Source organism: Amphibalanus amphitrite, unplaced genomic scaffold, assembly GCF_019059575.1.
Source record: "Amphibalanus amphitrite isolate SeventyFive unplaced genomic scaffold, NRLGWU_Aamphi_draft 001274F_arrow, whole genome shotgun sequence".
In the NCBI taxonomy this organism is placed as follows: domain Eukaryota; kingdom Metazoa; phylum Arthropoda; class Thecostraca; order Balanomorpha; family Balanidae; genus Amphibalanus; species Amphibalanus amphitrite.
The window spans coordinates 22,216-163,885 of record NW_024882767.1 but is presented as its reverse complement, the minus strand read 5'-3'; the positions used below and the strand labels follow the sequence as shown (position 1 = coordinate 163,885).

The 141,670-nt window shown below is 49.0% G+C and overlaps 10 protein-coding genes across 11 annotated transcripts in view; 8 read left to right on the top strand and 2 right to left on the bottom strand.

Moving 5' to 3' along the window:
• The window catches only part of LOC122371740, a 15,050-nt gene extending 3,328 nt beyond the window's left edge, over positions 1 to 11,722 (top strand). The window contains exons 2-7 of the mRNA XM_043348343.1: positions 4,253 to 4,378; positions 6,878 to 7,020; positions 8,222 to 8,350; positions 8,622 to 8,767; positions 9,196 to 9,302; positions 9,758 to 11,722. Coding sequence (XP_043204278.1) covers positions 4,253 to 4,378; positions 6,878 to 7,020; positions 8,222 to 8,350; positions 8,622 to 8,767; positions 9,196 to 9,302; positions 9,758 to 9,868 — 762 coding nt within the window. The 3' untranslated portion in view covers positions 9,869 to 11,722. The remainder of the gene's footprint in view (positions 1 to 4,252; positions 4,379 to 6,877; positions 7,021 to 8,221; positions 8,351 to 8,621; positions 8,768 to 9,195; positions 9,303 to 9,757) is intronic.
• A 5,401-nt stretch (positions 11,723 to 17,123) lies between these two features.
• Positions 17,124 to 38,614, top strand: LOC122371739. The gene is made up of 6 exons (XM_043348342.1): positions 17,124 to 17,341; positions 27,466 to 27,538; positions 32,466 to 32,958; positions 33,360 to 34,485; positions 34,840 to 34,948; positions 37,303 to 38,614. Exons 2-6 carry the CDS (start codon positions 27,536 to 27,538, stop codon positions 37,885 to 37,887), a joined length of 2,316 nt encoding a protein of 771 aa, XP_043204277.1. The 5' UTR covers positions 17,124 to 17,341; positions 27,466 to 27,535; the 3' UTR covers positions 37,888 to 38,614.
• Positions 38,615 to 42,188: 3,574 nt separating this feature from the next.
• On the top strand, positions 42,189 to 51,211 carry LOC122371736 (phenoloxidase-activating factor 2-like). The gene is made up of 9 exons (XM_043348339.1): positions 42,189 to 42,290; positions 46,773 to 46,960; positions 47,295 to 47,392; positions 47,815 to 47,990; positions 48,178 to 48,290; positions 48,730 to 48,939; positions 49,378 to 49,539; positions 49,986 to 50,125; positions 50,556 to 51,211. Exons 2-9 carry the CDS (start codon positions 46,793 to 46,795, stop codon positions 50,686 to 50,688), a joined length of 1,200 nt encoding a protein of 399 aa, XP_043204274.1. The 5' UTR covers positions 42,189 to 42,290; positions 46,773 to 46,792; the 3' UTR covers positions 50,689 to 51,211.
• A 42-nt stretch (positions 51,212 to 51,253) lies between these two features.
• LOC122371737 lies at positions 51,254 to 57,904 on the bottom strand. Of its 2 annotated transcripts, none has more exons than XM_043348340.1 (7): positions 57,718 to 57,904; positions 57,089 to 57,290; positions 56,676 to 56,768; positions 53,720 to 53,848; positions 53,076 to 53,376; positions 52,663 to 52,801; positions 51,254 to 52,254 (listed from the first exon to the last, which is right to left on the bottom strand). In XM_043348340.1, the coding sequence occupies exons 2-7, from the start codon at positions 57,269 to 57,271 to the stop codon at positions 51,675 to 51,677; spliced, it is 1,425 nt and encodes a 474-aa protein (XP_043204275.1). In that variant the 5' UTR covers positions 57,272 to 57,290; positions 57,718 to 57,904; the 3' UTR covers positions 51,254 to 51,674. The 2 variants fall into 2 exon arrangements, with proteins under 2 accessions (XP_043204275.1, XP_043204276.1); XM_043348341.1 differs by having other exon boundaries at positions 57,089 to 57,305; positions 57,718 to 57,881.
• A 1,328-nt stretch (positions 57,905 to 59,232) lies between these two features.
• LOC122371735 (phenoloxidase-activating factor 2-like) lies at positions 59,233 to 62,740 on the top strand. The gene is made up of 4 exons (XM_043348338.1): positions 59,233 to 59,415; positions 60,057 to 60,626; positions 61,597 to 61,748; positions 61,982 to 62,740. Exons 2-4 carry the CDS (start codon positions 60,075 to 60,077, stop codon positions 62,598 to 62,600), a joined length of 1,323 nt encoding a protein of 440 aa, XP_043204273.1. The 5' UTR covers positions 59,233 to 59,415; positions 60,057 to 60,074; the 3' UTR covers positions 62,601 to 62,740.
• Positions 62,741 to 63,275: 535 nt separating this feature from the next.
• LOC122371734 lies at positions 63,276 to 68,545 on the top strand. The gene is made up of 4 exons (XM_043348337.1): positions 63,276 to 63,430; positions 65,212 to 66,831; positions 67,122 to 67,273; positions 67,694 to 68,545. Exons 2-4 carry the CDS (start codon positions 65,236 to 65,238, stop codon positions 68,364 to 68,366), a joined length of 2,421 nt encoding a protein of 806 aa, XP_043204272.1. The 5' UTR covers positions 63,276 to 63,430; positions 65,212 to 65,235; the 3' UTR covers positions 68,367 to 68,545.
• Positions 68,546 to 80,986: 12,441 nt separating this feature from the next.
• Positions 80,987 to 92,121, top strand: LOC122371730 (serine protease 33-like). The gene is made up of 5 exons (XM_043348332.1): positions 80,987 to 82,138; positions 87,320 to 87,450; positions 88,142 to 88,232; positions 88,660 to 88,837; positions 90,900 to 92,121. Exons 1-5 carry the CDS (start codon positions 81,437 to 81,439, stop codon positions 91,268 to 91,270), a joined length of 1,473 nt encoding a protein of 490 aa, XP_043204267.1. The 5' UTR covers positions 80,987 to 81,436; the 3' UTR covers positions 91,271 to 92,121.
• A 3,677-nt stretch (positions 92,122 to 95,798) lies between these two features.
• Positions 95,799 to 125,139, bottom strand: LOC122371733 (fringe glycosyltransferase-like). The gene is made up of 8 exons (XM_043348336.1): positions 124,661 to 125,139; positions 114,466 to 114,617; positions 106,900 to 107,047; positions 102,856 to 102,941; positions 100,383 to 100,453; positions 99,668 to 99,762; positions 97,812 to 97,894; positions 95,799 to 96,981 (listed from the first exon to the last, which is right to left on the bottom strand). The coding sequence occupies exons 1-8, from the start codon at positions 125,048 to 125,050 to the stop codon at positions 96,927 to 96,929; spliced, it is 1,080 nt and encodes a 359-aa protein (XP_043204271.1). The 5' UTR covers positions 125,051 to 125,139; the 3' UTR covers positions 95,799 to 96,926.
• Positions 125,140 to 125,917: 778 nt separating this feature from the next.
• LOC122371732 lies at positions 125,918 to 126,689 on the top strand. The gene is made up of 2 exons (XM_043348335.1): positions 125,918 to 126,589; positions 126,662 to 126,689. The coding sequence occupies exons 1-2, from the start codon at positions 125,918 to 125,920 to the stop codon at positions 126,674 to 126,676; spliced, it is 687 nt and encodes a 228-aa protein (XP_043204270.1). The 3' UTR covers positions 126,677 to 126,689.
• Positions 126,690 to 126,807: 118 nt separating this feature from the next.
• Positions 126,808 to 129,700, top strand: LOC122371731 (the record flags this gene model as incomplete). The annotated part of the gene is made up of 1 exon (XM_043348334.1): positions 126,808 to 129,700. A coding segment is annotated over exon 1 (2,893 nt), but the record flags the coding sequence as incomplete, so codon positions are not given.
• Positions 129,701 to 141,670: the final 11,970 nt, after the last annotated feature.

Here is a 141,670-nt window from a genome sequence, read left to right as displayed (position 1 = left end):
CCGGGCGCCGGGCCCTGTGTTGATGTCACGCAGGTCCCCGCCTCCGGCGCTGCAGGGTCAATCGATGTGACCCACTGTGACGAGCAGGGACACAGCCACGGCGGCGCGGCGTGCATCACACCCTGACGGGCCGCGTGGGTGTGCTGCAGGGTTCGGTGCTGGGTCCCGCAGTCTTTGGCTCGAGTGCGGTGAGGGATGTGAGGTGTCAGGAGCGGCAAAGAAGTCGGTGTGGTGTGTGTTTTCGAGGAGTGAAGTGAACGGACGACAGGGATAAGTGATCAGTGATTTGGTGGATATTATCTCAGGAAGCAACTTTGTGGAAAGCGTCAACAAAAGGCTCACTCAAGAGGACATATAATAAAACCCTGTTTGTGAAAGTGCATGAAACATGTAATGCGCAATCACTACAATACCAAAAGAGTGGATTTCGAAGAAAACATCTTTGAAATTAGCTTTAACATTAAGTAAGTTTAAGTTGAAGGGTAAATAAAAACTGCCTTCGTTTGGATGATGGGCAATGCAACAACGAAGAACTTAGTGCTTTTATTAAACGGCCATTGTCCCGAAGAAAGCATATGACCAGACTGCAGAAGAACCAAGCCTGAAGCCTTCCACCTCACTTTCATAGACCACTCCGAGACTCTAACTCTATCATACCAAGATGCTGAAGTATCGCCCACGGCTGCCCGGCGCGGCACAGCGGCGCCAGTCCTCTGTGTCCCAGCCGCCTGTCGAGGAGGTATGCATCATAAAATATATTATATATTATATCTATAAAATATTAAATCCTTATTGTGCGCGTCGCTAATTGTGGGTGGGTTCGATAAGGGTAACCCTGCAATGTCTACCGTTGAAGCACAGACTGCGTTCGTTCGCGGCGACATGTATGCTGTTTGTGTCACCCAATGACTCCTGGGATCATTAGGGATCGGTTACTGGGGTGATATGTCAATAAGAGGGTTGAGTAAGTGTGCTGCTTATGCTCACGATCATTGACGCAAATCACGAATGAAAAATATTCGATCCATTCTTAGGGAAATTTCAGTACAAGCCAAGACAATATCTGGATAGTATTTTTTTTCCAACCATGCTCAGAGATGGATTCAGAAGGTCCTATTCTGACCCAAATAAGACCTGTTCAATCGGGATCAGTCAACGCAGTGAAATGTGACGCAAGAAGGATCTATGTTTGTAGCTAGTTTTATGTAAAGTGCTATCATATTTTACTATGCCGTCAAAACTAGTCCATATTTCGTCAGCATTCAGAATAATTTTGAGCCGAAGTGGAAAGTAAACCATCGATTACAGCTTCGCTTGTTAGCCCGTCCATGGTATTGTTTGCATGCATCCTCATTTCAATCATTGATCTTCCAACTTAAAAGGAATAGTGCATGCCTACTATGAAAACGAGGGGACTAACCAGCGAAGCCTTGTTTGCATTACCACCAACGCTTGACAGTTGTGTGTCAAGGAGCACCACCCCCGTTGGGGGGGGGGGGGGGTGTTTCGCGTAGACTAGCCTCGGACTGAGATCCAGATCCGGACTTATAGAAGAGGAAATCCGGAGTGTTTGAGCTTGATCATTGTCACTCATGAAAGCAATTGTGAAGCTATTGCAAAATGCAGCCGAATTCACAGTAAGAGCGTCTCGGCGTTTCTCTTTACCTTATTCGGACGACTTTACTTTCTTCACTTTTCCTAAATTATCTTCCGTGATAACTGCAGGTGATATTAAAAATAAAAGGCCTTTCTCATGAAAATAGCGAAGTTCATTGTAGCCAGTTACATTAATCACTTCAATAAGTAGACGCCTACGCTTCGTTGTGTTCGATTAGTGAACCCCAAAAATGAAAAGCGGTGGGCTATTATACTGAGCCGCTCGAACCGTTGCGCAGCTATTTTAAATCGTGGCCTGTTAGTGAAATGAATCCCTATTATCTAATAAAGCAAGTATGCACATGTTCGATCCATATCGTAACTCGTCAGTAATTTGCATTCTGCATATTAGTTATATTCGTAAAACACGACTCGTCCATGACTACAATTCATCGCGATAGTGATTAAGCTGTCACTAACCGGAAAGCATATGTGTGCTTTCCCGGTTTTAACCTAACACATCAAACATTTATTGTTTGCCTTGCGTGCCAGTAACGATAAAGCTGAGATTTATCCGTGCGTTATAGCTTTGTTGAACCCTGGCCTGGCACGCTGCAGCAAATGTTACTTAGCTGCTGGGTGACGACGTCGAACACATTCTTTAATGTATCCCTGTGACTCTATAGATTACGCCTTCGATACACGTTTCAGGTTATATGATCGGAGTCAGGCGAACGTAATACAGCGTTGTTGTGTTATGATTTTCGAGAAGTGCTGAATGCGCTAGCAGAATTAATTAACCCGCGCCCGGCTGGGGGTCCTGGATTTCCACGCCCTGCTGGGGGGGGGGGGTGTTTGAACACCCCCCCTTCTAACTCGGCTCCTGGGCTACGTAGCGATACGCGGAAGGCGGCGTTCGAAAGAGCGTCAAAAATAATGACGAAATCACTTCGGTCAATTTTTTGGTCAGGTCAAAGGTCAGGTCACCAGAGGTCATTGAAGGCAAAATTTCGCCGATTTCCAGGTCGAATGTCGAAAATTTCCAAGAAGCCAACGCATAACTCGGGAACCAATAGAGCTACAGCGCCGCGGAAAAGCGCATTCGATAGCCCTATTAACGCCCTTTCTGAGCAATTCTCTCAGATTTGACCTAACGTCAACGGTTTTGCCTGCAGGGGGCAAAAACTGCAAAAATAGCCGATTTTTTCGGAAACAGTTTTTCTGCAATAACTTTTGACCCAAGACCTGTACGAGCTTACTTTTACCGGCATCGTGTTCCTCTCGTCGAGACGCATCGAATGAACTATAACTTGACCTTGAAAGGTCAACTTGAAAATTTGACCTCAGGTCAAGGTCATGACCTGACCGGAAAGGGTCATGTTGCATATCAGTCGATCCGTATCGTCGAGATGAACACATCTAAGGCGTTTTCATCGCTCTAGCATGCCTCTATCAAAAGTTATTTGCGAAAAACTGTTAGATACCATTCGTGACCTAAGATGACCTCAGGGCATAAACAAGGGTCCCGGACACCATTTTCATGTTCAGTGTGTCTAAACCACTTGTAATTCGGTGTTTGGGAGTGTTTATAATGTCTTTCGTCCAAAAGAGGCGCATTTCAATTTTCTCCCATTGACTTATAATGGGGAGGTCGCAAAATTGACCTGACCTTAGGTCATCGATATCAAAATTCTGAGATATACATTTTGTACATGCTATTGCTCTTAGCAATCGCTGAAAGTTTCAAAGCGATCGGTCACTCGGTGTAGCTATGACAGACATTGAAACTTTTTATGAGGTGAGGTCACTTCAAGTGACCTGGTGACCTGACCTTGAATGACCTTGGTCTGAAATTTTCACAACATGTGTAGAATTGATGTATGATAAGGTGTACCAAAAACGGCGGCGCTCCGCGCCGCCGTTTTTGAGATATTCGCGAAAAACCACAAGGGGGGGTGTTCAAACACCCCCCCCCCCAGCAGGGCGCGGGTTAATCAAGCTCAAACGTCGAATTCCAGCATGCTTAACAGCTTTCTCTACGTGCTGGCCATGGTTTGAAATGGCCAGACACGTAAAATAAAATAGACTTTTGTGTGTCGTGCTCAAACTACAGTACTCCCACTTGGGCTAATGATGCCCATTGCCCAGCTCTTCGACTTGTATAAAATTTCCGATCCATCCGTTAGACCCGTTTCATTTCACAGCAATTTATTAAATCTGCAGGTAGCGTTCGGTTTGTATTTTATGCCGATTGTGGCATTTTCTATCCGGAATGTCTTTCTCTAGCTACTGTGCATGTTGAATACGAGTTGATTATGCAATATACATACACGGATTTCACGGATTTAATAGCAATGCCATAGAGTATATTTTCTCGCATCACATCGTTCAGATTCAGGTGCAGTGCAGTGTGAATTTAATCGCGACACAATGATATTTCTGCTCAGTGCTTTGTCAACTTTACTCGTAACGTAGCTTTTGAACCAGAAGAATATTCAGATCAGCAGTTCGGTCTCATACTTGCAGTGATGAGTAATGTAGCAAATCATAAGCCCCCTCCCCCCCCCCGTAAGCTGTCTCTTTCTCTTTCCTTGCCCAGGTGCTAGAAACACATTCATTCTCAGTGCGTCTCCTAAAATCGATGCCCGTTTCTCAGGTACCCAACGGAAAGCCTGCATGGGAAGGAGAGCTGGAGCGAGGCCCTGGCGCGACCGGCGAGGTTCGGGAGTACAAAACACTGGCGACGGCAGCGCACCGACGCTGGCTGCGCAAAAACAACCAGGTAAGAGAGACGAAGGGTGGTATCGACTTAGTAAAGAAGCTAGATGGAAGATGAGCTTCCGAGTTACCGACAGCTAACAGGAAATGATGAGTTGTGACAATGATGGGTGAATAAACAGCAAAGACGATTGCCGGAGAGTAAGAAATGTGATGACAGGTTTCGTAAAATTCGTACTTTTCCCCAAGGTAAAAGTGGAGGCTGGCTTCTCTTCTTTTGCCCCTCACCTTTTGTCTCGTCTAATCAGTAAGCTTTGAGACGTCACTAATATCTGCCCTTATCTCCTAGAATTATGTAGATTGAGGAATGGATGCATGCGGTAACGGTATCCGTGACGTCTGTTTCTTACGTCTGGCCCTTGCCCCTAGTTGAATGGTTTAGAGACATGACTAATCCCTTCCCCTTCCCCTTAGGTAGCAGATATGAAAGAGACTTCTGCCCCACACCTCTTATTTTGGACCGTTCTCCCCAGGCAAAGGCTTCCTTCATAGGCGGCGGAACGGGGGGGGACCGGGGCACCGTGCCCCTCCTGGATTTTTTGGCATTTTAACATTAGCCCTACGGGCGTTGCATGGAAAGAATGGGACCAGAAGTCGGCAGTGCCCCCTTTAACCCTCGCATGTGTGCGGCGTTTGCCAGCTTCTAATGTGTAGGGGGGGGGGGGGTCGGTTGGACCCCCCCTTGCCGTTTGGCCCCTGATCGAGCTAGAGCTTCGCAGAAAAAACGAGCGTGTTGCCCGTGACGAGAGGAAGCCGATGATACCCAATTTTAAGGTCCTAGGTCATTGGTTGACCTTCCAGGTCAGGTCAATGACCCAAAGTCGGGAAAATCGGGACCTATTAGAAAGTCGTAAAGTGTGGCTGCAAAGGGGTTTTTCGGGGTGCTGATCACGAATATCGTGTTAGTTTTGATCACAGATGATGTCTTTAAGCATTTAGACCAGGTCGGGTCAGGTCAGGTCATGTCAACCAGTAGGGGTTGTGACGGGTATTCGTAGTACGTGTCAACCGCCTCTGACAGCTTCGTAACATGTTACGAAGGCACCAAAACTACTTCGTAAATGTTCAAATGGTTGCTAAATTCGAATTCAGCTCCAAAAACTAGCCTAGAAACATGTAAAACTCGAAAAAGTGAACCGAGGTCACCCGAGGTCACCAAAGGTCAATGACCTGACCTGACCTTCAGGTGACCTTGACACCCATTCTAATGCATGGGAGCAACATCAAATTACATGTTTGAACGTTTGAAACCACGAAAAGCTTGCAAACGCGCGGCTAATGCGAGCCGACATACGCGGAATCGCGATTCCGGCCAAACATGGTCTCGGAAAAGAGGTCACAGGTCAAAGGTCATTTGGGTCAGGGTCATGAAATTCTCCGGGTAGGTGTAAAATTGATCAATGAGAGGATACTGAAAGTTTCGTCGCGATCGGCCGCTTTTTACGCGAGTTATTCGCGAAAAACCATGGGGGGTCCATCCGACCCCCCCCCCCCCTACACATGCGAGGGTTAACCCTCGCCCGCACATGCCATTTTCCCATCCTAGAAGGCACATGGGGGGGGTGGTTGCCACCCCCCCCGCGCCATTTCGTTCCTGTTGGAGATAGAGCTTAGCGGTAAAGACCAAAAAGATTCTTTGGGAAGAGAGGAATCCAATGATACCCAGTTTTACCTTCTCAGGTCAGTCATTGACCTTCCAGGTCAGGTCAAACTAAAAAATGTTGCTGTTTTGGGTCACCGTTGGATATCAAGTGCGCTGCTTATCAAATACCGATGACGATGCTGTTTTCTGGTGCCAAGCCAGCTAGAACCTCTGTGTCACACTACCCGACCAGATTTTTTGCTGCTGAGGTCATTTCAGGTCAAGTTAGGTCAAGGTCAATCATATGTGTTTGTATGTCTGTGTGTGTCTGTCTGTATACTGATGTGTGCACCGATTGTTTTTGGGTCCATATTACATGAAATCATGATCTGAGAAGCTTTTACCAAAAATGCAGTCAAAAAACTTCACAAAAAGTAAATTCAGCTTGCCTAAAACGCAATTATCTTAGATGACCTAGGTTAACCTTGACCCTGACCTTGACCCCTGTACCTCGTCGAACAACATGTTCCATGATAGGTGGGAGGTAAGACTGGCAAAAAAGGCCGAAATCAGGGTGTCAAAAGCTCACAAGACCCATGGCAAACGCAAGATGTTGAGAATTGGCCATTTGGGTCATGACATGACCTGAAAACAAGGTCATATCTCCGAAACCAAAAATCACAGAAACTCGAAATTTTCATTGGACATCAGGAAAGGATAGAGGAGCAGCTATACAAAAAATCAGCCTTCTAGCTCTACAAATGTTGATTGCAGAGCAGAAAGACTACCTGGGGGGGGTGGCAACCCCCCCCCCCCCATGTGCGGGCGAGGGTTAATTGAAGGTGTTCCGCCGCTACTGGCTTCCTTGACTTAACGTTGACTTGACTTCCTTGACCTCAAGTTCTGACCCCTCTTCCCCAGGTGGAGGACGTGGAGGCCTCGCTGCAGAAGGACGGCCAGGGCGGCTTCACCAACTCCTCCTCTGCCAACATCGTCCTTTACGTCGGCCTGGGCATGATCGCCATCGGACTCATCATCACGTTCGTCGGGCTCGGCGAACGAGGGTGAGAGATGATAGAGCTTCGAAATTAGATTATAAAAGGCAGCTTCTTAGATTGTACACGGGGATATGGATTTTTGCTTGCGGAGATACAGGGTGATCGAAAAAAGTGTCACCCCTAATTTAAAAGCCATATAACTCGCGATTGGTTGGTCGTACGACTTTGCGCCAGGCAGCATTGGAAAGCGCATACAATTTCCTTTCGAATGGATGTAAATATGCATGGTTTATGTCGCAAACGAAGATGTAGCTATTCAAAAAGTATGTTAAGGACGCAATTTGGCGTGTTCAAAAGTTTGGTTGTGCAAATTTGTACTTTTGACAGAGTTTTTGATCTGACAGCTCACGTGACAGCTCACGTGAGCATTTTTCTTAACTATTCCATGGTTACCGCTGCATAAAATTGATAATCCGGTAGTGCAGGTTGTCGCAATGTTTCTCTAGTTACCGGCGAATTTATGAATAATGAGGCCGCATGTTTGCAAGGAAGATCTGATAAGGTCTTCCTTGTCTAAAGTTAGCTGAGAAACGAGTCTAAGGTCAGCTGAGAAACAGTATGCAGTGAACAACATACACTCCATGTGTAATGTGTAAGGTGTGTGTCATGTTGAGTTACGATACTCATTGTTCTCGTTCAGCGGTGTCCGATCCCGTTCGGTGAATTTCGTTTCACGTGAAAGCCGCACATTGACTGGTTTTTGAGCCCATGGGGACATGATTTGGAATAGAAAACAATCATGAATACATTCAATTGAAAAGAAATTGCCTGCTTTTTCCGATGCTGCCTGGCGCGAAGTCATCCGGCCTACCAGTCGCGAGTTATGTAGATTTTAAGTTAGGGGTGACACTTTTTTTCGATCACCCTGTATGTCACATAACATGTTACGACCACTCACCTAATTATCGGAGACTTTGTTATCGGCTATCGGAGACTTAAAATTGCACTAATTTATGCAATCAATACACCCTAAACTCGATTGCGACACGGTGACAAGGTACTCATTAGATGATAATTATCATTAGATTATAATCTATAAAGCTGTGTTTCTACCAGAAACTACTTCTTGTGTAGTCGTTGTAACCGAACAGTTGGCAATAGGCAATTATTCAAAAGGTTAGGTACTGTCAATCTCCAGTGTGGAAGATAAAACTTTCAAACCATAACGACTTCTCTGACGACTGTCTATCCGGCATTTGACCGGCAGGTTTCAGACGGACGAGCTGAAGCTGATCGGCCCCAGTCTGATCGGGTCCGGTCTGCTGTTCTGTCTGCTGCGGATATTCTCCTGCACAATCAGCGCCTATCGGTGCTGTCGGTGCTGCCGCTGCTGTCGGTAAGAATTGGAGGGAGGAAGAGGGAAAGAGACGGAGAAGGAAGGAAGAGAGAGAGAGAGAGAGAGAGAGAGAGAGAGAGAGAGAGAGAGAGAGAGAGAGAGAGAGAGAGAGAGAGAGAGAGAGGAAGGGAGTAACTGTACGCACTGTACTGTAACTGTACAGTACAGTGTAAGCTGCCCCTCGTCATCAGAGGTGTGCCACCGGTGTGTAATGTACTCGTATTTCCATCACCTTTCAATGTAATGTATTCCCCACCTTCAATCACGACAGTGGCAACGAGGAAGAATCTCAGCTGATCAGTCCCAAGCCGAGCAGAGTGCACAAGTCGGCCGGCGCTGTGACACGCCCGTCGGTCCACCCCAACTTTATCAGTGACGGCGAGGAGTCAGATGCCGCCGTGCTGGAGACTGATACAGGTAAGTACTGTTGAGGAGCGCTAAGAGGACAGGATTGGGATGCGAGAAAGCAGAAATGCCGTATAACGCATGCTTTTTTGTTTTGTTGGGTTAGGCCCTTTCGGTCTGACAAGACCATTTCAGAGCCGGAAGGATGATAGGATATAGGGGGAGACATTGGTCTGGGCCGACACCCTAGAGAGTCGCCGGGGCTGAGCCCGTCCGAATGGACAGGCCACCCAGCCCCCTGACGGTCACCGCACCCTGCTACGGGCCTGCTCCTGAAGTGGAATTACCCATGTCGGATAAAGGTGACCGTTCAACACGGATCAGGGGATTTGCGGTGCGGAGGATGATTTGAATGTCCTGAGGATCGAAAATGATGGAACCCGGGACGGTGTCTTCTCTGTGACCTGGCCTGACCGATTGTTTGTGTCGTTCTCCGACAGATGGGGACACCAGTCACGTGCCGGTGCTGCCACCCATCAGGGGCGGCAGGAGTGTCGGCTCCGGCGCCACCGCCCCCAACTCGGCAGAGGTGCTGCTTGACCCGCAGGTCAGTCCAAGGGTCAGTCGCAGGAACCGATAGACAGCGGGGGCTAAACCCCAGGTCAGTTGGCAGGAAAGGATAGGATTAGACAATAGACCCCCAGGTCAGTTGGCAGGGCGGACAGGCACACCACCACCGGGTTAGACCCTGGGTCAATCGGCAGGGATGGACGATCCGACGACGAACAGTCGGACTTTCGGGTCATTTGGCGGAGACGGACATTCACCTGTAGGGAATAAGCCCCTACAGGTGTAGCCCAGGACAATCTGTAATAGCGGATGAGCCCTTGAGGCTAGACTCTGAGGTCAGCCGACAAAGACGAGTAAACACGCGAAGCTAGACTCGATGTCAGAGTGTACACAATAAAGGTACACGATTAAGCATGAACCTAACCGAATTATCAACTCTGTTACAAATCGACACAAGTAAAAACTGAGACATTCGTGTGTGTTTTCTTTCAGGGTCTGGATCGACCACACTCCCGAGGGAGCGTAATGGGGCCTCTGACACCACGAAGAAAGGAGAGCACCTCGTCACAGATCGAACACGAAATCGATGACCTCATCAAGTGATGACGAAAGAAGAGAAAATTGTTCCTCGAAGCTGAAAGATATACACCGTTTTGGCAAGAAATGGACTTGTTGCACGGTGAATTATTATATTTCGAGCTATCAGATGATCAGACTGGATTGGATCAGAGGAAGATTGATCAGGAAGGATTCCAATCTCGGGGCTATCTGAGGATTCGTGCTGGTGTTCAAAGCGACTGAACCTCTAGTGACTGACTCCAGAGACTCTCGTGGTGTGCTATATTGTGATAATGTGTTGGAGGTGTTACGAAATTCTGGGCATCAGCCTGATATTCTGCTACAAAGCAGACTTACAGAGTGTTTACTGAACTAGATGTGATGCACTGGGACGAATTTATCGATCCGCTACACAGGATCTCAAGTGAGCTGAAGTCGATCTTTTCAGTGGATGGACATGACATGCCTTCGCTAAACGGGACATCAGACTATTCCACCGGTTAAGTGACTAGTGGCATCAGATAAGCGGTGGAGATCGAACTATGTATGCGACAAACGTCGCGAAGCAAAGACAATAACGGCAAGATGATTCGGCTTGTCAGCAATGCAGAAGTGATATTTTTAGAATAGAAAAGGTGTTCCTTTTCGCAATATTTCGCAATGAGCAGTTGTTGCGCTTGATTTGCTGTTTTTCGTGATCGGTGTTTTGAAGGATCATGTGGTTTTCCGAGGCGTTGTTCTTTATACGTCTTCGTGCTTGGACGGACTGTTTGCTTTTTCGACATTTTCTCACTGCTTGCACTTTATTAGAGCGTGCAGTTTGCAATGCACAGAGTGATAATTGGCACAGGGTTAAAACTGGCTGAGTAGAGAGTTGCTTACCGATGATATACACTTACCGATGTAATCTTCGGCGATTCGTTTAGAAGCGATGACGCATTTTATTTCTACAACCAAATGAATCAGTGACGTAACTGTGTATGGTTCGCAGTCAAAAACAATGCTCCGATTTTAATTATCTTTCGGAATGATGTATAAAAGCCTTCTATTTATAAATGTTTTATTTATAAGTGTAAGTGAAGCAATAACGCCATGTGTACATTATTGATCATTCTTGCTATATAGTTCTACCATTCAGGTCTCAAGCCACGCTGCTATGCATGTGCTTAGCTGTGTCGCTTTGGGATGCTTTTTGGGATTCATTGAACGCCTTTCGAAACGAATTTTGCCATTTAGAAGCACCTTCCTCCTACCGTGTTTAAGTGCTTAGGTACCTAAGAGATGTAGGGGTGACTTTTATGCTCTGAAATAAATGACTATGCTATCGGTGAATTAAACTGGACCTGAGGTGCATCGTTTCTAGCGCTGCTATAATGCACATTGCACATGTTCATTGTCTGTGATTCATGGCTAACAAATAACATATTTATTGCCATCATCACTTATGCATTAGGATATTGCAATGGACCTGTGATATCTTTATGTGTCGCGTTAAATATGCATATGCTATAATGAAAGTCTTTTGTTCTCATCAATGATCAAGCCATTATGTTTCACACATGACACGGCCACTTTATGAGGATGTGCAAGCTTTGCAATTTTGTCTTTTGTGAGAACTATACCAGCATTTTAACGTGTGCTTACACCGCTTAATAATTTAGCAATAAATCAATGCGAATATGCGCGATAACATCGTTGATATAAATAAGATGGTTGATGCATCATGGGCATGGCGTTCCTTATCATTGTGATATTGCGTTAAATTATGAAATAAATGTATAATACCAAATATTTGCATTGTAGCATAATGTCTAATGTTTTACAGGACACAATGCCATCCATGCAACTGCTCGGATCATCTTATTGTCTGCTGTTTTGATCGCAATAAACTCTTGGTATATCGCATAGTTTTTTTTTTGCAACAATAGAATTGCATACTTATCGACGAAAAAGATAAGTGGACTGTCTAATGGAGCAGATGTGACGTGTAATTATCACGTAACAAACAGATTATGGGATGGATTCAGATGGTACATGCCTCAAGGATGAATGATTTTTCGATATGTATGCTGTGGGATGAGGGCTGAGGCTGATGGTGAAATTACGCTTCGAATTAGCTCTTATGTGATGTGACTCATTAAATACAATTTCTTATTGATCTCATTCGCTACCCGTTGAATTTCAATGTATTTCGTCAAAGCATATTTTTCCAAGTGTTCTCGCCTCACGTTCCATATAGCACGGCCCCCTTTTAATTGCCATCCAGGTGATATCCACCAAACATGGCTATCTGACGCGTCAATAGCGCCACAGCTGATAGGCGGCCAGCCAGTATCGAGGGAACACCTGTGGATGAGGGCTCTGGACCAGCTGCGTCACGTAGCCTAAAAATGTACAGTGGGTCTATTTAAGATCTCCAGAGCCACCACGTGGCGCTACGGTCGGGGTGGAGCGAGTCCAAATCGCGAGGGGAGTGAGGTCACCGGTCATTGTGGGGGAAGGAGGGAGGGGAGTGACGCGCTATCGCGGCGCGGAGCGTGCGTGCGCCGGGAGTGGGCCGCCCGCCACCTGCGCCGCGGCTGAGGGGAAGGGATGATGGTTGCGGGTGCCTTCACTCCGGTATGGTGGTATCCTTTTCATGTGCAGCCAGAAAAAAATGCACCTGAAGGGAATAATCGTCTCAAACAAACGGGCAAGCGAAAAACGCCATTCACTTAAGCAAAATCTTAAACAAATGATAATTGAAATCTAGGACCTAAACTTTTAGTCGACATTTGCATGCTGTCTTAGGCCTTTCTAAATTGCTCTTTGAGTTCCATGTTAATTCATTGTTTGGCACGCTCAGCATTGGTGGGCTTTATCGGGTCCAAAAGAATAAAAAAATAAGGGAGAAGAAAAGAAAAAGGGTTGATATGGGGCCAGAAAATGACCAAAAATATTTTCTTAACCCGGCACCGCCTGGGCTATTTCCGTACCCACATCAGCCTGGGGGGGGGGGGGGTCGGATCCGACCCCCCCTGTTATCTCGAGAACCAATGGTCGTATCGAGCCCCGCGAGGCGGCGTTCGAAAGGTCTCTACGAGACCTTCCCAAAGCGCTCTTAAGATTTTAAGATTGAGGTCAACTTTCGGGTCAAGGTCAGGTCAAAGGTCAAATTCAGGGGTTTTGCATGATTAGGCTTACGGACAGCGGAATCGATAGCTGCTGCTCGAAACTCACCACAAATGACCTCAAAGACCTAGTGAAGGTACCATGTGCGTATAGGGGTCATACTAAGTACGGGTCAAGGTCAGGTCAGGTCACGAAAGGTCACGGTTTTCACTTTCTGATACATGGGCGTGCGACACATGTTTTATGGCTTATTTTTCACGCCAAATCCGATGGTAATGGTTATATGTGACCCCAAGTCACTGTGCTGGTGATAAGTGTGCATTGAAAGCATAAAAAATCGTTTATTCCATACATAACTAAACGAGGGCTAAGAAAAAAAATCAATTTTTCAACTTTTTATTTTTGACATAAAAATGCACTTTTCTAGACGAGCTTTGTCCCAGGAATCTAGTGGTGCCATTTGTTTTCACATGCGATGTTCAGAAGTGCCTCTAATTCGCGAAAATGCTTATGACGTCACCATGCCCTATGCATGTTGGAGCTAATTTTTACAATTTGGGGGTCAAAAATCAAGATAGAAAGTTGAAATTTGGGACATCTAATGTTCTAATAGAGCTCTATAACATATATTCCGGTTTTTTGGAAATTCTCAAAATTTTGGATTTTATTAGTTGTTTTCCAAAAAATAAAGTATTTTGAATTTTTAGGGGTGAAAAACGCATTTTATGGAAAATCCGAGATAGCCATTTTAAAGAACTCGTTGAGCTGCGTCTTTTCATGTCCTTAATTTGCAATTTGCTTTAAATCTCGATTTTTGGCGATTTTTTAAACATTTACCATTTTTGACTGAAAACGCCATGTAGTTACATCACTAAAATCGATATATCTCAAAAATTTTTGAAAATTTTTTCTTAAAAATTGCACAGGAGACGTCAAATTGATGGGGGAGAAGGTATGCCAAGTTTCAAGTTGATAGCGCAAGCGGTTCATGAGTTATTCAAGAAAAACGGAGGGGGGGGGGGTCGGATCCGACCCCCCCCAGGCGGTCGCGGGTTAAAGATTAACTTAGCAAAACCTTTAGGTGCGACAATTTTAACGTTGTTGAGAGGATACTGGGAAAAGCTAAATCACCGTGCTTGTCAGTGTTGCAGTAGAAGGAAACGTTTTGGTTCGTGTCTAGATAAAGCCAGAGCCGGGAGTGAGACTCGAACTCACTACATCGATTTCCGCTCACAGGTCACCCACCCTCTACGCTACGGGCATCTATCGCCCTGCGCAGCTTGCTGGACAGTGTTTCGGCCAAAGTTGTTGGTTGGATGTCTGACGTCTGTCAATGTTACGAGGCTAAGCCCGAAGGTAAATGAGGGAGCCGAACCAGATTGGACCGGGTTAAACCAGGTTGCACCGGGGTCCTACACGCAATCATGGTCAGAAAAAGCATAATTTCGGGTCAAATATTTTTATTAAATGATCTTATTGTTTTTAACTTATTAATTCAAGACTTAATGCAGAAAAATAGGATATTCGCCCACGCTTCCCCATCTTCTTTTTAACGACTAAATTTGAACTAAATTTAACGACTAAATTTGGCCCGTCATAAAAAAGGGCCTGCCGTTATAATTATTTACCCAAGAGCGCTCTACACAAGAAACGCCAGCCAGTCAAAAACCGGCCAACGATACGATCTTTCTAGTGCTTTAATTATATCAATTGAAAATTTCAGGAGATACGAATAACCTTAATCCTTAGATTTACTGGACGCTCGCAGCATTCGCTAGCATTCCATTGCCAGCTGCATTGCCAACATCATATATGCATTTATTTGAGTGCATCATAGTTAGTTGTAGTTGACAATAGATAAACCGGCCTTAGTAAACCCACGCCTCATCATCCTTCCCAGTTCCCTTCCAAGCGGCCACGCTACCGGCCGCCGCGCCGGGCCCACCACCGCGATATGGAACAGGCCGGCTGTAGTGCGTCATTTGCCTGCGGCAGTGCCCAACCGCGCCGGGACTGTTTGACAGGTCACCCGCACCGTGACCTCGCCACCCCCCCCCCCTAGCCCACCTCCCTAACGGGCCAGCTCGGTAGTGACCTCTCCTTGAATTTGACATGGACTCGACTAAGGCTCAACGCCATCTAGTTACGTCTGGAGATCCTTACTAGATCCACTGTACAACGCGTGCCTCGGAAGGAAGACGACAATTGGACGAACCGCTGGCCATGTTATATTGGCACTGATGCGCTCATGAAGTCCTCTGATGCTGGCATTTTGATATGCGGCTTCGTGACTTAGCGGCATGATGCAATTTCTTATTTTTAGCTTACCGAATCAGAGGAATCACGGTCACAAATTTGCCACTTATTTTGCATATAAATTAGATGTAGTTGCATTGCTCGTAAAATTGTTTAACGAGTGCGCTGATTGCCATAGTGTGCATTGTGCACTGTGCACTTTGCACCAAACGGCAGTTACTGCTGGGAAGAGGTTCGATGCGATTTTAAACGGTTGACCCCTACAGTACAGTTTATTTGAGAACTCAAACAGACGGGAATGTTCGTTGATGCGGCCATAGGGGCATTATTTTGTATGCTAGTGACCTGTTTTGCTTGAATCAAAACTTGTGAATGGCTAAGGTCCTACATTGGTGACATGTGGTTCATAGTCACCATTACATATGGGTGAGTCGACTAAACATTCGATCAAGCCGAGATGATATGTGAATAAATGATTTATTTTCTGCAAACCATGGTAGCAGTTATTCAGTCGACTGATAAAAATACAATTGGGAAGAAATTCAGTCAGGAGCTTTCCTGACAATCTAAGCCAGAAAATATAAATAACGAAAGAGTGATAAAAATGTATATTCACATTGTACTATGGCCATGAATGAATACAAGCCATCGCTCGCACCCATTCACTTCAGGGACACCTGGCCGGCTTGCGTAACAGGCGTTACTTGCAATATGACACTCGGCAATTAACTACCTGCCGTATTTCGCCAGCGTACTACGAGTCTACGCGGCCCGTTTTAAACACCTGCCTCGCCCGTCGCCTGGGGCAGTTGCCGCAATATCTATGTGGGACTAGCTCAGATACAGCTGTATGTAAGTACGAACGCCCGGCTGCAAGCTGTAAGAAGGTCGTGACCTGGCCGTGCAGTTACGGTTGTTTGCAAACAGGGCTCATGGCCATGAGGTCTGGGCGGTGGAGATTTTTTTTTAGCAGTCCGAGTGGGACGACTTCCTGTCTTAGCCGGATGGAAAGCGGGATTGTAATTAGCGAGGAAGGGGCCGGGGAAAGCAACACGAGTTGGTGTGGTCTTATGGTGCCGCTAGAGGTCTCGGTGAGGACTTGGATGCCATGAATTAAAGGCGATAATATACGGCTAGCTGTGTGAAAGTCTGGAGGATGATGACGTTGAGCTATTCCAATATCGAAGCACACCTGAATAACAAACATGTTATGTAATTGTCCACAATTCATGCGAGTAAAATTTACAGAATTGCACGACGAACCTGTCAGTTTTCAATGCCGACAATGAGGATTCAGGACAGACAATAAAGTCAATTAGTAACATCCGACCGACTCTCGTCCTGACCGGAATCCGTTGAACGCCATGCAGATGTCAGTACATAACATAACAGTTGCGTGTCACCATATCGTCCATACGGTAAGCTTTCATGAATCTTTGCTCTTCTCTGTGCGTTTAAATAGGTATTGAATTAGTAAACGGTCGCCTGCCGAATCTGTTCCGCAACAAGATTGGTAAAAAATTATGGATTCTTGAGCGATAAATGCAATTATACGCCTTTTTACCTCAGCCAATGCTAAAAGATGCACTGCCATTCAGCATCCGATCTATTATGTTTCATGGAAAACTTCCATGGACGTGTCACCCGAATAACACCGTCCGTTCCTGGTCGGCACGGGTTAGTCTTCTCGTTTGAACGATGCCGCCAGCGAAAACAGGCCTGGAGCACGTGCCGATCGGTACCTCGGACGCGCTTCGAGGCGAGCCCACCTCCAGACGTCGGAGATAAAAAAACATTATTATCTGGCCCGCTGACCACCTGCTCAACTGACCAATCAGCGCGCTGCGACCCCAAGACGGGCGCGCAGCGCCCCACCTGCCCCAGTGACGTCACACCACGTGCTCGCTGGGCAGCTGGCGAGCGGCAGCTGGCCAGCGGAGGCAGGTGGGGTCGCCGCCGCCGCCGCCGCCGCCGCTGGCTGCCGCTCGCCGCCGCCCGCCGCCGCCGCCGTCGCCCGCCGTTTGGGCGGTCAGTTGTGATCCCGCCGTGGGCAAGGTGGTAGCGGCGCGTGGCGCTCGCGCTAGAGACGGTCGAGTGTGCGGACGAGAGACTTCAAACCGATCGGTGGAGAACAAGAATTGGACGGTTGAGGTGAGTTCACTAGCTGCTATTGATGATGTGCATGTGTTTCCAAAACGAGCCGAATGTTTTGTTGACTGTATGTGTGTCTGTTGTGGAATATTTCATTGTGTATTCTGTTGTCGCTCATCTTAAGGCTGGCATTTCAATGGTATGCTTCTAGAAATGCTGTCAAAGAAATCTACGACTATCTACGGTTTAAGCGTTTTTAGTCCGATAAAACTTATTGGTGAACGTCTTTTACTCTTTATTTGGATACGATCGTACAGCGTATTTCAATGGAAATGGCAGAGTACCATTCAAATAAATCACTCCTCAGTTTCATAAACCATAAGCTTACACAAGCTATTTCGTATGGGCGCTTCATTACAAAGCATCAGCGTCAAACGTCTATAAAAGTATGCTGATTCTATTCAGGCATGCTGCTCCTTGGCTTCGAGCTAATCCCTATCCGTTGCTGGCATCCTAGTCGATAAGCCACAATGTCTACACACTACATGATCATTTGAATGCCCGAACTGAAAGGTAGCTACAATGCGTTAATCATAGTTTCTCATATAACCGGTTTTTTTGTCACTAGTTTTTTCTGTTGCTTGGTGTGTTTATTGTGCGTATGCTCATTACTCGCTCCTGACGGAATTCGACTTTTATTTTACGTTGGTAAAACTAGTTTTTGGGAATCTGGCATTTGATCATATTTCGAGGATTATGTCGTCCCGGTATTAGATTTTGATTGTTACAATGATATACGATCAACGTTCCCAATGACCCTCGCAGCACAGCACAGCTACACAGCTACACATAACTTTCGCCCGAAAAGGAAACATTTGCTCAAACTTGACGACAAGTTGGCGCCAAAATGTCCAGGGTTGGCGCCTAAATGTCCGGTATTTCAGCTCAGCTTTACACCACGCCGGCCACCGCTATTTGTAATCCTCCACAATCTTCAAAACCGCGTTATAATCATGGTGGCGAAGAAGCCAGCTTCAGCTAGAGTAGGCCGCCATTGCTTCCGATCCTGTTAGCATTGTGGCGGTATGACATTTGGGGGAAATGCATCATTGGTGAATGAATGAAGAGTACACATGGATACCATTTTGTCATGAATTCTGGCTCGCTCTGCTGGTTTTACTTACCTATTTAAGAAATTAAGTCCGAGGAGAGTGGGTGGCTACGAGGTCAAACTAAGCGGTGCCTGTTGCTATTGACACAACGGGTCCCCGTTGAGTGACCACCATGACATACGCCTTCCTTAGCGACTCAGTTGAGCCATGCAGTATGCATGAGTCGTCTCTGCAAGGATGTATGGTTGAGCTGCGGCTCTTACGTGCATAATCTGAGTTAGAGCTTCCTACATACGTCATCCGGGCTGAACGGCACGGCGCTAATGACGTCATGAGTTTATGGCGTCAGTAAAAATACAGCTCTGTGATGTGCGTTATCATTCGTAAACAGAAGCTTATCAGGAAGTCTACCTCATGTTTTAGTGAGGTGTGCTAGTATATTTTTGGTTACAAAAGGGCAGCTAGTTAGCGTTTATTTAGCGTCATTCTGAGTTTTGCGTCCTATTTTACGGCTCACGTTACGTTAACATCAATTGCTCCCTTCCACCCTACAATGTCCCGTAGAGCAGAACCCTTTTGTATCATCCGCTTCCTCTGTCTCATTTGCACAGGAATGTGCGGCTTAAACAGCTTTATATTGACCATCACAGGGCATGAAATTGGTCAGGCATTCGCTGTAAAAATTCGTCGCCGACCAGTTTCAAGGTCTTTCCCGTCAGCGGCCTGAATAGAAGGGCAAAGGAATGTGAATGGCGAAGGACCGTGGAATGGGGAGGGACGATCGGCAAGAGTACGCTTTTTGTGGGAGCAGCCCTGGCCCAGCGTAAAATCTCACCGGCTAGTCGAGTTTCTCCCAGTTTGCTTCTTTCGAGTTTTATCAAAACACGTTGTCTTCACGACGTCAGCAAATGCAGATAATCTGATCGCGCTGTTGTGATTTTTAGTCATTAGACGTGAAAATGACAGGGCGCCATCTTTCGTCTTATGATTATTAGCGATAATGTCATTAATATTGCGCTCTGGCGAGTGGCGCTGGCTTTGATTAGGGTGCCGTTTCGTTTGATGAGATAACCGCATTCATGTGCTGCTTATTGCTTAGTTGACTCATGAAGCTCACCGTAACCTACAATAACCGAAAAATGGTCGTGATTGTTTCGACTGAATGGCATCATACACTGAAAACAAGTTGAAAGAACGTAATGCAAAAGCATCTTAAAATATTCCACACTTAGGTTTTTTGGGTATTAGGGTAAACTGGCTTAGAGGCGAAGCAGAACGTCTGGTTCATGAAGAACACACACAGTGTTTCACATAGACCGGAGACACGAGCTGCTTCTTCGCGTACAGTCTTAGCGGCCCCAGGGGGCTTCACCTCGACCAACACCGGTTCTTCTTCGTTCTCCCTAGTCACGTGATATTCCGTCACACAAAGCGCGCGAAAGATAAACCCTTTGAAGGTTTTGCACGAACTAGCATCGGGTTTAAAAAGAAGGGGTTGTGGTTTAATCATTGTAATGGCTTTCATCAAGACCACGCCCGCGGCACCACGTTCTAGCGTCCACCGGAAGCGATCGCCATTTTTCGATCTCGTTGGGTCACGCTTTGTGCAGTGACGAGCGGCTGGTGCAAGATTGGGTGAATGGCAAGTAATCGAATATTGAAGAACTGAAATAAAGTTAATTTTTGGCTTGTCAAGTGTTGTGTATTATTTATATTACTTGTGATTGACAATGATAAGCAGTATCACAACGCTCTTCAAATGCATGGATGAATGCATTGGATGCTGAAAATTCATATGCAAGACCAATCAATGCAGTAAGTATTTATATGTTGTATAAATGCCCCATAGCTTAAATTATGCATGTGGTATTTAGACAAATCTTCCAAATGAAGATAAACCAGGAATAGAATCTTGCCATTTTGGGGTCAACTGAGTTAGGTATAAATTTGACTGATTTTAATAAACATATGTTCTTGCTGATTAGTGCAATATTTTATCTAGCTGCACTTTATATGTTAAGTGCATTATTTTATTTTTGGAGTAGGTTCATTGTCTCTGAAGTCAATCTAAGTCTCTTTACTCCCTGCCTGTTGAATAACGCATCCGCCCGACTCTTCATTCTAGGGGACGTGGCCATCTCCGCTCTGATTGAGGCCCTGGAGTCTGAGGAGAGCGTCCTGGCGCGCGGAGACGTCGACATCGTCGAAAACGCTGGCTTGAAGCTGGTGGTGGAAGGAGAAACTGTATGTGATTTGGGAGAATGCGATATCGCCACCCGGCTGCTGACATGGGCGATAGCGCATACTGTGTTTGGGAAAACATCCACTTGCTAAAGCTAAAAATGTGTTCATATTTGATATTTGTACAGAAAGCAATCCTGTGCGTGAAGGAATCAGCCTGAATAATTGAACATGCCCGAAAGGCTCTGGAATTCTTTGGCTTGGATGTGTAAGGCAAGTGACACGGCCGAGGGGAAAGCGTTCCTGCAGGCTGATTGCGGGCTGATCGCAGGCTGAATGCGGGCTGGTTGCGGGCTGATCGCATGGGCTGGTTGCGGGCTGGTTGTTCCTGACTGGAGACTTGCAGGCTGATTGCTCAGAGTAAAGAGGAAGGTAGTACATTTTAAGGTGTATCAAATAATGTGTTTGCGCAGCAGATGTGACGGCGCAGGTCGATAGCCATGCATGGGAGGTTCAATAGACGAATGAACGGGGATTTTGCGGTATTGCAATAGAACTGAAAGGGTTCTACAACCAATATTCAGAACACAGGGTGGTTTCCCTATAAACCTCAGGGACTTCTTCACAGACCCTTTGGGGTTCTTATCTAGGTGCTAGGAACGCTCTTATTATAAACCCTAAAGGCTGAAACAGACTCTTTCCGCGTTCAGGAAATCGCATGCGAGAGCCTATTCAAATACATTATAATTCTTCCCGCATCAATCGCATCCGGGAGGTGCGTGCGATTGATGCGAGCGTGCTTCCATGTATTTGAATAGGCTCTCGCAGGCGATTTCCTGACTGCGGAAAGAGTCTGTTTCAGGCATAAACCTCATAAGAGTCTTTGGAAGAATCGTGTGGATTCTTTTCATGAGAATGCTAAGCCGTCTACGTGAAGAACCATGGGGGTTCTGAAAAACGGTGGCATAACATTTTACTCCACAGGGGTCTAAATACCCCTGTACGTTCTTAACGTTCTTCCAAAGTGTTTTCAGTGTATCTATGCTAAACATAGTACTAAAACCGGACCAGGCTATTTGTAAAAATAAGGCACAGACCTATCACTTTATCTATGTGGTAACCAAATTACCTTCATACGTCTTAGGATACACTTTCTGAGAATTTGAAAGTGACAGTAGTGCTTCACTTTGGCATTATATCCGTTTTTAACTATATCTACGATAGGTACCGTAATCCGCGCGGGCTCTGGCCCAGGTTTGCCTCTCTTTTCCGTAGCGTGACAGCGTCCCCACCGGGCCCTCACCCCCATCTTACGTTCCTGGAACCGCCGCTGTCTGCAGGAGGCCTAATTACAACCAGACAGCAGCACCTCCGCCTCAGGCCACGGAGAGAGAGAACAATTCAGCCCGCGCCGGCGCGCGCTAAACGGTGTCTGAAAATTGCCCAGTGCTGGGCGGGTCAGCCTACCGGCCAGGCGCCGACCACCCTCCCCTCCCCTCTCCGCCCCTCCCCCAAGCTGTCCTGCAGCCGGGGGCACATACCAGGCTGCTGTTCGAAAACTGACTGCCCCACTGCACGAAATGGTCACTGGGGACAATGGTAGGGGACTGGTTGCAAGTCCTGCACTGAGTTAGGTGAGTTCTGCAGGCCCACTGTGGGTCCTGCGGTGACGGTTGAGTTTGAAATCTCCTGCACGTTGAATTCGATGTCAGTCCCACTTGGAGCTCATATATCCTTTTTCGTCCTGATTCCTTGAGCTTGTGCTCACCGCTCCTTCCTACAGAGGATTTTCGCCAGCACCCCGTCCTCCAGACCTCTGTCCTCGTCCCCTGAAGCTCTACACTCGTCATCTAAAGTCCCGCTCCGACGCTCTGCCTCCCCTCCGACCCTGCCCCTCTTCTCTGGTCTCCCCACCTTTTCACACTGACAAAAGAAGCTCGCCCCGCCGCGCCGCGCCGCCCGGGCTGGTCCCCTCCTGATCGGAACCTCCTTTCACACTGGGTCGGGTACGGTCCGCTTCCTGCGGCGGCTGAGGGTGACGGGTCTGTGGGGGTGGGGAAGGGGAGGGTGATGGGTCGATGGGGAGGGGAACGGAAAGTTCAGGGTGATTAGTCTACGGGGAGGCTTTGGTGGGTGTACAACAGGGAGGGGTTGAGGATCTACAGAAACAGACATACGGACTGGGATGACCCGTAACCGAGCTCTAGCTGGGTCAGAATTGGGTAACGGTTCTTTTAGGATGAATTGCAAGTCATGTTTTTGGGTTGAAAATTGCAATAGATCTCAAGGGTTCCCTGTATTTTTGGGTCACCAAAGCGGGAGGCGCATGCCTGCCACCCCCTGCCGCTCCCTACCCCTGCTGCGACATCTCAAACTCCCCGGAGACGGAGAGATGGTCCGGGGACCGTTTCTCTCTCAGCTGGTCCTCGATCACCTGCCGGACCGGTCCGGAGACCGGCCCGGTCCCCGGATTGGAGCGGGGCTCCGGGTCAGCCGGAATCCGGGCACTAGAAAAAGATCACAGAGATAGTCCCCAATTATAACCGATGCTCAAATGTCATTAGATATCGTTATTGAGGCTTTTTTCGGTAGTTTTTGCTGCATGTTTTTGCGCAATGTCGTCACACGGACGAGGTCACCATGACTTTATTTGCCGTTTTCGGTGAATAAAACCCAGTGACAGAATGGCCGAAAAGTCTCGAAGATCAATGCCATTGCACACATACTTACAATGTCCTTTAATGTTTGTGATCAGTAGCGTCATCTAAATAATACATGAAGCTTTCATGTTACCTGCGACAACCCAAAGACTGTTTCAGCTGGCAATTTTCGATAGCTTGTAAACCTTCATCGCTATTTACATCTTCAGCATTTTTGTACAATCGCCTCCATTCAAACCGATTTAACAGCCTCACTAAGCGCACCATAACCGGTCACTGTTGGCTTTTGGATGGCTGCCCTGTTACTAGCCTGTCATAATCGACTGCACTTTCTAGTGGTTAGCTGCCTCATGTCATGAGAGCGGCTATTCATTGGCGTTGAGCTCAGTACGGTGTATAAATCTCTCGGCGGCCGGCTACGGTATATAAATCTCTCGGCGGAGCGGCTCGCGGCTGCTGCAGCTTCAGACGGCGCCTGAGGCGGTGCTCGCTTCTCAGTGCCATGCTTAGCCACGTGGCGACGCTGTGGCAATGGCGGATCCAGGGACAGGGGTGAAGGGGTGACCAGGGCTCGTCAGGGAGTCCCTCAAACAGTACAGTGGTGTAGGAATGTAAGGGGTGTCCCCAAGGTCCCTCAGGCTCATCCCCATGGTCTTCTTCTGAGGGTCCCTCAGACTGCATAGGCACAGTTTCAAGTTTCAGTTTCGACTAGCCGCTTTCTTATCAAGTCCGTTTCATGTTTCGCTAAAAGATAGGGTTGCGTTAGGCGGCCGGTTTTCGTCAGACATCAGTGGGCTATTTCGGAATAGGCTTCCTTAGACAACAGAAGCCCAACAGGATCCTGGATCCAGGATCTCTCAGCTGTGCCCAAGACATGATTCCTGAAGCATCAGCGCTGCCGCTGGCAGTAGCGTCCGGCGTCTATTTACTGATACCAGCCGTCCACTGAAAATAACTCTCTGCTGTCTACCGGTAACCTCTGATATTTACCGGCCTTCAGTTGTGAGGGATTTACTCTGGCCAGCCCGGCACACTCCCACGGCTCTGTGTCGACAGCTACATACGTCTTTGGCTACTGGTCTGTCACTGGGCTCAATACGTTACACGGCCTGTTCGCGAGCGACAACTTTACTCAGCCTTTAGCTAGTCCCAGTATGCGATTCTAAACCATCGGAGCGGAGACGTCCCAGGCCACTGAGCGTTGTAACGTCAACCGTTACGGCTTCCATTCCCTGAAAGCCAACGTCGTTCTCAGAGTGCACTTCTCGGTATAGGCGTGACGTTACGTTGCAACTTGCACCATTTTCACACAGTGAGACATCTTCACTTCAACTTCCCTTCCAGTCCCATGACGGAGGCTCTCCCCTCCCCATTCTTCCTCCCCTCCCCCCACTCTTCTTCCCCTCCACGAGAGTCATGAAACGGGCCTGGCCTTGACGTCGGGCGGCCCTTTGTGCACTAATTATCTCACTAATCACGGTGCACCAATTCGCCGCTGTCATGCACTGACTGCCTTCCGGCGGCGCCCGGCAGTCGGCACTTGTCGCGGCAAAAAAGCGCGCGAATGTGACGTCACGAGTTCAAAAGGCGTGAAGGGCAACATGGGCAGGGCGAACGAATGATGGACACGAAGAGGCATGGAAAAGTATGATGCAAGGCATCATTAATGTCTCGTATTCCGTTATGCGGTCAAAACGTGCGTCAAATGCTTGAGTCCACCAACGGAACCCGAAGCCCGTACGCTTCAGGTAGATGATACTTCGCTGGCAGTAGATGATACTCCCCCACCCCAAACTTCAGAAGCTTCGGCGATTGTTCCCAAACACGAGATCACGTGATAACGCCAGTGTTACGTGGTATGTTTGGCACGGATTTTCTGGGATCACGTGGTATAGATTTCGGTGGATGACGTGAAGATAGCGTGTTTTGGCAATGCCACAAGGTTACTCAGGCACGTCCTGCGCTTGTCTTTAGAACACCACCGAAACATCAGCACTTTGACGTGATGCCACACCTCCTTTGAATCTAAGACAGAACATGGTCATCTTTCATTCAGATGATCAAAGAATTGCGCACGAAGACCACCTTGGTTTAGTGCTCACGACGAATCAGCCTCCGTCGCCCGTCCAACTCTCCCTAGTCAAGGCTTGTTTGGCCGCATTCTTCAGTGGCATGTGCGCGAGCGGGTCGGCGCCGACCGTCGCGATAGCCGGCAGCTGCCGCTCCAACCTCGGCCGCCTCTGATTGGTGGGATCCCACCTGCCTACCGGTCGAGGGGGGGGGGGGGAGAGATGCGGGCGGCGCCGGCGGCGGCCCGTCTCTGAACATGGACGGCAGCTGCCGCCGCCGCCGACCGGCTCGGACTGAAGATTAGAGTGATAAGGACAAATGGTGATAAATCTGTCACTGATTTATTGACGACGTCATTAATTAATGTTTGTTTGTTTGATTATATTTGTGCGATTGAAAGAGAGAGAGAGAGAGAGAGAGAGAGAGAGAGAGAGAGAGAGAGAGAGAGAGAGAGAGAGAGAGAGAGAGAGAGAGAGAGAGAGAGAGAGAGAGTGTGTTCATTGTTTGTGATTCCATTCATAAGCATGGGACTTGTGTTGTTATCAAGGTTAACAAAAAAAAAAACAAAAAAACAATGAACTTTGCACTTTGCAGGCATGAACCCGTGTTGAATGGTGCACTCGAGCACGATTTTTCAAGTCTACTCCGTGTGCAATAAATTGCACCATCGAGCACTGAATTCTTTGCGCATAATGACCCGTTCTCGCCTCACCCAAAACCGCGACAAACAACTTTAAAATCTCCAGCTACTTATCTGAACAAAGGGTATCGCTGTGGCCGCGTTTTTCGCCACTGGGGTCTGGCTCGTAGCTTCCACCCCATTGTGGTGACAGAGAGGAGCCATTTGGACGGTTTCCGAACCATTAACCTGCGGCTGGTCTCAACGGCCCTGAGTCAGTCTGTGACCTCCCGAGGGGGAGGTGAGCCCCCCTCCGGCTTGGACCGTCGGCTCTTTGGACAGTGGACACACCAACGCACGACGGGAGTTCGTAGGGGGGGGGTCCACTTTTCTGAATCGACTAACTCAAAAGTAAACGAAGTTTAAGGTTTCTCTCCAATGAACCAGGAACCTGCCCATTCCAGCTGAATTCAGCTGACACACATACCTAAAACCTAAACTGTCTACCAAGATACACTTGAAAACATCCTAAAGTCTGTAAGCAGTAAAGTGAACGGCGATCGCTCTCTGACGAAACAGGCCAGCGCACTCGATAGTGTGAATTTGCTAGGGCCTCCCTGCCGCATGTAGACTCGCAAGAGGTCAAAGGCGCCGGCTTAACTATACACTCGGGTGACCTCTTCTCACGGAGTTTTGGGTGAGAGCCTTAGTTGCATATGGCAGCAGCAAATGTGACCGACATGTTGCAAAAGTTAGCGGCCAACGCATAGGGCGAAACGACGTGCCACACGCAAATCTCATGTAGGAGACAGACGGACAATGGGCTTTCTAATCTCCTCTGAAGACAAATCCGATGCATGTGAGTGTGGGTCATGAAGCAGATAAGTTAGCTTTAGGTCACTGCAAGATGGCCGACTGTCACGTCACGTGATAAAGACTCAGCAGCGGGAAACAAGGGACTAATTAAAACGGGGAACAATGGCAGAAAAAACGACGCTGCCATTTACAGCCAGCAAAAGGATGTTGTGCCATGGGAGTTGAACGTTTTAAGGGCCGGCTAGACGTGAGGTTTTGCGGTTGGTTACCTGTCAACCATGTAATGACAAGACCTTGCCAGTTTTTTCTTCATTTTGACGGTTACCTTCTATTGTGCAGTTTGATAGTTATAAATGATAGTTGATAGATATTGGCATTGGAATTTCGGAAGCGTACATATTTGTGTCATTATTCACGGTCTGCAGCCATCATATCATGTGCCACGACAACGTTAACCCATGTGTTTATTATCACTTATCAGTATCACCCTCACATTCCAGCAACACCATTTCCATCAGCATCACTTCCTCTGTCCGCCGATCATCTCTCACGTCCCCGTCCCCTGCGCCACACTGACAGCCGTCTGCGCCACATCCGCCACCAGCCCGCCCTGCCATAATGAGCGCACAAGACTGCGTTCTGTTCTTCGCGCAGTCGCCGCCCACCTGTCACTCCCATCTCTGGGGCGACTCCAACCCTGACACGTGCGCTTCGTCTCTGTTTCAGGTGCCGGTAAAAAGGCCAGCGTCTCCCCAGAGTCTCCAGCGGCCCCGTCCGCCCCCTCTCCGCACTACAGATGGTGAGTGCTCGTGAAGGCGCGACCCTCCTGCGCGAGGGGGTTTTTGCCAGGCGATGAGGGTGGCGAAGTTTCTGCGCCGGATGTGCCGCGTGTGTCGTCAGCTGCCTTGCTAATGTGCTACCAAATGACCGCCATATGTTGGAGGAGTTTTTATGAAGGTGCAACAAACTTTCTCCGAGGTAAAGTCTAAAGATGACTCTTGCTCGCCTCATGAACACGCTTTACGATCTTATTGGCTGTTTGCGTTTTCTGTTTCCATAGAAATGGCTTTGATAATTGTTGGTAAGTCGTTTATGCCATGGTTTATAGATTGCCTCATGGCAAAACCGAAATCCGCGTACCTACTTTAATCAAACGTAAAAAGTGAAGAAAATTGCTAAGCTGACTTCTCTTTACGCATGCGAACGGCCTGTCAATCATCCAAGTGCTCGCTAAGCAAGCTCATAAACATGAACTACACGACTATTTTACGGTTTAATTTCAGCCGTCGACGCAGGCATGGCGTAACTACGCTGTCCCTTCGCGTTTTACAGATTTCGCTTAAAGAGCGGCAAATAAGTCCCATATAAATCATTCACTTCGTTTAGCTGCCTATCTGTTCCATGTTGTTAATGACCCCGATAAGGACATAGTCAAAGGCGCGTTTAGCGTTGCATGACAACGCTCCTCGTCTGCCAACTTTTATACTCGTGTTCTCGCGTGGCTTCTTTATGTCCACGACAGCTGCATGGAAGCCTGGTTAGCAGTTGCGACAGCTGCGCTGCAAAACGAGCAGCTGTCACAGCTGTCTGCATTGGGGAAGGGGGTGAAAATCTCAGACAACGTGCGAAACTCGCGGAATGATCCGCGAAGAGCCGGAAGTGGAGGATTTGTCACCACTAATGCTTCCTCGGGCTCTCAGCAGTGGTTGTCACGGTGGTCGCTAGCTGTGACGACCGAGAGCTGATTCTTTGCGGCAGTAAACGGAAGCGATTTTCGTCTGAATTTAATTTCTAACACCACGCGAAGCGTATGTTGAGTCCCGGAGGCATGCTTTGTTAATTTCTGAGAGGTCAACCGACTGCCAAAGGCGTAAACTGATGAAACATGCTAGGATGACCGTCCTGAGCGCAGAAAAGGAGGGGTGATAGGGTCAACCCAGGCTAGTCTGCACTTCGTACGTCGCAGTTTGTAGATTACAGCTCAAGATAGGCCCCTGACAGCGTGTCAAGGGGTCCTCAGAGGGTCACGAAGAGCCTTCCGTTCGTTTACTCCCTCGAGGCTAGGGATTTCGATCAGGTGTAGAGTGAAGTTTCACAGCGCAGAATGTTTCTGACGATGTTTAGCGGTCCGATGATGAAATATACTCGTATGAGTTAGGCAAAGCTGTGCGCAAGACACGTAATAGAGAACTTCCGAGGAAGTTTGTATTTTTGTTTTAGTTGCGTCATGGTTAGGAGTTTCTAACATGTTTTATTCAGTACTTGACCTCAGAACTCAAGTATGCCGGTTCGTAGGTTCCTATGCTAGTTTCCTGCTCCATTTTGGGGAAACATAGCGTACCGAGAATGCTTCAGTGCCTTAGCATGCGACAGAGTCATTTGTTTTCAAGCCATGCACGTCAGGCGCCAGGAAAGGCGTGTACGCCCCGTTTGACTCTACATGGTAGTAAATGTGACAGAAACATGCAACTACAACTCTATGTTACTTCCCGTAGTTACCGATCAAGTCATGACACCCTATTATGTGAATTGCAATGGTTTTATGCTTTTTCATAACATAACTCCTAAAATGAGGGGTTAAAGAGTGTTTGGAAGCGTTATTATTTAGCTGTGTATTTTATTAGAGTTCGCTTATATAAGAAGCGACCTTGGTGCCTAATGTTTTCAAACTTATTGATGCTCGTTTTAAACAAGCATATAGAATGACAGTTTTTGCCTCATGCACGGCCTCACATCTCGTGCCTCTTTTAAATTGACAACACCACTTTAACATCAAAGTCACCGAATCTTATTTACTTCTCTTTTCACTATATATGCGTTATTTATCACCGCCTATCAGCAAACAATTCTTGCTGATGACAAGCGCCTTTCACCGCATGTAGCTTGCATCTCATCGACATGTTTACGTGAAACAAAACCCGATGCCGACGTCATTCTTGATGCATTAATCCTTGGGACAGCTGTCGCCACCCTCCCCCTCCCCTCTCCCGGGGCCACCAGCAGAACTCTGAAGCCGCATCCGTTCCCCATCTGTTTCACGGCGTTTATCGGTCAGAGCACGCTGGTAGAAGGCAGGTGGCGGTTACCCTCCCCCTCTCCCTTCGTGGCCTCTTCAGACGACCGGGGATTGATTGGAAACGCCCCGGGCTAGCCAGGTGCCGCGTGGAGGGGAGGGGAGGGGAGGACACGCGTCGCCAGTTGTGCACCCCGTCCTCCCTCCCCTCTCTGTCCTCCTGCCCTCTTCCCCTCTTTCTCCCCACCCCTCTGCCGACGTGGCTCTGCAGCCGGCCGGCCGGCCGGGCGGTAAAAGGGACGGAGGGCGAACGTTGGAACGCGCTGCCTTATGCTGGTAGGATAGGATGTTTGTCGGGTTCTGTGGGGCGGCTGTCACCTGCCGCCAAAGGTACCGGCAGCCAGGGACGGGCGTTTGTTCACCCCACGGAAAATGGCCCCCCACTGAGCGGCGGCCGGGGACTGAAGTGAGGTGGCGCTCCAGAATGGAATTCGGGAGCGCCATGCGACAAATAGTGCATGACTTGTCAACGTGCTGTTGTTTTGGAGTGCCGGATGTGATAATTACTTTCCATGCTTGGCATTTGCATAAAAAATGCAAGGAGAGCGCGGTCAGATGAATGCAGACATAAATCACGTCATACTATGTTATGTTAGCTTTTTGCAGGATGCGCTTCAATAGTTCTTCCATATTGCATCAATAAAATGCATTACAAATAATCATTAGCTGTAAGACATGTTTGACTCGCTGACTTCACGTCTCCCTCGTAAATCGATAGTACTTCTACACATGATTATTTTTCTGGGGATTTTATAAGCATCTGAGTAGGCGTAGCGAGATATGACCATGGGAAAGGTTTAGAGGATATTACGCGATTTGCTCATGGCTGTAAACAGAGAAACACGCGATAATGTCTCGTATGAATTTTTCGCAAGTCATTTGCATAGGAAGCACGATAAGACCTCTGAGTTTCTCACGGATTTACGTCACAATATTTATCGTTACGTCTACTATGTAATTCCTGCTATGAATTTGGCGGCATACCCTATACAAGCCACAAGGACGCTTGTATACATAACGGCGTAAACAATAAAACATTCAGATAACATAGCAACATGTAATGTATTATCTTGAAAAAAAATGTTCAGCAAGCCCCATCTATTTTTGCCTTGAGTCACGTCGGTGTCATAACAACTAGAAGAATAGATGCAAAGAGAAAGTAATGGCCTTTTCGCTTTGCTTGTTTTATACCTATGAATTTTATGCCCTATGAAGTCCTTTCAAGGCTTGATGAAATAATGGTTGCCTTTAACTCAAAATATGAAAACATCAATCACTGAAAAGATCGCTTTCATGAAAGAGAACCAATAGCAGTTTGTCGTTTTCCATATACGGGAAATGCATCCATCACTGCGTAGTGTGTATGCGTGCCAAATTGTCATTTACCATGGAGGACACCAAGCATGTCCAGTGAAAACTTCACTCATAACCGTTGTCATAAATCTAGCTACGTGCGCGCCGCCACAGATTCTACGCTCCGGTGGGCACTGCTATCAAGCCATCAGGCCCATGATAAGGTCACAGAGGGCATTGTTAAGCCGAGACTTGGCTGTTGTTGTGTCCTTAATGACGCTGACCTTCCCAGCCAGTCGAGACGGGGGCCGGAAATGGTTGGGAGGGGAGGGGAGAGGCCAGAGGGTGCACTTCGGTCATCCATGCAGTTTTTTACGCGGCATGCAAATCATGAGAGAACATGGGGCAATGTCGTCAGAAACTGTCCTCTGTTTATCACTGTTCATGGTGACTGGTGACTGCAGCTTCACTAACAAGAGAGGCCACATTTTCGTCATCCTTGAATGATTTTTTTCTTGTTCCCTGTTCAGCGAAACATTATTTATAATGCTTTTGCCGGTCACCTAGGTCGTTACATTCAGCTTAGTACGAACATTGGGCATGAGGCAATCCATAGTTCTCGACCTGCTGTCATACACCGTTTGCTTACTTTTTGCCAGGAAATTGTTATTTTCCAGATTTTAATTCGCTCTTATTCCTATTTAACAAGGATGCGGAAATGAACAAGTGCGCGCCGCCAACAAATGGCTTCTTTGAAGCCATTTGTTATCTCACCCATACCCGACTTTCCATACGTTTAGCTTATCCTGTGCCGAAAATCTGAAGTTTAATTAGGCTATTCTTATGTCTAACGACTAGAAAGATATTAAAGGCAGCGTTTCAGAGAGGGCAAATTAAAACCAAATTAAAACCATTCATCTTCTGTATCCTCCAATAATTGCCGTGAGCTTCGCTAGATCCTTCATATCCCTGCGGTTGCAAATGAGAAGAATAACCCTAAATAACAAAGCGCAGCTCATATACAACTCTACCTATCGGGGAATATCCGAACCTTTTCACATAGATAGCTCATACGGGTGAAATGCGAACTTGCGTCGACTGTACACTGTACTTCCGTCTTCCATCATGTGTCCACTGCCGCGTGCTTGTAAATGGCTGTCGTTGACCGTGGCCCTTCCGCAAGCTCGCGTTTTACCCTGCTCCGCCTCTGTCAGTATTAAAACTCAGTTTTCTCTCTTACTGACCCTCTCACAACGCGGTCTCTTTCAGTGACCCATCGAATCGCAGCCCCTGGAAAGACCCTCTGCTCACCTTTCCCACTCATTGTTCAGCTTTAACCGTATTCTTTTCTTTCTTCCAGGAGGAGAAGCGACTACAGCGCGCGGACCTGCCCGAACGGCCCCTGCCGGAGGAACCTGGTCGCCGCCGTCGCCGACTGCGGGCCAACTCCCTCTGGTCGTGCTGGTACGGCATCTTCACATGCTGCGTCCACGTAGCACTCGCCTGCCGTGCTCTGCAGGCCTACCGTGCCTACCTTCAGCTGCCCTGGCAGAGTCCGCCTCCGGAGCTGGCTGCCTATGTCGGCATGGTGGCTGTGTCGCTCTCAATCGCACCGTTGTTTCTTCTGGCTTCATGTCTTCGAGTTGGAAATCGAGCAAACGATGGCGCTCGGTTTGGCTCGCCACGAGTCCGAGAGCAAGCACTGCCTTCTCCGAGGCCTGGGGCTCTGAAAAACATGTGGCGTCATGGACCTCCGACTGCTCCGCTACTTCATGTGCTGATGGCCGGCCTCCTCTGCTGCGCTGAAGTGATCATGGAAGCAAGACTCATCGGAAATGGATTCTTACCGCCTGGTGAGTTGGTGGGGTGAGCGGGGTGGTGAGAACTGGTTAGATGGTAAGCGATATAGTTGAGTTGTTGAACTGGTGAATGAGGCTGTTTTGAGTTGATAAATATAGTGAACAGAACGGAGGATGCAGCGCCATTCAAGGCGGTGAATTCATTATTGATTGTCACCCGCATCGATGCAATCTTGTCAAACATGGTTTATTGACACAGACGACCTCATGTATGCTGCTAATCTCATGACACCTGGTACCCGCAACTCGTTGCCTGTTGCATATTCCTCGCTAATTTTCATTGCACAAAGTAACTACGACGCAAAACATGTGACCTCTCTGGCCTCTAGTCGTTGTCACCTTTCCGTTGTCGGTACTCGTTCGGCGTCTCTGACTTATCTCTCCGTTTGTTTCAGATCTCGTATGGCGCTCCGATCTCGACGCTTTTCTGGACCTTCAGACTCGCGTTCTACCTCTTCAGTTCGGCGCCGAACGAGCTAACATGACCGTCGTGGCCACAGCGCCGCCGCCAGCCCTCGTTCTCGACCCTGTGAGCGGATACGTGCGCCAGCCCGCCACCCTCCTGGTCAGTCCCCAGACGCTGCATCTCGCCGGTGCTCTTCTCGTGCTCGCCATCCGATACGCAGCTGTGTTCTGGGACACCCAGCGTGCTCTGGCAGCTGTGTTCTCGGCACAGTTGCTGCTGAGCGGAGCACACCTGCTGCTGTCGCTGTGTGGGTTCTCTGTGCTATACAAGATCCACGTATATGGCGGAGCCGAACTGCTACGTCTACCAGACCCCCTGTTGCTGAACGCTCCGCTTACAGCTCTACTCTTCGGTCTCTCAAGCGTGTTGGTGCTCATATCCGGCGCCACAGTCTACCTCTACGGATTCCAGAAACTGGCAGCCTTCGTGGCCACCTACCGTCGCGAACTTCCCGAACTGGCGGAGTCGCGCTGTCGTCTCTGGGGATACTTCTCACACAGTGCAGCGCTGTGTCTTCTGCTAGCTGTGGGAGTAGCCGATGGACCGCTTTTGTACGAGCTTAGCGCTGTCTATCGTGCATCCCTCGACCCCGCCTGTCTTGTGGCAGTCATTGGAGCCATCGCACATCACTTCCTCTGGGTTCTGCTATGGCTGGCGTTGACTCTTCGTCACCGCTGGCAATTCAAGCTGAAGGTAGAAGCTGCACGAGTCGCCGTACCTGATGCTCCTCATGTTCACCTCGTACATGAGGTAGCACTTCGTCGTGAGCGTGGCGAAACCACGCCACTTCTCGTGGTTGGCAACAGTGGAGCGTTTTCCGTTACCGAACCCATGGCGCAGAATCTGATCTTGGGCGTCGCCACGCGAAAATGTGGACCATCGAAGGCGGTGCCGATGGCGCCGCTACATGCAGCGTCCGGACGTCAGAGTGCGGCAGCGAGGCGACAGGCTCGTGAAGCTGAGGAGGAAGAAGAGGAACGATACGTCCAGCTACCGCGTCACCCGCAGCAGCGGCGATCGCGGGTCACCTTCGAGCGAGAAGGATCCTTCAGGAGGTGAGTTAATGGGATGAGCTCCTGGGCGATTACTTAGAGGAACCTTTCTCTTAAGGAAGGATGTACTTTCTTCAAAAAGGTGGCCCTTCTCAGCTAACGGTACCTACGCAAATAAATACCAATGAACGAAACGTCAAATGCTAAACGTGCGTAATACACTCGACACAATGTTCAGGTTACCCGTTTGGTCTCAGTCACAAGTCTGTCCATTTCATCAGTCATCTCGCTACCTTTGTGAGATGTTAGCTTTTCCTATGGCAGCCTGATGACATCTACGGTCGTCTCTGTGCGTCCCCTCTATCTCTCGTGTTCGCCGAACGGTTGATCTGACGTTCTTTTCGTCTCTTCCCTCAGATGCGGAGGATACCAGGCCGTACCTACCGAGGACGGTCGAGAGCGGTCTCCGATGTACCATCAGCCGGAGGATGGAGAGTATGCCTCTCTCTACAAAAGCCAGCAACAGGTGAGCACAACGAAACAGTGTAGTTACGCATGCTCCACTGGGGTATGGACAACTGACGAGAATGCCGTTTAAAAACGAGGAGCTACTGAGATCAGTCTCTTCAGTACAGGCTTATTTTTTTCTTTTTATGACCTGGAGTTGACCTCGATGTCATTGAAGAAGTCCTTCGCTTGCTTGTGGTCTGTGATGTTCGCTTTAACCCGCGCACCGACGGGGGGGGGCGGATATCCGCCCCCCCCCCCCTGAGGTTTTTCGCGAATAGCGGGAAAACCGCGGCGCGAAATTTGGTATGACTATTCCCTTATCAATTTTACACATGGTGTGCAAGTTTGAACCTCCTACCTTTCAAGGTCAGGTCACCAGGTCACTTTGAATGACCCAACCTCAAGTCACTTTTTTGCAACTTTGTCACCGTGCCAGAGCTACAGTAGATGTCGGAGGCCTTTAAAAGTCGCAGGATGTTATTAGGTCATTAGTAGCTACAATTTGTATATCTCAGAATTTTGATATCGGTGACCTAAGGTCAGGTCAATTTCGCGACCTCCCCATTATAAGTCAATGGGGGAAAAATCAACTCCCTGTTTTTACCACTAAAACGGGTCGGAATGGCCCCATATACCATACATGACTTCATATACGATCAACCTTCACTACCTTGAGGTCTGTTTTGCTGTTGGGCAGCTGTGAGGTCATGTGACGTCATCAAAGGTCACCAAAGGTTTTTGGCCAATAACTCCGTACAGGAACAAGAAGATACAGACGCGTGGATGGTCTCATTGTGTTCAGCTCGTCAAGACGCATCGAATGATATACATGATGACCTCGAGGTCACGTGACCTGAGGTCAACCTTTGACCTTGACCTTTCGAGGTCAACATATATATCATTCGATGCGGATTGACGAGAGGATCACGATGATGCCCTTAGTTTGTTCCTATCTTGACTAATTCGAAAGTTATTCGAGAAAAACTCTCTCCATATTTAGCGCCGCCATTTTGACTTTTTCGACCCCTGTGACGTCATCTTTGACCTGACCTGAAAATGACCTTAGTAAAAATTGTACATCTTGACCGTGCGTATCCGATGCCGTTTACCGCTTGTCGCTATCTTGCTTCGTTCTCGAGATCTCAGGGGGGGGGCGGTCATCCGCCCCCCCCCCCCGTCGGTACTAAGTTGGCGCAGACCCCCGTCGGTGCGCGGGTTAATTATGACAAACCTCGACAATATACCAACGGAAACAGTCAGGCTTAGAAATACAGTCGTCAACGTCATTAACCCATCATTCGTAACGATTTCATGAGTCTTTTTCTTGATCTTGCGCTGATCGTTGCTCAGCATCATGCCGAAGTAGGTAGGGTAGCCTGGGGCAAGACGCCCCAGATAATTTATTTTGCTACATAACTTTTGTCCCACATAACCTGGAAGGCCAAATTTGTGCTCAATGCGTTCTTTGGACATTTTACTTTAAATTCCACCCCTCAAATTCATTCACTTATGATCGGACTCCCAGCTAGGAAGTGGTTTGTGAAGCAACTGCAAATAGGGCGTTTTGCCCCAACCCCAGGGCAAAACGCCCCACGGCCTGGGGCAAGAAGCCCCATACTCTAGATTAAAGATTAAACATGCTAGTTGACTAAATCTTATATGAAAGGTCCGTTAGACCTTGGGAGGCATGGCACTGAAGTTAGCACCTTCCATCCTATCAGGTGTTCAGCTACGACACTATTGTATGAGCAGGTTTTTCACCTGCCTCATAAGGCCAAATAATTAATCATTGCAATGCAAATGTTAACAAAATACTTCCTTTGCCATCCAGTTGCTGAGAAAAGTAAATATAAATGCATAGAAACATACCGTTCGCCAGCTACCGAACATTAGGAAGTGGGTAGTCCGAACAACACATGAGGTAAAACGCCCCATGGGGCTTTTTGCCCCGCGACCTACTGGGGCGTTTTACCCCATCACGTAGTTCGGTCAGAGAACAACGCCTTGCACTCCAGGAAGACATAATTTAACACGAACCAACCCGGCATTTTAAGCGTTAGACAATAGTTGTTCAAAATACGTAAAAGTCGTTAACCTGATGTGGACGATAAAAGAACGCCATGATGCATAATCTGACAACAAAACATAAAAATCACTCCAAAAACACATTTTTGGTTATATCTCCCTAAAGAGTCATCACAATTTATTTCCAGTCTGCTCATATAATGATCGTATAGTGCACGTTTTATAGAAGAGAGGATGTTTCCCCAGAACCTTGCCAGTTCCGAGAAACATCGGTGAGGCGTTTTACCTCGGCGGGGCGACTTGCCCCGGTCTACCCTACCTGACTACGTTTTGTTCTCGTTTCAGCTGCGTCGTGCTGCTGCCTGTGACGGCCACGGAGCATCACGGCAGCCCCTGCTGCCCCATCGTTACGCCATCCGGCCTCCTCCTGAAAGCGTCTACATGGCTCGCGCGGAGCTCCCGCCTCCTCCAGTACGTCGAGCCAACAGCTTTGAGGCCCTCCCGCGCGCCGCCGACGGACCGCAGCGCAGTTTCAGCTTCCGCAATCGGTCGGCAGGTGGCAGGCGGATCGCTAACACCGAGCCGAAGGTGGCGTTTGACCTGAGGACGACGGTGATCGGGGAGTCGCCGCCGCCTCCGCGGGCTCAGATGCCCTCCGCGAATTCGGCGTTTTCACCGCCGGAGCCGACGATTGCGGAGACGGCGTTGAATCATCTTCCGCCGCCTCCCCCGTCGATGCTGCCTCCCCCTCCCTCCCCTCTGAGGTTATATGAGGATGCCGAGAGGATAAATGCTCTTGGCGATATGCCACGCATGCGCAGTCCACGGTCCATCGGGGTCATCAATCAGCTGAATACCAGCGGGAGCAAGCGAGACTCTGCCAACTTTTCGATGAGTGTTAGCAGTGGGAGTGATTCTGGATCAACGTGAAGGTTAGATCCAGAACTCCGGCTAAACGTCCGTACTTCATAGATTTGCATTTGCACTTATATTCATGTTTCATATTCGTCATGTGATTTTGTGGCTGAAAGAGCTAGAGCGAAAGCTTGTGCACTTTTAAGTGATGTCGGAAACTGGTTAAGCATACGTCTTATTTAATTTGGCATGCATATTATTGATACGTCTGTATACATGCACGAATTAGCCACACAATTTCATTGTATATTCCACGGAGCCCTTACATTATCAAAGTGTGAAATGCCAACTTTGAATCAGAGTTATTCGTTAACACGTGTGATGCCTAAAATTTCAACGAAGCTTTTTACAAGGTGCCAAGAAAATGATCGCCAAAATCGGCTAGTTTAAGGCTAGTGAGGACGAAAAATATTATAAATTTATCTTATACTATGTGAAAAGCAGACTTCACTATTGTCCAATGTCTACAACATCAGAGTTGTGCTTAACTCGATTTAAGCCTACATCTGATGCACATCGGCCGTGGGTTATGCTTTTATGTCGTTTGTTTTGTCCTCTCTGTATTGGTGTACTGTGTATCTTTGTATATTGAAGAGGAATGCTCGCTTTGATCTCAATGTTATGTCACGTGACTGTAACCTGTGTTTGAGTTGTATTTGTTTAGTCACTGCGCATACGAACTGTATCGTAATTTGTATTATTCTATGTTTGATATGAATGACAATATAGTCGCTTTGAGAAACGTTATGCATTTTTTTCCGACCGTGGTATAATCTACGTGGTATTCGGCATCTTTGAGATGTCGGGCTTGATCGATCCAGAAATGAGGATATCCAGAAATTAGGTGTTGGATATGTGTGGACTGTCGAACATAAAAAATAAGTTGGGTTTAATAAAAATCAAAGAATACGTATCGTCATTCACGACGCTCAAACTGCAGAGCTCTCGGAATTTTTCTGCTAGGCACACAAAACGGAGAGAGATGAAAGTCATACCTGCTCATAGTGTTGCCCCTCCGGCTGAAGCGTTAGGAAGATTGCGTTAGCCCGGCGAGAGTCGACCTATACCTACGACTTTCATAAAGCATTACATTTATGTAAATGTGAGGGTAGACCCGAAGCAATGCAGCCTTTAGGTACACGTAGCAAACATTTTATGAGTGAGACATCCACATGTTGTGCGCACAGTGCAATGTAAATGCATATCCTATAATCCTAGAAAATATAAATAATCATTATTAGCAATTCAAAGAGGCCCACTAGCGCTGTCGCATGTCCAGCTATCGCCTGACTAAAACCGGTTGGACTGGTGGGAAGGGCTTCCCTGGCGTGAGGACACTGACCACTCCATGGTAGACAATATGGTGATTTTATGTCGACTCCCTGGAAGTGTGTTGTTGACGTTAATGTGGTCTGGTGACTGGTGAGTGTTGAATTGCGACTGGTTGCCGTCACGTGTCAGGCAGTGTCACATATTGACCGGGGATACATGAGCAAAGTAAATGCGTATTACAACCGGATCACAACGCTGATGGCATAGAAGAATCCGTTCCTGATATGCATTTACTTGCTCATATATTCAGGGCCGGTGAGGAGATGGTGGTCTCTCTTTCTCTCTCTAGGATGTAAAAGGTGCATAAAAAGTAGCTCAGTCAGAGAATAACTGTGGAGTTGTTTGTTTGTTTGTTTTGTTGGGTTAGGCCCTTTCGGTCCAATTAGACCATTTCAGAGCCGGAAGGATGATAGGAATTAGGGGGAGACATTGGTCTGGGCAGGCACCCTAGTGAGTCACCGGGGCTGAGCCCATCCCGAAGGACAGGCCGGCCAGCCCCAAGGTACTCACTGCACCCGGCTACGGGGTGCGCTCCCTCGGGAGCAGCGGTGCCGCTCCAAGGGAGCAGCCCGCATTAGCGTCGCTACGGGGGGGGGGGCAAGCGGGGCAGCTTGCCCCCCCCCCAACCTCGGACCGGGCACCCCCTGAGATCGATACAGATCCGATGAGATTTTGGAGTCGGGAAAAAATGGGGGTACCTTTCTGAGAATGCCTGTGACGTCAGACCCGGTTGGAGCGTGCGGTTCAAACCAGAGTCGGAGTCAGAGTCGCCAAAATCTTCAAGACTCCACTCCAGACATAGGCGGCGGAACGGGGATGGCACCGGGGCACCGTGCAGCCCCCCTTTGATTTGGGAGTAATACTCCAGACTCGGAAATGTCAATGCTGTGATTCATTCCATGTTCCTAGTTGGTTCTTTATTACATGTTATAGCTGATTTTCATAAGTTTTGGATTGCTGACGCATAATTTTCGTTCAAAGCGCGACACGAAATCTTCGGGGCCTTTCTCAACTCTTGTCAAATGTCTGCGACAGGCTTAAGCACCGTTCAAGTGCCGCAGGGCTCATGAACTTGCTTATCTTACAGGCTCCTAAGGAGCTCCACTGAGCTCTAAGAGGTATTCAGAGGGCCCAAACCGGCCTCTGAGAGTTCCACTGATGTCCATGTTCTCTGAGGGCCCATACAGTGATTTTTGAGGACCTTATTTATACATGCGTAGACCTCTGAAGGGCCACACGAATCTTTGAGGATGCCTTCGAAAATGTCTGAGAACCTTAACTGGCCTCTGATAGTTCAGCCGAACTTTTGAGGAGATAGACTTTGCTAACCCCAAGCCGGCATCTGAGGGGTCACAACTCACGTGTCCCTCTGAGGGCCGCAACAAATGTTTCTTATGTCCCTACATAGGGTCCTTGGGGATTTGACACAGACCCCGATGGTGCATACGTTATTCCAGGCCTCCAGGCTCACCCTGGGCCTAGTCTCTTAGCGCCCGCTGCCCACACTGGCTGTGGCTTCGTAAGGGCCCCACCTCGGGCTCGGTGAGCTCTAAAGCACCACATGTAAATATTTGGGGTGACCCACGCCGATCTCCGGGATCCTAAGCAGCTTTTGAGAATCCACATTCCACACTGACCATGAGTGTCCTGAAATGGCCTGGAAGTCCCAAGCCTATTTCATAAGGGATCCCTTGCCGCTATGCCGTGCGTAACTCTTGGTTCCGTTAAACATTTTTGTTCCCGTTTACAGCGCTTCCCTTCACGCGAATAACGAGAAACTTTTTGTTCACACTCGAGTGAACAAAACACTTCCTATCATTGGAGCAAAGAGGAATTACTTCCGATTCACACTTCCGACATTCGCTCTCCGCCGAATGCCCAACTTAGCTACAATCGGCGGCAGGGATAAGCCCTATGCATTTCACGTAAAACCTCTGCATGCATGCGTGAATGGAGGTTTTAGCAGGGTGATGCGATTAAATGGAGCGTTTTCACCTTTTGCTGGGTAATGATCATGAGCGACGAGTATGCACAGGGGCCCTCTGCATTGCGTCGGCAATCGCAGCCACTGTAATTCTGCCGGTCGTTTTTGTCGACAAATTTCAAAATTTCACATTTTTATGTAAAAAAATGACATGTCATAGATAGAAGGAAAACTTTGTCACCATCGGATTCCTCGCACCATTGCGCGTCGAATGGTATGTAAAACGAGTGAGTAACGACTGGGGAAAGGCAAGATTTAATACAAAAGTTTATTTTGCTCCCCCAACCGAAAATCTCTGGCGACGCCTATGGCAGCCCGCATGAGATAAAGTTGCCTGTCCAGCCCGGAGGGGGGTTGCGGCGTGGGGGAGAAGGATTTCTGCATCCTGAGGATAGAAGCATGGAACGGTGAACTGTGGAGTTCATGAAAAACTAGATTTAGGTCGCAATCTGCTGGCGTTCAATTGTCCAATTGTGGTGGTTTCTCTGTATTGTCAGAAAACTACATCCACTTATCTGAGAAAACTTAGACCTTTTGCTTACGAAAAGGCATCGCTAAAAAAAAAAACAACTAACGGCGAGATTTGTTTGTTTGTTTGTTTTGTTGGGTTATGCCCTTTCGGTCCAAATGAGACCATTTCAGAGCCGGAGGAGAAGGACTTCAGTATCCTGAGGATAGAAGCACGAAACGGTGTAACGGCGAGAGGTTGATCCAAGGCTATATGGTTGATCAGCTAAAACATATCTCTCGAAAGGGAGATCATCCTATTTTGTCATTGCGAGACAACTAAGCATTGTGTTCCTCTTTGACAAGTGCATTACGTCATTTCTATAAAACGTAGTGTCGTTTTTCTTAGTTGCTCGTAAGTCCTAAGCACACTCTCAGTAAATCCTCTCTAAGCCCCCATTATCGCATAGAACCAGAAGCGCCGGTCCCCTCTGTGACGTCAGCGGTCACGTGACTGGAAGCGCAGCCTGCCGGGGGCGGTGCTCGGCGGTACAGAGCACGCGCCAGGCGGCGCTGCGGCCGGAGACTTCAACGCCACTTGACGGACGAGCGCGGTGGAGCGGGGAGTGAGGAAAGGTAGCGGAGCGAAACTCCGGTGAGTTACTGAGTTACTGAGTTGGGAGGGCGTGTGGTATTGTACGGCGTGTGAGTCACTGATCAGGAGTCACGTTTCCGTGTTTATTCTTTCGTTCATGCACTCATTCACATGCAATACGCATTTTTTTTTTTAGTCTAATAAGTTACACAAAGCGACAGATTTAGGTAGCTTATGGAAAGGATAATTGTTTACTTTCGAAAATGCATTTCCACTCTTCTTTATGAATCTTGCAATGCTTTTCGCCATGCCATCCAACAAATTTAAAAACTCAGATTATGGGTAATATTTTACCGGAGAAAATAGCTGGACCCAAAACGTTGTTCATTTGACTTGAGTCCAAATTGAAGTAGCGGCATCAAAGCACAATGCTTTGCTAAGAAGAATGTTGGTATGCATTTTGCATAAGACATTCTGCATAAATGCATTCAGCATTGGTAAGCATGTGGCTGATTCGTGTGTTATCAGATAAATAATAGTACTCAAGAGCTGTAAGTAGTGCGTAAAGGTAAATGTCTTAAATGATGTAGTTATGCTATGAAGAGTTAACAAAAACGATATTTATTTTAGATAATACTTTTGTGCTAGGTATGTCTTGTATGCTAGTAAATCGATGTTACCTTTTTTATTACCTGGTAAAAGGATCGACGATCTAGGCATGAGACAATTTTACAGATTAAAATCGCCTGAATATCTTTGTACGGTTGTTGATATTTACCATCCCTTGCTTTCATTTCATGGCACTCCAAGTAAATCATTCCCGTAATCACCTTCAATCATATCATTACCTTGGAGATCACAATGTAATTAATTGCCTCTGAGCCTGAGTCCTTCAGCACTGGTTTATCCAAGGGGGAGGGAGCATCTCAATCTGGAATAATGTTCCCTCCCGCAACGTCCGAATTGGACGTGATTTTGTCGTCTTTCTTTAAATTACACGCCAACACAAAAGGCAGCACAATTCGTGAGTTTTTGAAATATTTGATTAATTTCGATAGGTCCTTTTTAGCTTTGCATCTATTCGCTAGGCATTTTGGGTAGTTTTTAAACTTCAGTAGAGTAACACCTTTGAAAAAAGATAGCTAATGGCGGTCAGGGAGTCACCACGTGTAGTCACATATCCCGCGAGTTGCTGGGGGGGGGGGGCGTTAAACGCCCCCACTTTTTTCGCCGGGCCATAGCATAAAAACGGCGCGCCGCAGGCGCGCCAAATTTTGGGTACCTGTAGGGAATTGATTGAGGTTTATTGTGACAAAGTTTCAAAAAAATCGGTCGGAAAATTTTTGAGATATCGAGGTTTTAGTGACGTCATGATTTCTGAGTTTTCGACCAAAAACGGCATATGTTCAAAAAATCATATAAAATCACAAAATAGACATACAGACATGCCGTAAACGCCATTGGACTGCCAATACCATGATCAATGAAATGGCTATCTTCGATTATTGATTATCGTTCCGCATTTTCCATAATCTTGAACTGAATCTTGGCAATTTTTCGTGACTACTTCACGACCATGATACATGCATTTCTTAAATTCAACTTTTTGAGGCAAACACGTACACATATGATAAAATGAATGTCACCATCGTGTTCTACGCCCCAAATTACCTATAAAACATGTGTCACAGGTTGCAAATATCAGTTTTGATTTTCGGGGATATGTGCCTACCCGGTTGACCTGACCTTGACCCTGACCTATGCTTGACTGACCCGTACATGGAGCTGACACTCTTGTAGGCCTTATATGATGGATTGTGCACCGTTTTGACAGAGTTTATGACGAGAGGCGCCCATTGCGAAGCCCTGAAGTCCATGCTACTGAAAGCCCGATTTCAGGTGTTTGACCTGACCTTGACCCGACCTGTGACCTCAAAATTCAACTTTAAAGTACTCATCTGAAGCGTCTCGTCGCGCTCTTTCGTTTGCCGCCTCGTGCGTTTCGCTGCGCCTATTGGTTCTCGAGTTATCGGCTGGGGGCGTTTAACGCCCCCCCCCCCCCCCAGCAAATGGTGGGTGGCGAAATACCCCAGCAACTGCCGGGATATGACAATGCATTGTCATTTGTCAATTGCCAGGATCCGCTATGAATAATGTTATGCTCATGTCCATTGTCCATGTTGCCTACTTCCATCCTGTCTTGCGCTGCAGTAGTTGAAAATATTCAACTCGTGTTGAATATTAAAGGGACTATCCCACCTTCAAAAAAGTACCGTTTAGGATTCGGAAATGTTACTCATGATATTTTGACGAATTCTGCAAGTTTTTACGCGTTTTCATCGTATACTTTTTGAGATATTACGACTTTCATACTTCATCGTGACGTCAATTATATCGAATCTGTGACGTAATGAAGGATTTACTTCATGTCAATGTGAGGGGAAATTTGGCAGCAACTATATTTGCTCTCAAATATGACGCGGCTCATACAATAACAAGAGTGTCTCTGATTGGCTTATTCGTAAATCAAGTGATACTTCACTTGAATGTGTGACAGGCGTTCAAAAGGCAAATGAGTAATGACGTCATCAAATGGCCGTTAATAGTTAAGAGATAGGGCCTTAGCTAAGGCCCACTTTTCAAATGAAGGGAACGAATTTCTTTAATACCACGAAACTGAGGATATTGCGACCAGGATATATAGTGGTTTCTGAACCTGGCCGCCAACTTGGCTATCTCAACTCAGAACTAATGCAAAGGTGGGACAGTCCCTTTAAACAAGTCTCTCTTCAATCGGCCCCTGCTTGATAGTCAGTCAATCTATGTATAGTATGAGCGCTATTGACCTCCAATATACTGTCGGTACTCGGTAGAGCAGCCTCTGCTACAGCTGGAAGCCAGTTCTGAACTGCCTGACCAGCGCTGTAACGCAAGGGCAGAGCTGTACCGGCAGCTCTTCCCAAGGTCAACGCCACCGCATTCGGCAGATCGACTCGGCATGATGGAAAATCCGCGCTTCAAACCGGTCTCTCGGACAGGCCAGGGGTCCAGGCCTTCGGCCGAGGGTTCCGGTAGACTTCACGTGCGACATGCGAGTGTCTGATTCCAGAGACAGTGTAGGTAGACGTAAAAATATGGCTAGTTGCCTAGTTTTAATAAAGATAGGCGATCTTTGGTACGCGCTAAAATTCGTTTTTGTCTGTAGCGTTTCCTTTTGGAGCTACGTACTAGTAAATGTCGCCGTATGTAAAGCATACTTACAAGTGACATGCTGATACATATAGTCATATCAACGTCATCTATATTCGTCAGCGATAAGTAGTGCACAGCTACAATGGCTAGTTTACCTGTGCTACTTAGTGGCACTGACGGAGCCCCTGTTGACGTATCCTATACAATGGAATGTTTCTGCTAGGAACTTTTATGATTATCAGCTAGAGGCCTGCTTTGGGATTTTGAGAGGCCTGCCGCCTACCTTTGTGGCATGACCTGTGTGACCGATGTGTCTATGTTATTCATGCAAATATATGCAAACATTGAGTTGCCTATTGATCAGACGGTTAACATTGATCTCTGAAGGAACTAGTTCCTTTATGCTAGACGATTGGCCTCTCGCCATGTTTCCTCTGATCAAATGATATATGATAATGATGATAATGATATAGGCAGCGGTGTCCTCTAAAAGGCTTGAGGCGTCTTTTTATGACGACTCCGTTAAAAGGCGTACCTTCCCCGTTAAACGATGCATCTTTTTCGTTTTACGTTGCTCCTCTACCGTCGTACGGTGTATTCTCTTCCCCAAGAGTATTTATTCCTCCTCAGACGGTGCTCTTCACGTTAGAATAGCCTTCTTCATTTTTCAAACGGTGTTCCTTAACAAGCAGGCTGCAAGAAGCAGCTCGAGATTAAACTTGTTTTCGAGTAAACCGAATTATGTAACTGTATCCTACCTTGCCGGAAAATATGTTGAAAAGGGAGGGGAGGGAAGTCCAACGAACGACCCGTCTCACGCAACATTACAGCCTATTAGGCGGCACACGTCTCGAGCCGACTACAAAATTAACGTCACGGAAGGGAGGCTTGCAAATCAGGTGTCGAGCCTTTAACATACGGCCGGGCTCAGGCATGCAAGTCTATAAGCTAAGGCTGTGGTAACGAATCATGAGCCAGCTTTGGAAGATGTGTTACTGTCAAACAGAAATATTCTATGTGACAATTTGAATGTTTTATGTTGCATACAGCATGCACGATAACAATTAAATCAAACCGTACGTTAGAGAGCAAATTGAACAGAAATCGGAAGCTGACAAAGCCCCAAAGTTTGGCGAGATGTGAGCCACAAGAAGATAATTCGAGCCCTTCCCTCGCAAAATGTATCATCTTCACCGGTATTTCATTGTGTGCTGACTGCTGATATCGCATATCAAACGTGTAAACTTTGCTCGTTTAATTAGATTAAAACTTCGACGACCATATATTTTTTTTTTTAAATTAAGCACAGCACATGCTAGATAACTAGTTGACCACATCACTCCATTCCAGATTGACGCCGGCCGATCACGATGCGTTGCGCCGTGGTTCTGCTGGCCTGGCTGGGGGTGGCCAGTGCCCAGCTCAGCGCCGAGGATCAGAGCTTCATCGATGCAGCTCTCGGCACGGGCGGTAGCACCGGGGTCGACCCGCAGATTGGGGGCCAAGGGGGAGGACAAGGACCCCCGGCGGATGGAGAGGTAAGATTTCAGACAATGATCGGGTAGAGAGCTCTTTTCCACTGGGCACAAGAGGTACCTCCTGACCGAGAGATAAGCTACCTCGGATTTCTTACCTTGTTATTGTGAAATACATATAATGAACGTTCATGTTATATAGGTAATTTATCGGCATGATCTATTGTTTATTATTTACCTTTCAATATATTACAGTGCCTAATTGTTTTGAGACGTTTGGGCCCCCCACGTTGGCGACGCGCCAGGCCATTACCCCTCATATCACTTTGGTATTCCCTGATCTGCGTTGCATGTTCTCTCCCGTGTAATAACTGTGTTTCTGCATGTGTGTCGGCAGTACCCTCCATGTGACAACGGCCGAAAGTCGTGCGTACCCTATTATCTGTGTGAGGATGGACAGATCGTCACTGATGGAGCCGGCGTCATCGATCTCAGGTGACCTCTTAAGTTGATGTGAAAGTGACGGCATTTATTTAAGGTCACATCACACTCATGCTATTGATGACATGATACCACGACTCAACAAACAAAAACAACGGCAATTTTTATCTAAGATGGTTGAGTCGAGAGATCGATGCGAAGCAAATGTACTGCCACATTTTTTTGCAGCGTTCATTTCATGCGTAGCTATTCACTGTTCAGTATCTGCGCGTGCTTACTAATCAATTTACGGCGATTAAGCGTCGTCTTCAGCTTGACTCCGAGATTGACATTCCGGGTGGGATAACATTTTAGCGTGTGCTGCCATTTTCCAAGTGCTTAGGCGTACTCGTCAAACCGTCTTGGTGCTCAAATTGATATGTCCGCCCGCCTCTGGCCATACTTTCGCCCTGACGTTTCCACTGATTCGCCGTCAGGTTCGGGGGAACCGGTGGCGACCAGCACATCCAGCACTCGGACTGCAAGGAGCAGTACACGTCTGTGTGCTGTGCCGATCCACAGAGGGTACCCGTCATCCCTGAGCCCATCAAACAACCCTACCAGCCCGTCTGCGGACGCAGAAACGCCTTCGGAATCCACGCTCGCATTGTCGGTAGGTGGCGTTAGGAGACGTCTGTGCACGCCTGTACGTGGCACGACGTGGTATTTTACGTTAATTTAGGAGAAAACAAGCGGCTGCGCCACTTGCTGTTATCCTATGGTTTTTGAAAAGCAAGATAAACTTAACTACTGAACTTCTTTCGAAATTAACAAGCTTTTGATGTTTTTCTTTTTGACAGGTATTCAGGAGAACGAGGCCCAGTTTGGCGAGTACCCGTGGATGGCCGCTGTACTGAAGGAGGACGGAGGCAAACTGGTGTTCCTCTGTGGAGCGTCCCTCATCGGTACAAACGTAAGGACACTTCGAAGTTGAGGAGGAACAGGAAGTCACGCTTTCGCGGATGTGTCCTTACGTCATATCCGTTGTCTTCACGCTCTCACGTCCCTAAGATTTCACGTCCTCATGTCAAATGATTTAGCTTGGTAGAGGTTATTCTGCTTTATCGACAAAAGTTTTCCAAAGAGTTTCTTGCTCAGGCATTACCTATCTAAGACTTGCGATGAAACGTGGATTTTTGAGCGCTGAGAAAAAATGAAAGAAAGAAGATGAAATGCGATAAAATGCATTGTACCTATGTAATAAAATATGTTAATCGTTTATCATATGGTTGTCATGTTGACGTTTTACCGTTTGGTGTCGCAAAGTTCAGATCATATTGATTTTCGATACATATCAAGTCTTACAACTCGGTACATGTAGAAGTGCGATGCTAACTTCACTCCCATTTCAGGTTCTCGCCACGGCAGCTCACTGCGTGTACGGTCAGACGAACCTTGTCGTTCGTCTGGGTGAGTGGGATACCCAGCACACTACCGAGTTCTACCCCCATCTGGACGCTGATGTCGTCAGTGTGGTGGTCCACGAAGGCTACAACCACGCCCGCCAGAACCTGCATAACGACATCGCGCTGCTCTTCCTGAACGGAGAGGTGCCCCTACAGGTACGTGGTATCTGGTGAACTAACAGGGCGCACTAAGCCAGGAGACGTCAATCGCACGAGTCGAACCTTTCGCCGGTGTCGTTGACAACCCTGACAACGCTGATTGTCTTTGACAACCCTTAGCACTCAGCGCATCACAGTCGGTCACCAGTACGGGGCCCAGTACAGCCATGTCCTATAATGGTTCGTTATAACGAACCATTGTCTGATGTGCCAGGAGCGACATGACTCCGTTTCGAAACGTTCAAGTCTCAACGTACTTTATTACTTTTGAAGAGTGCGGATAGAGTCTTTGCATCTAAGCCCTAATGAAGATGACTGAGCTATCCACGGGGGTTCGTTCAGGTCGCAGTCCGTGGGTTCTCTGCAGACATGGGGGATCATATCTCACTTCTGGCAAACACTAACTGGAAGACGCCATCCCCTTCTCACCTCCAGGAGCACATCGACACCATCTGCCTGCCCGAGGCCAACAGTCAGCCAGTGTACGGAGAGAACTGCTTCGCCACCGGCTGGGGCAAGGACAGCTTCGAGCAGGGCCAGTTCCAGCTGGTGCTGAAACAGGTCGCCCTGCCACTAGTCAACCACGGCACGTGCCAGGTGAGGAGGTCTAGGAAGGACATGCCGATGTGGGACTTGTGGGTGGAGGGTATGCGCCGTGGACATGGACGTGTGGACGTGGGAGTGTTGACGTCCACCAATCCCCAGAGAACATGTGGATGTGGATGTGGATGTGGATGTGGGAGCTATGAGGCAGTAGACGGACATGTGGCGGCCAGGGATTGCTGGACTTGTTAGGCGATAGAAGTCATTGATGAGGTCTTTCTCGGCGCCCTTTGTCCTGAACAATCACCCCGAATGCATTATTCAGTCTAGTTGTTCGCTTTCTGTCAAAGTCAATGCTTAAAAATTTAAAATAGGCAAACGTTTAGGATGGAATGAATAACATTGAATAGCACTTAGTTGCGGTTCATTGTTAGTTGCCTAGAGTTGGAAACAGTTCCTCTGATTTATGTGCTCTGAACAGCTGTTTGCTGTGTTTCCAGAACCAGTTGAGGGCGACCCGTCTCGGTTCCCGGTTCATCCTGGACCGCAGTTTTCTGTGTGCTGGAGGAAACGGTGCGGATACCTGCACTGGAGACGGAGGATCTCCACTGGTGTGTCCGGATCCCACGAACCCAGACAGGTTAGTGAGGTCCCACAGGTCAGACAGCTCAGATATCCAGATATCCAGACAGTTAGACAGCTCAGTATCCCAGACAGGTCAAACAGCCCACCCAGACCCCAGAAACCTGCCCACACAGAAAAGTCTACGACCTAAACGGATGAACTATCCCCCAGAAATAATTCACAACAACAGTTCGAAATATCACATCAGTCACTCTTACTATCTCAAACAGTAACACTCAGCCTATCCAAGATCCGTTGAGTTGCATGTTCATGAAGAAGTTCAGTTTGAAAATCGTGTCCCGTAGGTACAACGTCAAGGGAATTCTTATCAGCATTAAACACCATGAATACACGTCTCTGTTACTTCGCACTAAATTCGGTCTCGTTTGTGCGTTGATGCTGACAACTTATTATTCGACTGACTTACCTCCCAATCTCCATTCCAGATACATCCTGCGAGGCATCGTCGCCTGGGGCATCGGCTGCGGCACCATCAACGTTCCCGGTGTCTACGTGGATGTCACCTACTTCAGCACCTGGATCAACAACCAGATCCTCAACCACCAGCCGCTGCCGTAGGTCTTCGGATTCATCTTGAGCTGGGAGCTGAAGCAGCCGCAGCCACCGGTGATCACATGAGTCTAAGAGTTTCACGCTCTTGGGTGGTGCTTGTGAATTGGCTGATAGTGCACGCACTGGCTAGTGGAAAGAACTTTGAGGCATTAGGTATAGCTGTGTGGGGACTCCGGTTGCGGGTTCGTTTTGTAATAGCTAGCGCTACGGAGGTGAGCTTGCTTTCAATATATCAGTAATGGCATAAAATATATTCTAGATACATTATGTCAACGCACATTTTAGAAGCAGCATCACATGATCTTTTAAGCTCCATCGGGTCGTCAGATTTTATGATCTTTCCTGGGTCCTGTGGAAAATGTGGAATGGAAAATGTGGAATCTTTCCTGGGTCCTGTGGAAAATGTGTGCGCTCTGGTAGTTTTGTATTGTATCTTGACGATAAATGTTCTGTGGAAGTTGCAGCCTCAGCACAGTGCGTCGATCGATCATCCGTCCATATCGTGAAAAATACATGATTTGAACGTGAATATGCCTGATGTTTTCTGGAAAGTTCTCCTACGGCAAACAAATTTAGAAACAATCACATGTATGTACTAGCATAAAAAGTTACAAAGCAAACATCAACGCCAAAGCTCCGGCGTCGAAATTAATAGCACCAACAACAATTCGGACATTCCAGTCATGCTACGTGATGCTTTTACAATTAGTAGGTATTGTTTGCTTTTATCACCATCTGGCCACTGACTACAGCTAAATCCAAGCTAAATCGACTGCATATCACGGCACAAAGCCTTTATCGGCGTAAAGTAGGGCTATACGAAATCGGTGCCCGAAGTCGGACAGACATAAAAAACAGACCTATCTCAGTGTGTGTAAAGCGCTCACAGCACCGATTAAATACGCAGCTACAAATCATGTCAAGCATCACAACTTCAACAATGCGTACACCTTGGTTGCCACAAGGAAGCCAACGTATGAAGACGGTCGTAACTAATCATCATCATCATCGTCATCATCGTCGTCTCTTTCATCTCCGTCGCCCTGTGCTTTGGTGTCGTCCCCGAGCATCGTTGAGTCTTCGGGTTGTTCCAATGCGTCGCCATCCTGGGAAACGTCACCATCTCCAGCGTCATCGTCATCAGTAGCTCCTTCATTGTCACCAGGCGAGCTTGGTTCACTTGAGTAAGGTGGTATTAAATAGTCGATTGACGACGAAGTCGGTTCGCCCTCAATTCTCTTCAGCGAATCAATGTCATTTTCTTGGGACTCTTCTTCACCCTCAGATGATTCATCTTCCTCCAACTCCTGGTCATCATCCTCTGGATCTGCTTCCTCCTCTGACGAAGAAGCATCCTCTTCACTCTCCGCATCACCAGGACCGGCATCATACTGTGCCGAGAAATCAAGATCACCGATGTCCTTTCCACCTGGGCCACCGGAGAACCTGAGGGGACCTCTGAGTATTCTTGTTTTTGGCACCTCCGAAGGGTGCCAGGAAAGCGACTCGATAGGAGGAAGCACCGGGATACTCGGTCCACCCAGACCTTGGCTGGCTGACTCCGAGACCGACCTGGGAAAAGAAACAAACGTTAGCTATGCGGCTGTTCAATGGTCAGTCAGTAGTGCTGCATTCAGCTCATAGTTGATGATGAAGGACGCTTTGGCGACAAGGGCAATTTGGCATTTAGTTCATGGTTAACCAACGATGTGTGTGAGAATCCGCATTGGTGTAGTTCGCCAGCATTCGTGAGTTTTTTTTCAGCTAAGAAGTACGTAAAGATGCCTAGCTAGAAAACATTTATCAGCATAAGCAATCTGTCATTGACAAACATTATTGTTGGCTAGATTATGCACTTATAAGAAATATATCATTTCAATGTGACATTCTATAACTATGTTTTACTACGTGAGAACGGATCTGATGCATACTCGTACAGTTGATCGTAAACCCAACGGAACAGCGATGAGCAGTACATACCTGGCTGGGAGAGGCTCCCCATTGACGTCATATCCCGAGGCCGAGGCCCGTGATTGGCTATTGCTGCCCTCAGAAGATGAAGACGTTATGACGTCAGCGTGGCTGGGCAGGCCCGGCCTGCCCTCGGAAAACGCCGAACCTGCCGAATATATACCGGTGATTAGGACGAAAGCATATGGGGACTGCAGTTAAAGTCGTTGCCATCACTCGCTTCTCTTGTTAGCACTGTTATTTCTTATAGTGACTTGAAGAGGTTCACATTTTCATCACTAGCCTATGGGCCCTTGCTGCCCAGAAGTAGTTATTCCTCGCGCTGTCGCTACCCTATGGCGAGGCTATTCACCCGTAGAGGAATCATAAGTACGCCTAGGACGGTCTTTGACCGGTGATTCTGCGATAGCACCCTCACTAACCTGTTGACGTCCGCACCAGTCCAGTGCCCGTATCCTGAACGCTCTGGCGGTGCCTCTGCACTCCTGAGCTGGAATTTGTTCTCGTCTCCACCACTGTCCCCTTGCGTCCGGCACTGGTGATCCTGGTGCTGTGGCTGGTGGTGCCGTCCGAACCAGCCACCACCGTGCGGTGAGTGGTGACACTGCCGTCACGATGGTGCGTGACGTGATCACGATGTTCGGCCAGCGCTGAGCCAAGAGCCGAGGCGGGGACGCAGACTAGACCGTGGAGTTCAGCGTCTGTCATGAAGTGAGTGGGGACCTGGGGGATGAAAAACACACGGTGAGAGGGTGAAAAGTCGACGAGACAGCCGACAAACGAGAATGTGGTACTTTATCTGAAGACTTTGACGGACAAGTTGATAGACATATTAGTGCCAGTCGCCGGCAAAATTATAAAAGATTTGCTTGCAAAGCCCATACATGCGAGAATGTGCTTGTCCCTGATACCAAATCGCTTGTCTGTGTCTGAATGTTCTTCCCGTACACACTCATCATACTCATAACATTTAACCGTTTTTCCTTGAGTGTTTAACGACAAATCAGTCATTCGCCGTCACGACAAGCATGATAAGACAGTCAAAACTGAACAGAACCTTACTTACCTTGCCGTACTGGATGCTGCTGGCAGGGACAAATCGATGTCGCCGTGTCGGCGGCGGCAGGGTGGGAGCGGGACTCGGTGAGGCAGTGAGGTAGCCGTGGTGGTAGTGGTTACGGGCCAGCGGGATCGGCTGAAACAGAGACGTTCAAATGAATACACATACTATACGCATGCATTCATTCATTCATTCATTCATTCATTCATTCATTCATTCATTCATTCATTCATTCATTCATTCATTCATTCATTTATTCATTCATTCATTTATTCATTCATTCATTCAGAAAAAAACACATTCAGTCTTAAAGGTAGTGTGCCACCTTTGAAAGATTTCCCATTTTATTTTTCCTAGGATTAAGGATAAGAAGCTTCTGTTTTTACCTAATATCGCAAAAAAAATCAAAAATGGGCCTGGAATAGTGCCTTTTTCGCCTAAAAGTTTATCGGTTTTTAGATATGTATAACAACTGTAGTGGGCTCACCTGATAAAGGCGTCGGCAACAATCGTGAATGCGGCGCACATGTGACAATAAGCAAAGGTCATTATAGTGTTACGACCATACGACGTACGGGAATGAGTTATCAGCTGTCTACTGTTAACGCCAGACCCCTTGAGACCCTAATTTTTCGCGATTACTTTTAAATGCGTGAAGGAATTTCAACCAAGCTCAGGACATGGCCGTTTCAAGACAGGCCGAAACTTTTACAATTTAGATATTTTATCGCCATTTCAATATTTCAGGCACTTGTCATTGACTCGTAATGTTAAATTTCGAGCAAGATTTTCATCCGGTGTGTAGAGGCTATCACCAGTCAGTCTGTGATACGTTATGACGTCACAGCTAAGCCCCGCCTCTGTGGTCTTGGCCTGCGGCGGTTTCGGGCCGGCGCGCGGTCACTCTCGCTGTGGCGGGGAGCGGGGACGGGCGACGGTCGAGCGGTGCCGAAAGCCGGCGGAGTTGTGCGTAGCGTCTTGGCTGACAGTGCCCAGAGAGCGACATGATGACTAAGGAGTCATAAATGCTCAATGCGCATTGCTTCTACAATGCTGATATGTTCGCTGATATTTTTATTTTATTTTATATAAGCTGCATATGACGGGCAGATGGCATATAACTGACATAAGGTCAGGAAATATTCACCTGTATTTAAAGCCTATGGCGTTGCAGATAATGCGATAATGGGATGTCGGATGTCACCAAGTAGCTGCCGATTTGTACATCGCTATGCAACCATCGAACAACGCAATAATAAGTTAATTGCCTGAGCTTCACATCATACGGCTCGCTCGTATTTCAAACAGATACCCTACATCGAAAATCGTATTTGTTAGGAATCGTTAACGTTTGTTCGAAGCACGACTGAGTAGTAGGTTGAGGAGTGATGGTCCTCTTGGTCATATATACAAGAGTCAACAAGAGCCTAACATTTACTTGACCGTCTGCTGCAATTGACTCATAGCACGTGAAGCGTCAGCGAAATTCATAGTCCTTAACAGATGGCAGGGGTGTCGTTTGTACAGAGGTCGCTGATGGGCACGGGTCAATGCCGCAGTCGTGGGCGGAGCCTAATGTCATATGACGTAGAAAGCCTCTATCCAGGATGGAAAAACAGTTAACATTACGAGTCAATGACAAGTGCCTGAAATATTGAAATGGCAATAAAATATCTAAATTGTAAAAGTTTCGGCCTGTCTTGAAACGGCCATGTCCTGAGCTTGGTTGAAATTCCTTCACGCATTTAAAAGTAATCGCGAAAAATTAGGGTCTCAAGGGGTCTGGCGTTAACAGTAATCGTAGACAACACAATGTCGAGCCTTAAACTGTAAGCCTGTATTGGTATTGTTTCTTTTATATGGCTGTCGAACATTATTTATGGTTTGAAATATGATTTTATGTAAAATAATTGATATGAAAAAGCCGTCTCATAAGTAATGACCCCATTTCACCACACGCAAGTGGCAGAAATGACAATGATCAGCTGACGCATTTTTCTTGGCCGAAGTCAGAGCGCGCAGCCCGACGCACCACCACCGCACCACAAAGTATGAGCAGAAGCCGCGCCCAAAGCCAGGGCCCCGGTAACGTGAGGTAGCCGAGTCGGGGCAGCGTGCGCTGACCCAAGCCGGGGCCGCAGCTTTGGGCGCGGTCTACCGCATCCCCGCGGGCAGCCCCAGGCTATCACATGACACCGGGAGGACGCGCGGCTCCGGCTTGGGTCAGCGCACGCTGCCCTGACTCGGCTACCTCACGTTATCGGGGCCCTGGCTTTGGGCGCGGTCTACCGCACCACCTAACAGGCGTGTTCGAAACCGCAGGAGCTGATGATGAACGGGTTTATCGAAACTTGATTGGATGAGCATATCGGTAATAGCGATTTCAGTGTGTGCATTTATTGTTCATAGTGGTGTGAAATGTGGTTGGGGTACGACCGACAACCCGTCGGGGCGAATTTCGCACTGGGGTACTCAAAATTTGAAGAATTTAAGACGTTTCCATGAGTTTTGAAGGTATGGATAAGTTCTAAAAATCCGGTTCTCCTTATCTGGGCCATTAACTCCATACGGTCCAGGAAAGCTGGCACACTACCTTTAATTCGAGGCTGAGGCATGCGATCGTAACGTCATCTATACTCGTGTATGGTGAACAGCGTTCAGCCTCTCCGGACAAGCGTTTTCACCTGTGCTCAAAGCACATCTCATCACAAGCGAACCAACAGAAACGCTAGGTTTGATTACATAAATAGTAGGTAACTAAGATTTACACTGACCTACAATGTAACTACCTCGGAGGTTCAAATCACCTGACCAGACCTGATCTCATCCCTCTAATAGTTCGTGTGGCGTAACTGACCGATTCTGGCCTTCGCTGACCAGACCTTGACCAGTCGTTCCAACACCACTGCATGCTCTGACCTTCCCTGACCTGACCTTGACCCGTTGAACACGTGACACTGACCTGAAGCCGTTGTGGTGCCCCCGGATACTCATTCCAAGCCTTTGTCTGCATTGACGGAAATCCATTTGCCGGCCACCGATTGATCCCGTTTGTCTGAAAAACGGGTCTTTTATGTCATTGGCATTAGTTTAAAACCTTGTAATTTACCTAAATCGATCGGTAACATGCTGGAGCGGGTATATTGAATGACTGGTAGCATATTACCCGACTCAGACTCGGGGCAGTAATCGCCACGCCATGTGTGGATCGCGCACGATCGTAAATATAATACAATACAATACTATTTAAACCAGTTATTGACCCATAACATACCAAGAAAAAATACATATTCTTGCATAACGTTCCTTGAATCATACCACAAAATCAGAAAAAAATGCGATGGCCGTGCGTCAATATTTATGACATAAACTCACCTGAAATATATTCGAGAATCCCTGAAGAGGGGCAGCAAACCGAGCCCTTTTTGGTTTAAACGGCTTGAAGAGGTGATTGTGATTGGCGAACCCCGGCCATTGTCGAGGCAGACAGACGCCGACATCAGCTAGTTGAAGGAGTAGCGGTAGGGCCAGCAGTAGACGATGCCAGCGCTGACGCATCTCCGGTTAGCGTGGAGACCTGTAGGGGTGGGGGCTTTTATTCATTTATCTAGTTGTGTCACTTATCTATTTATTTATGTATTATCCATTTATTTTCGAAAATCACCTGCAGCGGGGACAAGCCCCACTGACAGGCGAAGTCAAATGTACAACAATTCAACACCATAAGACACATTGTAACATCATATCGCATCAGAGCCCGCAGTTCCCAGCTACTTTATAAAATATAAGATGAAGAAAAAATATAAGGGGGCTGGTTGGTAGATGTGTCGTATACGTATAATCATTGACTTAACGAAAGTAGGAATTAATCCATGCTTTCCGCTGCATTTACAGTCCGTGAATCGTTATTAGAGACCCACCTCATTCGGGGAGTCATTCACTGATTGAATTCGTTTTTGGAAGAGAAACCAGCCTGCATTAGGCTCTTACTTTTATTTACTTACCTGAGACAATGTATTCCCAAATCACAATAGTCCAATACAAGTAGAATGAACACTAAAGACACCGTTTCTTCCAGCTATCGAACGCCACTGGAAGAGCACTTTTCTAGCACACCCGAGCTCGCCAGCGTCCCGACTGTTTGACCTCTCGGGCAGCCCTCTTTCCCTCTGCCTTCTCGTTCCTCAGCCCAAAGCTCAAAATAACCTGTCACTACCTGCGCAGGTGATCTTTTGAAAATCGGTGCCCTTCTTCCACGGCGTCTGCTGCTTCGTTTACCTCTAGTTTACCTCCCAGCAGCGTGCAACAAGGGCCTGTCTGTGTCTGGGAGATGATGCGACGCTGTTGCTATTGGCAGGTAGATAGACAGGTATGGTTTATAGACTGTAAACAGTGACGGGTTTATAACCGGGGAGGTAAGCTGGCAGGGATATGGGGGCGTCATGATTGATCAACATAGGTGGCGAGGGAGTGCATTAGCAAAGTTTGTGAGTCAATAAAGGCTAAATCCCGTCCCATTTGACTTCATAAATTCGTCAGGAACCTGAGCAGGATCATTCCGTTTTCTCAGGACCATTCTTCATGAATGCAACACAAGTAGTGCCCGTTAGGTTGTATCCATGCCATTGTCAAAGCATACCATAATTGGCAATATCCACAGCTGTACTCCTGGCCGTTACATTGGAGCGCTGGCAGCTGCGTTGTTTTGTGTATTTATATAACACTGTGGTTTTGTGTAGATGATAATTCATTAGGTAAGTATTTAGTTGCTCTAACCGAATGTTTTTTGTATTTTTTAAGAAAATAAGTTTCTTGCAATTTTCATACATTTTTTAAATGATAAAACTGTGAGAAAATGATCTGCAACTTACACTATTGTGTACCATCTTTAGATTAGAGATTATATGCTGCTCGCTCAAAAACCAATTTTCAATCTAGGAATAACAGTCTGGGGTGTGATGCATCTAATAAGAACAGACTGTTGCCATTGACGTCATACCAGGACAGCTGGCTGTCGGTCGTGACGTCATATAATAACGGCTCGTCCGTTTGAGCAGTGACGTCAGTATTCCGCGTAACGCGAGGCTGGTGGGTCATCAGCTCGATCACATAAATAAAAGCATTCCAGAGAATCGATTGTTCCCAAGGTCAGCATGTAACGTATGTTTCCAGCATAATCAACAAATGGACATCTGTTTTTCAGCTTTTAGCGTTCGAAGCATCCATCTATTCAGTTGTAAACGATGCCCAGACGGGATCCAAATTTACAAAAAAAAAGTGCCGAATGCATGAGGAAAGGAGTTGTCAAAGTTGAAATCCTTATTCCTTTCCACAAGATATCGGCTATTGGCTCCCCAGCGATGATGCAATGCACGCGTTAAAAAGGCTTCATGTTCCCGGATTTCTCTTCGAGCTGAAAGGTGTCTCGAAAAGCTGCAGCTCTCTGAAGTCAGCAGGTCCCCTCGCCCGCTGTGTTTACCCTTTGTCCCATGAGACAGCCACCGTCAACCTCGCCCGGCTCCGAGCAGCACCCATCAGGACTCTCTGAGTGCACTGGACAGTTGCAAGCTGCACAGTTGTCGTTAGCGTTCTGACTGCTGAGCTTGTTCAGGCTGCAAAATCAGCTATCAGGCAGGTCATACGTGCTTTTCACGGATTTGCGGTGACAGGCGCGCTGAAGAACGTTGAAAAGCTGTTGACAGGTAAGGACTATCAATACCTTAAAAGCCTGGCTACACGATGCGTTTTCTGTGTGCGTTTTTTGCGGGTTGCGTGTTTTGCGTAGTATGGGTCTAGAAGAAAAAACGATATTACGTTTTTTTTTCTGATATTTTTATATCAAATTTTAGTTAATATAAGAATTATATTAACTTTTGTATATGACTAATGCACAATTAATGTAAAAGTTATATTATTTGTAACTTTTTTTCTAGAACGATATTACGCAAAAAACGCAAACTCGCAAAAAACGCACGCAGAAAACGCATAGTGTAGCCAGGCCTTAAAAGGGCAAGACCTTAATGCTGGTCGGTAGATGAAAGTGGCAAAATTTGCAATTTTTCTTATCCCGTTTGCCGTTTGATGTTGGTTGGGCATCAGTTAAATGTGTTTTCTTCTTTAGATCCGTTTACGAACGATGGCTGGAGTTTAAAAACATATTTTTTAAATAAAATAGGTATTGCCGGCTCAACCATCATATTCATTCATTTTGATATGTAAAACTGTGATCATGTTTTAACTGTAGGTACTTATTTCCAACACCTCCGCAGCATGAAGCACATATGCGTAGCCGCTAGGTAATGAACATTGAACACACATGTCAGACTTCTCCGATCTGTTCCAGCATTGAGCATCAGCTGAGATGAAGCTTCTCTTCTGGCTGATCCTGAGCGTCATTATATTCAGCCATGATGCCAGAGCTCAAAACATTGCCGCCGCAGACAATAGCGACAGGGAGGCTTCGCTCTTGAGACGAACCCCAGCAGCTCGTGGCACACCCATGAAAGCAGAATTTGTCGAGACCGAGCTGACTGCCGCTGATGAACTTACCACTACGCACCACCACGACGTTGAACCTTTACTAATCGAACCAGTAACGGATAAAGTTGATGAAGTTATTGGTTCTCCCGCAGCCGCTGATCTATCAATCGCATGTCCCAATTGCACATGCGTACCGATTCATCGCTGCAAGAAGTTTCCAGGAGAGCAGAACCGCTTTAATCCTACTCTTCCAGTACATCTGATTGAGGATACAGCATGTCCACTCTACGGCCATGTGCTTTGTGAGACTCCTTTCCAGGTGGAGGAAATTTTTACCGAGCCCAGGGAAGGGGATGACGTCATTGAAGATTTCTTGCCGTGTGGGCGTCGCAACACAGAAGGCATCGCGTCGTCATTTTTTAAAGGATTCAAGGTTCGTCTCCTCACAATGAGATGCTTTTATTGCAGAATGCCAACAATATCTTTTTGTAAGCTCGGAATGTAATTGCACCACAAAATGAAAAAGCCAAACTACAGGGTGTCCCAGAAGTCTTGAAGCTTTTTTATTTTTGTCGTGTGACCTTGCTATGCCACCGATTAAGGCAAATGACGCCTCAAACGAAAGAGAATGAACTGAAATTTTGTATTTTCATGCGTAGAGCACCACTTTAGTCAGGTGGCCCCCGTTGTGAGTCGCACAAGATTGAGCACGAGAGATCACGTTCTTCGCTGCCGCCAAGATCTCCCGGTTTGCGAAACACCGGTGTCGCCATGCCCGTTTCTGGTCAGCTTCAGAGCCTTATTTCATGAAGCGAGCCAGACGCCAGGAAGCAGAGCATTGGATCTCCGAGAAAACATTAGCAACATAATGATTTACTGATCAGAAAGTCTCCTGACATGTTTGCACGCATCCATTACAGAAATAAGGCTCAGCTGCTTGAGCACGCTAGGCAACAGCCCGTTGTAATCCTTTGATTCGTCGCATTATTATGGGGCTAAAACAAACATCAACCCGTCGGAAATATATGTCGCTAATATTATGTCCCTCGCTTCAGGGAATAAGACTCTGAAGCTGACAAGAAACGGGCATGGCAACAACGGTGTTTCGCAAACCAGGAGATCTTGGCGGCAGCGAAGAACGTGATCTCTCGTGCTCAATCTTGTGCGACTCACAACGGGGGCCACCTGACTTAAGTGGTGCTCTACGCATGAAAATACAAAATTTCAGTTCATTCTCTTTCGTTTGAGGCATGATTCGCCTTAATCGGTGGCATAGCAAGGTCACACGACAAAAATAAAAGAGCTTCAAGACTTCTGGGACACCCTGTAGTAAAAGTAAGGTTTCTAGTACATTTCCACCATGCCCTTGCACAACGCCAGTTGACGTATGATTTTATTGGCAGGACAAGGCATCCAAATTTGGAGAATTTACCTGGATGGCCATCGTTCTGCAAGATGAAGTCATGGCATTCGACATCACGGTGAAGCGATTCATATGCGGAGGTTCGCTGATCCATCGACAGGTTGTCATGACAGCAGCACATTGTGTCATTGGGTAAGTGGTGTGGCCTGTTCTCCCGTGGACGTGGTAGTTGCGTGCAAAATGGGAAGGTGTGCGAATCTGGATTTGAGTTGAAAATACCTAGTGCTTGTTGACATGTTTTTAGATATTCAACACTTTGATCTCGAGATTTCACAAGCTCAGCTCATTACCTGATTCTTTTAAAAGCGGCCGCATTATTATAAGTGGTGTCCTCTATGATAAAAATAACTGTTACGTTCTTTCAGGAAAAATGTGAGCAGCCTTAGCGTTCGCCTGGGAGACTGGGACACTCAAACAGAGTATGAAACCTTAGTCCTGCCACACGAAGAACACCGCGTGGTTCATGTGAAGCGTCACAGTCGCTTCCACAGGGTCAACCTCCGAAACGACATCGCGCTGCTCTTCCTTGAGGAGCCTGTCGAGCTGAAGCCACACATCGGCACTCTTTGCCTTCCTGAAGATGATGAAAACTTCGAAAACACCTCGTGCGTCGCCACCGGCTTCGGGAAAGATCGCTTTCACGGCGGAAGTTTTCAGAACGTTATGAAGCAGGTGAACCTACCCGTGGTATCTCACAGCTCTTGCCAGAGGATGTTAAGCGGTACACGCCTGGGGCGTTGGTTCCGTCTTCATCCTTCCTTCACCTGCGCTGGAGGGGAGGCCGGTGTTGATACGTGTGTTGGAGATGGTGGCTCTGCCCTTGCTTGTCGCAGCAAGGAGAACCCCGATAAGTACGTCCAAGCGGGGATCGTCTCGTGGGGTATCGGCTGCGGAGAAGACGGAGTACCGGGAGTCTACACCAGCGTGCCGAAGCTGGTCGGATGGGTCAATGAAGAGATTGCTGAGTATTTCAGCGCTCATTAGTGTAAATTGTCTGCGAGTATTCTTTCCATTTTCATAAGGGTGGAACAACATGGACATATAACGTTGTAGTCGTGTATGCTTCATACGGTTAAGACAGCATTGAAATGAGCCGCAAAAATAAATTGATGGGAAACCTTTAAGCCATTTTGTTTTCCTATAAATATTTGATCGAAATACAACTGCGCTCAGGCAGAAAACCAAAACAAGATGGACAGTTCCCAGTGCATGAATCAATTCCAGTATTGACGAGAATGTCCATTGTACATCTCTTGAATTAACCGGTAAAACGCGTTTTGAAAGCTGGTTTGGAGTCGTTTCGCCGCCTGTAATTCGCTCCCGACGGAGAGTATGTGGGGTCAATGGCTGTGGTCGCTTTGCAGGCCACACGAAATTTGAGTAGAAAAGGTCATGCGTTCTACTCTAAGTTCGTTTCTGTAACCATGGATTTCCCGAGGCGGATTTTGACATCATTGTTCAGGATCTTCATAACAAATACTTTTTAGCGTGGGCTCTGACCTCACATATTCGCTCCTCCAAATCATTCAGACTGTATTAAAAAAAGCATAATTGTTTCTCCAAGCACTCTCCTGCTCTATGGCTGAGCACTGACCAATGATGTGACTGGTCTTCCCGCCCTGTTTATATGACCGAGTAAGCGCCCAGACTTTGGACGTCAGTTTACATTGGAAAACACGGTTTGCGTGTACCGCTCGCCGGAATCGGTCGTCTGTCGAGTGTAGCTGTATAAATAGGAGCCGCCATCGGCCGCGTCGAGAGACGGTCCGACGGGGCCGGACCGGGTCACTCAGCCATCCCAGGGACCACGACAGGTGAGGTGTCGAGCGAATTACAACATATATCTTACACTGGGCATAAACGAGTTTCTTTTATTTGGATACTACGAGCTCATATTTCATTTAAGCTTGACTTTACATTATTTTTATTATTATTTGTTATACAATGTTTTTGTCTGTGATATACATTCGAATGGCATTAAGTTTAGAATTCATTGGTGTGGTTTTTCATTCAGTTTTTCCTCAGACCAGAACAAATATTGCACTTTTGAGCAAAATAGTGTAAATATATTATGCTTCTTAAAATAGGTGCTGCACAGTTGAATATTTCACGACCGTTTACGACAATATTTTAGCATTGTTAGATAACTAAACTATGATCACAGAAGCCTCAAATTTCCTAAACAGTTACCGACACCGCATTCAAAATCTCGCTTACAGTCCTTCAAATAAGAGTTTCTGAGGATGTATTGATTGTCTCTGAGATGGTGGAACCATAACGTTAATCAGTCAGCGAGGATTGCAATTCTGTCGCCTATCAGTAAAGAAGAGCGTGAGCAGGTAACGCGTTACCTGCTACGCTAATACGGAGCATCTCATGAGGCTCATGAGTGTCTATCCGCGGATAGACACTCATGAGCCTCATGAGATGCTCCGTATTACCCGATTTCAGTCCGGAAACTGTGTTCAGTTTTGTATTAAGTTCTATTCTAATTTATTACAATAAGGATGTTTTCATTTTTGCAAGTTTTCCTGCTCTCGATGTTTCGTTAAAAAAAGAAGAAAAAAATTCGTCCATGTTCAATTTAATTTCAGATAGCAATACACTATTCAATGTATATTGTATATTTCAACAAGACCTTTATTTGAGAAATATGATTCCATGAAAAAAACTGAATGTTTTCCAGTCACTAAAATATATCTCTCATCACTCACACCTACCATTTATTTGAAAAAAAACTCTCTTTGAGATGCTGTTGGTTGCCAGGTAGTTTTAGCTTATTTTCGCAAAATTATCCTATTTCCATGAAGTAAAAGGCTATGAGTACAAAGTTGTTGTACTGTTCGCTTATTGTTTTACAATGTTGTCCCATGCTGGGTCGTTTTACATTATGCATGGAGCATGGAGAACGCCACATCAAAGGAACTGAATCAATCATAGCTATACTGTGGCGCTAGTTAAAAAGTTATCTAGTCCGATCTCTGCTATATTTTCAGTCATTCATAACATTAACAAAGTCCGAGCGCACGTGCCCCTGCCGGGCTGCCCGCACCGCTCTGTTTACAATACTGAGCGAGGGATCGTCCAAATCAGTCGAGCCGGTGTTATGTCTGGCTCGAATCACAGTCAACACATTCCTGACGTGTGAGCGATCTGTGCCAGCGGTCCACGAACGCCATCTTTGTGGGTCTATTTGAGTACGATGTTTCCCAAAATTTTTATAAACTCAAGAACCTCCAAAAACAGCTTCTTAAAGCCGTAAAGATTGATTACTTATATGGCTATTAAAAGACAGAGAAATGTAACACAATGGACTGAGAAAACTAGAGAAGCTTCGGCCCTCGTGTGTTCTTGATCATCTAAGATAGACAATCTTTAATTAGATCTATAGCTTTCTTGATGCAAGACTTGACACAGCCAATGCATATTTTTTTAGTTTTGAATATGGTGCAGCGATTGTCGGAATACCTGATGTGCTCAGTTCGTGCTGAGTTTCAGCGTTTACTAACATTGCACTGTATCAGAACATGAGACCTTCAGTTTTTCCCCGTTTCTTTGCCCGGCATTTCATTACTAATCCGTTTTCTCTTCACAGGGATAGCAGACAGGGAAAGCAGCGATGCGTTCCTTCATCATCCTGCTCTGCCTGGGGCTGGCAGCAGCTCATCCCCAGCCGTACGAGGGATCTTCCAACCCAGAAAATCCCGACGTCGACCACATGATCGCCCTGCTCGGCGAAGGAGCCCTCCTGGAGGAATCGACGGGCTCATCTAGCACCCACTCCGAGCAGGCCTCGGTTTCTGAGGAGTCTTACTTCGTCAGCACTGGAGGAGACACCATCAAGGAAATCACTGTGGCAGAGGCAGCGGACTACGGACTGACTTGCATGCCCGCAGGAGCGCTCACTCAGTCGGCTGACATCATCGTCCAGGAGAGTGAGGACGCTGCAGCGGCATCGAGTGCCTCCGGAGGTGCCGCTGCTTCTTCGGCGGCGGGAAGCGCTGCGGCATCAGCTGCCGCCAGCTCTGCTGGTGCTGCTTCCTCTGCCGCCGCGGGCGAGTCTGCTTCCTCAGCCGCTGCGGGCGAGTCTGCTTCCTCGGCTGCTGCAGCCAGCGACTCCGCCTCTTCCGCTGCTGCTGCGGGCGAGTCTGCTTCCTCGGCTGCTGCTGCGGGCGAGTCTGCTTCCTCGGCTGCTGCTGCCGGCGACTCCGCCTCTTCCGCTGCGGCTGCTGGTGATTCCGCCTCCTCAGCTGCTGCAGCCGGCGACTCTGCGTCGTCCGCTGCTGCTGCTGGGGATTCCGCCTCTTCGGCTGCTGCTGCCGGCGACTCCGCTTCTTCCGCTGCGGCTGCTGGCGATTCCGCGTCTTCCGCTGCTGCTGCGGGCGACTCCGCATCTTCCGCTGCTGCTGCCGGTGACTCGGCATCTTCCGCTGCTGCTGCCGGCGATTCTGCTTCTTCGGCTGCTGCTGCGGGCGATTCTGCTTCTTCGGCTGCTGCTGCGGGCGAGTCAGCTTCTTCGGCTGCTGCTGCCGGCGACTCGGCATCTTCCGCTGCTGCTGCCGGCGACTCCGCCTCCTCGGCTGCTGCAGCCGGCGACTCTGCGTCTTCCGCTGCTGCTGCTGGGGATTCCGCCTCTTCGGCTGCTGCTGCTGGCGAATCCGCATCTTCCGCTGCTGCTGCCGGTGACTCCGCATCTTCCGCTGCCGCTGCGGGCGACTCTGCCTCTTCCGCTGCTGCTGCTGGCGATTCCGCCTCTTCCGCTGCTGCTGCTGGCGATTCTGCCTCTTCGGCTGCGGCTGCGGGCGACTCCGCCTCTTCCGCTGCTGCTGCTGGCGAATCAGCTTCTTCGGCTGCCGCTGCTGGCGAATCAGCCTCTTCAGCTTCACAGCTTGGCTACGAATCTGAAGAAAGCGAGGAAGATCAATATTCCGAGGAAGTCGAAGAGATCTCTGGAGGGGCCTGCGTTCCTTACTACTTGTGTAAGGATGGCGATATCGTTACCGACGGGGCCGGGCTTATCGACATGCGATTCGGAGGTGATGACGAAGACTCCAAGTCGAACTCGCAGTGCCCCAACTTCTTGGACGTCTTCTGCAGGGTCCCGCTCACCGAACCGGACCCAGATATCCTGGGAGAGCTGACGGAGTACGAGTACCAGCCTTCCTGCGGTCACAGAAACCCGGAGGGAGTCAGCATCATTCTGGATGGATTCAAGGCAGGTTCCGTTTCGGTTCGCTAGACCTAACTCTTCTGCATTTGATGTCAGTCCGATTTTGATTAATAGAAGACAGTAAATAACTTGAGAGGGGACTGAATCGAGAGAGAGTAACAAGTAACGAAGAGAGTAAGCGAGCTCAGTTTCATACGCACTGTCACTTGTTAGTTTCGGTTTGTAGTCAATGAGAAATGAAAATGTATCAAGATAAAAATTGACTATATAATTTTATTTAAAACATACCCGGCACGTTTTCAGCACTTGACGATGCTATCTGCCTTTTCTCACAGGAGGGTGAATCTCAGTTTGGCGAATTCCCCTGGATGGGTATCCTACTAGAGGACGAACTCCTCGACTACGACCAGGTCATCCAGCGATACGTATGCGGCTGCTCTCTGATCCACCCGCAGGTCATCATGACGGGAGCACACTGCATCAACGGGTGAGTGCAAACAGCAGCCATCTTGGGCTAGGACTTTACCTTGTGACGCTGCCCGATGCCAAAAACAATCATTAGTTGGATAACTAGAGTTGCCCACAGCAAATAGAGCTATTTGCTGTGGGCGCCCAAACCGATGATTGTGTTTCCTGTTATTTACAATGAGTTTATTTGAAACTTCCCAAAATTTTGGTCTTCTTCCTGGAAAGAGATGGAGATGTAGCCCATCTTGTCATCTTCACGGGTGCAGGCAGTCAAGGTTTAAGCTTTCAGCTTGACTTACTGTGTTCTTTGGAATTTGAAGGTCCATATTTGCTTAAAATGAGCTTTCTGTAACATAACAACGTGCCATTTAGAGTGTTCAGCTGAGTATAGTAGCAACATACGCGTTTAGCTATGCTGAGTGCTGCTTTATTTTCACAGGAAAGACCCTGCCAAGCTAACAGTCCGTCTCGGAGACTGGGACACGCAAAACGACAAGGAGATCTTCCCGCATGAGCATCACCGCGTGGTGGACATGGAGATCCACGAACGCTTCAACAGCGCCAACCTGCGCTACGACGTCGGCCTCCTCTTCCTGGAGAAGCCGGTCGTTCTTCAGCAGCACATCGACACCATCTGCCTGCCCGCCGCAAACGAGAACTTTGACTTGGCCTCCTGCGTGGCTACCGGCTTCGGCAAGGACCAGTTCCACGGCGGAAGGTTCCAGAACATCATGAAGCAGGTTGACCTACCGATTGTGCCCCACAGAACGTGCCAGAATCGGCTGCGGGAGACGCGTCTGGGTCGCTGGTTCCGTCTTCACCGCACGTTCACCTGTGCTGGAGGAGAAGCAGGCGTGGACACCTGTAGAGGAGACGGCGGATCCCCTCTGGCCTGTCCCAGCAAAGAGGATCCCAGTAAGTACGTCCAGGTCGGCATCGTGGCCTGGGGCATCGGCTGCGGAGAAGATGGAGTCCCGGGAGTGTACGCCAGCGTGCCAAAGCTGGTCGGATGGGTGAACGAGAAGATGGCTGAGCATGGAATTTATACTGACCTGCAGGTACCACCGTCACCACCGCCGCAGCACGCTTATGGAGCACTTCCTCCTGTTTAAGGAGCAGCGACAGTGACATTGTCTGATGGGGATACGTGCTGACAATGGTCGGATGTATTTTTGCAGTCGATCTCGAAATTCGACCGACTGACTGCATGTACTACAAAGCTGCATTCCGAATGCAGAAGTGGATGTATTTTTGTGCTTAAATTACAAAATACATTACTTCTATAAGGCAATGTCATGGACTTCAGCCCCCTACTTCGGTTGAGAGAATGTCAGACTACCGGTGTTTTTTTTTCTGAGTTCCCGGGTTCGATTCGCCTCGACATACGGGACTCCTGACGAGGTAGTTTGCGGTTGGTAGGAGTAGCAGTAGCCAGTTTAAAGTCGATGAGTGGACGTCAGCCTTGTGGCCAAACGTGGCTTTAACCTATGTGAGACACGCTAAGCTTTGGCTTCTGATTCCTCCCGAAAGTCCGTACCCGTAACTTTTTGATCAGGCGGTGATGTCAAAGGTGCATGCAATAAGTTCTGCTTACGCACTAGGGCCTACGTCTGGTAAATTTTTCCATTCAAAAATCAAAATATTATACGTAGGAACACGTCAGTTCAGGCATGGGGTACATAGAGCTATACGGACCATATCTCTATATGGTCCATAAAGATATATAGATGCACCATGTCTCTGTACACCTCAGTATACACTACAGAGATATGGTCCAGACCAGCTTAAAATTTTGACAAATCAGGCGATTTGTATCTGCCATGTAAATTCATACACGATATCATGGGTATCTAATACCAATCCTATCATGGGTATAGAAGTGGTAAGCCTGCCAAAAAAGAGCAAATTTCATGTATGAGACATCACATTATTGTAATTGCTTCCAAGGTCGGCAAGTTCGGAGGCACGTTCGACTCAGCCTGACGCGAAGTAATGGATTGAAAGCACCTTATACAAACAGCACATTGGGAGGTAAGGCCTGGTGGCGAACATGGCGGGCCAGAGCATGGCAGCTACTTGAAAAGACACAACATGTTTGCACCATTTTGCAAGAATGGCAGATCCTCAGGGGGTGTGCAAAGGTCGTTATCGATCAATGAGACAGCAATGTTAATAGACTGAGTTATTGAGGCCTGCTGCTGACCAATACACTTTGCCTTGTTGACTGTGAAGCCCGAAAAATGGCTTCAGCCTGTCCACGAATGCAATGGTGAATGAATGTGTTCAGACGGCTTGACCGTACGAAGTGCATGGGGAAGGGACAGTCGATAGGTTCAGGTCAGCAGTCCGGCACATATATGGCTTGATCAGTGCTTTCGCAGTCATTCGATGGTGTGAGTTCGCGAAGGAAAGTCGACGGGAAGAAGACCTGGCTAAACCACAACATCACAAGACTTCGTATAACCAACAGCTTGCAATTTGTTTCACGTCAGCCGTCAGATCTGCAAGTTTCGTTAACTTATCTGGAACTTCTGCTCTGGAAGTTCTCTGCCAACGCGTCAGCATGTGGGACCACTCTGCAGTGTTGCGCTACACCCTTCTGGTCGGCTCCATCCTGACGCTCAGCGCTCTTCACGTCGAGCACCAGGACGTGCCGTCCGTCTGGAGCATCGCGCGCCTAGTCCCGCTGACCCTCTACCCCCTCTCCGTCGCCGCCATCGTCGGCCACCTGGTCTCTGTGCTCCACAACGCCACGGACCTGCTGCACGCGCTGGTGGGCAGCGCGACCATCGCCCACTCGACCCTGCTGTTCGTGTACTTCCTGTACAACCGGCGCTGGCTGCATCGACTACTTCATGATGTCTCTAAGCTATCGCGGATCACCTCAGGGTGGGGCAGACCCTCTGACTTCAGCTCTGTTCGGCGACACCCCATTGTCTTTGCGGCTGTCTCGTCCTTTGAACTTGTCTATTGGTTCACAGGGTTCTTTAGCTCGCAGGAAATGAAGCATCCGAATTACCTATTGGCGTGGTGGGTTCCTGAGATGCTGCGGCCAGCTCCGTGGTATTTCGTCACGCTCACACTTCAAGTTGCGTTTGTAATCATATTGACAACGATGCAGCTGGTCTTTGATGTTGTTTTGTTCTGTTTCCTTGATTCTCTCGCGCTGTTTCAAGAAAGACTGGGACGGTACATAAGGGAATTTTCTAATCAAGGGCGTGCTTTGGATGCTAGATCGTCCGATCAACTCTCAGAGAACGTCGAGAAGAGAGACACAGATACATCTTCTGATATTCTGGATTCTGGAGGCCATGCTGAAGACGCTGGGAAGAAAGCCAACACCTGCGGCTTGGTTACAGTAAGTCATTCGGCTCGCCCTGTCAACATTCGAGACGGCAAAGTTCCACCAGTCGCTACCATTGACACTGGGGTAGTTCGTCCAGGTTCATGTCACCGACCTTCTGACCTGAACATCACCACCAGCCACGACGCTCTTCTTGAATGGCTAACAGATGTCTTCACATCCATCCGCCAGCTGTCCTCGGACGCCAACGCGCTCTTCTCCGTGCCGATTCTGAGTCTCCACGCGTGCGTCACCACCAACCTCCTCCTGGGGAGCTATGTCAGCAAGCTGCTGTACCACTCGGACAAAAACAACCTCGGCGAACAGATGTATGGATTTGGAGTATTCACGTTGGTCGTGGTGCTGCGCCTGCTGCTTCTCAGCTCTGCCGGCAGCCGGCTGATCCAGCAGGGCCAGCAGCTTCACGAGGAGCTGGCGGCTGCCCGCTGGCCCGCCAGTCGTATGTCCAGTGGCGAGAGGCTCCTCCTTCAGATGTTGCTGGAGAGAGCACGCTCGCCAATCGCCTTCGAGGGATGGGGTCTGTTCACCGTGCAGAAGGGCACCATGCTCGCCCTCTTCAGCTTCGTTCTGACCTACTTTATCATCATGGTGCAGATGGATGTTGCTTAGAAAAAAAAAAAATAGCTACATCAACTATCAAGTCAATGTGGGTCAATAATTGCTTTCCACAGCCTGTCTTTAGTAAGGCGGCGACATTTTCTTTTCGCCTTTTCTGACAAGCGTCTTTACTGATTGGGGGCTATCCGTCACCAAGGCTTATTCGAGTCTAGAAAAATGCATGGATTCTGAGAGCGAGGCACGCACGTATATTAATAAATCAAGAACAAATAAAACGCTTTTTAAGAGTTTTACGGTATGCTTCAGCTTTACAGTACCTATGTTTTAACTTTTGCACTTATAGGGGGTCGCCAGATGGATCCCTTCCTTTCGGTTTTCGCAAAAAAAAAACTCACGTAAAAAGCGATTGACCGCGACAAAACTTCCAAAACCCTCGAGTTAATCACATTTACACATCTGAAAAAAATCATGGCCCTGACTCAAATCTTGACTCAAATGGCCTTTGACCTATGACCTGTATCTCGAGGCCATGTCAAGCCGGCATTGCGATTCAGGAAAAGACTTGGTACATCTTGAGTGTAGATGAAGGGATGAGAGGAAAAACTTCGCCTAGCTCTTAGTATTTGTGAAATGAACAACGAATAGGTTACACCTACAACTAACAGTCTTCGATAGGTGACCGTGTGATACAGCCTAACCTGACATAGCCCTCTTCATAGCGACACCATGCAGCTCTCGGTATATGACGAGGATTATAGAGGTCGCCATACTCGGTGATAAGTGTTGGAAAACGTAATGCGTCTTGGAAAGGAGGCCATGCTAGCGATTTTTAACCAATTTTAGCTCGGAGAATATCCCTCAGATTTCAGAGTCAGCTCTTCTCGGGCATACCCCTTTTCTATATACGCCTCGACTGTGCCTCGACCGAATGAAGGGGCTCTGTGACCTTCCCTCACCGTTTCGGCCCTAACTGAGCATGAACTTCGCAGAGAATTAGGAACATTTCGTCCACTACAAGACCCAGCGAGACATACCAAATTGCTTAGTTTCAGGTTAACCGAAGACCTCCAAGGTCAGGTTAAAGGGACTGTCCCACCTTAACATTAGAATTGAGTTGAGATAGCCATCTTGATGGGCGTTCTTTGAAAATCAGAGTCGTGAAAACCGTTTCTCCAGCAATTACTTCATCGCAAATAAATTCGTGTTTGATTTTGACATCTGTGCAAATAAGTGCCACAATGTATTGGTATTGGCACTTAAAACCTGTGACGTTTCCGCCTTTTCCGAAGTTTCTGTATCTGTCGACTTGTTTTTAATTAAAACCTTGAAAAATAACAACGCCTCTTGGAACAGCAGCGCCCGGCGCCACGAGGTGGAGAATTAAATTGATATGCCAAACTAATTCTAATAGTCTTCTAATTCTTGCAGTATTTTTATTTTTGTATTTAAATATTTAAGAGGCCGTCCTACATGTGACTGAAGAATGCAAGAGCCATGAACTTATCAATGGCAGGTGTCAAGTTCAAGTGTGCAACTCACTGAAATTAATCATAGTATCAAAATCATAAATGATTTGCTCACTGCTGTTTCAACTCCATAATCAAGACATGCTCTGAGGAGTCCAGTTCCACAATCTATTGATGGTGACAAACAAGGAAGAGACAATGAATGTTCACCTTTTTATTTCTGAACATCCAAGACGACTAACCTTGAGCCGTTAAACATTGATAATACCCTGTTTGCTGAAGTGTGGGTGGCCTGAGGTCGACCATGTCTAGTAAAGAACTGTTGTTTGTGTAAACACCATGCAGAGGTATTTTGAAATAAAGTTTAGTATTGTAATGCATCATTCTTTGAACTGAGTTGCTGATGGCGGATGAAAGCGGAAGTGCTGCACGTTGAATCAGAAATGCTCTGTTGCGCTTTTAAGCTTATGTTAGATTTTATAGATGGCTTAGTTTTCCTGCAGATTTCATCTTAAAGCTGTCAATAGTGTTTTACCTTTGTTTCCTGGGAGCAGATCCAGCTGCCAACATGAGCATGGGACCAGGACTGGGCCTTTGTACCACAGTCGCTGCGCTGCTTGTCAAAACCTAGGTAATGTGCTTTGTTAGGCCATGCTGTGCATTTTTTAAACCTTTAGAGTACTTTGTGATCATTGACACACATATTGAACCTGACAAACAGCAGCAAAATCACACCCCATCCTTACCTCTGTGCAGTGTCACCCAACAGACAACAGGGCTTCAAAACAGGCAGGTTCCGCATTCAAGTCGCTTCTTGCAACTATGTGACTAATGTTAGGACAATAGATGTGCTGCACAGGGAAGGTGTGTTCTTTGTAGCTCTTGAAAAATGAAGTCATGCCTAAAATTCAGTTTAGAATATTACAATTACAAATAACTTGGATAAAAGTTGCAAAACATGAACTCTGACTGGTCAGTTGAAATATCTTGAGTCAGTGAACCACGCCTGGGCTGGAGGTGGTCAGTTCCCTGACTTGCGCAACCTCGGGCACCTCGGGCAGGAGCTGTGGGACTTGTACATGGACAAATTGAATAGACGCTAGCCTAGATTATGTCGTGGCTGCAGTCCAAGACGTGTTCACCAGTTGCCGTTGCTGCCGCTGCCTGCTGCTGCCCCGCGTGCCGGCTGGCAGCTCACTGCTGGACTGTTTGCGCGCCAGGCATCCTACTGGACGAGTGGGGTAGGTCGCAGATCTTTGAGAGTGAAATGTTTGGTCTAAATATAGCTTGAAACTCTTACAAATAATTTAATTAAAAGGCAAAATTTCAGAGGACTCCATTGGTGTCTCAGTGGTGACAATCAGAACTTGATCAGAACTGTTATCACGCTGAATGCTGAAACTGAGGATAGGGCTGAGCTGGTAGGCTATAATTTAATATGCAGGCTTACAAGGTCCCCAGTTAATCCACAAATTTGTCAGACTTGCCTGTAGATAAATTCATGCAGATGAAATGTTTCTGGCAGATAGCCCTGAGGCAAAATGCTATTCAAGCTTGTTCCGCAGCTCGTTGCGTTCCACATGAGCCACTACATCAGAGTCACACAACTCTGCCAAATGTGCTGAAAGGCCACGATTTTTCCAATAAGTAGGTATATTTATTATTTTTCACAGACACAACAAAAATACAAATGCAGGTCACTACAATTCATTCTGCTTCAATTACAATTGCTGGAATGTGTTTTGCAGACTTATTATATTAAATCTTGAACAGACTATATTATATTACTTTGCTCATGGGCCCAGGCCAGTACTGCAGAGTATGGCTTGCAGGTCGCCAAGGAGCACTGGCCTAAGTTCAAAATTTACACAAACCCTGCAAACTGAGCCAGAAAATTCACACCAAAGGGGGCTGAGAGAACACTTCGCACCCCGCTACACTAAATCTGCACACCAAACCAAATCCACACCGCACCACACTTAAATCCGCACCAGACGAAGGAGTCTGCACTGACAACATCTGGACAAAATTGCCATACTTTGCAGTCTGGCTCATGGCTATATCCATTGTGATTCTTAGGTCTGATTATTGAAGTTGAGCTCACTTCCATCATCCATGTGCCCAAGACATTGTGGGCAGCATCAATAATCAAACATCAATATCTTGCTGTTGCTTATTAGGGAGCATTCTATAATCTTTTAAAAATGATAAATTAGGCCTTGTTGATATTCTTTGCAGTTTGCGACCTTCTTCTTGACAAAGTTCAAGCTTCAATTTTCCAATTTTCATTTCAATCCTTTCCATGAACATTGAACATGTTTGTGTTACTTTGCATCTTACTAAAATACCGTTGTTGTTGTTCTGGGTTAGGGCGCGTAGCAGCTTGGTTACTAAAATACCAATTTCCTGAGTTTTGCTTTCATGCGCAATGTTTGTACTATTCGCGGCAGAAGCGTAACAAAACTTTGTGCCACCGATTTGGCAGCTAGGAAAAAAACTTTGCCCGATAAAAAAACAATCATATGACGTAATCGATCCAAAAGCTTTAAATTGGAATTTCTAAACAATTAGCCAACTATGGGCCGAATGTTTGCCAATTTCGTGTACAGGGGCCCCTAATCTATGTCTTGCAACACAAGAACAGTATATCAAAGCAATTTCTTGAAGGTGGGACAGTCCCTTTAATGACCGCCAGGTCAGGGGTCTGTCCCTTAGTAGAAAAACTAGCCACAATGACTGTAAAGGAAAGGTTATGGCATCGTCGCCGGTCGCGCTTGTGTTGTTCACATGCGTCGGATGATGATACGTTTTGATTCAGAAAGGACACCTTGTGTGGTGGCCTAAGGTCAATGAGAGGTCAAAGCCGATAACAGGTCAGGTCATGACTCGATGAGCATGAAGTTATTCAAGGCAGGTCATGTGACATAAAATTCACTTTGGCAGCCCATTTAGGAATTTTTGACAATTTTGAACTGAGCGTGACCTGACCTTCGCTATAACCGGCTGAAAATGGCATTGGACTGAACAGACACTACTATCGAATTCCATGGCCAGAATGGAACATAGGAGACAAGAGTGTGTGAGTGTGTCACATTACCTACCTAGCTACAAGACAAGTCCATTTAAATTCCCGTTACCTTTTGCGACCAAACCCGACCTAGCATTGATGTGAATTGTGAAACATACCAAGCAAAGCCTTGCCATACGTTCACACCTGTTTTAGCCCAAATCCAGGAACGATGTGACCTGGCTAGCACCATAACCGCTGTTATAAACTCCGTGTCATCCGCACACACTTCTTGTGAGTTCGGCAGCGCACAAATCACCCGTGTCTCGTGGCCTTGAAGCGCACTGTCCGCCGCGGTAGGGATTCTCCCACGCTGCGTTTCCGGTCCGTCACGATCAAAGGAAGCGCGCCGTGGTTTCCGGTCGATCGTGATGCCCCGTGACGTGATTCGTGACGCCCCGTGACAATCCGTGGGAGATCTTGGGAAGCCCACCGGAGGCTGCGAGATGTTCGGCCTCTTAAGGCTGAAACAGACTCTTTCCGCGTTCAGGAAATCGCATGCGAGAGCCTATTCAAATACATTATATTTCTTCCCGCTTCAATCGCATCCGGGAGGTGCGTGCGATTGATGCGAGCGTGCTTCCATGTATTTGAATAGGCTCTCGCATCCGATTTCCTGACTGCGGAAAGAGTCTGTTTCAGGCATTAGATGGCGCGGTGAATTTTGGTTCGTCTGTGGGCTGCCAATGGAGCAGAAACGTTGAAATCCAAGCTCTCTCAGAGGCTTGTGGCATTCGGAAATTTGCTTTGTCCTGATGCCCGAATGCCATTCCGATTAAATATATTTTATTGATTATTTGCTGTGTGGGAAAATAGAAGTAACTGTATAACTGTTCAGCCCTTTAATTTCACAGCACACCATTGCAACGATATCAGGGAAAATCACCCTGCATCACTGTCTTATTGATCAAGGCATCGCCTTTTGCTCGGGATCTATTGCCCGCAACTTGAAAGTATGGCCGACCATACCTCCTCACCTAGTGGATGGTTTACGTCAATGCTGCATTTAATTCTTTAACACAATTAAGCTGAATGAGTCTACCTCATTGACTCACCATTTTAGTTCTCGGCTGTAGATGTGATACACCTGGTAAAAGGTGACGAGATAAGCCCATAGAAACAGCACCAAAGCATTGGGAGATGTCTTGTGAATGCTACTCGACTCCAGAGTCGACTCCATATTACTGCGAAGTGTGAGACATGTTCCCAACCGGATGTCTCACGCTGTTCCAAACGGCTAGAGAGAACGACAAGGCCATTTGTCTTGCCTTCGAACCTCGAACCTCAGTAAAGAGCTTATAAAGACTGAGCATTATCAGACAACGGTCACGCGACTGAAGCTTCTCAACGCAATGCATGGCCCGATGCTGTCTTGCATCGACGAAAAGTTGCTAAGTTGCGCAGTGGAGGGAAAGCGATAAGCCCTCATCGTTTTCGAACTTGTGCAGGTATTTGGGGCATTGCGGTCTCATTCAGTCGGATAATCCCCCAGAAAACAGCTTGTGGATAATAAGATAACAGCGGTACTACCACTCATGATCTGAGGTGTTGCATACGTGCATGCATGCATGTCACACATGGCACACCGCACAGTCACGTATATTTTTTAAACAAAGGAATGCCAGATTATGACTCAATCGTAATGAATGAAAATGAACATGAATAGGCAGATCGGGCGTTTCTCTGGCTTAAGTCTTACTTTACCGATAGGGAGCAGAGAGTGGTTGTCAATGGGAAATGTTCAACGTGGATGTCGATGCCGTCGGGAACCCCGGAAGGAAGCCTCCTTTCGCCGCTGTTATTGTCATGTTACATCAATGATTTGCCGAATTCTGTCAACACAAATTGCCTCATGTTCGCCGATGATGTAAAACTTTATCACAGGGTTACGTCTCATACCGACTGTGAATTCTTGCAGAGGCAGTTAGATGAGCTATGTTACTGGTCACGGAAGTGGGGCCTAACACTGAATCCTGCTAAATGTAAGATCCTGACTCTTTCTCTGCGACGTCACCCAGTAACATTTGCATATACCATAGGAGGCGCAGCACTTGAAAGAGTCAGTGAAATGCGCGATTTGGGTGTTATCTTGGATGAAAAACTGACGTTTGGCAGCGAGATCGATCGTGTTGTTCGCCAAGCTAATAGAGCATTAGGGCTCCTAATCAGGTCCTTCCAAACAGGAAAGCATGGCAGATCGCTGTATCGTTGTGATTACAGAGCTATCATCCGCACGTACATTGCAGTGTATTGTGCCAATGTAAGGCCTATCTTGGAATACGGCAGCGTTATCTGGGGAGGAGCTGCGGCCACCCATCTAAATCGCCTCGAACGTGTACAGACGAAATTTCTTATTTGGCTTTGTGGTCGATGTCGTATTGCCGATGCGGAACTTAACTCTGCTAACCTTTCGAAGCATTTTCATCTGATGTCTCTGGCTGCACGGCGGCAGCAGCACGACCTGATGTTTATCCGGAATATTCACAGACAGGACATCGATTCGGCTTACCTGCTAAACAGCATGCCTCTATGTATACCACCTCGCTCATTGCGCCAGCGCAACCTGTTCCATGTACCGTACGCGCGGGTGACCACTGTTAAGCAGGGACTATTTTGTCGCATTCCGCGAACGTGCAACACATTTCTTAACGAGCAGCGTGAGGCAGACGTTTGGCACCTGAGCGCCCTGCAGTGGAAGAAACTGGTCGTGGCATATTGTCGAATGCATTGCTGATCCATTTTAGTGTATGTATCTTATTATGTGTATTTTTAACCCATTTTAACTTGTTGTCTGAAATGTGTACTTCACTCGTCAATGGGCCCACCATATCCCGTGAGTGTTTATGTAATAAACTAGACTAAACTAAACTAGGCAGAGTAGTTCGAAAAAATGTCCGCCAGGCAGCATTGGGTGCCGCAGCTATAGTTTTAATAAGGAACAACTATGAACGATAGGTGCTACATCTTACGTAGTCAAGCTCCAAGCGAGATCATATGCGTACGCTGTCCTGCTTCGGACACTCGCCGCTATCCTTATGGATAAAGGCGTGACTGATCTTTTCGCTCTGACGCTATCGTCCACATGGTTTTTCCATTTGGAACTGTCCACAAGGATTGTCCATCGATCTCTGTAAGGCCATGAACACCCCTCTCTCAGGATATTCCTCCTCACTCTCTCCCTCCCTCTTCCTCTCTCAGAACTCTAGTCACATCCGTCCCATGACGAGTGCGACCAAAGCGACGCAGAGGTGGCAGCCGCGGCGCGGAGACGACAGAAGTGCCGCGTCTCATATCTGGAGACTTACCTTGCCCTTGACATGGTTCGCGGCGTCGTGCGGCTCATGACTCTGTAACGTGTGATATGAAGCAGGCGTCGGTACGCTTGGCTTTGGAACAGGATGTGTAAAAAGTGAGACGGTTTTGATGTTAACATCTTGATATAAATGAATTGAGTGCATGTTAGGTAAACGCAGCTCATCGAAATATTCACCTTTTGCATTTCTACAAATATATGAACGAACGTATTTTTCAATCTTGTCATTGCAGGTGGAAATTAAGTGAAAAACTACGCATAAGTTACCCTCAAAATTTATACATGGCATGATCATATTAGCCCTCGCCCGCACATGCCATTTTCCCATCCTAGAACGCACATGGGGGGGGGGGGGGTGGTTGCCACCCCCCCGCGCCATTTCGTTCCTGTTGGAGATAGAGCTTAGCAGTAAAGACCAAAAAGATTCTTTGGGAAGAGACAAATCCAATGATACCCAGTTTTACCTTCTCAGGTCAGTCATTGACCTTCCAGGTCAGGTCAAACTAAAAAATGTTGCTGTTTTGGGTCACCGTTGGATATCAAGTGCGCTGCTTATCAAATACCGATGACGATGCTGTTTTCTGGTGCCAAGCCAGCTAGAACCTCTTTGTCACACCATCCGACCAGAATTTTGCAGCTGAGGTCATTTCAGGTCAAGTTAGGTCAAGGTCAATTATATGTGTTTGTATGTCTGTGTGTGTCTGTGTGTATACTGATGTGTGCACCGATTGTTTTTGGGTCCATATTACATGAAATCATGATCTGAGAAGCTTTTACCAAAAATGCAGTCAAAAAACTTCACAAAAAGTAAATTCAGCTTGCCTAAAACGCAATTATCTTAGATGACCTAGGTTGACCTTGACCCTGACCTTGACCCCTGTACATCGTCGAACAACATGTTCCATGATAGGTGGGAGGTAAGACTGGCAAAAAAGGCCGAAATCAGGGTGTCAAAAGCTCACAAGGCCCATGGCAAACGCAAGATGTTGAGAATTGGCCATTTGGGTCATGACATGACCTGAAAAAACAAGGTCATATCTCCGAAACCAAAAATCACAGAAACTTGAAATTTTCAGTGGACATCAAGAAAGTATAGAGGAGCAGCTATACGAAAAATCAGCCTTCTAGCTGTAAAAATGTTGAGTGCAGAGCAGAAAGACTGCTTGGGGGGGGGGGTGGCAACCACCCCCCCCCATGTGCGGGCGAGGGTTAGAGGTTGAACTTACTATTGACTGATCTTGCACTTACGAACATCTTGATGTGTACAGACATCGAACGCTCTTCGGTGAAGCTTTTTCGCTTTTTTTTTTGTATATTGAGTTTTTATTTTCACGCTTATTGGATGCAATGTAAATTTGTATTCTTATGCATGATAGTTGCGAGTTTCAGGATAGATAGTGAGTTACTTTCTCTCTAGTCTAAGCCATTCGTTAAATATATTGTTCGTGCACTCCCACCCCTCGAGCTCCCGTATTCAACATGATTTACACCTAGCTTAGTGGTATGGGCTTTTCGGCCAGAAAGATATATGTGTTCGTGTCGAACGATATTTTTCTGGGATGGATTAGGGGCATCGTTCGTTTCAGGATGACCGATCTCCTTCCTCCCTTGTGGTTTACACCTCAGGCGTGACGTTCTCAGGTGTTCTACTGGTTCCGGGACTTATATTATTTCTTCTTCATAAATGTCTCACGGGACCACATCTCCGTCACCAAGGAGAGAAAAAGTCACCCATCTCTTACCCATCCTTGAAATGAATCAAATCACGCAGTTTATCATCACCTATTCCAACGACAGAACTACCGCCTGAATTCCAAACCATCGTCATTCACCGTCACCGTCTCATTAATTCAAACCCCGTGTAAAACCCGGCAGTAAAGGTGACGCACTCGCACACTGCGGAAGTTACGCCCGGTTCACACTGTGACCCGAGGCTGTCTCATCCCCGCGCACCTTGTGACGTCATAGGCGGGGATTCCAGCCCCGAGGCGGAGGCCGGCCGGCCGGTGGGCCGGACGGCCGGGCAGACCAGTAGTAGGCTGACCGGCACAGCGGATGCGGTTGGGTGCGGAACTCTGAGGCAGACGAGCTAGTGTGCAGAGGCGGACTGACTAGTGTGGAGGCGGACTCCACTGCGGACTGCACCGCGGAGTGCACTGCGGAGGCGGACGGACGATACCGGTGCAGCGTGCGGCATTTGTGGAATCGTGACTAGTGAGGACGCGCCTACGGATCTGCACGAGGTTGTTATCTGTCCAGGAATCCGTAGAGCGTGGCCAGTTCTGCGCTCAAACGCGCACCCGTCACGTCAGAGAACCACCCCTCCCCCGCTCCCCACCCTCCCCGCCCGATCCGCGATCGGCCAGCCCAGTCAGTCGTGCTCAGAGTCTGGTTTGGTGCGCAGAGACCGAGCCATGCGTCTGGTGACAGTGAGTGTAACGTGCCTTCTGGCGGCGTCACTGGCGGCTGCTGAAGAGCTACCTCCAAACTGGTGGCTAATCACAGATGAGGATCCATTCGCTGCGTTACAACAGGAGTTGGGAGACAATATTCCTGAAGCGCTTCAAGGAGGACCGGTGGCTGCTGGTGCTGCTACTGCTGCAACAGCTGGGGAACCTTCATCTGGAGCAGCCGCTTCGGCAGGGCAAGGATCGGCATCGGCGTCAGCAGGACCTGATGGGGCTACCGCTTCTGCAGGAGCCGGCGGAGCTACAGCTTCTGCAGGACCCGGCGGTGCTACAGCATCAGCTGGAGCTTCCAATGCCGCTCCCCGTCCTCCTCCAAGATTCCCTGACCGATTCCCTCGTCCTCCAGGCTCAGAAGTCCCCGAGTCCTTCCCTCCACCCCAGTCCAACCCAGGACGACCTAACCGACCTCCGAACCGTCAGCCAGGAGGAGGTCCGATCGTCTTTCCCACCGACCGACCTCTTACTGGAAATGTCGAAAGCTTTCGGCCCACCTTCGGTGGCGAGTGCACGTGCACCCACCCCACCTCGTGTACAGGTCAACTGGACGCCCCTCAGGGCAAGTGTCCTGAAGGGAAGGTCTGCTGTCCTCCACAGCACCGCTACAGGCCAAAGTGCGGCCAGATGACACCTCAGCCTCGCTCAGCTCAGGTGAGAGGGAGGAATGGTTTGGGAATGGGGATGAGAAATGTCAGTCATGCTTGGCTCAGGTGAGAATGATAAGCGAATGGTTTGGGAATGGGATTACTCAGGCCCTCTCGGCTCAGGTGGGAATGCTATGTTGAGGGGAATAGATTTAGGGGATGCCTTAAATGCCCTAGGCAAAGATGAGACGATTGGGGAATGGTTGAGACGATTGAGAATGTGTATGGGCTTAAGAATGTGTATGTGTATGGTATAAACCCCTGGTCGGCGCATGCCAGAAAAAAATGGACGAAATGGTTTGGAAATGGGATCAGGCTTCTTCAGGTCGACGGTAACTCAGATGGAAATGAGCAAGATTACGAGAATGTTTGTGAGAATGGAACGCTTCGACCCAATCAGGCATGTGAGCGAAATGGGCGGATGTAGGCAAGAGTGAACAGAGTGGGCGGAATCGATGTATTAGCGGGTTGAATGTGCGAGAGACAAGGCCACGGAGATGTTGGTTGAAGAAAAACACGGTCTCGTAAAGGGTGAACGCTTTGTCGGCTAAGCTAACAAACTGCAACAGACATGGGCATTGTGGGAGCGGTTCCTTTCGTTGATACCTACCAACTAACAAACGAAGTTAATTAGCTTTACAAGCATTATACATGTAATGCAACTAATGGCATTTACGAACATTGTCATACATTCCTTTTTGCCTACGATGAATGACATTTCTGGACTCATGTTGAAATGGTTTACGCTGCATCCGTTTCATTGTTGAACCAGAAGCCGGATCATGGAATTTCCCAATTCCAAACGCGGAGGCTAAGCTCATGCGTGTTTTGTACTGAGGAATTTCAAGCAATTCCTATCAGATGATATGATAAATAGACCTAACGCTACGTATGTGGAATTGATGATGTATCCATCAACATGATACGCTGATTTTATTCAACGATCAATGTAAATGCCAAGACTCCCTGGTCTCCGCTAACTGAGTAAATAACCATACTGTATTTGACATTAAGACATTCTCCGACAAATAACGATGTACACTGTGTAGCTTTATCGCAATATTCAATGCATACATTCCTACGCACCAAGCAGTAGCATTTTCTGATCATATCCAAGGCTAGCCTTAGCATGTCTCTCAGTCTGAGTTCTCACCATTGATTGAAGGGAGAATGCCGTTATCATACACCGATCAAAGGAGAGACAGCGGATAATGATGGACACCAAACGACCCTGGACATCCCACTATACTTTCAGTTCTGATCAGCATCAGATGCCATTGACATGACATCATAACATCACTGGCATGACGTAATGACGTCATTGATCTGACGTCATGACGTTTTACCTTACCTACAAAAATCAACGCAAAGTGCGAAAATAAACAGTCTCTGTGCCTATAAGTTTTAACAACCTCGTATTTCATAAAACCAGCCACTCAACGAACGTTGATAAGATCGTAGAGCTTACGCTGGGTGGCTCAGAGATACCGTTAGTTCATTAGCTTGAGAATCACCCAAGGACGATTGCTCTTGCAAATACATTGTAACCCCTTCTCTGCCTCCCCATCCCCACACTTAATCCTATGGCTAAGATAACACACGCATCGTACTGTAAAACATTCATTTTACCGTCATCTGCTTAAGAGGCTGGTCGCACCTCTTACGGATTTCGATGCATAGCATGAACTTCTTAGAAAAACGACCTACCTGTCCAGCTTTGTCCATCGCTTGAACTGAGGTCAAGACCTAAGCTGACCCTTTCCAAGCAAAAACAAAAAGTTGCTCGACGCGACTCAACAAAGAAACACAATTATATCAAAATCCCTTCTTTGCTACTGTTATATTCGGAGGTATTAAACAAAATCTATTCCCCATAACCCCAACCCTTTATTCTTTGACCTAACGTTAAAGGTCATATCATCTGTTGACCTTTGATTCGGATAATATTCGATTCGCCTCGCGACAGCAGCATGCATGTTTTGTCTTTTATATTTTTCGTTTTTTCTTTTGTTTTTGTTTTATGTTACACAAAAGTGGCGCTGCTAATGAAACTGAGCAATACAATAACATTCCATCGAATAATGCATCATCTTCCCAACCATTGATCGTTGTAAACCTGGTTTATTTACTTTTACTTTCTACATCAAAGCAGCCAACCTCGAAGTCGAGACATGTCGCATTCACACTACCATAAACCATGAGTGCGAGTCTAGACCGACCTTGATCTTGATGCTTGTGAACCTGTTTCCGACGCTAAGACTTGTTTAATGGACTTCAACGACGATTTACGGAATGAAAAAGTTTCTGGGTCGACCGATGACATATCAAACATGTGTTGCTGTCACTTATGTTGAATGGAGCCCCAAGGCCTGAATCCACTAATGAAAGAACTCAATCTATGTTGAGTGCATCCACTAGGTCAGAACGGTCATGAGCATAGGGAGCATGGGGAGCATGGGGGTGGGAGGGATGCCATACCGCAACGACGGTAAATTGAACTTTTATCAATTGATCTAGTAGATAATATAGGTATACCCCTTTTCCACCGTCAAAAGATTCGGTGAATAACGAAAGTCAAAGTGGTGTTAGTAAACGTTGTTAGTCAAAGTAAAAATATCACAGGCATTTCACTTCGAATGGCTGCAATGAATGACCCTTTTTATGATCGGAGGTCACTCTCCCAATGCTTTTCTTTCCAGAGCATTGAATTGAATATGTTTTGCATATCATCCCTACTTCTTCCTGTAGTCGACATGACCCTAGTGAACTCTATCGTGTAAAACTGTGAAGAAACACGACTGCTGACATTTGCGACATACGCCTTACGGATCTACGGATTTCCGCTTTCACCAAGACGGGCAGCTCCCTCCCTCTCATCCCCTCCCCCTCCCCCAGCCTGCAGAGCATGCCTTGGCGACGCGTCAGAGGGAGGGGGGGGGGGGGCGTTTCTGTCCTTGGATCGTCTCCGTCTGGGGGGGGGGGGCTGGGGGTGGTCCCCATCCGCTCTGCAGGTGCCGCCTGGCCTCTCTCTACCTGACAAACAAGGCCATCTTGACTGGACGATGTCCGACGTTTGCCTTTGTTCCACCGCCTGGCCTGGCTCTCAGACAGTGCAGGGCATGTCTGATGAGGGGCTGAAGGGCTGAAGGCTCCTGTTGCGTAGTACGTTGTTTGGTGTGTTACGTAGGGTCATGATAGTTGAACACAAGGCTTCTACGATGTACTAGTCTGGTCTAGATTGTCTTCTAAGAAGAGAGGATGTTTTGTTGTTTTGTTTACGTCGAATCACTTACTTTCTTCGCATTGTCCAGCAGTCTCTAAATGTTATCAGTCATCACGAAGGCGTTTAGAAAGGTGTGATACAACTTTGATGACAGTCGAGGCGGTACGTTGACCCGTCTTCGCGGCAGCATTGACTAACAAACGAACGGTGCCAGGCCGCATTTGCAATCCCTCCCGTTGGGCAACACACACCACGACCTGTTGTTGGCTCGCCGCTGGTCGTACATAGGGCCAAGCTCTGACAGTGCGAAGATCGCATGCTTTTGACGATATGGTTATGGCCTGGTCGTTCGGTGTTCTCGCCTGAGCTGGACGTTCTCTAAACGAGCTATAAATCGTGTTGGCCGTGCTACCCTTCCTGGCTGCTAGCTAGCCCGTACTCCGTAGCCGCGTCCTGGCTGCTAGTCATGTCATTACCGATAAACCTAATCTGACGGATAGTCGTATTCTTGCTGCTGCTTCCCATGTTTTGTCTGCTACCTATATCCTGTCTGCTTCCCTATCCTGTCTGCTACCCGTGCCGTCTGCTACCCGTGCCCTCTCTGCTACCCATGTCCTGTCCGCTATCCATGTCCTGACCTCTGACCTGACTGCTACCTCTGACCTGACTTCTAGCCGTCATCCGGCGGCGCCAGACCATGCTGAACCGTTCATTTTCTGTGTCGGTTACGCTGTCTGCACCAGCCACTGGTCTGTGTCGACGTCGACAATATTGACTGTTGACAATGCCCACCATATTGACAGCATTGGTCAACAATAGCCGCCTACTGTGTTTGTCAGGAACGGGGGTCGCCAGCATTCACTGTGTCGATTATTTGTCAAATGGCGGCCTGGGGTTTGGGAGAGACCAGTGTTTTTGTGAGTGCATGTGACGATGATTGGTGAATGGGGATGGATTATTATCGATGAAGGTTCGTTTAGACGGTTTGATGTGTGTTGAATGGATATTTGACACGCGTCTGCCATTTGACATATTTTGTCGGAGTTGACTGTGGAATAAATGGGCGGTAGGGCAGCCAGGCATGGCTGACTCAGTGTTATCCTGTCGCTGAATTTTCAGTAGTATGCAATTGATATTAGCGTGTATGCGGATATATTCGTTCCTGTTTCGTCCGTTTCAGTAGCACTGACCCTGATTTATATGGGATTCAGTTGTAACTCCGCTTTTGATAGTTATGTTTGTTTCGTTGGCTATAAATTATAGCCACCAATATTTTCGATTAATCAGTACCTGGATACCGAATGCTGTCTTCTTTAAAACTCAGAGAAAACCAAGCAAGCGAACACGTCATCCGCACCTAAATAATAATTCAAGAACATATTGGCATGTCAAGAACATTTATCATCGCTTTTTACGAAGCTGGAACGTAACGAACGGATCAAATCTCGTTTTTCATCTGACTGGATCTCTTCTACCGCTGTCCTTCACGGTACATCTGTCATCGAACTCCAGCCAATCTGCAGAGAGCTGCCCTTGAACGCGGTCATCCGTGCCCGGGCCGTTTTCTCTGGATTTTGTGGTGCGGCGCTTAGACGCCACCTGTGAACCATTATTTCGAGCGTTGGCCGCCAGGTGGCTGACAAGGGATTCAGAGAAGCGAGATACACCCGAGCTCGCCGTTTTGAGACACTCGCTGTAGTTTTCATATTGATAATTTCTGAGGAGTTTCAATATGTGTAAACCGTACCTGTCTGCTCCGATGTGATGTGTGTATAATTTGGTTCTGTACGTGCGTAACAAACAGGGAAAATAGTTCGTGCCCTTACGGCTTCATGATTTTGATGCAACTTCAAGCTAATCGTTTCAGCCCCCTCCATTCGTGCGACAAATCTGTCTGGTGGTGAGTGGTCACTCGTATGACCTCTGTTAACCCCGGCTGACAACCTCTCCCTCTCTGCCCGACAGTCTGTTCGCGACTCGAACGCGCCCTGGATGGCAGCGCTGTTGGAGAAGGTGCCGAACGGCTACATCTTCGTCTGTGGAGGGTCACTGATCCACGAACAGGTTGTGCTGACCGCGGCACGCTGCGTACAGAGGTGAGACTAGAGCTCAGAGCCCAATTATGGAGCTCACAGTAGCTCATAGCGCTTAGAGCACAGAGATCAATAGACATTACTGGAGCTCATAGTGGCTGAAGACGCTAAGAGTTCAGAACTCAATACTGGAGATCGTAGTAGATCATAGTAGCTCATAGTGCTTTATGAACAGAGCTCAAAAGACTTTACTGAGCTTATGATAGCTCATAGCATACAGCTTAGAGCGCAGAGCTCAATAGACTTTACTGGAGTTTACAGTGGCTCAAGACGTTAAGGGCTCAGGTCACAATACTGGAGATCGCAGTAGTTCATAGTGCTTAGAGCACAGAGCTCAATAGGCATTAGGTACTGGAGCGTATAATAGCTCATAACGCTTTAAGCTCAGCGCTCTATAGACATTGCTGAACCTAACAGACGCTCATAAAGCTCTGAGCTCAGAGGCCAGAGCTCCATACCTTAGCGCAAAGGTTAGACAGTTGAATAATGAAATAAAATAAACTGAGAAATGTTTACGGCAACAATCGCCAAGATAATGTTATCGAGATGTGTCCAAGGTTCTTTCCTATTGGGGTGACTCGGCTGTCTTAGCAGCTCTCATTTAAGCATATGTAGTTGTGCCGTTCTCGTTGTTAACCCATAATACATCAACCTGACCTCAGCATGCACTAATTTCATTACCTGTGTCCGGCAGATTTGAAGAGAACAAGGACTCCCTGGTCGTTCGACTGGGAGAAAAGGATATTCTGTCCTACGAGGAGATATACCCGCCGGTGGAAATAGCGGTAAGGTCCTTTAGTTTATGAACGTTACCGCTACCGCATGAACATCGAAAAAATGCGCGTGTAATCGGCAAAAAAAAAACAAATAAGCAAAAGATAGGTGATTCAATAGGTAAACGTTTTTTAGTTGTTGTTTACTTTTTACTTGAAATAGGTTTTATTATGGCTGCATAAACCATAGGAAAATATCACATTAACATACCCATACAGTATTTTACGGGTATAAAAATGATATTATAAAGTTACCGTTCAATGTAAACTAGGCAGTGAAACCAATTACTTTCACAGAGGAGCAATGAATGATTTACGAATATCACTGACGAACATAGAAAATTATTTTGCTGTTATGCCAAAAATGCCTCTGTAGCCTATCATTGACCGTTGCCAAGAAACACTGACCAATTCTCCTCTCTCCCTTTCCCTCCAACAGGTAAAAGACGTAATCATCCACGCCAACTACAGCCGGGAGCAAAAGTACAACGACCTGGCTCTGCTGTTCCTGCGTGAACCGGCGCCCCTGCGACCTGGCCTGGATACGATCTGTGTGAGGCGAGAGGGCACCGACCTGAGGGACTGCAGCATCCACAGCTATGGACTCAGGCAGACAGGTTAGTTCAGTATCCGTAGCTGCAAATGCATAGTGTCTAGAAGAAAGAAGAAATAGGAAAGGTGTGTCATCATATAAAGCTGACCTCTCTTCGCAGTCTTTGTTTTGTTTCGAATCAAATTTCCTAAGCTCTCTAATCTGCATTATGTGAGCATAGAGAATAGAGATGCATCGATCCAATATAAATGATCGCTCTCAACAGACGTCAAGAACATGCCTGCATCTTGTGTGTAACGATGTAAAAGTTTGTGTTTCTCTTTATTGCTTCGATTTGCACTACACCTTTTTAGGCTCAAGTTCGAATAAGTCAAGTTCAAATTCGAATAAGTCAACTTCATATTGGAAGATGTCAAATACAAAATCGGATGCCTCAAGCTCAAATTGAGATATGCCAATGAGAAAAAAACACTTTTAAATGGCCTCCTTACAATGAAATACCGAAAGATGAAATAATGAAATAATTATTGATGATTTCGACCACAGGTCATTATCAAAATAAGCCAGACAGAACTTTTTCAAAAGTTCTGTCTGGCTTATTTTGATAATGACCTGTGGTCGAAATCATCAATAATTATTTCATTATTTCATCTTTCGGTATTTCATTGTAAGGAGGCCATTTAAAAGTGTTTTTTCTCATATAACTTATACCTATGCCTTACATACAGCAAGTGCTTCAACAAGTGAGATATGCCAACATCAAATTGGAAGAAGTCAAATGCAATTTCGTCTTACTCAAGATCAAATTCGAATACGCCAAATTCAAATTAGAATAAGGCAACTTCAATTTCGTCTTGTATTAGTAGTGTTTGTTTATTTGTCATCCTTTATCACTATAAATAATTTCTTCGTCACCGAATGCATGACATTTTCAGTCACAATAAAAGTACTTTGATAATGGACGAATGAGTTTGTTTTCTTTTTACGAGCGCGTGAAAAATAAAATGTCGAGAAACATGTAAGTATCATACTTATGCGGTAAAATAGGTCCAGGGTAAATGCAAAGCATATGCAGTCTAAAATTAAAAAAAATAAGCTTTACTATTGGAGCAAAGGTAATTGCACGCATACCTATAGTGACAATTGACTCGAAGCAATGGATGGCTTGGACACCGTCACGGATGTCAGCGATCTTGAGCTGTCACAGTCCCGCTACACGTGAACCAGCTGGCCGCTACACGGCTCGCTCTCCCCGCCACTGCCCAGTCTGACATCGCCGCTGGCTGACAGCTTTGTGTAAATATGAGTTCATGATGGCGGGATATTTTTGCATACCTACTATCGAAACGAGACGGAGCGAGGTGGGAGTCGACAGCCAAAGTCGATCGAAGGTAGATGGTGATTAGCAAATCATAATAATAATAGCATAATATAATAATAATAATAATAATTAATAATAGTAATAATAATAATAATAATAATAATAATAATAATAATAATAATAATAATAATAATAATAATAATAATAATAATAATAATAATAATAATAATAATAATAATAATAATAATAATAATAATAATAATAATAATGATAATGATAATAATAATAATAATAAAATAATAATAATAATAATAATAATAATAATAATAATAATAATAATAATAATAAAAATAATAACATAATAGCATCATAAGAATTATACTTATTTACGGCAGGTAGCTGCGATGAAATTGAATTTGTCTTATTCTAATTTGAATTTGACGTATTCGAATTTGATCTTGAGTAAGTCGAAATTGCGTTTGACTTCTTCCAATTTGAAATTGGCATATCTCAATTTGAGCTTGAGGTATTCGATTTTGCATTTGGCATCTTCCAATATGAATTTGACTTATTCGAATTTGAACTTGACTTATTCGAACTTGAGCCTAAAAAGGTGTAGTATCATTTGACGTGGCATAAAAAGCTTAAGATTTTTGCTGCATCGTCTGTTTCATAAGGTTTGCACTTTGCAGTACATGGATAATGGCATAATGGCGATTTTAATGCGCAACAAAATTTGATTTTTATAATCCCAGCGATAATTTACTATACCGATGCCAAATAACCACCCCTCTCATTCCCACAGGCTCGTCACAATTCGACCTGCGTCTCCGGGAGGCCGATCAGGCCCCTCTCCCCTACACCGACTGTCAACGGGTACTCCGCGGGACACGCAAAGGACCCTTCTTCCAGCTACACCCTAGCTTCCAGTGCACCACATCAGACGTGACCTGTGACCTCGGAGAGGACCGCGCCGGCTCACCGCTGACCTGTCCTGACCTGACCCGCCGCGAGCACCAGCTACGTGGGGTGGTGGCCTGGGGAGTTGGGTGTCAAAGCCAGCAGAAGCCGGGGGTTTATACGAGTGTTACTGAGTTCTATAGGTGGATTGATTTCCAGGTAACCGAATACTTTGGCTACATTGAGTCGGCGTTCGGTCCGTTCAACCAGGTATAGAAGAGAAGAAGTGAAAGAGTTTAGGATTGTGTGAAAAACTGATGAATGTTTCCTGGAGAGCCTAGTGCCAGTGGCGCAGATTCTGAGGTTTGATTCAAGATTAAAAGTGTTGGATATGTTTTGTGGATAAAGATGTTGTCGATGTGTGGTGACATCGGCTAGTGTTCCACTCGGATTTGTGGGTTGAAATATGTTTCACGAGATTGTCACGAAGTGAGAATAGGGTGGCTCGATCGTTAGACGGCAGACCGGCGATTAGTTCTAGAAATGTTGGTTAGGAGAGGTGAAGGAAGTGAGATAGAAAGAGAGAGGGAGTGAGAGATAGAAGGAAAGAGGGTCTGTATAGTCTGATGTATTTGGTGCCTATGTTGGTGATGTGTTTCACATTGGTTCATTTACAACATAAGCTAGGTAAAGTAGGTTTGATCCTGTAGAACATCTTCCATTATAGATCGCATGATTCTGGTCTTGAAGACCAGAGTGCGCTCACCACTTTTCTCGCTACAGTTACCATTGTATTGAAATACGGCTGCGCCGTCAATGAAACTGTGGGTCTGACGCTTAGGTACGAATATGTTATATCAACGATAGCCCGGTGAAAGATCTTAGCATTTTGGTTGATTACTTGCGACGCTTCTGGATTGTAATTTCAGAAAGAAAGTGGTGGCGTGCCGGCTACCGTTCAGCATGGATAGATGGTGCGCCAACTTTGAAGGATTCGTTCTTAATTGCTTTTGTGTTTCTACTGCATATGCTTGTGTCACTTATTCCTCGGAAAACCGGGGAAAATTGAGGTTTTTATAAAGAAAGAATTAGGTATCTAAATAACGTCAATAAAATATAAGTTCCAATCTGTTCTGTTTTGGAGCTATGGAGATAAAAGGTAGAAAAAAGACTGGCCGCATTAACCCGCGCCGTGCTGGTTGCCTGTGTTTTCCGTGTCGTGCTGGGGGGGGGGGGGGTGCGTCTTCACGCCCCCCCCCTCTATGTAACTCGGCTCCTGGGACACGTAGCGACACGCGGTAAGCGGCAATCGAAAGAACGTCAAGAATAATGACGGAAACACTTCACGGAAACAGTCACTTTTTGTTCAGGTCAAAGGTCAGGTCACCAGAGGTCATCAAAGGTCAAATTTAGTCTATTTCAATAATTTTGGAAACTGCCATTGGCTAACTCGGGAACCAATAGAGCTACAGCGCCGCAGAAAAGCGTATCCGATAGCCCTTTTACAGGCCTTTCTGAGTGTTGCTCTTAGATTTGGCCTCAGGTCAACGCAGGGCCTATTTTAACATGTTAACTGGGGTGGCAAAACCCACCCCAGTGGTGCGGTTTTCCACCCCAGTCGTCTTACTTTGCCACCGCAGTGAAAAACACCCCAAAAGTCTGCCCAAAGATATTAGCTGCCGACAATCACGGAGGCGACACATTCTTGAAATGCAACTCAGCTTGACAGGGGGAAAAGGGCTGGCACTGAGGCGTTAACACCACCAATGGGATGCCCTCACACTACTGGGGGGCGCCCTGCCGCAACTGTGGCGCCCTACTTTGATTGGGACACATTACCGGTAATAGGGCACCCTACCACGACTGAGGAGCCCTATCAACATCAGGGCGCCCACGGTGACTATAAATAGGGCGGCGCCCAGACACGATTGGGGCGTCAACCACCTTTGGGCGACCTATCAGAAATGGGACGCCGTACCACTACTGGGGCGTCGTAACACTAGGCGTTCCGCTGGTGCACCATACCGCCACGAGGCACCCTACCACCACTGGGGCGCCCACCACTACTTGGGCCCCCGGCACCCTGCTACAACGGTGCGCCCTACCATCACTTGGCCCCCTGACACGGCTGGGGCGCCCATCACTATGGGGCACCCCACTACTCCTAGAACATTATCCCACTCCTTGGGCGCCCTTTCACATTTTGGTTCCGTACCACTCTTGGGGCGCCCTGCCTGTAGTGGAGCGCACTTAACTACTAGGACACCCTACTTATATCACTGCGGCGCTTTACCTTTACTTGGGCGCCCACCACTATTGGGGCGCTTCCCAATATGTAACATGACCTTTTCCGGTCAGGTCATGACCTTGACCTGAGGTCAAATTTTCAAGTGACCTTTCAAGGTCAAATTATAGTTCATTCGACGCGCCTCGACGCGAGGAACACGATGCTGGGAAAAGTAATGTCGTAGCTCTTATGAGTCAAAAGTTATTGCCGGAAAAAAAAAACACTTAATAAAACCGGTTATTTTTGGAGCCCTCTGGATCGGCTAAACCGTTGACCTGAGGTCAAATCTGAGAACATTTTACAGAAAGGCCTGTAAAAGAGCTAACGATTGAGTTTTTCGCGGCGCTTTAGCTCTTACGGTTCCCGAGTGCCAACTGCCAACGGTTCCCGTTGGCAGTTTCCAAAATGTTGGAATAGCCAACATTTTATCTTTGATGACCTCTGGTGACCTGATTTTTGACCTGACACAAAACATGGCCGAAGTGTTTTCGTCCTTATTTCGGATGTTCTTTCGAATGCCGCTTACCGCATGTCGCTACGTGGTCCAGGAGCCGAGTTAGTGTTCAGACACCCCCCCCCCCCTGCCCGGCGCGGAAGTGGCGGAGCACCGGCCCGGCACGGTTTAATGCCAAAATCAAAGGGGAACGGTGCCCAGGTGCTCCCCCGTTCCGCCGCCTATGAATTAGCTACAACACTGGTTATCAATGCATCTTTCTTGGCATTAGGTACAGAGTCATAAACGATTCAAAATCTGGAGAGTGTCTCGGGGCAGTGGCGTGGCGAGTTATTTATATTTATCTACAAGCAACAACGGGATGAAGCTGGTTGGAAGTAAAGTTGAAAATTGGTGGGGGGGGGGGGGGCGCCCACACAAGAGACAGGGGCGCCACCACTGCCTGGCCACCCCAGTCCATTTGTCTTAAAATAGGCCCTGGGTCAACGGTTTAGCCTCCAGGGGGCAAAAGCTGTAAAAATAGCCGTTTTCACGAAAAAAAGTTTTCGGCAATAACTTTTGACTCAAGAGAGCCACTAGCAATGACCAAGAGATGTTTTTGTCTCTTCAGACAGATGGGATAGCCTCATTATAAATTTTTTCCAGTAATCCCGTCATTAGGGGCAATGGGCATTGGGTATCGTCAATGCTCCTGACATGTCAGCGGCTCGATCAGGTGTGACGGTAGCGCCACCTAACCTGGTCCCCTTGGTTAGTGACTAGTGAGCGCTAAGCATCGTTGCCAAGTCAGCTCAGGGTGCTATAGATGACGCTAGCTAGTAGCTATACGGCCGAGAGGCCAAGGAACACCCGAGGAACGCTTCACCACACAACCAAAAACATATCTGGCAGTTTAGAGCAGGGCTGCGGAGTCGATGGATTTTCGGCGACTCCGACTCCGAATCCGACTCCGGCTTTCAAAAACCAGCTCCGACTCCGACTCCGAGCAGAATTGTCGACTCCGACCGACTCCAACTCCCGACTCCGACTCCGCAGACCTAGCAGGGCTGCGGAGTGCGGAGTCGACAGATTTTCGGTGACTCCGACTCCAACTCCGGCTCGGGTTTCTAAAATCGACTCCGACTCCGACTCCGACTCCGGTCACAACTGTCGACTCCGACCGACTCCGACTCCGACTCCGACTCCGACTCCGCAGCCCTGGTTTAGAGTCCTGGCCCCTGGGCTCGCTTTTATAGAAAGGCCAGTCAGCAGTCGGCGTCACTTTGCCATAGTGTCACTTATAAAAAGGGACACTTTTGGGAACGTTGGTGCAGGTGTGTAAGGGTAGCTATAGTGAACCCATCTGTCGGGTCGCCCTTTCCAATTATCTTATAACAACTGGGCCCAGGTCCCCTTGGTTGACCGCCAAGCATCGTTGTCAAGTTAGAACAAGGCGTTGAAGATGGCGCTAGTTGCGGCGGAACGGCCAAAGAACGCTGCTTCACAGCAAAATATTTCCCATCCTCGGGATAATCAAATCCTTCTCCTTAACGCCTCCACCCCTGTTCCAGGCTGGACGGGCAACTCAACATGCGGGTAGCTCCACATCAGGAGCAGGCTCTAGTCGGGCGCAGTATCAGTGGGCTGGGTGGCCTGTCCATTCGACGGGCTCAGCCCAGACGATTCACCGAGGTGCCCGCCCAGACCAATGTCTCCCCCTAATTCATATCTTCCTTCCAGCTCTGAAATGGTCTCGTCAGACCAAAAGAGCCTAGCCCAACAAAACAAAAACAACAAGACGTTGGCTGAGACTTTAAGACAGAACTACATTAGCCCTAAGTACATAATACATTGGCTCGGGGCGATTGAAACCATCTAGGATAGAGAAACCGTTGTTGGAATGAACTCATCAGCTATCCCTCACTCGTACGTGCTTCATTAATTACGGGGATCGAGTATTGCGATTCGTATTCTGACCCCATGAAGTGCGATAGGTTCAGCATAAGCTGATCGTCAGTTCTCCAGTTTCATGCCTCAAATCGACCTACCAAGACACAAACACGAAACAAAAACAAATAGTTTCACAGTTCAATGTTGTATTGTCACATGCATTTTCTATCTCATGACTCCCAATACCCATTACACTATCACAGCAGCACAACGACATACGAATGATTCCCAGCCCAGTGGCGTGGGCCGAAGCTCTCTCGGAACGATCAGAAGGCATACGCTTATTGCACATCAGCTAAGCATCACCTCTGAGTTCTGCCGTAACTTAAGCACTTATGCCTTTCATGCTGGCTTCACCGCAGCAGCAAAGCCAGGTCTTCTGCCGTCGGAACAGAATGATACGGAATCACTCACAGTTCATGATCCATGATCCGAAATCTACGATCCACAGTCCATGATCCACAGTCCTAGGCACATGGTATAATGCACACGGTACAAGGCACATGGTACACGTACGGTACAAAGTTCTATAGAGCCTTGGTACAAAGTACCGAGTACATGGAACGTAATGTATGGTTCTCAACACGACCTGAACAGCCATCAACGTACAAAGCATTCGTATAAAGGGGATAGATCACAACACCAAACGTGCTTGAACGAACCGATTCCAAAGCATCAAACGACTTTGAAACATCGAATGCAATTCTGGTGCGATTTGAACAATTTTATCAAGTGCATTTAAGAGGCTAAATGGGTGTGAAATATTCCCTTTAAACCATAAACTAAAAGCTCGAGCCTTCTGTCCTCCTCGGAGCACAAACAGTCATCAACTCTTACCCGACACGCATTATGACAAATGGATATGGCCATACTGTCTCTTTTGCAGCTGGAGATCACAAATGGGGACCTGGATGTCTAGGCGACCACCCATGTCCTTATTGTGTCTATGCCTGCCTAGTGCCTACCCTGTACTCAACATCACTCCACAAGGCCTTGTAAGACCCTTGGCGACCCCGCAGGAACCTAGGGCGACTCCGCTTCAGACCAGTCTAGCAAGAAGCACCCAAAGTGCGGTTCACCATCCACTAGCAAAGCCCATTGGCACAGCTAGGGCCATCCAAAGGCACTATCGTAGGTGAACCATCGTCTCCTCCAAGCTCATTCGCCACTCAGTAGGTGGCAGCACTGTCTATCGCGAGTGGTAAGTTCTGAAAGCCCTGCTTGTTGTGACTCCAGTGACGTCACAGGTCTGAGCGGTGACGTCAGCGGGGGCAAAACGCCTTCTTCGGATGTAGTAGACAGTGAAGTGAGTAGAACCTGTTGGAAAAGGGAAACATTGTCAATAGAGAACATCTCGAAAACCGCAGTTCATGACGAAATACACCGTCTCATGTACTAATTAGAACATTTCCGGATCTTTCACAGACCACCTAGTTAGCCCCCGGTTAATCCCTCCCCTACCTCCCCCGTTCATGTCCCCGGTTCCCACACTGCGAGACAGGTGGACCACGCCCCAGAAAAACCGGCCCCCGCTACCCCTGGCTGCCTATCGCCCATCAGCCCTGGCTGGGGTCGGCCGCTAATGAGCGATTGGACCTGTTCGTAATGAGGTTCGTCCCGCACACTGCCTGTCCCAGGTCCGAGCGGAGGATAGCCGTAGCGTGGGACTGGTCCGGACACGCCAGTTGTCTGATCGTACAGACGTGACCTAACTTACCCCAGACACAGGAAATGTTTGATCCTACAGAAGTGACCTGTCTGAACTTACAGACATAAGCTGTCCGACTCTCCAGGCATAACATTTGTTTTTTTTTTCTTTTTCGCCCCGAAGTTGATTTACTCCAAACACACCAATAGTTATAACCAGACGAAGTTGATTTACTTCAAACACACCAATAGTTATAACCAGAAACAGTTGTCGTTTTATGCTACACACGCCAGTTGCTTTATCAGAGACACGTCATTCGTCTGGCTCCCTACCAATGCATTGTCTGGCCCCATAAGCATACCAGGTACTGTATGTGGACAGATGTAGATATGGGGTGATTGATGGAATCATAACACACACATATTGAACCCTGTTATAATTCGTGGTAAAATTTCGAGTTCCAAAACAGGTCGCCCTTCTATGTTGTAAGAGTTCTTACCTAGTGGGGTCCTTCTCTTCACTGAGAATGTCCAGATCGACGACATTCATCTCATCAGCGTACTGGGAGTAGCTGAACGAGATCTGAAACAGACACCGGAAATGGTCAGCTTCCGGATAGGAAACAGTCAAGTTCCGGACCGGAAACGGTCATCTTCCGGATCGGCAGTCGTTAGTACAGTCTCAAAAGGGGGTCTCGCATTGCAATGAACGTTTTCGTGAGATAGAATCGGATAATATGTTGCTGGGATGCCACAGTGATGCAAATGGGGTTCACGAGTGGCCATAAATACCGAAAAGGCCCAAATCTCAAGTTCACCTAATCGAATAAATCGTTATATGGCCAGTCAGACAAATGTTTGGGGTGTCTGAAAAAACATGATTTTCATGTTTTTGTCCAAACTGGCCTCGTGTATGATTGTCAGAAGTCGTGACATTTTCTATGTCGTAAAATAACTGTCAGATACTCGCAACTTCAAACGCCGCTAGCGTGCGTTCATTTAATACAAATGGCAAAAATTATACATGGCCATGATCCCCAGAGTCTCCTGCTTCTAATGCAGGGTCACAAAAAGTCGTATCTCTTTTGGTTTGGCGTTGACATAACTATTTGTCATCATGTTGCAATCGCAGTTTTTTATTTAAAAATATTTGCTTTCGTTTCACCTACAGTAGTTTACACAGTGTGTGCCCGTTAGTGCACCATACCATAGCATTACCTAATCATTTCTGAGTCGCACTGTGAAAGAATGAAGGCGCTAGCACAGGGCTCACCGGCGCTACTAAAGTTTTCGTCCGTTGCGGTCGGGTGCCGCGGCGCGGTGGGCGGCCCGTGCGGCCGCGCCGCGGGCGGGCGGCCACAGCCGGGGTTCGTCGGTGCATCCCTCTGCTGTTCCTAAACGAAGTGTCCTAGCGCCTCGCGACAAAAACCAACGGATTGCTCTTGACAAGATCTCGCGAGTGAGCATATTACTTTTGACTTAAGGTCAATGTTTGACCTACTTATAGCAGTTCAAAGTTAAACGTCTGTCAAAATTGCAAACCGCTGTGAAAGCAATCCGCCCTGACCGCGACACCCGACCGCGCCGGACAAAAACTTCAATAGCGCCGTTCTGCCCTGTGCTAGCGCCTTAATTATTTCACGGTGTGACTCAGAAATGGTTAGGGAATGCTATGGTATGGTGCACTAACGGGCACACGCCGTGTAAACTGCTGTAGGTGAAACGAAAGCAAATATTTATTAGTAAAAAACTGCGACTGCAACATGATGACAAATGATTAGATCACCGCCAAACCAAAAAAGATGGGGCTTTTTGTGACCCGGCATGAGAAGCAGCAGGCCTAAGGGATCATTGCCATATATAATTTTTGCAGTTTGTGTTAAATGAACGCACGCTAGCGGCGTTTGAACTTGCAAATATCTGACAGTCATTTTACGACATAGAAAATGTCACGACTTCTGACAATCATCCACGAAGCCGGTTTTGACCAAAATATGAAAACTATAGGATTTCAGATGCACCAAACATTTCTTTGTTTAGCCATATAGCGATTTACTCGGTTTGGTTAACTTGAATTTTTGGTATTTATGGCCACTCGTGAACCCCATTTGCATCACTGTGGATGCCACTGTTATTTCGCATATGTTATTTGTACACTTGGCGATTATAAGATACAAAATGCCGCTAAAACGTTACCAAAAATGTGATGACTTTGTTGAAAAAAAAACATTACATTGAACACCGATACACCGATTTGCCTAGCGAATCTCTATTGAGTTTATTTGTGGATTTGTGTCCGGTGTGAATGTGTGCAACATTTTATAGCTGATGGTTTGTGAAAAGTGAGCACGCTCACCTGTTTATCCAGCTCTGTAGGCCGGATAAACTTCATCTGCTCTAGATGAGAGTGAAACTCATCTATTACAGTCAGACGCGTCTTCAGCAGGTGCTCTGAAACAGGTCACAGGTCAACGGTCAGGTCATGTCACAGGCCAGGCCACAACGAAAGTCACCTGTCACATCGAGTCGCTAAAGCTTGAAGGTTGTTTGTGTGCGTGTCTGCGTTCCGTCGTATGTCCGTGGAACGGAAAGAGTTGCTATAGCCTGACTCATTACGTAAACTGTAACTGAACAAGACAGCGGCTCATGCATCTCTGCACTGACCAATGACGTGGAAAAGCGATACCGACAGCGGAATCCAGCCAATCGGCACCAGGCGGTATCTGACAAACAAACTGCCGAACACTCTCGCCAAACAACAGGAGATTTAACGGTTACACTACCCAGCTTTCATAATGTGTTCAACCAAGCTGCAGCAGCAAACAAGATCATCCGTCCCCAATAGCATTCAGCCAGCATCTAACCAAAGGAGGCCGTGATTGTGTACCTAATACCCACAACTATTGCTCATTTTCTTACGTGCTGACGATGACGTATATAAGGGCATGATTAGGTATGTGTCATTGCGTGCGTGGCATAAGCAATTAAATCTACGACAGCATATATGCCAAGAGGATGACTAGTATTTAAACACAAGGACGGGTATTCGGCATTGATACCTAAATACTCACCGATAATGTAGCCCATTGTGACGTCATCAGGTAAACGGATCTTATCTCCGACCCGCATGAACCGGCCACCGCTGAAACAGAGAGATAAATGACGTCAGTGGATCGCCAAATGACATCATTGAATCGAGAAGTGACGACATTGTATTGACAGTCGACAGAGAAAGTTACTAATGAAGAGATTTAAAACTTTAAGTTTGTTTTACTGCATATTTAAAAAGTCATTGGTCAAACGTTTCCATCTATTTCCCAAATGACCATAGCCTTACATACAAGTCCAGTGTCTAGCGAACACCAAGGTCTATGTTCCACATCTCTCTCTCCGAAGACCTTGCCACTCCCTGTAGCTCCTTCCAAACCAAACAACTAAGGCCCACGGCGCCATTCGTCAGCTTTGGGTCCGTTCCACCCCACTGACTATCAGCGATCAGCGATCAGCGATCAGCGATCAGCGATCAGCGGCTGACATGGCGCGTTGGCGCGTGTCAAACGCCTCAATAAGAAACGACTGGCCACGGGCGACAGCGGCGGCCAGCCCGCTGGTCCAGCCGCCCCTCGGCCCCGGCCCTGGACGGCCGCGACCGGACCCCAAATCTTCAGTGTAACGCAATCACCTCCCCGTACACCTGCCGGCCGAGCACGCGACTCGCGACCGTAATATCCTGTCACGCTACGGCACGACAGGCGAGAGTTGTGTGCGGGAGCGCGGCTGGGTTTTGTGTAGAGATGACTATCGAAGTTTTGCTGGGGTTTCTTAACCATTAGAGGCTTCGGGTCGGAGGTAAAAAATCACCATGCCAGGTGTTGATTGGCAAAGCCACGTGGCGGTACTCGATGAAACTAATGTGACTTGACGGTAAACACCTGGCAAAGGGCTACCACCTGCTTGAAGCCGTATCCACAAGCAGGATAAGTAGCTTAACAAAACAACACGCTGTTGGGTAACCTCGAGGAAACTACCATCATCTCATGCTCAGCCAGCCCACCCGCCCGCATCTCGGCAACTTCTGGCGTCCCTGAAGTTGCACCAGTTTGACGGGGCCGGCACGGCGCCTGAGGGCAGCAGGTGCCTGCCAGCTGCCGAGCGGAGGCTCGTCGCTGCAGACACCACCATTCTCGGACTCACAACGAGCGAGGTCAGTGCAGCCAACACGGCCACACCGTCATTTCCAGGCGATTCCGACACTGTGCGCCCCACACGTGCTAGATAGAAGAGCCTGAGGCAGTTACGGACGCCAGCTGACGCCTGCCGGTTGCCTAGGTAACCGCGGAAGACTAAGGACGCCCGAACGACCCCACTCGTCAGAGACGCAAAGAAAGAAGGCTTGGTCGAGTCTGGCCGGCACTGTGAATAAGGCCTTTGTTACACAGAGATTGGGTAGGGGAAAAGGAAATCGGGCTACCGCGTGGATTCTTTGTATTTTATTGGGGGTAGGCGAAATGTGCGATCGGTGACCTTGGGAACAGCGCCTAACAAATGAAGCCATCCGCAGGGTATCTCTCATTCCCCATGTGACATAATACGACATCACTGAAGCCTCAAGTCACGCGATACCGAAGCTGATCAGTTAGATGCCGTGTCGGCCGATACCAGCTTCCTGTCGTGTTCGGACGTCGTGCTGACACAGCGTTCAGCCGGCCTGGCGACCAATGACAGCAGCAGAGCTGTGTCAGCGCTGACAGATTTCCGCGTCTCTGAACATGTGGTATGCGATGACATGCATCGACGCGTGAACTCGCGCAGCGAGCGAAAGAAGGACATTTCTGATGATGGAAAAGAAGCAAAACAGCTTTCCCCTTCTATCCCAGCCCCAAGCTTCCTCAAATGGGCAACCATTGAATGCCAGAACAAGGTCTTTAATCATATAAGAACGCAGCTATCTCCCTGCCTCCGTTCTTCGCCAGCTTGGCAATGCGAGAGCAGTTCAAGTTGCCATCGTTTCAGCATTTCTGTGAACTTTATCACACAATTTCACGCCAGAATGTAAAGAAGAAAACGTATTTAAATGTATTTCATAATGACATGCTCGGCACGCCTCTCTGAAGTGCAAACTCTCGACACCACCAAATCGATGCAATCGGAGTGCCTGCTCGACCCGTCTTCTGTCAACCGGTAGCCTTATAGGCCTCTGTGATGAATGTTCGTATGCACGAAGTGTCGGAGAGCCGGACATTATCGTCTCAACTGAGGCATCCTACATAGGGATGCAAGCCACAAGAGGGCAGAGGCGGCGCTTGATGGAAACGTTCGGATTCTCATCTGGTGACACTCAGGTTGTCCAGCGACGGCAAGTCAAATGCTTCAAAAGGTTACAATCAGAGCTCTCAGAGGATATTCGAGGATTGATATCTTTCGCCAGCCTGTCATAAGGTGTGAAAGCAGTTGAACGCACTAAATCCACTTCTGAAATTTCCCTGTCAACTTAACTTCCAAGAGAACACGACCACAAACATCACGCAGACGTTCAATCCTTACCTGGCAAAGGGCGACATCTTCAGTGCCAGGGCCCTGCTGATGCAGAATCCGGCGCCGCCAGTGCCGAACCAAAACGAGACGCGGTCCTGCAACATCAAAAGAAGGAAACAATGTTAGCCATCAGCAGACGCATCCTTATCATTATACAAGAATCTTCAGATCATTACACATCTCTTCATCATAAGAAGGGATGATTTGACGAGCCCAGCCAACATCAAAGACCAGATCAGCGCGTCTCGGCGAAAGGCACGCCTAGCGAGAAAAACGTTTGTTTGTTTGTTTGTTTGTTTGTTTGTTTGTTGGGGGTTAGGGGCGCGCCGACTACGAGGTCATTTTGCGCCCAGCGAGAAAAACGTGTGGAGTGATTTTCACAACGGAATTCATTAACTTCGAAAATTTCGCAACCGAGCAACAGGTTCTGGCGGCAGTATTTTTCTAGTGAGGCGCATTAAAGCCCGGATTACACTGCGCTGTGACATCCCAAACGAGTTGCGTAAGCTCGCTCTGGTCAGTCGTGGGTCCGGTTGATTAGCAGGGTGTTGAAGACGGTCTTGTCAGGCCGGTATGACGAGGAATCCTCAGCCGGCGGCGGTAGAAGAGCCGACAGGTTTTGACGAGCTGGACGGCACGTTTGGCGAGAATTGGCACAGAGGGCACCGACACCGGAACAATAGGCGGTCGTCACCGGTCGGAGGGGTGGGGTAGAGCTGACGGACTGGTATAGTGGTGCAGCCGAGGGGACCGGGCACTGACCCCAGGTGGCGACTTGTGACAACGAGCCGGAACATACGAAATGACCCAAAAATCCTGAGGTCGCTGAACTAAAATTTTAGCTGAATAATCCTGTTAAGATCTTATAATTCACAAGTGGCCAAACCAGCATGTTGCGTTCACATGCTTTGAGACAACATTTTGTGAAAGATAAATCGCTTGAGTCATTGTACCAAATATTTCACCTTGGTTAATTTTCTTGATATGCCTGCGCTTGTTGGCACTAGTTACTATCATGATAAAAGATGTAGCAAATGGACAGGCTCGAAGATAAGAAACTTTATACTACGCGTCTCCAGTTTCTGCCGCCGTCATAAGGCTGAGGAATTTCTTGAGGCCCTGACCTTTCTCTCAAATTCCCTCGGTCCCCTCACTCCCCTCCCTTCCCCTCTTCCTTCCCGGGTCCCACCGTCGACAGCAGCGAACAAAGCTGGAAAATTGATCAGCAAAAGGGTCAACTCGCTCCGCCCCTCTCCACGACGCGAGACAAAGCAGCGGTCAGATAAAATACCAAGATAAATAGCGGAGTGGGGCCTGAGGAATGTCTCGCGGCAGCTGGCTGGCCGCCGCGCGGACCACGCGCGCTTGTGTCGACCCCTGTATTGTTTGTGACGGGATCCGAACATCCGGCGGGAAGACGTGCGCCAGGACTTGGTTCGCGTTCTCTGTGTATTTGGACAGAGACATCCCTATGTCGTCAGAGGCAGGCGGCAGACACATGGCTCAGGGTCGACGGGGATACGGTAAAACGAGGACAGAGGTCATGGGTGGAGGTCATGGACGTGACAAACACCTGGCGCTTGGCTTCATGAAAGTGATGAAGGACTTCATAGGGTCGAATTTGACTGTTTTTATAAAAGAGTTGGGATTAGAGTTTGGGCTGGGGCTAGTGTTTGATTAGGGCTAATAATTGGAGTGGGATAGGAGTTTGAAACTGGGACTTAGGTGACTGAATTTGGGACTGTAGCTGGAAGCGATCTTTAGATTGCGACTGAAACTGAGGCCGAGGCGGAGGGATACTAACTCTACCAAGAGGACAGAAGCTGAGACATAAATCGTGCGTAACGGCTCCCTAAAACTCCACTCGAGCATACTAACTCACACTTCCCCGGGGCTCTCACTCCACTGAGTCGGCTACCTCCCACACGGCCCACAAATCACCTCCCCCAGCATGTGGCAGACGCTTCGGCGCATTCAGCTGTGGGTTTGTGCGACCCTGAATGTGCCACCCATGCCGACTTGGAGCCTAGTTCACATAGCGCTCGCGCTTCCGCTTCGTTCTCTTTGACTCTCGCCTCCAGCTCCATCACTGCTTTTCATCGCTTCGCCCGAATTTGCCAAAATGACTTTTCGTCTTTCCACTCAGCTTCTGTTCGCCAGAGCGGGCTCGTCCATGCTTTGACGCGCGGAAGCCCCAGGCGTTGGAACAACCCTTCCCGTAAAGAATGGTAAGCCCTCTCTTTAGCAATAGCAGCACCTCCCTTCAGTGAGTGAATATGCCCACCCGGGATACCGACCCTTCAACTGAGTGATTGAGCCCTCCGCGAAGATTGTCTCTGAGGCAGTTCATCTGCGGTCGCTCCCTCTGCCATCTCCGGTACCTCCCTTCGTGACGGGTATATTTGCGGCCCGGTCCCCTAATGTGACCGGTCCATCGATGGGTCCCTCTCCGTCTCCCAGAACATCGTAAAACTGTCAGAGGCAGTGACAACTTCATAGGCTCGGCTCGACCGCTGCCGACGACAAGGGTTGGCGCGGATGACAATAACATCCCGTTCACCGGAAAGAGGGGAAGCACGCTCAAAGATCCTACCTAGCATTTACAGTTGAGAGGAAGCATGGGCCTAGCGAGTTGCAAGCATGTTATCAGTTATGTTGATAATCTTTCATCAAATTCAAAGAAATGTCATATAAGCGCAATATATTTCAGTGTCCGGATCACCAGCTCGGCAACTATACGATCCGGCTCTGCTTTTCATTTCAAGTTTACGCGGATACGGCGGCTTCGCACTGGGTTCCGGTGACTTCTGAGCTATGTCAGCTCAGGGGTTGCCCCCGGGTGTTGGTGTGAGCCGGGCTTTCCCGCGCTGTTAGCATGACCCAGCCCACCAGCCGCCAGTCACCGCCTCATCCGGTGACCTCTGGCAGCATCCTGGCAGGCCAGGTAACGGCAGCTCATTACGGCTCTGTCCCGCGCCGCAAATGTCGCCAATTTGGCGGCGCTGCGCCGCAGATGCCGCGCGGATAGCGGCACGTCGGGCTCAAATTGAGGCCAGCGGCGGCGCGAGTGAGGCCAATTCGGCGCAGCGACGGTCGACCCGGCGCGGCGGGACACGGCGGCGGAGGCGGCGATCAAAGAAGGCGCTGCTGACAGGTTTTTCTCGGAGGAGAATTAATTAAACCGCGCCCTGGGCGTAGCCGCCAGAAGTGCGTGTCACTTCGGACTGGAGAGAGCAGGGAAAGGGAAAGAGAGGGAGAGGGGAGGAGAAGAAATGGACAAGTAAAAGCAGGGACAGCCCAGTAGAAAACAGGGTAGCAGCAAGTAAGATTTTGCAAAAACAAAAGTGTAAAAGGAAGGCTAGGAGTGAGTCCAGAGTCCACAAATCATAAAACATCCATAATTAAACGAAGCAAACGATTTTGTTAGTAAACGATTTAAACACTTTGTCTTATACCGCTAGCCCTCAACTCTGAAGCATCGAACGTTGTTGCGTGTAGGTTGGGTTGAACATCATTTCATCGTGGAAAAATAGCAATGAGAAATGTCGGATTAACTGTAACGCATTCGCTCCACCCTCTACCATCCCTTCCACCTGATTGGTTCTAAACTGGTTCTTGGAATGTGCGCATAATGGGATGTGCTGCGCAACACGAGTGCATCAGGTGTGCAAACATCATCCTGTAAGCGGAGATGTCAATCAAACCTCAGTATAGATAGTAACGCGTGGATGGATCTCAGACGCGGCCGCCTGCCATCCACCACTTGTGTTGTTCCCAGGGTCTCTGGCGATGTGCAGGGGCTCGCGCCTTGTGATCACCCACTTCGCCCTAGCTTTGCAATTCCAAATTTGTCATTTAATGAGCATTATGCAGGAACCCGTCATCACCCGGAGCATATGGGCCGTGCCGTTCAATAAATTATCCTGTGTGGGAGCTCACTCGCGATCGGCACAACCACTAAAGCTGTGCTTATCACTTATCAGGCTTCCTGACAATGTATGTACAGGGACTCGCGATGCTCAAGCCCTCAGGAGAAAGCTCGTGGAAACTCACCCCATTGTGCGCCCGGTCCATGATCTGCAGCGGAGTGCGGATGCTGTTCTTGCCCAGGTACCAGTCCTCCTGAGGACTGTATCCAGATAGAAGCTCCGCCAACCGAGCCGTGTTCACGTAGTTATCGTCATCAAAGTGGCAGAACCACCTGGAAAAGAGAAGAGATAGCGGTCAGCGAGGGCGAGCGAAGTCAGCGAACATATGTCTTCAAAAGAGGAAGAACTTTTGAATGCATACTGGTACCTCTTGGAGATGAAGTTGCAGGATATCTACAGAAAAGCACACGGTATCAATATTTCTTTTACGTAACTGTTGTCCAATAACGCTTGCAAAAAGATCCAAATATCTCATTTCCTATGAATAAACGCGCCTTCATGGTATCTTCCTGGTCTCAGGGCTAAGGCATAGCCGATTTTCCACTTGACTTCAGAGGTTCCAAACATACGACCTTTCTCCCGTCCCTCTCAACCAATCTGCCTATCTCCCTTCCTGATAAGAGCTAGTTTTAATGCGGCCGTGCGGCTTGTTTGCCTTCTTCGTTCAAGGGTCTGGCGCGGTATCTTTGAAGCAAGAGGTGTTGTATATTCACCCCAACCATTCCCCTTCACCCGACTTCAGGTTAGAGTGAAGGGTTGATCGATAAAACGGGGATCAGGGGCGACCGCGAAAGGAGCACGAACGGGACACAAAACGTACGACACAAAGGTACGACAATGGCGCTACCACAACTGTAGAAACGAAAGGGTCAGAAGTTGATTAAAATCTATCGTGTTTCCGAGATCGCAAAAGGCGGAAGAATATAAACAGAAAAGTCAGCCGTCTGCGCGCAAAGCGAGCGATCAACAAGGTGATGTGTGCTGGACAGTGAACAATTGTGCTTTCCGTGACGTTTTGTCCACAGTCTATAAAGTCTGCACGGTCTCTGACTCTGCTCCTCATGGTTGTGTTTTCAGATCGTTGAACAAAAGCGTGTAGTTTGCCCGCTTTAGCGCCACCATGCCTGCAAGTGCAAAGCCAAGTATTTTGAGGACAAGACTTGGACGAATCTGTAAACGCAGCTGCCCCTGCCGCACCATCATGACCATCCTGCCTCATCCTACGTCCACCGCACTCCCTTCCGCGGCACACCGCGGAAATGTGCCAAACACTCCAGTCCCCCTCACCTCAGCCCATTCTATCGCACACGTCCCGGGGCCGGGGCCACCGCAGTGCCGACAAAATGCTGTTTTTCTGCCGGTCTACCGGCCGGGGATCCGGAAAACAGCTCGGTCCCGCGGAGGGGAGGGACAAAGGGCCGCCACACGGCCGGCAGGTGTGGACGGTGGACAGTGGACGGTGGACAGTGGACGTGGATGATAGAGGGGTGAAGAGAGGGAGCGTATGCCACCGCGCGAATCCGGATGCCCGTAAGCACCTCCCCCGAGCCCCCTCCCGCGGGGATAGCCTCACCTTCCGAACAGCAGGTCAAACACTTCACCACAAACAGGATTTGGAAGTGCAAACACAACGTCGACTGTGTTTTCCATCCCACTGCTACCAGTGTTTGTCAGGCGACTGTTAAAACATTTGTTCTGTCACATCTGCCTCGTAGAGATGTTGGGCGAATAGTCGCACACAAGGCTGAAGACGTCTCATAGGACCCAAGAGACACAGACACATCAACCACCTATCGAATCTGCTGTTTCATTTCGGGCTCTGTCTCACCCAGGTGAGCCCGTCTACTCTTCGATCCAATCAAAGCTATTAGTTCATTAATAATCATAAATACCATCCCAGTTTTCAATCTCTTTCCAAATATCAAATATCCGTTTAATTTCCTGTCTTACCCAGCCCAAATGTTCCAGTATCTCTGTCTCTTTTCCGTTAGTGCTCCCATCCCAGTTCCAGTTTTAGCCCCATGCTCACAGCCCCTAGTTCCCGTCCCAATCGCAGTTCCTATCCCCGTCAATACCAAAGTCTCCGTCCAGACACCCGGCGCCACCGCCTGCCGTTTTCTTCTCTGACCGTTTACCGAGCCTCGGTCCGCCGCGGATTGGACGTTAGAACGGTGTCAGTCGAGCGAAACTAATCGCTATTAATCGGTGGACCAGTGGCCGGACCAGAAGAGCGGGTCGACCGCGGCCAACACAGCTCTGTGGGCCTGGCGGAATGGGACGGCTATACAAGCCGAATAACACATTGAAAGCCAACGGAAAGACGAAATAGCAGGAGATACAGCACAGTCAGCAAACGGGCGGTCTATGCAGAAGACACAACACCCCGCCAGTCAAGGAAAGGACAGCTTTAGACGGCAAGGCAGTACACACAAGCATCCGGCGAAAAGACGGGCGCAGCGGGAGATACAGCACAGTCATTGGAGACGCGGCGATATGGACAACACAACGGTCCCCAATCAATAGCCATGCCAGTCAACATCAGAGGACGTCGCTTCCTATGAGCCAGAGACGCTTCTATGGCAGTAGAAGAAGCAGTTGATGTCAACAAGAACGGGCGCGTCCCATGCAAGAGCAGAAGAAGTGCTTGGAGCCGTATCGAGACAGCGGAAAAGCCTATACAAGAGCACAAGAAGCGACGAGGAGGACAGAGGAGTGCAAGGAGGATTGGATCATTCATCACTTGCGTCAAGACAACGAAACCATTGTTCTTAAAACGGGTGCGGAGCTGCGTGAGATAGCTTACATACATCTACCACGCAAAGTCAGAGTCGCTCCAGCCGCAGAGTCAGAGTCAGGTGAGTCACAAGATTCCCAGCGTTAATTCTACATCCCACGCTTCGTCTGTCTGACTCAGTATTCCTGTAATAACGTCGCAGCGGGGGGCAGGTGGCTCTCAGCGAAACACGGTCCAAAGAGAAATGCCAATGTCGTCACAGCGCAGATTAAAGCCAGGCTAGCGCAGCTAGCCGAGCACGACTAGATACGCTCTTAATTAGCCGCAAAAGGGCGGCCGGGCACTGGCATTCTTGCGTCTCGATAAAATACTACCGCGGCCGCCACCCGTGGTGAGCTCTAACAAAAACGGCCCAAAATTGCCGTCTCCCGTGGTGAACGGCGCATTCAGGCGTCTCACAGGAATCTCCGTCGTATGGGAGGACAGAGGGCGGGAGAGGGAGAGTAGAGAGAGCGCCGAGGTGTGACAGAGTGGAAGTGATCAAATAAAATAATAGCCGTCTGGAATGGGTCGGCGGTGGACGGCCAGCGACAGGCAGCGTTAGGAACTGACGGCGGTGGTGGTGGCTGCGACGTCGCGGCGAAGCCGTGAAGCTCAAATTGTGCCGCACGCAGTCTATCTACACGGGAAAAAGCCGGGTGTTTCTCGGTAGTCCTACCCTCGTTATACCTGGCTCTATTCAGTGGCTCACGTCTCTCCCGCCTCCTCCCGCCCCCAGACCGCCAACAACAGCGGCTTCCAATCAAACGTGACAATTAGTGAGAATGATTTGCAGTTCGAGCTCCGCTACTGGGACGCAGACCCTCCCTCTGTATGGTCTGGATGATATGTTATTCTGCTTCAATACACAGAGGTGGTGGTGTGTGTAAAGGTGTTTTATTCTTCTAAGGCTGGCGCTAGCCGTCAGTACGCTCTATAAGATGGGTGAGATTTTCTAAGATCAAAGCCTCAAGCGGCATGGCTAGCATATCACCGCTGATACAAACACTTCGCCGTAAAACCAATAGATTATAATTAATTAAAACAGAATCGCTGCAAAGTCATCACGGGAGATCCCATGTGCTTGCAGTTGGCCCCGTCACAACCAAGCAAGGCCATTAGGAACTCATCCAGCCGCGCGATTTTCAACGGCACATGAGTGGCCCTCAAGCACCAACCCTCCAAAGCAGCAAGAGCTATAAGGAACCATCGGCGCGTTTGAAGACACCGCGACACTCCACGGTGAATTATCGCCAAATCATCAGCTTCGTTCGCAGGTCTGTTGGGACGGTCAACAGGTGGAAGGCGCGCTCTGTTCGTACCCATAATTACCCAGCTCCCCGCTGTTCCCAGAAAATATGCCCACTTCAAAGCGTTCGCGGTGGCGGGTTGGTAGGGGACCTAAGGACCCGACCTGGGACATACGTCACGGCGTCTCTGGTCTAGTGACGTCAAATAATGAACGACCACTGATCCTATGACGTCATTAGATGTCCTGACTCGCGGTGAGGAAGTTGTGCCTAATGCTGCGGTGAAAGTCTTGGACTGTCGTTCAGTCTGTGGTTAAGATGCCACTGGAGAAGCTAATTAAGGAATCAGAACAGACGGGAAGCCTGAAAGATGGTCGGACAAGCACAGGTAATTTGAGAGAGCTGGCGCATACAGGAGGCCTCAGGGGTGACGGAGCAACTACTGGGTATTAGCGAGTTTACAAGGGACTCAGACACGCTAAATGAGGGTTTTCCGGGTGAATTAGCTAGTGCCTAGTAATGCATGCAAGCTACTTGAAAGTTTGAACCTTGAACGCCCACGTACAAAACCAAAGAGATCGAAAGCAATAACCGCACGGAAATCTGACCGCGACTAAAGGCAAATCAGACAAACGTGTGCGGGATTGCAGTTTCTAAACAGGCCCTTTCTAGCGAACCTGTAAACAAGACCTAGCGCTTGGGCACCGGTAAAACCGTGAAGGGAAGAAAGGATAAAGTCAGGCGAACTCTCTCATTTCGCCACCGCCTGACGATCGAACAAATGATGAGCTACGAGAGTTTCATCTCTAACCCACATGGACTAACGCTTTAATAATCAAATACGGTCATAAGCTTCACCGACGCTCTGTGCCTGCAATATCTGTCGCTGGATGGTGGGACGAGTCAGCCGGCCATTCGGGGCTGGCGCTGCGGTCTGCGCTAATCCCTTTCCCAGAAGTGGTGCTACATCCGGCGCTCTCCCCGACAGGTGACCGCCCGCGCTCTGATTCACCATTGGTCAGTCTGAGGTCACGTGACTTCCGCTGCCGGAGAGGGTGCCGTGCACGTGATGTGACGTCACCGGACGGCAGGTGCCCGGGGACAAAGCGGGTGAGACTAAATGCTTACTTCGAAATCTAAGCTGCGTTGCGGCATTGGCGGTTATGTGCGGCGTGTATGCCGCATGATTAGTAAGCGGCGACCACTAAATTAAAAATTCAATAGCTTCGACCTGTTTTCAATGGATAACACTGCATACCAAAAATGTCCATCGCTCTCGTCATAGGATATTTAGATTTAAAGAACTAACTTATCTACATCATTGTTTTGAACCAAATTAATACTCAGCCGCGAACGTATAAGGTATAACCCCTTGCCGTTTCGCTCCTGATCAAGCTAGAGCTTCGCGGAAAAAACGAGCGTGTTGCCCGTGACGAGAGAAAGCCGATGATACCCAATTTTAAGGTCCTAGGTTATCGGTTGACCTTCCAGGTCAGGTCAATGACCCAAAAGGCGGGAAAATTGGGACCTGTTAGAACGTCGTAGTGTGGCTGCTATGGGGTTTTTCGGGGTGCTGATCACGAATATCATGCTAGTTTTGATCACAGATGATGTCTTCATTCATTTAGGCCAGGTCGGGTTAGGTCAGGTCAGGTCAACCAGTAGAGGTCCTGCCAGGTATTTGTAGTAGGTGTCAACCGCCTCTGACAGCCTCGTAACATGTTACGAAGGCACCAAAACTACTTTGTAAACGTTCATGTGGTTGCTTAATTCGAATTCAGCTCGAAAAAACTGACCTAGAAACATGTCAAACTCGAAAAAGTGAACCGAGGTCACCAAAGGTCAATGACCTGACCTGACCTTCAGGTGACCTTGACACCCACCCTAATGCATGGGGGCAACATCATATCACATGTTTGAACGCTTGAAACCACGAAAAGACTGCAAACGCGCTGCTAATGCGAGCCGACATACGCTGAATCGCGGTTCCGGCCAAACATGGTCTCGAAAAGTAGGTCACAGGTCAAAGGTCATTTGGGTCAGGGTCATGAAATTTTCAGGATGGGTGTTAAATTGATCAATGCGAGGGTACTGAAAGTTTCGTCGCGATCAGCCGCTTTTTAAGCGAGTTATTCGCGAAAAACCTTAGGGGGGTTGCATCAACCCCCCCTGTGCGGGCGAGGTCATGTTTTGATAGCAAGACTGAAACAGACTTTTTTGGGTAGCCAGGAAATCGCATGCCAGAGCCTATTCAAATTCTTTTATCGGCCTTTATATGCACCAGTCGCATACAGGTACGGGATTTAGCATACGATTTCCAGACAATCGAACGACTGTTTGGAGACAACAAAGGAAGGAATGAGTGAGTTAAGTTGAAAGTATTAATTTGGTTCAAAATGATGATGTAGATAACCTAGTTATTTAAAGCTGAATATCTTATGACGAGAGCGGTTGGCATTTTTGGTATGCAGTGTTATTCATTGAGAACCGGTCGGAGCGTTTGAGTCTTTAATTTAGTGGTCGCCGCTTACTAATCATGCGGCATACACGCCGCACATAACCGCCAATGCCGCAACGTAGCTTAGATTTCGAAGTAAGCATTTAGTCCCACCCGGACAAAGCCGCTTGGGTCACGTGATTGGTACCTGCCCGGAGGGCATTATGTTCGGAAATACGCTCTGTTATGGGAGGTATTTAAAGGTCCGGCAAAACATCACATACCCCTACTCGTATATGTAAAAGGACAATGCACCCCAGTGCGAAACCCAATGATACCTAATCCAGGCCGAGAAGCAACAAACGCGAAGTCCATCAAACACTTTATGAAAATGCAAATAATTTTAAATGGCCACGTTTAGATATGAGTTATGAGATTTCCCATCAGGTTCAGAAAATCCCCGGCAGATCGTTCATCGGTGTGAGAAAATCACACATTATCGCGGTTTCCGATCCCAGTTTGGCGTGACTCATATGCCGAACCACGTTAGTCCCTCATCAGATAGCTGGTCATCCCAGCTCAGCGCGCAGAAAAATCACTCTAGTCAGACAAGTCGTGCCCTAATCCCGGATCCAACTGTGACAGCCATCGCAAGACGCAGAGGGGGGCAGAGGAGGGGGGACGAGGGGGGTAGGGAGAGCCTCGTACGCCCTGTGGTGAACCAAGGCTGCGACGTGATGGGTTGGTCCGGAGACCACACACAGCTCAGAGGCTGTGGGAGAGTGGGCTGCGAAAGGGGACCGGCTCCGAGCTTTATACTGCAGCTCGCGCAAAAGCAAACCAGCTCCGAGCTTCAGTTCAACTTCCCGCAAAAAAGGACCAGTTTTATCAAGAGCAATGGTGTCAATATTCGCAAATCGCTCAGTGACAGCACTGTTTTATATCTGTAACTTCAACTCACGACTAAACAATGATGAAACCGTTCTTTTAAATGCAACTTAATAGCTTAACTTTCTGCAAAACACCGCATCCAAGCAAAAGCAAACAAGCACCTGTCATAACCACAAGATAAAAAGACCCCTCTTCACTGCAGCACACAAACAACTCATTCCACCACCAACCCTTTTTGGCACCGACTAATTGGTAGAAATCCGATATCACTGCGTCCAGGGAGACGAAGGACAGAGTAGGGGAGGACAAACCTCCCCTCTGTGGTGGCAGGGAACTCACTTTTTGCCGCTATCCATGAAGGTATCATACTCAACAGCCATTTTGCAGCAGAGTGCATCTCTTCGGTGAGACGATGAACAGTTGGTGTTGATGACGTGACCGTCGGTTTTCTGGTGAAGCTCTGCGTCATCCACGTCGGTAAAGAACCATGTCTGTGGAAAGAGAGAACCATGTGAGGAACCATATGTGCGGGAACAGAGAACCATGTAAGGAATCACATCGAAAGAGAACGCCGTGTGTGGGGATATAAAGCCATAAAATATCACGTGAAGCGCGTGGCATCAGATAAATCCCATTCGGTAAGAATTTCGTGAGGTGGGGACGGGAAGCAGCCCTGAAATACAAAATTGTTCAAATGAAGTCGAGCTGAATTGCATTCATCGTTTAAAACGGTAACGTAAATGTGCCACGCAACCATGAGATACCTAGAGCCGCTTGAAGCCGATAAAATCCCATTAAAAACAATAATCTGTTCATGGGCCAGTGCCTGCCCAATCCAAACCGTTCCTGGTCACAAGCGTTCATTTCTCTCGGCCACAAATCAGCACCTCTGACCTAAACGTCCCCCGTCCCTGGCCGCCTCGCCGGCAGCTGGGGAGCGACCGAGAGCTCAGCTAATTTCCTCTTCCCAATACATTTGTTCCGGGACGGTGGGTCGGTAGGGGTACGTCAGGGACCGGGAGGGACGGCGGGGGGCGGCCGTCCATTGTCGGCCCCGCTTTCAATCAGATCCCGCTCGGGTGAAAGGTCAGCCTGAGGCAGTGGCCACCAGGGCGGCGCCACCGTCGCGACGCCACCGTTTGGCTGCCGCAAATTAGTGGGGTCGCGGTGAGTCGGGGGTTGTAATGAGTGCCTCTGAGACAGGGGTGTACCGTCCGCTGGTGGTCTGGATGTAATGACTCCGGGAAACACCCTGGAGCTGTCTGTCCCTGCGGGAATGACAGACGGCAGACGGCGGAAGCTATCCGCCGTCCTACCCCTAATCACATCGTGTGGATCGGGTATGACTACGAGTATACCAAACTTTCAAGACAAGATTTATGTCGAGCCGTGTGACCTATGTGGTCCACATGTGTGGATAAGTCGTGGACAACTGTGGTGGAAAGCTGGTGGAAATCCACTCATTGGAAGCCTGACGGATGACCTATCCTCGACATAGCTTGAGCGGCGATCCGTCAGAAGATTTTCTCCCGAGGACAGCTCCAGTCGTTATCTGTGCGAGAGGACAGTTTCCCATCGTTATCTCAACCAGAGAGTCCGCCATCAGTCGTCATCCTCAGCAGCTCATTACTGAGCTGATAATTGTCCTCCCAGTCAGACCGAACAGAGATTAACGGCCATTATTTTCCAGATAGCGGCATTACAAGAGTGCGTCGAAAAGCTCTCCAGCGTGGATCATTAGTGATTTAGCCTTGCGCTGGAGTTTGAGTACTGAAAATGTCACTTCTGGAAGGCATTAACCTTGTGTTATCAATAACACTAAAATCTAACGAAGCCTCCGTGCTTCCTGGATTCAAAGTTAATGGAAATTCGTAGCTGGAAATGGTGGGGAATGTTCATAAATTTGTGGCATTCCTTCACTTAGACTACAAAGGACTATTCAGGACGCAACTACGGAGGGCTGGCGTCGCCCGTCCTCTACCGCCAGCCACCTGCTACAGCAATTTGGTACGGCCAACCGCCCCCATTAGCACCAACGGTCCCGCTGCTGTTCCATTGGCGCTCCCCCAGACCTTGAACCACCAACAACCACCCTTGCGGACCCTCCATCGGTCCTGCGCAGTGCGCTGGTCCACGCCACACTTCCCCAGCCAAACACTTGTGCCTAGCTCTCGCCTCCCCTCTACCATCAGCTCACATTTCCCCCGCGCCGTGCAGGCCAATTATGGGGTGACACCGAAACCGGGCACAGAGGCGCGCGTCGCACCCCTTTCGACCCCCCTCCCTCCGTCCCGCTCGCCCCCATCGTCTCGTGGTAACGTTAGACGCGACAGGGCCGGCAGGGACTCTGGGCTGCCGGGGTCGAAACTCGAGAGGCTCGCTGGGCTGGCCGGCGTATGCTCCGGGGACCAGCGAACACATGCTTTAGGTCGGGGAGACCCAGCCAGTGATGTTTTGGGGAGATTAGCTGTCGTTTTTTTTCGGGGTGACAAGTCCTGTGTTCGGGAGGGTACAGAAATGTTTTGGAAAGACCAGTCAGTCAGACCAACAGCATAGATAGATAGATAGATAGTTTATTGACACTGCACTCTTGATAAAATACACACAATACATAAAATACAAAATTCTATACATAATGCAAATCACTAAAAATATACATAAAAAGGATAAAACTCGAGTGAAAACGTGTCCATTAAAATAACAAAATACAATATGAGCACCGCGGACATGGCGAAGCACAATCTAAATACATATTATGAATCATACTTTTCAAGAATGTTCTTACATAGCCTTGCGAGATCTAAAGGGTGTGCATCCATAAGGACAGTTAGACCGGAAAAATTTAATCTGGGGAAATGTTCTCGAAGTGAATTTGATTCTGGGCAGTCTAAAAGTACATGTTTCTCTGTTTGCACTGACCCGCACGTGCACAGCCTTTCTGTCTCTGGTATGCGCGACCACCTCCCCGTTTCTATTTTTAACCTGTGTGAACCTAAACGGATTCTTGTAAAAGCGATGCGCTCGTTTTCAGGTACATTTGCCTCATACATACGGTGTCGCGCGACATTCTGATTAAACTCACGGTATGTTGTCATTCGCGTCGATGTTGATTCTAAAATTTTACAGCGTAAGGTTTCCATGTTTCTTTCTCTAAGTGACCCGATTTCTTCCGTTTGTAGGGAGTTGACATAGCGGCCAGCTTGTGAGCCCGACTGCACTGATAAATGCATGGCTAACTGGGCGGGACTGCCCTCGAAATCATCTCGTGATGTCAGCTTTCCTAGAAATTTAATTTGGTTCTCTTTAATCACTGTCTGGGTATCCCAACTCTGCGTGAACAAGGTCACTGCTTGTCTGATTCCTGACTGACAATAGCTGTTTTTCCGCGGACAATACCGCCGTCGAGGCATGCTTAAAATCGTTGCAAAGCCAGCTTTCACAGCCATACAGTATTGCACTACAGAGAGCACTTTTGAATACCATCTCCTTGACAGGAAATGGCGCGTCTTTGTTTTTCTTTAAAAACGCGGAAAATTTCACTAAATGACTGCGCTTAAAATCTATGTGGGCTTTGACTTGATTACGCAAAGTTGCATTGCTGATTGGTGTTCCAAGATAAATGTACTCATCTGTGTGACTGATGGATACGATATCGAAAACAAAAGGAACAGTGTCCCCTGCGTTAATCGCCATAAACTTTGACTTCTGCGGGTGTATTTCCATTCTAATGGTGCCAACTTCGCGGTGCAATAGTGCTAGCTTTTGTTTCATGGCATCTCTGGATGTGGCTAAGACAACTGTATCGTCCATGAATAGCAGCGAATGGGTGTTACTGAGAAAACCGTCAGGTCCAAACGTCTTTATGGCTCTGACCGTACTGTTGATATAGAAAGTGAAAAGGGAACAGCTGTTTGCTGCGCCTTGTTTTACCCCAACCGAAGACGTAAATAAACCTTGCCCTAAGGCATTTTTGCTAGCCTGCAGACCATGGGCGCCGCCACCGGGGGGGACGGGGGGGACGCGTCCCCCCCACTATCAGAATGGAAGGGGGACGTCCCCCCCAAACTCATTACGGAGCGAGCGAAGCGAGCGTAGTCTTTCGGGAAATTTCTGAGTATGAACGGGCCGTGGTCACGCTTTTGCGAGACTTGTGTCTCAGGAACCACTTGACTGATTTACATGCGGTAATTTTTGTAGCGTAGCTTCATTCCTTCTAACAAGTATTGAACTATTATCGATGCATGTGGGTGACCCATTATGCACCCGCCACGTGAAAAACGAAGAGGTGTCAGTTATGTAACAATTGCAATAGGTATCTCGGTAACATACTGGGCCGATTGCGCTGAAAGTTGGCATGTAGGTAGGTAGGCACCCACCAGGCAATGCATATCCATGACCATGTGCCACAGTTGGGGTACTGCTGCACGTGCGCACGTGCAGGGGTCGATTCCAGATCTCGAGAACGGCTGAACCGATTGCGCTGAAAGTTGACACATGGTTAGGGACCGGTTACTAGGGTGTCGTGCAAAAGTCAGTTGGGACCCATTTTGCACGTGCGCACGTGCAGGGTGCCGCTTACATATCTCGAGAACGGCTAGGCCGATTGCGCTCAAATTTGGCACATCGTTAGAAACCGGTTAGTAGGGTGCAGTGCACAAGTTGGTTGGAGGTACCCCCTTGCAATTTCGTACGTGCAAGACCCACCCCCTCGCTCGCTCCGTTGGTCGCCCCAAAAGGCGTTTTACTGGTTGTTTTCCTACTCGAAATTTGATGAGGCCCTTCGGTCCAATGAGACCATTTCAGAGCCGGAAGGATGAAAGAATTAGTGGGAGAAATTTGTCTGGGCGGCCACCCCAGTGAGCCACTTGGGCTGAACTCGACCAATTGAACAGGCAGCCCAGCCCACTGGCACTCACTGTACCCGGCAACGGACTCAGCTCCAGTGGAGTCATTCCCGCATGGGATAGAGTTGCCCGTCCAGCCCGGAGCAGGGGATCGCAGCGTGGAGGAGAAGGATTTGACTGTCCTGGGGATGGAAGAGATGGAATGGTGCCGAATCTGAGAGGGTCCAGGAGGTTTAGATACTCAGTATGTGGGGTATGGGCCTACATGCAATGGTCTGACCCCTTGCCACCTCGGCCAACAAAATCTCCAGCTCAGTATCCGACCTGTCATCGCGGAGCTGCCGATTTTTGATATCGTGATCAACGCGTGTCGTATAACACGACTGGCCGAAAACGGGCATAATATATTTCGTCTAACCAGCCAAGAGCATGACTTTAAACCAATCCGACCTCGGAGTCAAAATCTGAACAATTTCGAAGACTTCAACTCCGACTCTGGCCAAAACTGTCAACTCCGACTGATTCCAGCTCCGACCCCACAGTTCTGCAGTCACACTAACTACACTAAATTTTCAGCTTCTAAGAAATAAGCTATACCGTTGACAGGACCACAAAACTTTGAGGCGACTTGACTTCTTGACTTGGTGACCTGACCTAAGGTTTTCTGGTATCAAGCTTATTAAACGGGCTACAAAATTCGTATTTTAGAGCAGTTTTGCCTGATGTTTTTTGCCAATTTTCGCGGCGCTTCGCGCCGATTCGTGCGCAACCCAGACAGAGAGATTGTAACTATACAACGCCTCCTCCCCCACGCGGGTATGCAATATGCATTACCTATGCAATATGCATTACCGATCAGATTAGTGGCATACATCAGCAATTATATCCTGATGATGAGGCACTAGAGGCTTTGCCATGTCAAAATTGAATCGGACATCAGATGTGTATATAGGTAGGTACTCGGCGGGAATTCGGTCTACAGCCATTACTTAAAGGAAATGCCTAAACTACCTACTTTCCTCAAATGCCTAAACTACTAATGGATTCCTCGGTAAGGAAATGAAAAAGTGTAATTATGGGAATGACTTCAGTATTCAAACCTAAAATCGATACCGATATCTTTGGCTAGGGTGATCGTTGAGCCATAAAAGCTCCTGCTTTGTTCTCGTCTCAGCTCAGGCTACAAAACTGTTACTTCAGTTCAAAACCCAATGTTAAAAGTGGTACATTTGCTTTAAACTTTGAATGCATCGGACCGAAAAAGCCACGGTAAGAATGCCTACTTTTGGGTTTTCAGTCGGTCAGTCCGTCCCCCCCAGTCAAAAATCCGTGGCGGCGCCCCTGCTGCAGACTGTTAGCCACTGCTGTTAGATATTTCATGCCGCACCCCTGATCAGCCAGTTTCTGCAATAGAATGCTACGATTCAACTTATCATATGCCTTGATATAATCGATGTACGCGATATACAGCGTTTGTTTCGTTTTCTGAGCGTAATCGATCAGTAGCCTCAGCGTGAATAAGTGCTCTGCACAGCTTCTGCCCGGTCTACCACCTGCCTGCTCGTCGTCAGGCTTGTACCACTGAACGAATCTATCGTTTAGAATTCCACATACATAAGCTACCCTTCCCGGTTATCGACCAGTATATGGCCGTAACAGCGCTGACATTTAGCGGGCCGATGTCTACAACAGATCAGTAGAGGATTGGAGGCGATGCCCACTGGCATCTATCAACAGCTTAGAAGCATCGAACAGAAGCTCAGTAGTTCGACCAGCAGCTTACCAGCGCTGCAAACTCAACAGTGCTGATCTTACGCCCAGCAGCGCTGATCTGCAGCTCAACAGCACTGGTCACTTGGTCAGGTCATCTCAGCAGCACTGATCAGCTCAGCAGCGCCGGTCAGCTCAGCAGCGCCGGTCAGCTGACACGATTCGCTGATTACCGGCTGCGGGCGAGCGCGCCTGTTTTTGCTGGTTAAATTCACCCGTGATTAGTGGTGTGCCTGGGCCGCGCCCACTGCTCCCGACTCACTCCATCGCAAGCCAGTAGCGAGAAACTAATCAGCCCATCGGCACCTGGTCAGGGGCAAATCAGCAATCCAATCTCGCAGCGCTGTTGATGCCAAACAGTTCGTTCGGTTCGTAGAGGATGCGGGATGAGGAACTCTTCTCACGGCACGAAACCAATCACAGTTGGGTGGTTCGCTTATCCAAACACCTGTGATGGAATTCCATTCGTACGTTGCACGGTAGCACGCCGGTGTGGTCTCCGATTTAATTCATTCACACCGTTTGTTGTATCATGGATCTGTACGTTCCCATAGTCGCGCGGATTGGAAGTGCCGGCGGCGTCAGCGCGGGCTGTGATTGGTTGTCACCCTGTGGCTGACAGCTGGCTCAACCAATCACAGCCATGCCACCGGCCGAGGCCTGGGAACCGACGAAGCCAAGGGCTGAGAGCTGACGGTGCCGCTAGCTTCCGTCGTAGGGTCACACGGGTCAGCATGGGGCCAACAAACGGCTGTCAGACCGCCAGATTACCTAGCCAGTCGCCACGGGGCGCGTCAAGCCCCAGATTACCTGACAAGCTGGTGGCTTAGACGGAATTACTAGAACGGCGTCGGAGCTGGATGCTTCCGTAAGCGCCGTAAGCTTGCCCGTGAGAAGAAACGAGCGCGGTGTAACTTCGTGTTACGGCGCCGCTCAAACGTGTTATGAACGCGACAGCTAGGGGAGGGGTCGTGATTTATAGCCTCTGCACAGGATCACGCCCGACAAATTGTCACGACATCCCGGCCCGCCCCGTGTCACGGCAGCGACACGATCTTCTCACCGACACCGGCGCAGGCGTGTCGCGGGGTCTCCCGCCTCAGCACGTCGGGGCGCAGCGGCGCGACACGGCCCGGCCGCGGGTCAGGGGCCAGGGCGCCAGGTCAGAGGTCACGCCCCGCTCTGGGAATCGCACGACCGCTGCAGCAAAAACGCACGCGGCGCCGCCGGCCACGGGCCGTGTTCACACGGCGGGCCGTGTTCCCAGGGTCGTCTGGGGCCGTCGGGGCGTCAGGGACCGCGCCCCGGGCGTCAGAAAGGACTCCTAAGGGCGTCGGTATCCTCTTCCCAATCCTTGCCATGTCACCGTGTCCCGTGGTGTCCCGCTGTGATGTCAAAGGTCACACAATGTCCCGCGGACGCAGCGGGGGCTCGCCACGCTCACCTGCAACCTCCTGCAGCCTCTGCAATAAAGCACGCTGCAATCAGCGCTCGTGGGAAGGAACGCACAACGGCACAGAGGGGCGCCGGCGCCCATCAGCGCTCGCCGGTGCCCGGCGCCCTCAGATGTTGGCGGCGACGTAGCCGCATTGGAGGACCAACTAATCTCACTGCTCGTAAAGACAATTCGGTAACAATCTCAGCCTAGGTCGTAAACGACGCCCGGTCGCCGCTCGGTCGCTCTTGAGGACACAGGTGCGGCCGCAGTTGCGTCGCACCGCGCGCAGCTGGAGGTGGCAGATGATCAACTGCGAGCTCTCAGAGCCAGATGAGCTTGCTAGCGCCGGTTCTCACGACCCTCGTGAGACAGCGAGTGTACCCGACGCACGCCGACCGGCCAACGCCAGTAACTGACGCCCGTATTATAGCCGGAGTAATTGGCGGCCACGAAGGCGCCGGTGTGTTGTTCACAGTCATTGTCAGTGTTGGAGGTAGCGTCCGGCTGACGGCGTCGCTAGGGACACGTCTCAATTGCGTAGGGAAGGGATGGGATAGGGAGAGGACCGGAATGGGATAGAGGACAGGATGCGATTTGATGGAATGGAGTGGGACGCAATAGGACGGATAGGACAGATGGGTTGGGACGGGACAGGCTGTGCCGGGAAGGTTCGCACAGACAAGGGATGGGACGGGACGGGACGGGACGAAAACTAGCCGTGTCCGCACGAACCGGGACCGGGACGGACACGGGCGACACAAAACAATCCGAGAAGAGTCAGACAGGGTCTGAACAGCGTCGGCGGCGGTGTCTACGCTTGTGATTGATCGGACAGCTAGTCCCGTCCGGCAGCGGGGTGTCGCGATGTCGCGTCGGCCGTCAACGGGCCGATGGCGGGTGATCCGTCACAGGTTGTCAACGAAACTCCTCCCAGCGCGACCCAGCCGCCACCGCCGGAGCCGCTGTCATCCCACCGCCGCCGCTTCTGTCATCCCACCGCCGCCGCCGCCGCCGCCGCGCCCCCTGCAAGGCCGCCTCTGGGTCTGTCCAGGGCCTCACAGCGCGCTCACAGGCACATGACGTGCCGTCACTGGGCCAATATTTACACTGCGATACGCGATATGAGGCTGTGACTGTTGGAGAGGCAGCGAACAGCGAGCGTGGGAAAATGGTGGGAGAGAGCCGCGAAGTGGGCTGCGGAGAGTAGGAGAGGACGTGTCGTGCACGGGTAGAGACGGGAGACGGAGACGAGAGAGTGAGAGACGAGAGACGGAAGACGGAGACAGGAAGGGAGGGAGAGCGAGGCAAGACGAGGGACTCCACATAGGAAACGAGATGAATTATTTACATGAGAAGGACGGAGAGGAGACGAAAAGTTGTAATACTCGCAAAAAAAGATAAAAGATCGGTAAGGTTAACAGTGAGAACTAAGAAGCATCCGAGTAGGTACGTTATGAAACATGACTAGAAACAAAAAATCATAATAACGGCCAGACTAAGGCCGAGTTAGCAGTGCGACCAGGAAGAGGAAGACAAGCGCCACCCTTCAATGTCCTCTCACGTCCCCCAACGTCCCACAGCGCGACTCAAAGCCGGGACGGGCTGTCCCAAATACCGCTCCCGATCAGCTCCGCCCCGCATTGTTTGTTCCGAGGGACATAAAACTAGGATGTACGGATTAGCGACCAAATCACCCGTCTCAGAACAACGATCCCCGTCACATCGTCGGCCTCTGTCTGTAGAAAATCACAATGCGGTGCGTATTCAGGATCATGTCATTCAGTTTCCGGGCTGTTTGAGATGCGATACGCTGACCACCCGGTAGGGATGGAGGGACGGTCGGTGGGAAATGTGGGAGATGAAGGACGCGGTAGACGGGGTCCTAAGCCGGGCAGCTGAGGACTGAGGCCCCCGGGGAGGGGATTGAAACAGCCCGGTAGAACGACAGAGTGCGAGAGCAGCTTGGTGTGGGCCGGTAGAGGATGGAGCAGAGGAGACAAGAGGAAGAGATCACGGCATATCTGTTTGTCATGATGAAGGATGATCGACCAACGCGCTAAAATAAGACAATAACTACTGAAAAACAGGATGATACGGTCAACTGCATGGTGTTTGATGGAAAACGATGCATGTCCCGTCACCCAGTAAAACAGCACAGACCGTTACCGTTGCAACAATGAAGTAAAAATCAGCTAATGCTCTAACATTACGCATCAATATCGGAGCTCTACAGACGTGCTAATATCCAAAACCACGTTGTTTCCACGTAAATTTGGCTCTATATTTCATGGATTACCGAAGTGATAAATTGCAGACCTTCGATAACCGACGCATGTTCATGTTGTGATGGCAGCCTCGAGCCGAATACATTCCATCGGCGGATCGGGCTACCATAATCCTCCGATCGCATGTCAAGAGCACCCCGGAAAACGCTCTACGTGCCGCCACGTGCCACGTGCAGCTGCGCCACGTGCGTGCTTACCTGTTGCTGAACATGCGGAACCCAGGTGTCCAGCAGTGGCTTCAGCCTGCTCTCATGGAACTGGCCCGACGTCTTCACACTGATGAAAACATCCTCGAGTCCCGTTTTCTCGACAAGCTCCGGCGGCGGAGTGGTGGTCGCACCTGCCTCCACGAGATACGCAAACCGAGGACTGGGTCTAGTCTCTGTTTCCAGACTCTGTTCAGTCTCTTCACCATAGTCCACCGACATCGGAGCACGATCCTGCCATGATGGCTCCCTCTCAACCTCAGTCTCAGCCACTCGGGCAGCGCTTCGACCAATCACTGCACCGAGATAAACACACACGCACAAGGAACACACTCCCTGCAGGATACGCCGGCGCGTCTCACGCATCTCTGCGACTGGCATTACGCCACCAGCTCAGATCGTCTCAGAGCGGACGCCGGTCTACGGAGCGCCCGCGCGCGACCTTCCCGCTCGACGTCTGTGAGGCAACTGATTTGCCGCGCCGCCGCGGCGCGGGCGGCGGGCGGCGGCGGCGGCGGCGCGGGTCCCAGGCCCTGGACGGACGGGCAGGCCGGCAGGGTTTGGTGTCCAGATGTGAGCGGACCAAGGGGAGGAGGGGAGGACAGTGGTGGTGATAAACACTGGCCCCTGTCAGAACCAAGGGTCACCTGCTACTGCTGGAGCCACCGCATCAGCATGGAACGGGAGGGGCTTCTAGCTGTGGAGTGGATGTGGACTGTGGAGTGTGGACTGCGAGTGGACCGTGGATGGCTGTAGACGCTGTGAGCTGTGGAAAGCATGGGATGTTTTGGGTCAAGTCTTGTGATGTAATTGTCTGTGAATAATAATTGTTTGCAACAAATTATAAAAAATGGCAAAAAAAATATTAGGGCACTGAACTGACTCCTAAGAAGGCAGTGAATGACTTTTCTGTCCATTTATTGCTACAGTTTTTTTCGCAGAAAATATCAGCTGCGAAGTGTGTAGTCTGTGTCTTAGTCATTGCGTGGTTCGAGCGATGATGGTGCGCGTCGTATTGCGAGCCAGGGTCTTATGGCGACGGTGAGTCGGCGGAGGGAGAAATTGATCAGCCTTTGTCTAGGGTTCAGAATGACGTGATATGACGTGATATGACGTGTACAGAGGTATGATCTAGGCTAATGTGGTGAAGCCGGGCAGTGCGCTCCGGGACACGAGCGGGTACGGGTGTGAATAGAGGCATCTGAGTGTACTGGACTTTTTGCATTACTACAAGCTATTTCGGCAACCATGTCACAGGAAAGCGCTGTGGCAAGTTCGGCGCTGGACATGCGGCTAATCCCCGAGTTCGATGGCGGTAACGCCTCTGTGGAAGAGTGGCTGGATAAGACGGAGCTCGTCTGTCAGCTGCGCGGAGTGTCCGACATTCAAACCGTCGTCCCCCTGCGGTTGACCGGCGGAGCCTTCAGCGTCTACCAGCAGCTGAAGCCCGAGGAGAAGCTGCAGTACTCTGCCGTCAAAGCTGCCCTGCTGCGGGCGTTCGCTGTGGATAAGTTCCAGGCGTACGAGGAGTTCACGGCGAGAAGACTTCGTGTCGGCGAGAGCGTCGACGTCTACCTGGCAGACCTGCGGCGGCTGGCCTCCCTGTTCGGCGGGCTCGGCGACACGGCGCTGATGTGCGGCTTCGTGGCCGGTCTCCCGGATGCGGCGAGGCATACCTTGAGGGCCGGCTGCCGCATGGAGAGCCTGACGCTGGCCGAGCTGGTGGAGCGGGCTCGGGCGCTGATGGCAGAGAATGCCGTCGCTGCAGCCGCTGCCGCCGCTGCGCCGGCCCGTTCCCGCCACACGCCGGCGTCATCACGGTGTTACCGCTGCGGTCGAGCCGGTCACTTCGCTCGTGACTGCCGGGCGGAGAGGAGAGCGGACATCATCTGTTTCCGGTGCGAGCAGCCAGGACACGCCGCGGCACGCTGCCCGGAACGGATGCCGGGAAACGCGTCAGGAGAGGCGGTGTCTGCGCCAACCTCCTCTCGGGCAGCCCAAGAGTAAGAGGCGCGCTACCGACGGTGCAGCTGCTGGTGAATGGGCAGCGCAGAGTGGCTGTTATCGACTCGGGCTGCAGCTGCACCATCATCCACGAGTCGTGCTGCGCGAGCTGGAGACGGTGCGGCGTGACTGTAATGGCCGTCAACGGGTCCCGGCTGCCAAGCAGCGGAGTAACGGAGGTGGCGGTTCAGCTGAAGAGCGGCGGGCCCGCGGTGACGCTCAGCGCCGTGGTAGTGCCGGACAAACCACTGGGCGTGGATATGCTGGTGGGGATGACCGGCATCGCGGCGCTGGGCGGGGTGACAGTGCGGGCGGCGGACGATGTGGTGTTCGGTGCCAGCGAGAGGCCCGACGTGGCCGTGCCGGGCCCGGGAGGGGTGCCGCCGCGATGCAGCGCCGTGACGCCCCCGGCGTTGACCGTGGAAGAGCGAGACTTCACGGTCACTTATGACGCGAAAAGTCAACACTGGACGGTGGCGTGGAAGTGGCGGAACGGGGCGGAGCCAGGGTGCCTGAGGAACGGTGTCCCCCAGTACGGCGTGCCGGCCGAGGCACGGCAGGAGTTTGATGCTGAACTCCGTACATGGATCGACAACGGCTGGCTGGAGCCGTACGACGAGACGGTGGACGGGCCGCCGCGCGGGCTGATCCCTCTCATGGCTGTTGAACAGCAGAACAAGACTAAAGTACGACCAGTCTTAGACTGCCGCGAGCTCAACAGCCATGTGGAGGCACACACGGCCGACGCTGACGTATGTGCCGACACGCTGAGGAAATGGCGGCGGCACGGGGCCAACGTCGCCGTCGTCGACCTGAAGAGGGCGTACTTGCAGCTCAGGACCGATCGTCGGCTGTGGCCGTTTCAGACAGTCGTGATTGATGGCCAAAGGTACGCTCTTACCCGTGTCGGATTCGGGCTCAACGTCGCGCCTCTCATCATGAAGGCGGTGGTGCGGACGGTGCTGCAACAGGACCCAGTGATGCAGGGCGCCGTCATACCGTACGTCGACGATCTGTGCGTCAATGAGGACGTGGTGAGCGCGGAGCGCGTGATCGCCCACTTCGCGAGCTATGGGCTCCAGTGTAAGCCGCCGGAGCGGGCTGCGGACGGAGCGCGGCTGCTGGGACTGCGTGTGGAGCCAGTCGGGGGTGGGCTGGCCTGGAGGCGTGACAACCCAGTCGGCTCACCGCCCGCGGCAATGACGCGGCGCTCCGTGTTTTCATGGTGTGGTCGTATCGTGGCGCACCTGCCGGTCTGCGGTTGGCTGAGACCAGCGACAGCGTGGCTGAAGCGTCGTGTCAACTCTCTCACACGCGGGTGGGATGACGTCACACACGACGCGGCCCTGCGGGAACAGCTGAAGCACGTGGCTGAGCGACTGGCGAGCGAGGACCCGGCCCGTGGGCAGTGGTGCGTGACTGGGCACCGCGCCGTACTGTGGACGGACGCCAGCTCGATAGCCGCCGGCGTCGTGCTGGAGAGCGAGGGAGGTGACGTCATCGAGGACGCGTGCTGGCTCCGCCGGGACGAGGCCACCCACATCAACATGGCGGAGCTCGACGCCGCCGTGCGGGGCATCAACCTGGCCCTGGCGTGGGACATGAAGACCATCGAGCTGAAGACGGACTCCGCCACTGTTCACCGGTGGGTCAGCGACGCTCTGAGCGGGCGCGCGAGACTGCGAACCAAGGCACATGGAGAGATGCTTATCCGCCGGCGGGTCGACGTCATCAGGCAGCTGGTCGCAGAGCTGGGCATTTCTCTCACCGTGTCTCTAGTCCGCTCGTCTCAGAACCGTTCGGACACGCTGACCCGAGTGCCGTCCCTGTGGTTGCGTCAGGACTCGCAGCCAGCGGACCAGCGGCCGAGCGATGGACAGCCAGTGGCAGCAGCGGCAGTGGTTGGATCGGAAGTGGGAGACGGCGGCGGCGCCGTTACCGTGGACTTCCGACAGGCCGTCACTGACGTACATGTCAGGGCGGGTCACCCGGGTGTCCGACGAACGCTGTATTTCGCGCGTCGGGATGTGTCATCGTCGATTTCCCGGAAAGTGGTCAGGGAAGTGGTGACGGCCTGTGACGTCTGCCGCGCGGTTGACCCGGCGCCGGTGACCTGGAGGCACGGGTCGCTGGCTGTGGAGGGGACGTGGGACCGGCTGGCCATCGATGTCACGCACTACGGTGGTCAGTCCTACTTGTCGGTGATAGACTGTGGCCCGTCACGGTTTTGTGTGTGGAGGCTGCTGCGGCGGTCGGACGCGGCGACAGTCACGAGTGAACTCGAACAAGTGTTCGCGGAGCGAGGCGCACCGGCTGAGCTTCTGGCGGACAACGACACCGCTTTCCGCAGTCGTCAGTTCGCCGCTTTCGCTGCCCGCTGGGGAGTGCTGCTGCGTTTCCGCGCAGTGCATCGCCCCAGCGGGAACTCCATCGTGGAGCGGAACCACCGCAGTGTCAAAGTGATCGCGGCGCGGAAGAAGTGTGGCATCGGAGAGGCCGTGCACCTGTACAATATCACGCCCCGTGACGGCGGGACGGCGGCTGAGGCGCCCGCCAACGGCATCTACCGCTACCCTGTGAGGGACGCCGTGAGACAAAGAGCTACCGCCGGAGCGTCCGAGGAGGCCGTGATAGGACGGCCGCCAGCCCGGCGGGAGGGCGACTTCCAGGTGGGGGACGCCGTGTGGGTGAGGCGGCCGGGCACCCGCTGCACCGAGCGGTCGGTTCGAGGAACGGTGTCTGGCGTGGTGTCGCCGCAGGTGGTTGAAGTGGGCGGCGTGCCTTGGCACATCAGAGACCTCCGCCACTGCGGTGACACCGGGGGACCAGCAGCAGGCCCTCGGACCCCCGACCGGGGCAGCGGGGGCCCACAGGAAGCGGAGGAGGACCGTGCCGGGTCCCCGATCGTCATGACATTCGGTTATGAGGGCGATGGCGCGCCGGGGCGCCCGGTGGAGGAGGCTGATGATGCGGGTGGTGAATGCGGCCGGTCTGAGAGCGACAGCGGCGAAAGGGTGGTGCGCCGAGGTCAGCGTAATCGGCGGCCGCCTGACTTCTTCGGCCACGTGGTGCCGATTGATGCGTTAAACAGCAGCAGCGGAAGTGATGATCTTGAGGATCAGGGTGAGGTGTAGTCTGTGTCTTAGTCATTGCGTGGTTCGAGCGATGATGGTGCGCGTCGTATTGCGAGCCAGGGTCTTATGGCGACGGTGAGTCGGCGGAGGGAGAAATTGATCAGCCTTTGTCTAGGGTTCAGAATGACGTGATATGACGTGATATGACGTGTACAGAGGTATGATCTAGGCTAATGTGGTGAAGCCGGGCAGTGCGCTCCGGGACACGAGCGGGTACGGGTGTGAATAGAGGCATCTGAGTGTACTGGACTTTTTGCATTACTACAAAGTGACCAAAGCAGCGAGAGTGGATGACGTAATTTACCAATTTACCATTAAATAAATAAAACTCCCGGCTCTCGTGTTTTTGAAACGACAAATCCAAAATGACCACCCAATTGCCTATGATAGGCAAGTAGGATGCCTAACGATGTCAGACGCATGGCGGCCCTCCGTGTCGGCGCACGTGGTCCAGTCAAGGCCCTACCCGATGCAGTGACATGTGGCCCCGTCCCGGTTCTCATGACCACGTGTTGTTTGGCACGAGGGTCGAGACGGGATGGGGACAGAGCGTCAATGAGACTCCGTCGGCCCCGCGCGGCACTCGCGCGGAGGCCATTAGCAGGAATTGAGAAGTGAGAAATTCGGTCGTTAACTCGCTAGAAATCATCGGCAAGTGATGACATATAGAGCCGTTCCACAAACTACCGATGATGTTAAAAAAGACAACATTTATTGAACGAACGACTCAGTAATGAAATCGAACATAGCCTGGTACTTGGTATAAGTCCATGTTCCATGTTAAATGTTTTCCGCAGGTGACAAGCACAAGGAGCATGTTTTGGTTGTTTGTTTTTAGTGGGTAGAACAATTTTGTTGTCAAAATATTTCAGCTTCTGATTTTTACCAATACCTATCGAGAAATACTGAATAATCACGTCATTTTGCTATAAGGTTTCAGAACAAAGTTACCCTCTGAAGGGTTCAGAAGACGCATCAATAGATTGTCCATTCAACCCTCCTTGAGCTCTCCACTGGTGTTATTTAACAGGTGTTTACTCGATAATAGCCTCACAGTCATCTACACCTTCTGAGCACGCAGCCCTGCTCTCAGAGGTTCCACTCTCCGTCTCTGTCGTCGAAGCCTGACCGTTTTCCCATTGGAGAAACGCTCACAGATGTCCCTCATCAGGCAGCTAACTAGCGCATTACGATTACCTTGACTATTATCCGGCCGCTCCCGAACCGCCATGCATTACATTTACGAGTCTGTTCACTAGCTGCTGATGCTGCTGATTGATCCCGGCCGTGGGAAACTTTCAGAAGCGTAACGAGACCCTCCCTGGCCCCGCTTCACGGCGGCCCAGTTTCATTGCGTGCCAAATTGGCCGCCGAGGAGGGCAGATTGCTCCAGCGGGTCAGCCACTCGGCGGCAGCAGCCAAGCGGAAACGACTCACGCCGGCTCATCATCTGACCGTCTTGGCTCATGTCTCAACTCATGAGTGCCCACCGGGTGGCCGCTAACTGCTGTGCCAGCGGAAATGGGTTCGCGCACCGCAGCACCGCAGCGCCGCTCCGCCCTCCGGGGCAGCGCTTCAGGCGACGGATGACGCTTTGTTGCAGGCGGCGTCCAGAGGATCACAGATGGCGACCGGCGGCGGCGGCGGCGGTGGCGCAAACGAGGCAATATCTGCGCAGTCGGGGGCGTGCAGGCATCCCTTCCACCTCCCTCGCCACCGCCACCGCCGCCACCACCGCCACCGCCACCGCCCTGAAGCCCGCCACTATGACTAATTGGCTGCCGCGCAAGAGTGTTTTATGCGGCACCCAAGACGCGACCCTGTGGCAGCCTTTGCAGAGGATTGTTCCCTGAGGCGGTAGCGGTATTTACGGACGACAAGAAATGATGTACGCACTTGCAAAACGCCACCCTTGTGCATGTGTCGACTTCAGACAATGCTACTGCGTTCGCTGGGGTGTTCGTTAGTCATCTGCACAGGCTGGTGTCAGAGTTGTTTATTCTCTCACGTCATTTGGTGGCGTGGGAAGTATGCGTTCAAGAGTTATGATCGTCTCAAGTCTCACGGTTTAAAATTGGGATCGTCACGGACTTACTGTAACGATCACGGACGGCAATTCCAGTGTCCACCACGTTCAATGGTCATTTGCAACATGTGTTTCCGGTAAATACTTTGAGAAATTACAGCTCTGTTTCAACATTTTGGCATCGTCGTATTCTAGCAACATCACCGGCGCTCTAGCGACATCACATCACCAAACATGCAATATTGCTGCTGAATCTTCCCGCATAACCTGGGCGTTTTCTAACCACCGGAGACACCTACACCCTTCCCTTCCTTTCCTTCTTCCTCCTCTCCCCTCCCCTCCCCTCCCCGTTCGATGATATCTGCTCCACGGCGCGCTAACCGTACACCGATTGCAGTGTCACGACTCGTCCCTAACGAGCACTAAACCGATCCGCGCACTGGCCCATCCCCGGGCCGCTCCACAACTGATGGAGAGATCACAAGTCCGGTCAACGGAACATCCGGAACGGAGTGGGATGGGGACGGGGTCATCGCCAACCGCAGAAAGGCATCAGGGAGATAAGACGTCAACCGCAGAAAAGGATCAGGGATGTAAGACAGGTAGGAAAGTTGAATGTGACTTTGGAAGTCTCTCTAGTTCGCCTACCTATAAAATCATGATATCATGAATTGAAATGAAATGTATAAACATGCCTCAATCTGTGAAAAAAAATGTACTTTTTATTTTGGTGTCTCTAGGATTACAAAAAAAGTTATGCAATTTCGATGAAATTGACGGAACCACAGCGACAGCGCCCTGCCGTCACCTAACGTATCCTACGTCGTCCCTGCATCGCCAGTGCCCCGGAGGCGGACCGCTGCACCGGCTGTCCTCACTACGACCTGTAATAAAACGCCCCAGCCGGGGGCGGTATCAGCGACATCAGAGCAGGCTGGATTGTCACATCGATACTGGAGCGTCGCCATGGAGGTCACAAAGCAGAGCGCGGTCCGATCACCCGACACGGGGTTAGTGCTCGGCGTGCGTCGTAACAGGGCCGAGCTGCAGGCTATGGTGGGAGATAGGACACGGAGAGATGCCTTGGCGTAACGAGCGACCGGCAAGGGCTGGGGTGGGGATCAAGGTACCACCCTATATATGAAACGACGCACGGATGGTAGATTTGGAGCGTTTGGAAGGGATTGGATGACAGGCATGGATAAGCATAGAGGAAATTAATGCAGAAATCGAGGTAGGGTGAACAGGGAAATGAAAACTAACGTGTCAAATGCATTAGCATTCCGTGTCACTGGATTTTGTCATCACAGAAAGCATTTTCTGAGCAGCAAAATCCCCAAACGTGTTACAGTTCGTAAGTAAATGCGAACTTCTTAAGCCATTTCAAGCTGAAATGGCTTATGACTTATGAGGTCGCTGACACAATGTGACGTTATCCGTTTAGGCTCACATAACTGGGACAGACGTCGGAAGTTTACCGCGTCGATGCAAGGAGCATTGCGGGCTTCTCTGTCAATTGTCGCGGTTGTTCTTTTTTAATGCACTGGCCTGTTGCTTGTTCATTGTAGTAGGGTATAAACACAAAAACAATTAACAATACATATACATTTTGCAGTTAGCCTAGTAACTGATTGAGTTACTATGTTATGTTTGTCACACATGATTATTTCGTTCATGCATGTTTGCCGTTTATAGTTCGATGCCATGAAACACGAAAAGATTTTACGACTGCAAGCGATCAGCATCTGCCTCACTATGAAAAAATATGTCCCCTATTTTCTAAAAGGGAATATAAATTTTCTTTATCTTGTACCGCGATCGTTTTCGAAAGGTGACACTTCCTTGACGACCGACATTTAGTTAAGTTCTTTTTAAAGACTTCATAACTTCGGACTGAGCCCTTGTAAGGCAGTGAAAAATTTTACGAACTAATAAACTTGGTTTGCCGTTCCGATGGTTGACGCCTGACAATATGTGGGTGCTAGTCCAGGGTACCGGGGCTAGTGACTATAATTAAGGTGCTGGCGACTCTGGGTCTGGATATGTGTGGGTGCTAGTTCGGGGTCTGAAGCTGGCATGTGGGTGCTAGTCCAGAGTTGTGGGAATGACAAATGTAGGAGATAGCTCCGGAGCTCACTACATATGTATATGCAGGCGTCATGTCCGGAGCTGAAATGCACGATAACATAGACAGAGGTCTAAGGTGACTGCTAGATCTGGAGCTGACTTATATTGCCTGGGACGAGGGTGCTGGTTCCATCTCTGACAAACCTGGCTGATGTCAGTGTAGCGGAACATTCTAGCGGATCGTATCCGTGTAAAGAAGGCCGTCACTTTGACACATAACGCCCGACGACCCGCTGACATCCGGTCACCGACGGATGGTGGTTAGAATGATGTGAGATGAATAAAAAGTAGATTGGGCACATGCTGGCTCTTTCCGCCATCATGCTCAGCACAACCCTGCACCTCATCTGGTTGTAACTGATCCCAGGCACCTGCTGTTCGTCTGTTCCTCTGTCAGGAGACCCCTTCCACCAGCGGAATACATCACTCCCGATCGAGATCAGATTCCTGTCTCGTCGCTCGTCACTCACCACCAGTCTGGCGTCATGTCCAACTCCAAACACGGCTTTAATGCATGATCCAACAGTGTCAGCCCGGTCCTAGACCTCTCCATCACTACCACCTGGAGGTCAACTTCATACTCACTGACCCGCTATTGAAACCTCCTCGCTCCGTCAGACTCAGTTCGGTAGAAGATGGTAGCAAAAGCGATGACGCGGTGGCTCTTTAGAAGACTCGTTCTACCAGACTCAGTTCGGTAGAAGTTGATGGCAACAGCGATGAAGCGGTAGCAAGTCTCGGCGGCACGCCTCAGAATCTCACCGTCTCTAAGGCTGGGGGGATCCATGTGATCGCAAGGCACCTCGCAGTTGCGATCAAACGTAAGTTGAATCGGAACAGATATTGGAGGGATCCATCACATCGTAGGCTAAGTAGATACGCAAGTTGTATCGCAAATGGTGAAGATACGAACCAACTTTACGAATCTTCTCGGTCGATCGGAAGGCCGATCGTAGCGAAGCTTTACCTCTTTCTCAAGAGAAAAATATAAGAAATTTTCGAAATTTTCACAAAACCGAAATATATGTTAAACAAATATGGTTGATGAACACGTGTGCAAAATTTGAAGTCGATTTCTTCAAAAATGGCTGCGCTAGAGCGTTTTAAATTTACACGTTGAAAACGGTCACTTTCACATCATTTTTGTAATTATTTTTTTTTTCAATTTTGAAATTTAAAAAATGTTTTGGGCAATTTTTCGCGTTAATTGCGAAAATCTGACCAAAACATGTATCGCACCATCAATGATCCGATACGCCATCAGAGGCCGCGCCGCGGACAGGTGGGCGCGGCGATACCTAGGCCGCGTGGGGGTTACACTGGTGTTCGGGAAGGGCTATGTCAACGCGAGGCAGGCCGCGGGGGAGCCGGTTGCGGCGCCGGTCCGTATTTGTCGGCGCCTAGCAGTGCAGCGGTGCGTTTATGGCGGAGGGAGGGGAAGCGGTGTAGTGTCGGCAAGGCCACACACAGGAGAGGGCACACGGGCCTCCCCCCCATTCGAGTTGGGGCCCCTAATCTTTAGACCGCCGAAGACCATAGCGCTGTTCGGCAGCCGGCTATTTTGTGTGCAGGGTATGACGTATTTCGCGAGCCGACGTCACAGGCGGTGACGTCGGCTCGCGCGCGAGCCGAGCGCCAACGACAAACTAACGGGAACCCTAGGACACCCTCGGGGCATAAACCGCGGAGTAGCATATTGAGCGAGTCTTATAAGGAAAATTCATATATCTTCGTTTCTCAAATGATAATCAGGGTGTCTCTTACCTTTTTACATATCATTTAGGCTTACCTGACACTTCAGTTGCCAAATATCTGCAATTTATTCAAGCGAAGGTATTTTCAGTAAATATCAATGGTATAGACCGAAATCTTTTGAATAAAAACTCCAACCAACAGAAATAAAAATAACTTAATTTATTCCAACCATTTCCTCCAAATAAACAACATAAAAACTCACTTTTACACACATCATTCATAATAAAGCATACTAACACGCCGCTTTTGACAATTGCGGCGTCGAGTGGCGCGCTGCTAGCGCTCTTTTTCGATCGCAGAGACCCTGCACGCGCGCGAGCACACTACGTCACGTCCGGGGGGCACAGGTATATGAAAAATCGCAGTGACGTAACACTTTTCTCGCTTCTCATTGGTCAATAGCCCGTTGCCGGGGTAACGTGCACGTATGTGAGCGCGGGCAAGAGTACTAGCCGGCCGCCGATCAGGGCTCCTGTAAAATGAACTGAAATAATGATTAAAAAGACCGGGAGGGCCCATCTCGTTCCCCAGCAGGCCCATACGAGTCCATAAATGCCCAGTAGCGCAGCCAGGGGTATTGTGGTGAAGTTTCAATGGCCCTCAAAAGACCTCAAAGGGCCCACAGATGGGTTCACCGGGTCCTCAGATGGTCTCGAAGGGCCCTCGGTTAGCGTCAAATGGCCCTCATCTGGTGTCAAAGGGCCCTCAGATGGCCAAATGAAGGGCCATAAGATGGCCTCAAAGGGCCCTCAGATGGGTTCAAAGGGCTCTCAGCCAACGTTAAACCTACCTCAGAAGACCTTAAAGGGCGTCAAAGGGCCCTAAACCTGCGTCAGAGGGCCCTGAGCTCGCGTCAAACGACCCTCCGAAGGCCTTAAAGAGTCCTTAGCTTGTGTCAGAGGGCCCCCAGCTGGTGTCAGTGAGCCCTCCTCAGCTGGCGCCAAAAGTCCATCTGAAGGCCTCAAACGGTCGTCAGCTGGAGTACAACGGTCCTCAGATGCCGTCACGCGGCCCTCAAAAGCCTCAAGGAGCCCTTATAAGGTCTCAAAGGGCCCTCATTTGGCCTCAAAAGGCCCTCCGCTAGCGTTAACCGGACTTCAGAAGGCCTTAAAGGGCCCTTATCTGGTGTCAGAGGGCCCCCAGCTAGTGTCAGAGGGCCCCCCGGCCCTCAGTTGGCGCAAAATGGCCATCAGAAGGCCTCAAACGGTCCGTAACTGGAGTCCAACGGCAACGGTCCTCAGGTGGCGTCAAGCGGCCCTCAAAAAGCCTCAAAGGCCGCTTAGAAGGCAGCAAAGGGCCCTCATATGACCCCAAAGGGTCCTCTGCTGGCGTCAAACGGACATCAGAAGGTCTCAAAGGGCGTCAAAGGGCCCTGAGCTCGTGTCAAATATAAAAGCGCCCTTAGCTGGTGTCAGGAGGCCCCCAGTTGGTGTCAGCGTGCCCTCAGCTGGTGTCAGAGAGCCCTCAGTTGGCATCTACTGGCCATCAGAAGGCCCCAAACGGTCCTCAGATGGCGTCCAACGGTCCTCAGCTGACGTTAAGAGGCCCTCAAAAAGGCCTCAAAGACCCCTCGGCTGCTGAAGAGGCCCTTAGCCTCAAAGGAAACTCAAGAGACGCTAAACGGCCCTAAAAAGGCTTGAAAGGGCCCTCTGCTGGTGGCAAAGGGCTCGCATATGACATCAATAACAGCTTTGTCAAAAACGGACCTGAGAGACCTTGCCGGTCCCTGGTTATAAGGGACTCCTGTCTCTTGCAGTAACCTGAGTGGCCCACGTTTACTGAGGGGCCCCTGGTTATTGAAGGAGTCCCTGGTTACTGGAAGGACCCCTGGTTATCAGAGGGTTCCCTGGTCACCTGGTGGGTCCCTGATCAATTGAGACCTCCCGATCATCTGAGCGCCCCCTGATTGCCTTGGTCTTGGCGTTGGCGTACAGTTTAAAGTCGTCGGCACACTGCGGCCTCCTCTTTCTCAACAAGTCCCTCTATTTCTTCTGCAGCGAGGGCGATTTCGTCAAAATACTCCTCCATCGCGAAACCTCGTGCGCAGACGCAGTCTTCGGGGCGCTCGCTGCGCCAACTCTTGACGCCAACTGACGGGCTCCAAATGGAACAGATGGACTCCGGAACGAACGTGGGAATGCCGACACATGATCCCTCCAAATTTACAGAGGAGGAGATGTCCCTGACAGCCCATTTGCAATAGGGGTCACTTTTACACTATATACGTATGGGGAATTCGACCTTATCGACATGGTACTACGAGGTCAGCTGATCTGCTTGGCATTTAAATCGTAGTAAAACTGGCATTTAAACGCTGCGAAACAACTTACGTACAACGTAGCTCCGATTTGCCGCTCTTTCTTTTTCATCCCTCCGATTTTCTTCCGATCAAGAGAAGTTTCGTACCGAGAGAAGTTTCGCAGCCACGTCCGATATAACTTACGATAGCACGGATCCCCCCAGCCTAAATCTCACACGTCTGCGCCTGAATGCTAACTGCAACAGTATCGGTTCGATCATGAGCGGTTGTCAGACATGCAGCGAGCAGAAGCTAGCGGCGGGCGGCGGCGGGCGGCAGTCAGCGAGCGGCAGGCGGCGGGTAGCTCCAACCCCTCCGGCAGTAGCGCGCAGATAATGTACGCGGCCCACCCCAGGTTCAATTCGTCACACGAGGCTCGCGCCTCTGTTTCAGCGGCGCATCGCAAACACGATGCGGAACCTATGCAGCGGAACGGACGCCCCGCGGTGATCGGTCCGGCGAGGGCGCTGCGGGGCGCTTCAGGGGCGCACCGGGGCGCACTAGGGGCTCCGGGGGCGCCGGCCGCGCGGCGGGGGCGCCCCGTGCCCGCGCCCAAGGGCGTGTCCTGGTGGGCTAGGCTGATGGAGCAGCAGACATCCCATGTTGGGCACCCGTGGAGCGCGATATGATGTGTTCGCCAAGAGGATACGATCCTGTGGTTTTGGCTCAGCCGAAATCTGTTTACCGGTAGGAGATTCGGATGCTTTGCGGAATAGCCAGACTCAATAATTCATCAGACTGACCGACTGCCGGGCTGGGTTTGATACGACGGCTGATTCCATCATAGTACAAACATTCCTTGGATACGGTGGTATGTGTGTACAATGACCAATGCGTTGTTTGTATCAAAATCTGAATGTAGATCATCGCGTTATCCGGGGAATGTTTAGCCATTTATTTTCATTGTCATGCTCCGTTTTTACCTTACCCATCTATGGCCGTACATGCTGATTAAGCAACGCAAAGAGGCTACGTTGAGTAGTTTTCTGAATAAGTATTGCAGGTTTTCATTCTTTCTCCTGTTCTCAAAATTCCTCCACCGGAATCACGAATGGTTAAAGGGACTATCCCACCTTCTAAAATGTTGTTAAAACCAGTTAAATTGTGCCCGACTTTATAGATTGGATGACCAGGAGCACGATTCTGGCATTTATTTTTCATTAAACATCTTAGGCTTCCCATATTCCAAACACAAACTTTCAAATATGTGAAGTCACAGCCCAAAATTACCTCCTTCCCCAGGCCACATTGGCACATTACTGTCATAAAGCTGATTCTTTTTACTCTGTAGGCACCACAACAAAGTTCAGACCAAGTTTTAAGCGATTTTTCAACGAACAAACCCATTTAAATCAGAATGACTAAACGAGGTGACGTCACACTAACGGTCGCTCCATGTTGAAGATAGGGCCTTGTACAAGGCCCATTTTCAAATGAAGGGAACGAATTTCTTCAACACCAAGAGGCCGCGGGGGTTGCAACCTAGATAGATAGTGGTTGCTGAACCTCGCCGCAAACTTGGCTATCTCAACTCAAACCCCATGTTAAAGGTGGGATAGTCCCTTTAAGTAATATTGCTTTTATATTGGTGTTTGCGGAGAATAGGTAACTTTTCTTAGCATTTCATCTTTGCGATGGCACACACATTACCAAGTGCATTCGTTTGTAGATACGTTTCAATTCATTCAACAAATACTCGAGGGGCAGCTCAGTAATTCTTAACATTCTGCTATATGATACCAGTATTTAGAGGCATCTGGCATTGCATTCCAAATATGAAGAAAACTTTGAGTTGACAAAGAACATAACGATGAAACATACAACATCGTCCCTAATTAAAATCTGTTAATCATTTCATTAATCATCCCTTGCCACGCACGTATGATGTAGGCCGCAATAATTCAGCTAATGCGACTTTAATGCACAAATGCACAGATATGCACAACTGTCTGTCTCTCCCAGTCTGAAACATAATCCCCAAACAGGCTCCTCGGTTGGTGCAAACGGCACAAACATACTCCAGCACTGATTCACGGACCACGTCCGGCACAACAGCGCTCGTCATTTGGTAAATACAGTGATGACGAGAGCACGACGGACTAATGGGCCTTCTCGAGCCGGCTCCCACGCTGTGTGGACGGTCCCAGGGGTGTGTGGTGTCAGAGCTGTGTCACGTGGTGGCACTGTGGCATCGGGGTGCTTGTGACACACATGGGTCATTAGAGCACTAATGTGACACAGCGAAGTCATATGGGCACTAGTGTGCAAGGATAGCTTTAGTGTTTCAGTTAGGGCACTGTAGTGTCCTGTTTCATCAGAAGTCAGAACACTGCAAGTTTATTAGCCATCAGTGTGCCAGTCTAGGCCAATGAAACGTAACTAGCATTAAAATCACCACCTTGATACCAGAATTGTACCACAAGAACTACAAGAATACATATTACTTGAAACGGCGACGAATGTTCCGCCTTCTCTATGATTCAAATTTCAATGCAGCAATTGTTATCTTCTAGAAAACCTCTGCAATGCTAACAGGCGCGCAATCACGACATTCTAAATTTCATCATTGCTGATTCCTCTCTCCTGAGTGCACCTGATAAAAGAATCATTTACCGAGATAATTGCCGATCTGACCACCTCTCCGATGACGAATACGTCGGCTCACTGTGTGCCGTATTAGCTATCCTCTGATTGGCTAGCTCTGACTGAAGAATGTTCTGCACACAACCGGTTCTCTCGTTGATCAACGCTGCAGAGCCGAGCGATGACAAAAACCTAGCCGAGCCCTCACAAATTCCTAGCAAACGCACCGACAAAAATCACAGAACAATGCCAAAACAGTGCTCATCTTCACCAAACCGGAAAGCGGTCGGTCGCAGAGATTTTTCCGCCGGAGTAATCTCAGACACCGGTTGTCGTCACATCTCGTAAATCCCGTGTCACGGCAAGACGGTGCTGTGGAGAGATGAGAGCGATCACTGTCCTCTCTCCCACGGACCCCCTCTCTCCTCACTCCCCAGCACTCCTCTCTCTCTCTCTCTCTCTCTCTCTCTCTCTCTCTCTCTCTCTCTCTCTCTCTCTCTCTCTCTCTCTCTCTCTCTCTCTCTCTCTCTCTCTCTGTCTCTCTCTCTCTCTCTCTTTCTCTCTCTCTCTCTCTCCCTCTCTCTTTCTCTCTCTCTCTCTCTCCCTCTCTCTCTCTCTCTCTCTCTCTCTCTCTCTCTCTCTCTCTCTCTCTCTCTCTCTCTCTTTCCGCTGGCCGGGTGAGCTCAGGAGTGCACCGTGTTCCCATTGGTGAACGGGAGGGGAAGTGGTAACGACACATCCAGACACCGATACCACGCCTTCTTTTACGAGGGCACACCCGGGAGGCTGCCGAAAAAGCAGTTGATGGCGATACCGTGGTGTGATGAGAAGAGGGGCGTTCTACAATAGCATTGGGAAGCTCCACTGTGTTTTGTTGGACAGAGCGGCAATAGCCGACAGATGACAGTGGACAGTAGACAATGGAGGCTACTGGACATTGGACAATATACAGTGGACAATATACAGTGGGCAATAGATAGGGGACAGATTGGACAGAAGACACCTTCTGAAGTTTCGGAGGATGGATCAACCATCTCGCGCTCCACTGAGAAGTGGAGAACGTTTGATAGAAC

Coding starts and splice junctions, on each gene's coding strand:
- LOC122371739 (XM_043348342.1), top strand. Junction 34,486..34,839: donor CGAGAAGGATCCTTCAGGAG/GTGAGTTAATGG, acceptor CTCTTCCCTCAG/ATGCGGAGGATACCAGGCCG. Junction 34,949..37,302: donor TCTACAAAAGCCAGCAACAG/GTGAGCACAACG, acceptor TTCTCGTTTCAG/CTGCGTCGTGCTGCTGCCTG.
- LOC122371736 (XM_043348339.1), top strand. CDS start 46,793: ATGCGTTGCGCCGTGGTTCTGCTGGCCTGGCTGGGGGTGGCCAGTGCC. Junction 48,291..48,729: donor CGTCCCTCATCGGTACAAAC/GTAAGGACACTT, acceptor CTCCCATTTCAG/GTTCTCGCCACGGCAGCTCA. Junction 48,940..49,377: donor ACGGAGAGGTGCCCCTACAG/GTACGTGGTATC, acceptor TCTCACCTCCAG/GAGCACATCGACACCATCTG.
- LOC122371737 (XM_043348340.1), bottom strand. CDS start 57,271: ATGCGTCAGCGCTGGCATCGTCTACTGCTGGCCCTACCGCTACTCCTT. Junction 53,849..56,675: donor GGGCACCACAACGGCTTCAG/GTCAGTGTCACG, acceptor TCTCTGTTTCAG/CCGATCCCGCTGGCCCGTAA. Junction 53,377..53,719: donor GCAGCATCCAGTACGGCAAG/GTAAGTAAGGTT, acceptor TTCATCCCCCAG/GTCCCCACTCACTTCATGAC.
- LOC122371735 (XM_043348338.1), top strand. CDS start 60,075: ATGAAGCTTCTCTTCTGGCTGATCCTGAGCGTCATTATATTCAGCCAT. Junction 60,627..61,596: donor CATTTTTTAAAGGATTCAAG/GTTCGTCTCCTC, acceptor TTTTATTGGCAG/GACAAGGCATCCAAATTTGG. Junction 61,749..61,981: donor GCAGCACATTGTGTCATTGG/GTAAGTGGTGTG, acceptor ACGTTCTTTCAG/GAAAAATGTGAGCAGCCTTA.
- LOC122371734 (XM_043348337.1), top strand. CDS start 65,236: ATGCGTTCCTTCATCATCCTGCTCTGCCTGGGGCTGGCAGCAGCTCAT. Junction 66,832..67,121: donor TCATTCTGGATGGATTCAAG/GCAGGTTCCGTT, acceptor CTTTTCTCACAG/GAGGGTGAATCTCAGTTTGG. Junction 67,274..67,693: donor GGAGCACACTGCATCAACGG/GTGAGTGCAAAC, acceptor TTATTTTCACAG/GAAAGACCCTGCCAAGCTAA.
- LOC122371730 (XM_043348332.1), top strand. CDS start 81,437: ATGCGTCTGGTGACAGTGAGTGTAACGTGCCTTCTGGCGGCGTCACTG. Junction 82,139..87,319: donor CTCAGCCTCGCTCAGCTCAG/GTGAGAGGGAGG, acceptor TCTGCCCGACAG/TCTGTTCGCGACTCGAACGC. Junction 88,838..90,899: donor CTATGGACTCAGGCAGACAG/GTTAGTTCAGTA, acceptor TCATTCCCACAG/GCTCGTCACAATTCGACCTG.
- LOC122371733 (XM_043348336.1), bottom strand. CDS start 125,050: ATGCCAGTCGCAGAGATGCGTGAGACGCGCCGGCGTATCCTGCAGGGA. Junction 102,942..106,899: donor TGGACCGGGCGCACAATGGG/GTGAGTTTCCAC, acceptor TTGATGTTGCAG/GACCGCGTCTCGTTTTGGTT. Junction 99,763..100,382: donor CACAATGGGCTACATTATCG/GTGAGTATTTAG, acceptor GACCTGTTTCAG/AGCACCTGCTGAAGACGCGT.
- LOC122371732 (XM_043348335.1), top strand. CDS start 125,918: ATGTCACAGGAAAGCGCTGTGGCAAGTTCGGCGCTGGACATGCGGCTA.